General features: G+C 36.3%; 2 protein-coding genes and 1 long non-coding RNA gene across 4 annotated transcripts; 1 reads left to right on the top strand and 2 right to left on the bottom strand.

Annotated features, from left to right (window-relative positions):
* Positions 1–32304: 32304 nt before the first annotated feature.
* Positions 32305–33531, bottom strand: LOC121738471 (FACT complex subunit SSRP1-A-like). The gene has a single exon (XM_042130532.1). The coding sequence runs from the start codon at positions 33529–33531 to the stop codon at positions 32305–32307; it is 1227 nt and encodes a 408-aa protein (XP_041986466.1).
* A 26694-nt stretch (positions 33532–60225) lies between these two features.
* LOC121738957 (dipeptidase 1-like) lies at positions 60226–129575 on the bottom strand. 2 transcript variants are annotated; one of them, XM_042131245.1, is made up of 11 exons: positions 129534–129575; positions 110086–110227; positions 105652–105808; positions 94804–94936; positions 93521–93677; positions 90580–90634; positions 83670–83846; positions 75895–75979; positions 63855–63930; positions 61587–61725; positions 60226–60732 (listed from the first exon to the last, which is right to left on the bottom strand). In XM_042131245.1, the coding sequence occupies exons 2-11, from the start codon at positions 110220–110222 to the stop codon at positions 60625–60627; spliced, it is 1224 nt and encodes a 407-aa protein (XP_041987179.1). In that variant the 5' UTR covers positions 110223–110227; positions 129534–129575; the 3' UTR covers positions 60226–60624. The 2 variants fall into 2 exon arrangements, with proteins under 2 accessions (XP_041987179.1, XP_041987180.1); XM_042131246.1 differs by lacking the exons at positions 110086–110227; positions 129534–129575 and adding an exon at positions 109975–110007.
* LOC121738958 lies at positions 79499–89845 on the top strand. The gene is made up of 3 exons (XR_006037372.1): positions 79499–79820; positions 80476–80477; positions 89835–89845. It is a non-coding gene; the product is annotated as an uncharacterized LOC121738958 (long non-coding RNA).
* Positions 129576–144179: the final 14604 nt, after the last annotated feature.

Below are 144179 nucleotides of genomic sequence, written 5' to 3'. Positions count from 1 at the left end.
GACTATAATGATACCTAAGCCCTAAAAAAAATTGGCCGGTAGGCTTAATTGCACCCTGTACATAGGGTCAGGTGGGACTGCAACGTGAGTAGTGACGCACAAGTACCGTCAGATGCATTTATAATTAGTACATGGAAATGACATATTATTATATATTATTTCAAATTTCAATGTACCCTGCATGACGCGCCACCAATTGCGCCCCACTCAGTTAAAAGTCTGTCAATTCCATACATCTACTAGTCACGTGTTACGGTCTGAGCTGACCCATATTAAATATTATAGGTGTAAAATGGAAGAACTGTCTTCTTTTTAGGGTTCCCAATTAATACTGTGTTATATAAATTAATTTTCTCAATACTTACTATTAATAATCTACAGTTTGAGTATTCCACAGAAATTGTATTCCACAGAAAACGTCTACATGATTGTAGTTGTAGTTTACAATATTAGCCATGATTTTAGGTATGGTCAATATTTTGTTAATAGCGTCCAAACCGTTAATTTAATTTATATTTAAGGTCGAATTTTGACCACTAGGCGACCTTTAGTATTTTTAAATCAGTCATTAATATATAACCCTAAAAATGATGCTATTGCACCACATATGAATCTCGCTAGGTGTCTCTAGAAAGACATCAGACGTAAAGTTTTGCGCTGTAATGCTAAGTACTCACATACGGTTTTGCTCGATAGTTTTACTCCGAATTAGCATAACAGTGCTGTCATCTGTCATTATTTTCAATGCAGTGTAGCGATTTAGCGAATATTCACTGGTTTTTTTGTCGCGTTACGTCTCAGTTCGGTGTAAACTGCAAAGTCAGTAATGTACAGCTTTTGTACCGCAGCACGCTACAATCATCAGCAAGATGGATGTTGGACACTTTAACTCTGTCGGGTGAATAGATTCCGTTGGCAACGATCCGACGTACGAACCTTACACCTCGATTCTACCGTTTTAGTATTATGAGTTTCAAGTTTACTGGATGCCTACAAGCTAGTTCGCAATAAAAGATAATAAATTAATAATACGAGTACACGTATTAGGCATGGATGGTCCCAGACGTATTGACGTGTTCATTCCTCTGGACTAGGCTGACAGTGTTGCGGGAATACCGTATGGGCAACCATACGGCCATTTAAAATATTGTCCCAGACACTTACTAAAAAGTGGTTACTTCTACTGTATGAAATATCATCCACGACGGATGCAAAGGACTTGTTTTTATAGACATAGACCAAAATCTTCGTGCGATCCACTATTATTCCAATGAATCGATTTATCTTAATATAACAACAAGCAGCATGTATACCAACGTCTGGTTAGAGGCTTTGGTGCATCGGAAATCGGAATGCGTAAAGTACCATTGATATAACTGATACGCATACCGGAGTCCGAAGTACGAACCTTCTATGCAAATTGTTATAGTGTTAGAGGTACAGTCGATGACGTAAATGGTTTATTTCCGACCCAATTTCCTTGTGGTGAGGTTCAAGAGTAGTATAGCAGCTGATCTGTTTGCAACCGTACTTAACAAACAAAAATAATAATTAAAAATTATGTAATTAGTAAGTCAATGTACCTGATTTTAGTCACCAAGTCGAGTCATCTCAGTTACCAAAATTAGAAAAGGCATCTTCTTGTTAAGTAAATAGAGATTAGTCTTGAATGGCTCATTTAAAAGGTCGGCGCTTCGCATCGTCTCGTCATGTTGCAATGTGAAAAACACAGACTCGCCACTCTACTCGGTACGTGTAACAAGAGCCTGTAGCCGAGACTAAATTGTACGAAATTGACATTAGAAGAGTCGAATGTAATCTTATGTCTTTAAACGAGAAATTCTTGTCTTAATATATATATTTCTTGTGTGCGTGTGTATGTGACTGAACTCCTCCTAAACGACTGGACCAATTTTGATGAAATTTTTTGTGTGTGTTCGTGGAGATTCGAGAATGGTTTAGATTTACAGTTTGGTCTACTGGAAAATGTTTTTTCAATTAATTTCTTATTTATAAGGAGTTGTTGATTTTGGAATGTTTTACATTAGATCCGGCGGACGGCGCTATCATCGCATTCAATATTATTCTATTTCAATTTTAGTTTGTCCTGACAGATGGTGCTACGATTAATTTGAAAAAAAAATTATTATTCAATTCATGTGCTGATTAAAATATTAAATAAATAACACATAGGCTACAATTTTAACCGACATTCAAAATGGGGGAGGTGTTATGTTCGTTTTCTTATATTCAACGATTACTCCGCCGTTTGTTAACCGATTTTCAAAATTTTTCTTTTGGTATATAGGCTATCATCCCAATTTGGTATTATATTCAGAAAAGTGGTGATCTGATGAAGGATCCATAAGTAATCGAGGGAACTCCTCAAAACTTATAGGGAAACATATGGTGACTTCGGTTTCGTGAGAAGTATTCTAAGCATATGCTACCAACAAGTAAGATTTTGCACCGAAATATACCTGGTATACCGTGGTTCGGAAGGTGCTGAGAGAATTCCTGATTCTTTATAGATACAAGTTTGGGAGTTTCGGCGTTGTTTTAAGAACAGAAAGCATATGCTACTATGCAAATTACATTCTTCATCATCATCATCATCATCATCACTACCATATTATACCATTTCATAGTCTTTTAGATCGAGACTCGAGTTTGTCAAGCGATAATTAAAAAAAATCTATATCTACCTAATATTATAAACCTGAAGAGTATGTTTGCTTGAACGCGTCAATCTCAGAAACTACAGGTCCGATTTAAAAACTTATCTCAGTGTTAGATAGATCATTTATCGAGTAAGACTCATCATTTATCGAGAAGGTTATATTATATTATTACTCTAAGACTAATACGACAGAAGAAACTCAGGAAAATGTGGGAAAAACGGGGGAAATATTTTTTATGGGAAAATGTAGCTACGGATTCTGTAAAATTTCTAATTTACGCGGGCGAAGCCGCGCGGGACATCTAGTATATATATATATCTCCAACGATCCAAAGCGATCGGATCCAACGATTCACAAACAGAACAGAACAGGGGTCGGCAAGTAATTTTAGGTGGGGTCCGGATACTGTGGAAAATTTTTAACGAGGTCCAGAAATAAACACACTTGTCCTATGTAGCTTATAAATATTATTTGAAATAATAAAGGTATAAGTATACCTTATCTATGTATTAATTGATAAGTACTTTGCATAAAATACATTAAAATACTTCGCGGTTCGAGATTCGACCTTTCGCAGTCCGCAAACGCGTGTTGCCTACCGCGGCCCTAAGGGCTCCTTACATAACTGCGAATTCGCATCGCATCGCAGATATCTACCGTCTACGACAAAATTGTGTGGGAGCCCAAACTACTCGACTAGGTGTGCTAGAGGTGTTAGAGCTCCAGATTAGGACTAAATCATTTCAGAGATATAATGCGGTCATAAATATTAACATAATTGTGTTATTGCAATTGTCCATCGACGCTGCGAACTGCGAAACAGCGGCGAACCGATTTACTGCCTCATCCGCCACACGACAATGGCTTACATTGCATCTCGCTCTATTCCTGTTTCGCAGATTTTTCGCGTTCGGTTCGCCGCTGTTTCGCAGTTCGCGTCGGTGTACTAGAGGCGTAAATTGCAATAACACAACTATTTTAATATTTATGACCGCATTATATCTCTGAAATGATTTATTTGCGAAAACAAGTGTTAAAGTGAAAATGAAATTTATGAAAATAGCACGGTGAAGTTCAGACTTCAGACTAATTTGAAATTGTGTTTCTAGAATATGCTGAGGTAATTTATTTGTGAATAACTTTAATTTGAAAACTTGTAAGGCTAAAAACTCACGGCGCGGTTTTTTCCCGCGCCCGCCGCGGTTGCGGGCCCGCAGCCTTCGTAGAATTCAGTCTTGTATGTAAAAAACGAAAGCAAAACTCACGGCGCGTTTTTCGCCCGCGGCGGGCGCGGTTGTTTGCGGCTCCCGCTGCACCGGCGCACAGTGGAAAATTTAAGTCCGTATCGGATCAAAAATCTGTAACTTCAAGGTTCATCGTATTGTATTGAGATTTGGCACATGTATACAGTGATATACAAAGATTTAAAAAATAATCAATTTTTATATTTTTTTCAATGTATTATACATATTTATTTTAGGTTTAAAAAAAAAGAAAAAGTAATACGAGCATACTATGTTTATTTTTTATAAATAAGTACTAATATGAGTAAAATTAAGAAAACTTAAACAATTACTTATCACACAAGCATAATAAAATACATAAAATTAAAAAATCGTATAGTACCTATCTATATACCTCACACCAAACTAATTGATCTCAGATTAGACAAATCTTATAATTATATTTTTTGGTTTTATATAATTAGGTTTGAGTTACTTATAATGTTGTATCTAATTGTTATTTATCCTCACTATTCCTAACTAAAATTACTTCCGGTGTAAATGTAGGATCACCTTCAGGTACCACCTTCAAAAGACTTTGTGCCTCTTCATCAAGATCCTTCACATTTCTCACATGAGGGTTTATTAAACTTAAAAAGGTATAGATCTAAAGTATATAGAAGTGTTTTAAATACGTCTTCATTTTCTGGCATGGTGCAGGCGCATATTTCTGTAGTCTTTATTGCGCGACTCTTGTGCATCTTCCGACAGTTGCCCAATAGGAAGAACAGAAAAATGTTTGATCACGTTTTCTCCGTGTATAAGTAATTTGTGCATGTAGTACCAATCATAGTTACTAACATAAATTCGCGAAGTTTCTAAGCATAAACTCCAAATTTTTCGGGATCGATCATCATTCTAGAAGATAGAGCTTGTAAAATAATATACAAGCGTTTAATCAATGTTTCATCAACACCTGTTATGTTCGCCGAGCAAGTGTAATTGTAAAAGAACCTTCGTGCTGTATTTCCATCACTTGAGTTTCCACTTATCTTCTTCGTTCACCAGAAGTTGATGGCAGTTAATGTGCTTCAGACTCCGGAAACTGTACTGAATATCCTGACTCCAGCCAGCTTATATTATTCCGAATAAATTTGTCCTTTTTCCGTGATGCTTGAGCCCAGCGCTTATTGAAAGAAGGCAGAATATGTCTTTGAATGTCACCAATTACAAAACACAAGATGTTTTCAGAAACATTTAATGTTTGCTGTAGAACTATGGACAACGATTCCAAGGTTCTGCCACGCTCGATATAGGGAATTATGAAATCACCCTTAGTACAGTTGAAAGTTGACATTTTAATGGAAATAACCAATTTAAATAAGTGTCACTTAATATATAATACACGCTGAAGTGTGCAATTTGAAGATATTTGCTTCCCCTTATATACTGGTTTTTTAGATATGAAATACGTACTAATATCAATGTTATGCATAATATTTACTCACGCAGGACGAGTTCAGAATAGAATATAATAAGCTACTAAAATATTGTGATTAATATTGATTTTGCACACTATGTCAGCAGTAACCGCAAAAGGTACCGAATTATCTACTCCGACCTCTATCACACTTTTCCCCATAACTTCCAGGACCGCAAACTTCCGCAGTTGATTTCTTTAATTTTTCATTTATTAGTTAGGCTATCAAATTACACATAAAGTTGCGCGTGGGGAGACGTGGGTAAATGTGAAAACCTTCGACGAAAAAAAAAGTGAAAAATAGGGTATGTCAATTTTTAAGTACTTACTCAAAAATAAAAAGCATATTAAAAAAAGTTAATAGCTCATTATTAGGAACATAAAATATCCTTTTTAAAAATGTATAGAACCGCATGCATGTGCTAAATACTTTTTTCACAATATTCATTTGAATTATGTGTAAGCAAACATTTGGATGAGCCATCCGCTACTTCAACTTACTTTAACCTATGATAAAAAAATATTTATGCAGTTTTAGTAGAAAAAAATGTCTGATTAGGATTATTAGGTTATTAGAGTATCGAATGCAATAAATATTTCGTTCAAATTGTGATATTTTTAAAAACCATTTATGATATGCTCTAGTTCTACCATTTTCCATAGTGCGGCGGGCGGCGGTCGCCCGCAGCCTCGGCGGTTTGAGCCCGCGCGCTCAGCGATAGTTTAGCGGGCGATCGCAGTAGCCGTACTAGGGAGCAAACTCACGGCGCGGTTTTTCCCGCGCCCGCCGCGGCTACCGCGGAGTTCGCTTAAGACTGCTGTTACGTCTATCTAATGGCCTTTAGTCACTATTAATTAGTTTGATATCAAGTAAGTGTAGCACTTTAGCAGTTTGACAGCACAGTTGAGTGCTGAGTTTAGTTTATTAATTTGTTGGCTGTAATTTGTTAACCTTATAATTTATAAAGTTAAAAAACACTCCGGATGAGTTTGGCAACAAAAGGCTGGCAACGCAACTGCAGCTCTTCTGATGTTGCGAGTGTCCATGGGCGACGGGAGTTGCTTTCCATTAGGTGACACGTTTGGTCGTTTGCCCCATTATTATATAAAGAAACGAACAACCCGACACGAGAAATTTACATATAAAGGTAGTATCCTAGGAACGACCTTCAGCACAATCCTAACGGTAAGACCGGTTACCATGATCCTTATAATAGTAATCTATACAGAGTGTTGTAAAACAAAATAATAATTAATAATACTTTAAGGTGTGTATGTGTCTCTTATATAGAGTTCAATGTGAAAGTAGCAGCGCTGATAGAGTTTTTTTGCGCTTCGTATGGCCAAGTGCCCCAGGATAAATATAATTATTTATTACGTATATAAATTTGCATATCCAAAAAAAAAGTTACTCTTTTAGGGCTGTTTCTTTCACAGTGAACTCTATACAGGGAACTACACACCCCATTTTTTACACGAGTAAACGCTTTACGCATCCCCGGCTGATGGGGCGATTTACCAGGGTATGTGGGAGTTCCCAGAAGGGTCTACCCACTGAAACCACATGCCATACTCTCCGCTTAAGGCAGAGTTGCAAGTTCGGTAGAGCCTACTGCAATTCTATCAGCGATCGTCCACATCGTGCAGACCCCTCACCACCCCACTATTATATAAGAGAAGACAACACATACATACCTTAAATCAGGGATTTCGAACCAATGGCAAGTGTGCCTCTAGTGGCACGCGACATAAAATTTAGAGCACGCCCCTGGTCACAAAACTAATTAGATATTATAATTTTGAAATACGCATCGGATCACAAAAAATGATTGAATGGCACGTTCATGACTCAACTGAAGAAAAGGGGTACATTGATACGAAAAGGTTCGCCATCCATCCCTGTCCTAAAGTATTATCACTTTGGTTACATCCTGTATAAGGTGGTTGTGATTAACTAATCCTATTATAAAGGGAGAATGAACCTAAAGGTCACGTCCGTAGCTCCATTAGAATGTAAAGCGGGCGGTAGCGGCGTATAACTCATAGTTCGAAGCTATCGATCCATTGATGCATAATGCATACGCGTGATTTACATTGTAATATGAAACTCGGTATTAATATAGATGTAGTAGAAGACGACCTTTTAAAATCCGCAGATGGCGCAGGTTACTGCTGCATGAAAAATTTCGAAAATCGGTTCACAAACGGCGGAGTAATCGTTGAGCATACAAAAAAAATCCACAGGCGAACATATAACCTCCTCGTTTTTTGGAAGTCGGTTAAAAAGCGACACAAACTTAACGCGCTCTCTTATCTCTATATGTACAGTACTACGCAAACAATAAAAATACTTTAATTATTATACCATTTACGCGAAATATATCCATACAAAATATTTTTAAAAATTGGTTCCCAGAATTAATTGGTACATTGACATTCTGGGAACCAATTTTGTATCCAAGGTCGACAAAACCAAACACATTTACTCATTAATTATATTTTAAAGTCTTCCTCTCTATTGGTCTATTATTCTCTTCACGCCTATCTATAATATTATTAGGTAAAACATTTGCATCGGGTATAACAAAGTTAGTTACTTTCGTTCAAATCCAATTTAAATGTTGATATTTTATATGAAGCTTTATTACTCATAGTGCGGTCATAGTTCGAACGACGTCAAAACTAACATCGCAAAGTAAATTCTGAGATTTACGCAATCCCGGCCGAAAGTGCTCGATATAATCCGGCTTATATTTTTTCCGGAATTTTCCCCCAAATCGATGTGTTCATTAGGCACGGGTTCGATTCCGTGCGAGGCCATTACCGAGGCCGGGGAGTGTAATTGCTTGTATAAAGCACAGCCGGAGAGGGCTAATGAGGAATATATACGCTGATATCTTTAGCTCTGTGTTATCTAGGGTGAACTACTAATTTGCCAAGATTGGTCGTATTTACCGAATGTTGTTTCGTTGTTTCGAAAGCTGAAGAACTCTTATTTAACGTCTGTATACAAGATGTAACAAAATTAAGTGATAATATTATAGTTCACTGTCAAAGTTGCAGCGCTGAAAGAATAAGTTTTTTTACTTTTGTATGGGATTTATCACTTAATTTTGTAACACTCTGTATAAAATGTGGGTTGTTGCATCAGTAATGTACTATCAGAGAAATTGGTTCATAGGGAGATGTCGAACTAATGTCGAGTCGAACTAGTGTCGTGGTCGGGTTATATCAATATTATATCAAGCCTAGCCTAGTCAACCAAATTACGTAGATCGCCCATCCGCTTATGAATGAATTTCTCTGATAGTATTTTTTTCCATATTTTTGCCAAGGGCATTGTAAGAAATTATAAATAGGTACGGCGAAGAAATTATATAAATTTAAGAGGAGTCCACACCGCCATTTTTCCATACAAACGTTGTCTCCTGTATCCTCCCTGGGTAATGCCGGTAGAGTTATGTTTTTTTTTGCTGAATATCTATGGTTACTATTAGCATGACCCTATGTTTTCTTTTTTTCATAATTTTATAATTAAAAAAGATAAAAACGTCCAAAAACCCAAAAAAATGGCCAGATTTTCCTCTGTGTTCAAACACCCAGAAAACAAAACTGGCTAGAATATACAAAAAAATAAAACATAGGAACACAGCTCAAGCCTTGTTTTAATTCTTAATGTAAAAAGTACTTAAATCGGTTAAGTTTTGGAGAAGGAATCAGCGGACAGCAAATCGAAGATTTTCTGTTCTTTTATTAGAACTTTTGTCGTGTTGTCTCTATCGCGCTCCTCGGTGGGAGACTTGAGATTGGTGAGACAGCAATACATTTTCCAATACCTATTTTCAATTTCTCTCACCCTTGGTGTATCCTCTTAAGAAAAATTCGAATGTTTTAATAAGTCAAGAGACATAGCGGGAAGATTTAAAATTAAATACCTTAGTTACGACAAAGTCCCCTAAGCAAGATAGCCTACGAATCGAACTGATATTCCAGGACGTTTAAATTAGCCAATACCTTTTCTTTAATCGATTCTTTATAGAATCGCAGATCAAAATGTTTGGGATTGACATAAGCGTTCGATATGAAGTCGACGTTCGATTCGCCTAATGTCAATTCCATAGACGTACATTTTGATCGGCGATTCTATATAAAGGAATGATAAAGAAATGCCTAATACAATTTAAAAAGATAAAACCGACTTCAAAATTGTACGTAATTGAGAATTAAAAGTACCTTATCTCAAAAACTATTGAACCGATTTTGATGAAACTTGTAGTATTCCCTAAGTTGAACAATACATGTACTATGTATTGTTAACAAATAAAAAATTACTCATATCGGATAGATATATGCAAACTCAAACATAAAAACATACACACATATACTTTCGGGCATATTTGTTTAAACACAGAAATAGACTAACATACACAAAAACTGGGCAGTTCTGGAAATACTAATTACATAATATTACGCATCGAATTGATAACTTCCTTTTTTTGAAGTCGGGTAAAAATGTTGGCTAAAGGGCCAGGTACGAAAATTGAGCTCCAAAATTTTTTGTATTACCATATATTTTTAAATTCATGTTAAATTCTTTAATAGCTGTGGTGGCCATTGTTAAACGACATCGCTTACCGAGTAACTGGAAATACGAGAATGCCAATATGAAAATATTTTTGGATAAAGTAATTCAAATAACTTACCCACTGACGAAGGTGAAAATATATTGAATAAATATATTATTTTGTATGAGTCCTTACAATATCTTGCAATAAGTAATGACTTTGTTTTTATAAACTATTATTACTAGATAAAAGCCGAGCTTTGTGACGAGACTGGTGATAACTGATAAGTGATAACACATCTGTATTCTACATTTAAAGATCCTGGGGGGTGTGCCAAAATCTTTTCGTTTTCGCTTCGTTATATAATCGCCGATGAATATGTATGGAATTGACATAGGCGTTCGTTAATATGACGTTGACGTTCGACTCGTCTTATGTCAATTCCATACCTACATTTTGATCGGCGATTCTATAACGAAGCGAAAACGAAAAAGTTTCGGTTAAATGGCCTGGAAAAATCATGGACTGGATGATAAGTGATAACACATCTACATAGAAATAAAAATTACTTCGATTAAGCACAATTCAATATGTGATAGTTTTTCCATAAAGTGTACCACAAAATGTTCAGGTTGTGGGTTAAACTAGTATAATAATATAACATATTACTATGATTTTATTTTACTAGCTAAAAGCCAAGCTTTGCGAGGGCTTGCGTCGTCACACCTGGACTGACTGATGATAACACATATCTACATATAAATAAAAATTACTATGTTAAAGCACAAATCAATAGGCGTGATAGTTTTTCCGTAAAGTGTATCACAAAATGTTCAGGTTGTGGAATATACTAGGGCTCACTTCGCTCGCCCTGATAAGTATAATATTTTTCTGACCTTGTTCAGGCCGAAATTGCATGACTCATTTTGGGAAAATTTGTACGAATGAAATTTGAATCCCGGGGGTGGAAACACCTAGAGGCATACATTTTTCAGTAAATACTGCTGACCCCCCACTCTCCTACGCCGCACTCTAGTCCCCCACGACTTATGAATTTTCGAGCAGGTCACGTGACGCGAGTTCAATAACTCAAAAAAGTGCACAACGCCGCCTAATAGTTTTTCCTTCAAAAACGAACTGCTTGCGGTGTGAAACCGCGCTTCGTTGGATAAAAATCGTAATCAATAGAGAGGAAGTGGGAGGGGGAGGTAATGGAGGTGTTGTCCTCTTGATTAATGAGCTCACTGTGTTTGAGATACACTTGATGTATAGAGGAGGTATTATAATATATTTTTATGTTTTTATACTTGTTTGAAACGATAGAGCTGTGTGTGTGGTCGGCAGCGCATAGATCAACGAGTCGAGGCGATGCTTAGCATTTTTACAAGTCAAGTAATTTTAAATGAGCCATTCTAAATTGGAACAGGCAACCCAACACAGCGGAAAGCAAGCCTGCGAATTCAATCTTCTTGTATAACAAATAAAGTTAAGTTTTCGATGGCTCATTCAAAATGATTCGCATCGCATCGTCACAATGTCGTTGCAGTGCAAATGCACTTACTATTAATGGCAGAAACTTCATGACAGAGATTCGTAAATTGACCGATTTTTTTAAATAGTCTAAAAGATTGAGGCCGTGTATACCTTAAAAATTCATTCAGAAGGGCTTCTCCTTTTAAACCGAACTAACTGTCTCCGACTACTATATACTAATACTTTTGGGAATTTGCATTAGTTTCAGAGGTCATTGCAGTTGGTCTTGCTGAGCTACACATCGCCTGTTAGTTTTGTTTGGCGCAAACACTGGCAAAGTATAAGCAAACTCTACAGAGATAGAAGCAATGTAAACATTATTTCAGCAGCATTTTGGAGAGGTTTTCTCATCATCAAATTGGATCTTACACACTTATAATATCCAAAATGTATTCCATATATTTGATGCTGAAATAGCATTATAAAGAGAATATATAACTTTACAGAGTCTTAGTGAGGCTCTGGGTTCGATTTTGTCATCGGTTTAGTAAAATACGTGTGGCACTCACTGCCGCGGTAAAGCTATATTGCATACTATTTTTTATCAACTTATGCAATTATAATTCGCATACGTCTAGCCGCACGCACAGAAACACCGTGTCGAAGTCTGCCGAACTGAAACGACGGTAGATGATGCACGGCAAGGCCGCACTGACGCGTCGGAGTTAGGCGTGTTAGGTTCATTATCGTTACGGAATTTCTTGATTCGATCGCCTAGCTCAAAGCCCGAATGAAAGCTATGCAATAGCTTAAAACTGTTTAAAGTTTTGTGAGTATATTACATACAGTAGAGTAGGCACAAGCTTTAATTAAGTATAATTTTGCAACTGTAATTTAAATTTGGATTATGACGAAAACAATTTGATTCAGCACAAGTGGCAAACCGTAATCAACAGAGTTTAATGTTCGACAACATTTAATGAGTACCTACCATCGTTAAATGCACAGAATTAAATATGAAATGAAATGTCACTGTATTCAAAATGATAAAATATTAAAGTGTAATAATTAGAATGAAAGCCATTATAGGGAACCTTATGTGCCATCGAAGAATGAAATTGATGGACATAATATATTATATAGGGCCTTTATATGTATAATTTGCAAATCAATTAAAAAAAAATTTGGGCAGTTCACGAGCTTACGTCATTTTGGTCGGACTATGTAGATCTCTCGGCTGGTTTTGACATAACGCGACCAAGTTACATAAGTTCGCCATCTGTCTATAAATCGACTTCTGACCATAAAAAAAATAAATTTGATAAATATTGAATTGACAAAATCCAACCAAAAAACGTAATCCCACCATCTGCCTGTAAATCAATTTCCTCGATGCCATCAGCGAGTATAAGTGTTTCTCGTAATATAAAAGTTTTTGTTATTCTGATATCAATATGAGCGTTTACTCATTTTTGATAAGTATTGGCAAATAGATTTTCAGTGACATATTAGATAGGATCGCAATCAGAGACTTTAATAATTAATCTTCAATTTAATGAAGAGTTTGACAGACAATGTGTGGAGCTTCTGTCAAAATCTTCATTTAATTACAGTTATGACTTATGTATAGGTCTACCAGAATCTGATGGCAATAAAAGTGAGAAAATAAATTGACTCTAGCAATACCGGGGTAATTGGAATAAAACATTTTGATTTTTTTTCCATATAGCGGCTGATTCTGTGTGTGAAACATACAATTATATATTAATTTATCCAATGATCAAGAATATTTTTATATAATATCTAAATTTGCCATCAGATCCTGGTTGACCTACAGTTACTATAATTAATCTCTGAGTGCCGGCAGTTAGGGTTGTATCGTGTTTTTGTGTCCCAGCCCTTAGCGATAAATACTTCGCTCTTTTTTCCGATTACGTATACCTGACTTTCAGTTAAAAAAAGTTCGCAAATTCAACTCGTATGCTTAGAAAATTAATTCGACGTCGCTACGTTCTGTTCATTGAAATTGTTGGTCGTTAAATTCGCAGCACGTCCCTCGTTCACGAGAGTTCAGATGTACTGAACCCGATCGTGGGAATTACTGCGCTCATGCTTGTTGCTTAAATACCGGCTTGTTAGAAGTTAGACTTGAAATTTTAGCTAAAATTATATGTTTAATGTCATACTAATTTCACTGAAATGCAAAATTCTCTCTAATATTTTTCGTCGGGACTTTTCGCCTTCGTTCCATGCGAAAAATATACTTTTCTCATCACCTTCATGAGTGGCAGTCTTCCACCGTGTGTTTTTCGGGTAACTTTCTGCCGCGCACTGCAAAACTCTGGAAGGAACTTTCACCAGCAGTATTTCCGAACTAATACAACCTGGAAACCTTCAAGAAGAGAGCGTATTCCCTCTTAAAAGGCAACGCATCTGCAGCTCTTCTAACATTGCGAGTGTCAATGGGCAACGGTAGTAGCTTTCCATCCGTTTGCTCGTTTTCCCATTCCATTTTATGTAAAAAAGTATCTCCTCACCTACTCTTCCTATCCTATTCAAAGTGGTTCAGTAGTTCAGCACATACCACTCTATGTGAAAATACGGTCTGGAGAAAGGTCTTAGGAAGTTATACGAAACTAAAACAATTTTTTCGATTCTGCCAATACGCGACGAAAACGCGCAGAAGACGAGAGCATCAGAAACGCCCGTCGTCAGTGCACAATACGTCGTGTGGAAATGCCCTTATACCTCTACATCACACCTATAAATTATTATTAACACTAAAAAGACCGGAATTCTGAACTTCCTAGAAAGACCAAGAGCGGTCAAATTACCCAACATATGTTTTTTTTTGTGTGTCTTACTATTTTGCTTTTGCATTTTATTGATCATGGTATTATATATAAATGTAACTAAATTAAATTATAGAACAAATGTTCAAGAAAATTATTTAAAAAATCATTTTATACTTCATAGACCTGCTACTGATATAATGACATTATAATGACTCCACAAGATTTATTAGTTTTGTTCCTGTATTTGAGCATAAAACACAGTTTTTTTTTAGATTTTATTTTTTCTAATTTTAGCAAAAGAATGGTAAAGTTACTCTTATGTACAGTAATTCACGTCTAGAAGCCATGAACATCTTGATGAAAATACCCTATTAGAGGACAAAACTATGATTTATTCGTGTCGTATTTTTGGTCATAATATAAAAATCTTTTATCACTAAAGCTAAAAAAGTACAAAAAATATGCTTTAGAAATGAAATATACTTTAAATTAGCATAAATATAACAATTTTTATAATATTTTCATAGAACTACAATTCGCAACCTTTAGTTTGTTATTTGCTTCGTTTGTGTAGGTACAACAAAAAACAAAATTAACTCAGCATAAATATTTTATTGAAATTAATAAACCCATTAAAATCTGTGTCAATTTTCATAGTATTGTTGCCTGAGTGTCATAACACAAGCTGTGTTATGACACTCAGGCAACAATACTATGAAAATTGACACAGATTTTTGTAGTAACGTTAATAATTTTCAAAAAACAGGGTTTCATTAGGCAAAAATCTTGAAATACGTTATCAAAACAGGCAAGGCAAACGGTTTTGTTTGGGCACATACTATATTTGTAAATATATTACCATTATTTTTACATATAAAAATGTGAAATTTTAGACCATTTATGTAAATAAAAGTATTTATCCCACTTTAATTGTCCTATGAGCCATTGACAAGTCTATTTCAGTCGAGTTTTTTAAAAATTTTAAATCCAATTTCAAGTACAATCCACAAACAAAACATAATAATAATAAAAAATTTGAAAGCAAAAAAAACTTGCAAGAAAAACTTACTTTCTTTAGAAATTGTATTCAAGCGGTCAATTGACCGCTGTGGTCTTTCTAGGTAGGTTGTTATTTAAAACTTCTAATTACTGAGCAATCATTAAAAACACGTTATCACAATTTAAACAATCGAAAATTATTAAATGTCACGAGAGAAAAACGAATTTCACGCAATGGTAACAAAAATATCGCAAATTAAAAACGAAAATGCGGTCATTTGACCGCTCCGGTCTTTCTAGTGTTAATAGCGTGTTTTTATGAAATTCCTTGTAATTAAACAAAAAACATTAATAAAATACTAATTGCGAGGGTCGTCCATCAACCCTTCAAGGGGGGTCAAATTTCCCACTGCTGTCGACGAAGGGTTAAAGGGAAAAATCTGATGCAAAAACTTCGTGACCGCGTATGTCCATGTAGAAGTGGGGCCACATTGCTCCGTTGGGTTGCGTTGCAAGGTTAAAACTGCGTCGCGTTACTTTATTATTCATTTATTTTATTGAATTAAATAATATTTTATGATAATACGCTGTTTGCTTCGCATCGAACAGAGAAAAAAAAACACTGTCACAGCTGATCACGTCCTCTTTTGCCGTTTTTGTTGCTGTTGTACAACTATTTTATCTAGTTCCGGAATTGGTTGTAGGATAGTAAAGAGGTAAATAATGTAAAAAAAATCATAAATTATTCAGAAAGTAGCTTTTACCCGCGGATTCGATTGCTTTAAGAAGTATGTATTGTTATTAATTAGGCATCAAGGTTTCAGCCCGATAGGTTTAAAATTGACAAAGCTCCATACAAATTTTCTTCCCCTCTTTATCCCCTTGGGGGTAGAATTGATGAATTGATCAAAATCCTTTCTTAGCGGATGCCTACGTCATATTGCTCGCGAAATTATCAGCCCGATCTGTCCAGTGGTTTGGGCTGTGCGTTGATAGATCACCATGTCAGTCAGTTTGAGTTTTATATAGGTATTAAATTATAAGATAATAATATATAGATATATATAGATTAAACAACTTTTTATATTATTATTTTTTTATGCGTGCGAGAATATTTCAAGCTTGAGTGTCATAGTTATACGTCGTCGCACCGCAGAATACGTTACATAATATTATTGTTATTGCGAAAACGCGACGCAACACATCACTGTGGCCTCGCTGTAAAAGTGGGACATGTGTTAACAGCTTATAGCCAGGAGCTATGGGGCACTGGAGTGAATAGCTCAAATAGCACAGGATGTGTTCCACATTACCGCCAAGTGTAAACTACTCTCCCTTTGCCATGAGATCACACTTTGTGATTTGCTCGAGAGAACATTTAGTTAAAAATAATAATATATTTTGTCTCGGCTATGACTTCTACGTGCTATGTTATTGGTAGGTTTTATTGTTACCCATTCATTAAACCAGAATATTATACAACACTTTCAAAATTATTTTTTTAGTTTCTGGTTGGCCACATTTTTTTTATTATACTTTTTTGACATTTGTTTCCTATATGGGACCTTTTTTGGAGAATTCTTTATTTGTTTGATTAGTTTTTATTATTCGTAGTTTGGTAGGAATCAAATTCAAAAAATAAAAATAAAACAATACATCCGTGAAACTGTAGTAAAAAAGTCGATTAAGGGGGCGACTAACCTTAAATAATTGCCGATTTTATAATTCATGTTTATACTTGAAAATAAGCCCCGAATTATTTCATTTTCTAAGCATAGATATATTTCCGAGGATCCGACCTAGCGAAAATACGATATCTTAAAATTTTCTCGATAGAAAAAGTCACAAAGATGCATGAACGTGCATTAAACAAAGTTAATACTTTAACACATTGTATAAAATTCTATCATTGAGAATATGACCTAACGGATTTTCAAAATGTTGTATATTTTAATTTATCGAGTTATTGAGAAAAAAGTAATTTGGCGATGAATCCGCGTCGTCCTTTTTCACCTGGCATATGAAAGACGGGCGTGAGCGTGAAGAGAGAAGGACGATGTTTGATTTGTTCTGATTTTTTATGAAAACAGTAGAGAAATCGGGCTACTAAAACAATTTTCAACGTTAAATAAACTTATAGATATAGCACATAATGTTGTAAATTTCAACCCACGGAAAGGCTCGACGGATCTACATAAAACTTGGCACAGAAATATCCCCATGGGACAGATTTTAGTAACTCGCTGGCAACAAATACCATATAAAATAAAGCCAAGCCACGGGACGTAGGTTACATAAAAAGGGATCCTTTTCATCGCCAATAAATCTATAACCCGTGGACTGCTATGTTACGTAATCACGTTGGGGTCAGTCCTTTTAGGGCCTGAAATATTTTTTATTCCCCTTAAGGTTATTTGTCATTTGACGACGTAAAATATGATAACATTATGCAAATACACGAACAATGAACCCGAACGATCAATCTATCATTTTCGGTGGATTTTCAGCCGCTATAAATTTAAGTATTGGACAAAGTTCCCGCTACACCGAACGGGGATTCCCGGATCCATGACAAAATACTCTTGTTAAGATTATTATGTAACTGAAACGAGTTTGCAAAGAATGGGGACTGTCCATTTTTTTTAAATTTTGCTCATTACAAAAACATTTCGAGGAATAAGGTCAGTGATCGTTTTTCTGTATATAAACGAAAAAAATACCCATTAGTTACTTATATTTTTGAACAAATATGTTTAACCTTTGTTTGACCTTCAATGGCGTTAAATTAGCAATAAATTCGACCAACATTAAGTTTCGAACTTTTGGTAAGCTTCTCGTATCAGCTTTCACATAATGAGAACTTTTATTTGACGAACCAGCCATTATAAATAAGATTGAAAGGAAATTTAAAACATACTATAGAGGTCAATTGCGGCCGATGATGACGTCAGAGCGAAACTTTAAAAATTTCTTGAGAAAAAACTAGCCAACGAATTTCAAAATATTTAATTCATATTCTTAAAATACCCTATTTTAACGAAAAAAAATATAAAAAGTACATGTGATTTTTTTGGACAATGCCCATTAAGTTTGGTCTTTTCGGTTGATATTAATTATTATGAACAACATTTATTTAGGTACATAGACAACTTGCAGTCGATAGTGAAGTTAGAAATCAAAGTATGAGAGTTATTAATTAACATGTTATCCGTACTATCCATACTTACGAATATAAGTACTAATAATATTATAAATGCGAAAGTGTGTCTGTCTCTCTGTTTGTTAGGTAACAGAGAGGAGGTACGCCCAAACCGCTGAACCGATTTTGCAGATTTTTTTTTATGAAATAAGGTGGCAAACGAGCAAACGGGTCACCTGATGGAAAGCAACTTCCGTCGCCCATGGACACTCGCAGCATCAGAAGAGCTGCAGGTGCGTTGCCGGCCTTTTAAGAGGGAATAGGATAATAGGGGAGGGTAGGGATTGGAAGGGAAGGGAAGGGAATAGGGTAGGGGATTGGGCCTCCGGTAAACTCACTCACTCGGCGAAACACAGCGCAAGCGCTGTTTCGCGCCGGTTTTCTGTGAGAACGTGGTATTTCTCCGATCGAGCCGGCCCATTCGTGCCGAAGCATGGCTCTCCCACGTATAAAGGTATGGAGATATTTTGAGTCCCGGGAAAGGACATAATATATTTTATCCCGGAAAAATGTACGGTTCCCGCGCGTTAACCGAGTTTTGTCATAACGGAGTTGCGGGCGTCATCTAGTATATATCTATTATTATTATTCCTTTACATACTTTTTATCAAAACACACGAAAAAAATTTCGCACAAAAGCAATTTGAGATAGAGAACGTAACGTACTCGGGAAATAAAGAGAAAAAAACACGAAGCGGCGGACGTAAAATCTGTAAAAGGCCGGCGAACAAATCCCACAACGCTTTTATGAGCTGTGTAATCACAAAATATTGAAACCCATCACGGGTTCGAAGTAACATCTTCATAATATAGAGCTAAGTCGCATCCTGTTTTCACTTATTGTATTTAGGGTATGTTTTTTTGCTGTTACTTATGTAGAAAAAGCAATCACGAAAAAGCAATTTTTGCAAAGTAACCAATCGCGCTAATTCACATACTCACAGTGGCACCCCTTTATTGTTAAAAATATAAAATGAGCTTTACAATGTTTCGTCTTTATCTATTAGATGAATTTTAAGACTTGTTAAAAAGGGAGAAAACATTGTATAGACTATAGCGTATAACATTGTAAATATTTTTTGTTACAGTACATAAATACATCAAAGTTATCTGAGCAAGTGTTGATTAAGCAAACATTATTAAATAAAACTGGTTGAAATGTTTGTTCAATAACAAGACCGTAATAAAGTGGTTAAATCGGAACAGTGGGCCGCTCTGGCCCGCGAGATGTGATTTGTTTTCGCGCGTAATTAGCGGTTGATTTCCGGTCCCGCGTGACACCGCTTCAACGTGTTTTGCGGCCACACTTTCGGCGACGCGACGTCAGATTTATCGCACGACATCGCCAGCCTTATCTCACACTACAGCCATATCGTGTAAGACTTATAAGCGTTTCAGACTACGCTATAATATAATAGCATATAGTATACAGGGTGCAATTACACCTTCCGGCCAAATTTCAGCATATTGAACACAGTTAAAAATAAAAATACACGTATTTTTTCTTTTATAATAAAATTTTGAGAAATAGCATCCGAAAGTTATCCTAAAAAACACCACAATTAATGGACACTACCCGTCGCCGGCACGCGACGTGCCCCCCGCGCGCGCGTCATCCTGGCACCACCCCCCGTGTCACCCCCGCTCTACCCACTGCCGCGAAGTGACTGTTCTGCAACGATTTTAAGTGGGATGATATTATGTTATGTTAAATAATATGTTATCATAAAAAATAAACACTCTAGTTTTTTGATACCTACTCCTAATGATACCTAATCCCTAAAATTTGGCCGGTAGGTTTAATTGCACCCAGTATAGCTCATAGCGCAAAAATATCACGCACCATATAATATAGCGTATAGCAAGCCAATAATATATAGTACCTACATTGCAGTATGAACGTGTCAATAACAATATATGGTGCGCGATATTCTTGTGTTATGAGCTGTATACATTATGCTATTATATTATAGCGTAGTCTGAAACCAGCTTTAGAAAGATACCGCTTCAGCGTGTGGCCAAACTTTTGGCGACGTCAGATTTATCGCACGACATCGCCAGCTTTATCTTGCGACACTAGGTTTGTCTTGCAGCAGTGCCATGTGTCACTGAAACTGCCACATTTTTCGTGCGACACTGACAGACTTATCGCGTGCAACCACCTGATACATCGTGCGACACCGTCACTATCATCGTCCGACATTACCAGACTTAAATCTTATAAGCTATCATCCAACTTATGTCTGTCTTCAGGCATAAGTATTAGCCGCACGGTCCCGCCACGCCCTGCCAGAAATATCGTGTCCCTCAACCCGATTTATCGTGCGACATGGGAGGACTTATCTTGCGGCATCGCCAAACATGTCGTGTGGCAGTTAAACCAGTTAATACGTCTAGTTGATAAATTTATTCCACTGATAGAGCACATTAACGACTGCTGTCACTGAGGTTTCTAAAAAATCAAGGGTACCGCAAAAACACGCTTGGAGTATAATATAAAATATTTTAGGTCTCAAACTAAATTGGTTGGCACATTACTGCTACATTAAACTTACATGTTTTATTAAATTTTGAGAAGTCCATCCTTACACCCATATTCGGGCAGGCTGGTATGAATATGTATGGAAATCTGTGAGCTTACATACATTATGGGACTGAGTGAGTGGTCTAGAAATTGTGTCCGATTAATATGTATATGGGGCGAGAGATACATATTACTTATCTACGTAGGTTTCAGTAGTTAATACGAATTTGGGAGACAAATAAAAATGTGTGTAAAAACCAAACTTAAGAATCCATGAAAAGTACAATTCTTATAATATTTTTTTATGTTTTACTCGTCGCAACAATGATACGATACGGACTATGTGCGTAATAAAGTTATTACTCATTACAAATAATGTTATTCCAATTCGGAGATGGAATAACAAAACCAAATCATTGAAAATGTTATTTAATTTGATTTTCACTATATTTTCATTAGCGTTGAGTGATAAAGTAGCAATTGTGATGTTTTCTTTACAAAACCTTAAGGTACCCTTAACCTTCGGAGGTAATCTAGATAATGAGCGTCACAGCCTCACAGGTCGTTTCTCCACCTTTAGATTTTTTTTAAATTAAATGCCACTTTATGACCTACGCCTACTGACTTAAGGTTTCATTTTCTACCGACATTGTTCTAGCGACTCATGCCGTCGCTGCTTTGTAGTGGCGTAGGGTAAAATGAAACCTATAGCCTAGGTTATAAAGTGGCATTTTATTTGAATTATTGTCGGTCACGTTCTAGTGATGGCGGCGTTGGACAAACGGCCTCGGGCGGCCATTTAATTAGCCTCGCTGTTAACTTAACGCACATCATACCTCCTGCAACTTTTCGCCATCGCCCCACCTGAATAATATACCATCCTCATCACCTTGATGAGTGGCTGTCTTCCACCGTGCGTTTTTCTCGTAACTTTCTGCCACGCACTGTAAAACTGTGGGACGAACTGTCACCAGCAGTATTTCCGGACCTATACGACCTGCAAACCTTCAAGAAGAGAATGCATTCCCTCTTAAAAGGCCGGCAACGCACCTGCAGCTCTTCTGATGTTGCGGGTGTCCATGGGCGGCGGTAGTTGCTTTCCATCAGGTGACCCGTTTGCTCGTTTTCCCTCTTATTTCATAAAAAAAAACAACTTAACGTCTCCTCACACTGTTGCAATAAAGGTTTTCAATATTTTGCCATCAGGTGGACCTCGCCGTAAGTTTTTTCTTGTCAATTTATGTTAAAAATTTGTCAAGTATTTCACAATTTCACGACATAATATGACATTATTTGCCACGACATTTAACACAAAAGACCCTACGGGCTACGGCCAAAGACTTCTATTAAAACTGATTAAATAGAATTCTTTAGCTACGGCTGCATACTGCATAGCTCCAAATGAGATATCGATTGATGAATGAACCCTCATAGGTTCTTCTCGGCGGGGTAGTTCCCGAACCGGTGGTAGGCAACGTAGTTTCTTCGTTCAACTTTCTAAAAGTGTATCATTTTGAATAAAAATATATTTTTTTTTTTTTATTGCCGGGAGTGCTGGCAGAAGAGAAAATGAAACAGTGGGTGCAGGGCATAAATTTTGGCCGCGCGATAGAGATAGAGGAATAGTACCTCCTCTCCTTCTTTCGCTCTGTCCTATGAATTAGCGATCAGCGGGGCTAAAATGGTTACATTTAGCAATTCCTCTCAACCAATTCAGCAAATGAATTGTCAAAACTGTCAAACTGACAAATGTCAAATCAGTACAAAAATAGAGAAATGAATTGCAAGCAGAGTTGCATTTTGCGATTTAGAAAAATGAATCATATTATGATTCATGTCATGATTGTTCAAAGCGACCATTTTAGCTCCGCAGGTCCGTGTCATATTATAGTGACTCTTGTCTGTACAGCGATATAATAAAGCATGGTTCACACAGACGCGCTGTCTCTCACGGTCTGTCTGTCACACGGACGCGGCGACTCGTGAACTCTCATGCGCTTTTAAGCAATTTTTACATTTCACGTCACTTACTATTATAGTTTACTAGCGACCCGCCCCGGCGTCGCACGGGTATAAAATATATAGCCACTAAAAAAATGATTAAAATCGATAGCCTATGATGATGATTCACGTGGTCTACTTATCTGTGTCAAATAAGTCAAATAACATGAAAATTGCTCCAGTAGTTCGCGAGATAAGCCCTTTCAAATAATTTCCCCCGTTTTTTCCACATTCTCCTATTAGTTTTAGCGTGATTAAATAGAGCCTATATAATTATAGCCTTCCTCAATAAATGGGCTATCTAACACTGAAAAAATGTTTCAAATGGGACCAGGCCATTTAGCCGAAACTTTTTCGTTTTCGCTTCGTTATAGAATCGCTGATCAAAATGTATGGAATTGTCATTAGAAGAGTCGAACGTCAACGTCATATTAACGAACACTTATGTCAATTCCATACATTTTCATCGGCGATTCTATAACGAAGCGAAAACGAAAAAGTTTCGGCTAAATGGCCTGGTCAGATTTGACAAATTTTTTCAGTGTTAGATAGCCCATTTATTGAGGAAGGCTATATATAGGCTCACCCGCCAGTAGTTCCTGAGATTAGCGCGTTCAAGTTAGCCCTTTCAAATAATTTTCCCCGTTTTTTTCTCTATTTCTTCGCTCCTATTAGTCTTAGCGTGATAAAATATATAGCCTATAGCCTTCCTCGATAAATGGGCTATCTAACACTGAAAAAATCGTAAAAATTCGTTGCGTAATTACAAAGGGAACAAAGGGACATGATGAAAAAAAAGCGACTTTGTTTTATAATAGATTCACACTTTTAAAACGTCCTTAATCTTTGAGGCGTCTTTAAAAGTATAATTACAACGTATAGTATTTTCTTTACAATTTTTTAGTATTTTCCAATACAATTCCAATAAAAAAGTATCTATTGTTCTTCAAAACTTTTGACTATTGTTTTGTATTCTCGTATTTCCGAATCCTGTTCGTAGCAGTCATAGTCTAGTAAGCTGCTAGTCATTATTTCATCGTTTTCTATACAAACCGTTATTGACAATGAAGTGGCAGATGTTTCTAGTCTAACTGCCGCACTATAGACAAAGAGTCGAACTGAAAGTATAAAATTTTGACATAAGCCCCATATTTATCTGTCAAACTCTTCATTAAAGAGAAGGTTAATCATAATTAAATGTCTCTGAGTACGGCAGTTAGGGCGATAACGTATTTCGTATACTCTATGGTTGGGTTGCAGCGGAGGTTAAATATGGCGTCCTTGGACGCCATATTTAACTTTAACCAAAGATTTGACATTTTGCACTGTAGTTATAGTTAAAGTTAAAGTTACAGATATTATAGTTAAAGTTAGTTGGTGCAACACAACCTTTGTGAACTGAGTAACAAGTATATATTCGAACTCATAAATATTGTAGTTAGAGATTATCATACTAAGAGTTAGCAAGAGGTTTTCCGGTGACTCTATAATAGTCTGTGTCTTTATAAGAGTTTATTGTTTTTGCTAAGCTAATTGAATACAATGCGAGCATTTTTCATATAGCTCCTAGACTAAAAAGGTCAAAAGCCGCTGCGGACACCTTATATCATTTTGACATTAATTAGTCAATTCGCTCGTAGACAATTTTTTTTCTTATTAAAAGAATTCTCAAAAATACATTAATTTTTTTAACCCTCTTCCCACATGAAATCCGGTGAGATTAGGCTGAAACCTCCCCTAGAAACCTGATGTAATTTCTGTACGCCCGTAATAAAAAAAGACTTTGCTCTACACGCTCTTCCCTGTAAAATTAATTCAAGAACTAAATGCCGTCTACTAAAGTTCAAGCAGAAGGTAAACTGAAAGCGACTGTTGGAGTTTATTATACGCCCGCGTCAAAGCTTTGTTCGTTTGCTCCAACGCTAGAATAGATTAATTTTGATTTTCACTTTAAGAAAAGTCAGGAGTGCTTTTTAAAATTGAAACGCTTTGATGAATGTTATATGAATCACTAACATATAATATAAATAGCTTCCCGCTGTCTGTCATAACTCATAATATTGTTAGCTATATATTTATAGCTAACATCTTTCTCCAACATATAAAATAATTCAAGAGGAAGGTTTGTAAGAATTATTATTATTCATGCATAATACATTAAAACGTATTATATACTTATATTTTGAAAAAACAACATTTCCCGGGCCAGCTATAGTGATAAATACATGGTATAGTGATAAATACATCCAACTTTTGGTATCGATTTATTAGGTACTAAACGCTCAAAAAACTTGTACATTCGTAAGTATACATTTTATTTCTGTAAGAATACGAAGGCATGAATAATCAGCCAAGTACGAGTTGGACTCGCGCACGAAGGGTTCCGTACCATAAAACAAAAATAGGAAAAATTGTGTTTTTATATAGGATATTTATTTTATCTATATTATTAATTATTAAAACATAATAACAATTAAGTATTTTGTGAATATTTCAGGTGCCTATTTATTGCCATCATTTATATCGAGCAATAAATGGGATAAATTACGTTTGTTGTATGGGAGCCCCCCTTAAATATTTAATTTATTTTGTTTTTAGTGTTTCTTGTTATAGCGGCAACAGAGATACGTAGTCTGTGAAAATTTCATCTCTCTAGCTATTATCGTTCTAGAGTTACGGCCTGGAGACAGACAGACAGACAGACAGACATGCAGACAGACGGACAGACAGACATCGAAGTCTCAGTAATAGGGTCCCGTTTTTACCCTTTGGGTACGAAACCTTAGAAATGGTCTCTTTTGGCATCACACAGCCACGTCTTCATGTTGGCATATGAAATTATAATAGACCAATTACGAGTGTTTACGAATGTGTACAAAAACATGTAGGTCAATGATTGCCCATGTTCGAAGGTGTGTAGACGGCTTCGCAAACGTTTTGGTCCCAATCATGGTTAGCTTATACGGCCTAACGTGAAGGGGCTTTTACGTTGCTATTGGAAATTTCAAATCCCATTTCAAATCATTTCACTCTTCGTTTGAGACAACATAATCTTCTTGACTTATTTTGTGGCTCAATTTTTGAAATAGAATACGGGAATGGCATGGACAAAATATAATGCGAAGAAAACACATTAAAACGAAATCCATACTAATAATATTATTATAAATTGCGAAAGTGTGTCTGTCTGTCTGTTACTTCTTCACACCCAAACCGCTGAACCGATTTTGCTAAAATTTGGTATGTAGATACTTTGAGTCCCGGGAAAGCACATAGTATACTTTTTATCCCGGAAAATAGTATCCTACGTGCTTTCCGCACGGCACCCGAATGATAAATGAATTTTGGCGCAACGGAGTTGCGGACGTCATCTAGTGTTTTATAAACATGAATCATGTTTATTTATACCACTTACTAATAAAAATATTTTACTTAGCGTATATTAATGGGCATTGTCCAAAAAAAATCACATGTACTTTTTATATTTTTTTTCGTTAAAATAGGGTATTTTAAGAATATAAATTAAATGATTTTGAAATTCATTGGCGAGTTTGTTCTTAATAAATTTTTAAAGTTTCGCTCTGACGTCATCATCGGCCGCCAATTGACCTCTGCATATGTTTTAAATTTCCTTTCAATCTTATCTATAATGGCTGGTTCGTCAAATGCAAGTTCTCACTATGTGAAAGCTGATACGAGAAGCGTACCAAAAGTTCGAAACGTAATGTTGGTCGAATTTATTGCTAATTTAACGCCATTGAAGGTCAAACAAAGGTTAAACGTATTTGTTCAAAAATATAAGTAACTAATGGGTATTTTTTTCGTTTATATACAGAAAAACGATCACTGACCTTATTCCTCGAAATGTTTTTGTAATGAGCAAAATTAAAAAAAAATGGACAATCCCCATTATTATATTGAAAACTACGACGCCCCCAACTCGGTTTCGCCAATATTCGTTCATTGCTCAGGGACCGCACAATTTTTCCGCAACAATAAACTATTCTATGTCCTTTCCCGGGACACAAAATATCTGCATACCACATTTCGAAAAAGGGACAGACAGAGACGTACTGTTTTGTCTGTCAAGTGTTCTTTTAGGAATCTAACTGTTGAGTAAATATTATTATATCAATAATTATGATTTAGTTATTAAATTAATAAGGGGCTACTCATAATATTTAATTTTTTCTTCATAACATTATTGTACAATGTACAAATGGAAACGATAAGGCGTCAGGTAAGGTGGAGCCGAGAGAAAATAAATAACAGCCGACATTCATTTAAAAACCAATAGGAGTGCTATTTATTCTTCATCGCCAAGGCTTTCATTATGTACGCGTTATTACAGACGCTATTGTAACGAATGAAAAATCATAAACATTTATTCATAATTTCAGGTCTTTTTTTTTATGAAATAAGGGGGCAAACGAGCAAACGGGTCACCTGATGGAAAGCAAGTTCCGTCGCCCATGGACACTCGCAGCATCAGAAGAGCTGCAAGTGCGTTGCCGGCCTTTTAAGAGAGAATAGGGTAATAGGGGAGTGTAGGGAAGGGAAGGGAAGGGAATAGTTGAGGGTAGGGAAGGGAATAGGGTAGGGGTTAGGGGATTGGGCCTTCGGTAAACTCACTCACTCTTCGAAACACAGCGCAAGCGCTGTTTCACGCCGGTTTTCTGTGAGAACGTGGTATTTATCCGGTCGAACCAGCCCATTCGTGCCGAAGCATGGCTCTCCCACGTATTATTGTAATCTGAAATATTATTGTAATTATTAGTTAGTTTGTCCAAGCAATAACCTCCTAATTTTTGGAAGTCGGTTAAAATAATCGGCAAGGTGCGATTCGGCCTCGCGCACAAATGGTTCAGTAACGTTATAGAGGAAAAATAGGTCAATTTTTTTTTTTTTATATAAGAGCCCACCTTAATTTTTTATTATATTTCAATATTACTAGAGATCGCCCAATGGTCGAAATTCGACCTTAGTTTCAACGACATTAGGACTAAAAATATTGACTTCATCATATTTTTTTCAACTCTTGTCTCTGGGACTCAGCTGATCTCAGACTGGCCGTGTAAGCCAATGCTTACACGGCCAGTCTGAGATCTGTCTGGTTGAAGTCTGTTGACAACAAGGTGACAAATTGAAAATGGATTATAGTTTTTTGTATTGAATCTTAGATACCTACTATTAGACAATTCTAATAGTAGGTATCTAAGATTCAATACAAAAAACTATAATCCATTTTCAATTTGTCACCTTGTTGTCAACAGACTTCAACCATAAATAAAAGAGTATAATTCATATGTATAGGCTTGTCACTCAAAAATTTGTCAATTTTCCTAGTGTGTGTGTTGTTGTATGTGTAATGTTTTATTTGTTAAAAAAATGTATGATAAAAGCATAATTTCAAAATAATATTAGCTCGACGCACTCCTTCACCATATAAACTATAACTGTGCAAAATTTCATTCACCTACGTTTCCCCATTTTTCGTCAAAAGGGATACAAAGTTTTTGGCTCACGTATTAATATATAGAATCACTAGCTGTTGCCCGCGACTTCGTCCGCGTCAACATAATATAGTATAATAAAATAACAAGGATGGATAGTCCGCGAACAAATATGAAAAAAGTAAAATATAACCTCCACCTTTTTGGAAGTCGGTTAAAAAGTAGCCAAAGTTACACCTTATTACATCAGCTATCTACCAAAAAAAGTCCCGGCAAAGTAGCTCCAGCCGTTTTAGAGATTAGCCGGAACAAACAGACAGACAGACAGACAGACAGACATACAGACAAAAATTGTAAAAAGTGTTGTTTTGGTGTATGTATCGTATATAGATTCATATTGTGCATATAGTAAAAAACGGTTATTTCAATGTTACAAACAGACACTCCAATTTTATTTATATGTATGTATGTACGTATATGTATAGATGTATAGATTATTAATTATTAAAGTAGACATTGTTAACTAAGGCTTTTATGTTTTTAAGTGCCTAGCTGTTGCCATTATTGATGACGAGCAAAAAAGGCCAAAAATAACGTTTGTTGTATGGGATTGTAATTTTATTTTGTTTTTTAGTATTTTTTTTTTTATAACGGCAACAGCAATACACAATCTGTGAAAATTTCACACACACAGACAGACAGACATCAAAGTCTTAGTAATAGAGTCCCGTTTTTACCCTTTGGGTAGGGAACCCTAAAAATGGGCAAGTAAAAACGAAATAGCAGGTACAAACTTTATATAGAAAATGATGTATTATTTACTACCTCTCTTTCACCGCGCAGGTGGTCTATTTTCTCTTCGTCTTACGAATGTTCGATACGGTCACGTGCAGTGACGGGAGTTTGATACTTTTTACCTATCTCGAAGAAAGTGCACAACGCTACTAAAGAAGTGTTCACATCCAAACATTAATCAGTTACTAATTATAGAAATAATTCTGTGCCTTTCCAGAAGTGGGTACCCATAACCCAAAATTAAAGAAATTAGCGTAAGGACGGAAGGAATTGAACCTCGACATGAATAGTGTATTAAATCATGATGATGACAAATACAGAAACATGTATTCAGGCTTATTGTATTGTTCGGTGTAGATAAGATGTATCCCATTTTCCTATCAATGCCACAAAGAGCGCGTGTATTACATTGATTCAAGAGAAAACATATCTGTTACGGCCGATCTTATACACTACCAAAGGAATCTTATTTAATCCGATCCATTGTATATCCAATATCCATACTAATATTATAGAAAGTTGGTTTGTCTTTTTGCGTGGTACCACTCAAACTGTTTAATGTAAGTATTTGATGGATATATATTTTGAGCCCCGATATGGACAGTATATTCTTAGGCGACGCAAAGCGACGCGTAGATGCATTTTTAAAAATACATCTACGCGTCGCGCAATCCTCTTAAGGTGCCGGTTGGCAGCGGGCGACATGAAGCAATCGCAGACGACGTGTCGCAGCGACACTAATGATTTCTATGAAATACCCTCCGCAGCTAGCGACACGAAGCTAGCGACAACGATATCAAAATACTTCTATGGCTAACGACACTTATTCATAGAAATATATAGAAACCAGTAGTGTCGCGACGACACGTCGTCTGCTGCAGCTTCATGTAGCCGACTTCCAACTTGTACCTTTATTCCGGAAAAAGATACGGTTCCCGCGTGATAAACGGATTTTAAGTGCCAAAGGTCGGTCCGTCGCAGGACAGATAGAAGTAGAGTCCATAGTTATGTTTCACTCGCATAATCTGAAAATATTGGTATCTTTTTTACGAACATTTTAATATAGTATTTGAGTATATTATGAGTTCTGACGAGCTATAGGCTCTGTATACAAATATGTCTCTCTATCCGGCGACCGAACATACAAATACAGTATATAACATTTGACCGGCCTGCATTTGATACGTAGGTGCGAATTCGTTCCGTTCGGAAAAAAAAACGAACGTGTGTGCCAGCGAATGTATGTTCAACTGAATCCATGCATTCGAATTTCAGTTAAATGGAAAACGATGTCGGAAATCGAATACGGAAAACGTGCGTTTGCGGCCAGGCTTAAGTATCGTCGTATCGTCTCGAACCTATCGTTTTTTTAATGAGAGTTTCATATAATAAAAAACGATAGGCTCGAGACGATACGGCCGATGCTTTTTCAAGTTATGTGCTGGGACCCTTAAGTTGGAACTTGCACATGACCAATTTTGAATTCCCCTCAGCTAGAGCTGTATTAAATATTCAATCTTGCTAAAGCAAAGCATCAGCTGGGATGTCGCTGGATAAAGTTATCTATTGGTATATTTGTCATTTAAGAGAAGACTGATCAATGATCATACACTAAACACGTTAATTTACAAACATGTGCATTGTGCAGCTACATTTTAAGTTAAATAAAAATTAACGTTATAAACAAATAAATAAAAAGTTTCTTTAGCCATCTTTGCTTAGAACCGAGTGGTAACTGGCATGGCGTGACATTTTTTTATTTCTGGTTTTCGTTTGATAAGGTTTTTTTTTTTGCCGCTAGCCCGTTACGCAGTTAATTTTTACAAAACATAAATTACATTATGATTTATGTATGATGTAACTAAGTGCACTTACATTTTGTTCTTCTCAATATTGATATTGATTTTTAATTTTCCAAAATATTACCACAATAAAACGATCAAAAATTACATACCAACTAAGGTGCATTCGGGTAATTCCGAATGGTTTTCCGACAAATTGATGGAATGTTTGTATTTTGATGAACCAAGCAGAATCTGTAGGTTGTATGCCTTCTACAGTAGTCACTTCGTCTTTTTGAATATATAGCCTAGATCTCTATGCAGAGATCTTTCATAAATATCGCAGTAGTTTTTAAAATCAAAGTGTTTAAAAACTTACTTTTTTTTCTTTGCATTAGTGCAATTTCGAATTATGTACGGGTAATTCCGAATGACAGTTAAAAGTAAACTTTATTCACTTTTGACAAAAGGAACATAGTTCTTTTTCTATCGTAAATACCCTCCATAAATAATATTCACGATATTTGTCACAGAATAACCTGAACACGTTTGTGTTAAATTTCTATTTCGGAATTACCCGCCGATGGGTGAATGGTTCTCAAACTTTTAGCAGGTAAAGAGCGGATATTATGCGGTATAGCGTGGAAATGAAACTTATAACTTAATTTTTTATTTGAGGTCGAATTTCGAGCATTGGGCGATCTATGTATAGTTAATTACAAATGTTTAAGATTTTCTGTATTATGAATGGAAATAATTACGTAGGCTTTTTCAAGGATTTATGACTACAAAACTGTTTGAAAATAAGACTAAATATAACTATAAAAATAGTTTTATTTCAAAATTTGGTAAGTAATCAGGAGGTAGCAAAATCACAAATAAACAATCAAATTGAATTACAAAATTTAAAATTAAACAAAAATGTTACCTTAATAACTCAGGTACTTAAACACAATAAAATAGTTGAGCCTTCCTCAGACACTTGAACAACATAAACAAATTATAAAGTTTTATATAAAAATTTAAAAAATCTAAGCAAATAACTTCTCAAAACTTAATAAAATATATCTTGACAATTTTTAACAATCAATGTTTAATTAAACAAATTATAAAGTTTTCTTCGGGGTTTTATATAAAAATTAAAAAAATCTAAGCAAATAACTTCTCAAAACTTAATAAAATAAATCTTGACAATTTTTAACAATCAATGTTTAATTAAACTATTATCTAAATGGCTTCAGACTTATAATAGATAGGTACTGGTATCTACCCTATTTGATTAAAAAAATCTTCCGTTCGATTGAATCACAATTTCCAGCTTTACTAACTTTAGCTTTAGTCTATAAACATTTGGCTGTCATCATTGAACAACATGAATTCTTTATCATTGTCATAGCTTTTCTCTAATATTACTTTTTTTACAATTTGTAATTCTGTAATTTCATCATAATCTCGTTTCTTCGTTTGTACAAATTTAAGACTTGGCTTCTTAACTGTTCTTAAAAAGTTGATAGTATAGTAGGTTTCGTCGTCTTTCTGTTTCATATTCTCAATGAATCCAATGTAGTAAGTCCATTTCTTTCTATTAAAGTATCTTACAAGTACTGTATCATTTAAGCTATATTTTTCGTCATCATCAGTCTTGTTTTGTTCTATTTGGTTATCATCAGTATTTTCAGAGTCAGTCTTATATTGTTTCAGTTTCATTTTTTTTTCTTTATTTCCTTCTTCGTCATCATCAGTCTTGTTTTGTTCCATAAGATTCTCATCAGTATTTTTAGGGAGTTTGTTAGTCTTATATTCTTTCAATTTCATTGTTTTCTCTTTAGGTGCTTCTTCGTCATCATCGGCCTTGTTTTGTTCTATTTGGTTCTCATCAGTATTTTTAGGAAGTTTGTCAGTCTTATATTGTTTCAGTTTCTTTTTTTTCTCTTTAGGTGCTTCTTCGTCATCGTCAGTCTTGTTAACACATTCATTTTTATTTTCAGTCTTATTTTTCTCTCTACAGCTTTCTTGAACTTTAGCAGCTTTATAATTTTCTTGATTATCACAATCTCCATTTAAATGATAATTTTCCTTTCCATTCTTTGTTTTTTTGCCTTTACCTTTTCCTTTATTTTCTTTTCCTTCTTCTTTAGTTTTTAAATCTTCAGCACCTAATATTTTTTCTTTCCCTGTAATATCACACATTATTTTATGTTCACTTGGACTTTCACCTCCTACTTCTGTTTGCGAGTTTTCCTTTTCTATTTCTGTATCCAAATACTCATCACCCCAGAAACCGTCAATTAATGCTTCATAGTCACAATTATCAACAAAATCAAAATCGGTTTCGCTGTGTAAACTAATAATATCGGACACACTAGTAGAGCTGTCTGAAACTTTTCGTCTTCTTTTTAATTTATTTTTGCATTCTTTTTCTTTATATTTTATTCCTGAAGTACCTGGTTTTGCAAGTGTAATCTTATCAGTTTGTTTTGCCTTTAACTTGCCTTTGTTCTTCAAGTCCCGCTTCTTTGATACATATTTAACCGGTGGTGTTTCATCTGCATTTTTTTTCATTGTAGACGTGATAACCTCAGCCCCTTTAGCCACTCGCTTTTTTTTATTTAAAGTATTCCCTTTTTTATCCTGGCGAATTTTTTCTAGCAATAGTTCTTCAAAATTTACTTTTATATCCTCGATAATTTTTATACGCGAAGTCTTCTTTTCTTTGCGCTGAGAATTATCACATTGAAGGCACATTGGTATATCAAATCTCTCTCTCTTCCTATCAAATGTATGGTATGCTACAAATGACTGAGCCTGATCGTCATTTTTTGCCAGTTTATTCAGATTACTGAAAGTACCAATTCTTGTGCAGAAAACCCTACATGGGTTTTCTGCACAAGAATTGGTACTTTCTTGATCGGGATTGGCCGTTTTTTCTGTATTTATAGCATCAAGACAAAGTTCTTTAAGTGTCTTCGGAATTTGGAGACTTAACTGTGCTTTTTGAAATCTTCTGTACGCAGCTGGATCGTATTTATCTACTGGTATCACTTGAGGGTCGTATGGGCAAATGCCAGCTTTTTTAAAACCACTCTTAATCACATCAGGGTTTACGTCCTGCCAAGTTTCTGCAAAGGTTTGAGAAAATATTTTTTTTGGCATCTTTGTGCCAACATTGTGACGCTGCCATTCAACTAGTTTAGCGTCCCATTTGGTTTTAAAAGATTTAAAAACTGATACATCAAGTGGTTGTAGTAAATGGGACGTATGAGGAGGCAGCTTCAAAATGGTCACATTGTTTTCTATGGCCAACTCGACAACTTTCACATCCACGTGTGTGGAATGTCCGTCATAAATGATTACCACAGGACGTTCTTCACCAAGAGCTGGAATTAAAATCTTTTTCATATAGTTATAAAATATTTCTGATTCCATCCATCCTTTGGTACTAGCTGCATATGCCAGTTCAAAATCGTAGTTTTCTGCTGGTGCCATCCACTCATCCCATATATTTTTACCTTTAAATACTATTAATGGCGACACCTTTTTGCCAGCGGCGCTCACAGCCGTCAATACAGTTATGTTTTCTTTTCCAGTCCCGCAAGTGGTCCTTGAACATGGCTTGTTAATAGCACCAACTACTTTTGTTCGGACTGGATCAAGTGATAACGAAGTCTCGTCTAAATTCCATATCAAGTGTGAGCTTTCGAATAGATTTAAGGAAGTCAACGTTTCCTCTAGCATCTTAAAATATTCCGAGACAACAAAAGGGTCTGTCATTTTTTTCCGCACGTATTCTACGGGCTGCGCTTTTTTAATAGACAATCTGTTCCTTTTTCTAAAAGCAATAAACCAATCTTTGCCTGGTTTGTTGTTATTGAATGGGGTGTCCAATTTATTCTTTGCTACAAATTCCTCTACTAGCATTATCACTTCTTGTCTTGATAATCCAAACCCCCATTTCTCCATAATTTTAAGTTTATCTGCCAATTGCATTTCTAACGCAGGTGGAATAGCCGTCGGTCTACCCACATTATTTGACATAACATTGTCTTTGATTCTGTCATAAAGAGTAGTTGTGGGGATTCCATACTTTTTCGCTGAAGCGTATATTGACAGCCCATTATTTTTAACGTCTTGAATTGCTTTGTCCATATCATTTTGTGTGTACTTTGGTTCTTTTTTTTTAATATATTTATACGGCATGATTCTGAAACAATTTATATTTATTTATGTTTATATAGTATTTACCAAAGTAAGTATAAATAAGGTGAGTAAAAATTAGGTAGGTACATATTAAATGAATTCATTTTTCAAATAAAAACTTTAATACAAGCTAAATCACTTTGGGTTATTCCAGTGGTTGGGCAATTACGAAAAATATCAATAATAATTATCGATAGTGCCTTATTCAACTATCTACTAGGTACAAATTTTTGTATTGAGCAATATTTGTGTTTATGTATTTATTTTTCTGACTAAACCCACTGACCTCCATTATACAAGTACGCTGGACCTATGATACCCTTTCAAATGACAGCTGTTTTTTGTGCCTATTTGAAACGGAATCAGCGCCCCAATGCGGGGGAAGAGAACTAAATCTGACGTAAACATGACGTTTAAAAGTCGCCATATTGGCGCTGATAGCAGTAGTGGGAGTACTTGGAACTGATACTAGTTTCTACCACTGTAGTGATTATATTTGGTTTCTACAATCAATAATGATTGAGCGGCCATTTGCAAGTTACGTCAGATTTAGTTCTCTTCCCCCGCATTGGGGGCGCTGATTTCGCTTCAAATAGGCACAAAAAACAGCTGGGTATCTTAATGTCCAGCGTACTTGTATAATGGAGGTCAGTGGAGTAAACCATTTATCGTGTTTTAGGCCAATGGTCTTCATTATTATTCTCCTTTTCAATCATTTATTAGTAAATGCGAATTAAAGTAAAAATAATTAACAAATTCGATAAATTTCGATACGATAATTACATACGCGCGAGTCTTGTCGTGCATGCTAGTCGAGTGGCAACAGACTGGTTAATATAATATACTCTATGGGCAACAGACTGCCATTTGCCTACCAATAGGTGGGCAGCGCCGATCATATCTAAACTGTGGAATGACATACCCCTGTCAAAGAGAATTTAAATACACTACGTTTTACCCCCTGTTTATATCACGTTCAGACGGAATTAACCTACCATCGGAATTACCCAAGTATATTATTTAATAGATTGAGAACGTTTGAGAACCACTGAAAATCTCCATAGAAAAGCAACATCGGCTAAATCCGAATTATTTTTGATTCGGATTTACCCTCTTCGGGTAATTTCAATAAAAACAGAAAAAGATACCTAAGATGCGCTGAACCAATTAAAAACTATGTTAAACACTAAAATCTATAAAACAAAAAAACAATCAGTTAAATAACTTACCAAATTTCTGAGATACGAAAGTTCGTGTAATTCCGTAATAGCTGAAAACGCGCGAAAAATGACACTGCGTGAAATGCGGCGCTGTAACACGTACCGACCTACGTAGCGACCTGAGTCAACTGAAGCGGGGGGAAGCTTTAAGATGGCGTCAAGGTAAATGTTGCCACAGTATAAAATATCATTGCGTTTGGTAGATAAATGTAATTTTCGGAATATGACGATTTTCGACATTACCCGAATGCACCTTACCATACTTAAAATAAAGTAACTTTAAAATTTAGGTCTGTATTTGCATAGTTGGTGACTATTACTGTAGTTACTGAAATAGTAAAAGAGCAGGTTAATGAGAACTAAAACAGTATATAATTGAGTCGTTGTAACAAAATGAGGTCGTTAACAGTCAGAAGTCGTAGCTAATGGGAAGTCCTGTATTTAGCATAGTTATCTTAGGTTGGGTTGTAATAATATTGTACCGTTATTAGCTGTTAGTTCAGGGATTCCAAAGTGTACTATAATTGCCTCAGGCGAGGGAAAGTCGAAGCAAAGTAATGCAAATAAGGCCGCGAGCAACTTTTAAATTGATCGAAAAATAAGGGTAAGGAAGCTAGGTAGGTATAATATATAATATATTAATTTTTTATTTAATTTGGGGCCGTCTATGGGCTCTGCGACCATATCCTTTTTCTAGCTAGGTATATTGCTAGGAGACTCAAAACCTTTAATTATTGTTATCATCATACACCATAGCTCCAACATTCTCAAAGTGTCTCGGAAAAGTCTTGTACATAAATTATTCTATCTATATCATCAGATACCTGCAGCATCGTGACGATTTATTCAAAGACAAAACATTATGTTTATTTATTCTTTCAAAAATGTTACTTCTTAAAAGGGTTCCGCCACAAAAAAAAAATATTGAAAATATTAAATAATACTTATAGTATTATTTACTATTTAGTATTTTATTAAATCGTTATCGTTAATCGCTCGAGGTTTGAGCTAAAACGACAGAATTTCAAACAAAAAACATTGATAAAGCTTTGAGAACGTTAAAGCCTGAGAATGACATTTGTGATTGACAGTTTGTAAAACTTGGCGGAATTTCGGCATTTTATTAAACGACTGATCGATGGGTTATTTTAGGGTTCTATTTCTACCCGGTTAAAGGGTAAAAACTATTTATAAAATACTACTACTACTACTATTTAAATAAATAAATAACAAAATTGTAACCGTATATATTAATTTATTTTATTATCATAATGCAATTTATGTATTATGTATATTGTAACTTCATATTCGGCTGACCATGTGGTCAGAATTTGCTAGCTGTGGGTAGTTGGGTACCGTTTTACTAGTAAAACTGTAAATAGGGTATAATCCGCGCGCGATCAGAAAGGGATCCGAGTGAAGGTTTTGTTTGCTAATGTGTGTTTAAATGAAGTAGCGTTATCACAAATTTTCTGAACATTAATTTATAGGTTTATATAATACGCAACTAGCTTTTGCCCGCGGCTTCTCTCGCGTTAAGAATTATTATTATATACAATCCTTCATATTACAATCCTCCAGAATTATTACTATTCCCTTAGAGGTGGAATTTAGTAAAATCCTTTCTTAGTGGATGCCTCCAGTCCAGTGATTTAGGCTGTGCGTTGATAGATCACTATGTCAGTCAGTCAGTCACCTTTGAGTTATATAATATTATATTTAGATAATAATAATAAAATACGCATTCGACCGATTCTGTACATTAAAGATATTACTGTGTTTTTGGTCAACCCTGTGGCAGTTTCAATTCTTTCAGTTAAGTACTATTTTTTATTTGAGAGCAAACCCAAAATTTTCATAAAAAGATTTCTTGATAATATTTTACCAATGACTGTGATTCAGGTATTATTTCATTAATCAATTACTATAATAATATCACATAATACACATAATATTACCTATTGTTATCACAAAAAAATTATAACAAAAGTTATAAAAAATGTCCGCTAACAAAAACGTCATTTTGTTTGTCGACGGCCCTACGACTTGCCAAATGTCAGCGCCCGTCAAATATTCTTACCATCTTTACACTTTTTTGAGAGCTCGTGTATACATAGCTTTAGAGGTACGATCACGTCAGTGGCATTAGCAGCTATAATCCAGGTATCAAAATATGATCACTATAATATAAATCCGACAGTTCTAATGCCAGCAATCCTACCCAATAACAGCGTTGAGCGTAAGTCCTGTTAATCTGCGTGACGACTTCTGAATTTATTCGGAAACACAGCGCAAGCGCTGTTTCACGCCGGTTTTCTGTGAGAACGTGGTATTTCTCCGGTTGAGCCGGCCTATTCGTGCCGAAGCATGGCTCTCCCTCGTATAAATTGTAACTTTAATGTAAACGAACCCCTTTTTTTGAAGAACGATGTTTGTTTACATTAAGGGTGGGCGAAGGACATTTCAAAGTCTAACAACACACTTGAGGGCATTCATGTATTGCGATCCATATTATGTTTGTTCACTGGGATTAAAATTGTTTACATTCTAGTGCCATCTTCTTCTTCTTGTGATCGATCTTGGCTGGGACATGGTTGTCTAATAATGTAGGTAATATAGATAAATATTATACGCAAAATTCGGAGCTGAGGGCAGTACTAGTACAGTTATAATCCAACCAAAATCCAACATGTTGAAACAAAACGTTGTCAAACGTCGAACAAACAAATTAATCGCCTTATTAAGGAAGGGTTAATGGCAAGAGGTAGGTACTTGAATTTTTCACACATTGTTTTGTTATACGTGTAATTTAATATTTAATAATAATATTACAATAAGATAAAAATTTAAGGCTCCCATACAAAAAACGTAATCTTTAGCCTATTTTTGCTCTGTATCGGTACGGAACCCTTTGTGCGCGAGTTCGACTAGCACTTTTCACTTAATTAGATGACGCTTGCAGCCGTTGCGCCAAAATAATTCGTTTGTCGCGCGGGAACCGTATATTTTTGTGGAAAAAAAATTATATCGTAATGCAAAATTGGTTCAGCGGCTTGGGCGTGAAGAGGTAACAGACAGACAGACTGCAGACACACTTTCGTATTTATAAAAATATTAGTATGGATAAATAAAAAATTTGGACGACGAAAACAGAAAAAAGTAAAAGAACGCGTAGAGTTATTTACTTAATAGTACTGTCGACTTACCTGTAAATTATTGTGTTTGGAGTAAAATATTTATAAAACAAAAGAGGTTACGGCCATAAACCGGGACACAGAACATAAATTATCTGCCGCCCCCGCGCCGCTCCCGCGCCGCTCCCGCCCCCAGGCGAATTCAATTCAAACTTCATATTTTATATTCAATTGCATTATTGATGCTGTTTTCCTGCTTGTTTTTGTTAAGCAAATATTATTGCTTACTGGACTAGGGTGAGCTGGGTAGCTGCGATCAATTGTTATTTGTAGTTTTTAGTTTTCTTTTGTGGCCATGACGTTTTTCATCCAAATCGGTCAAAGGAATAAAAAAAAAAATACTTTAGCAAAGTTGGTGTGATTGTTAATAAACAATCTGTCAGGGAAGAAGTAATAACTTCTTCCCGCAAATACTGCCGAACGGATTTTGATCGGCGTGCATCTTGGATCAGTTTAGGGTCTACAATCTAAATCAATATACAGGTTACTTTTATCACGAAGAGATTTTCCGCTTCGGGATCTTGTAAGCAAGAACGAAGCCAGCGTGGATAATAACTTGACTTGAACATAGATATTATGCTAAAGTGAATAGTAGAGTTCTGAAATACCCACTATGTAGAGTGTATAAGAGCCTTTTCCATATGAAAACAGAATGAAACAATTTTATCCGACTTAAGAAACAGGAGGTCATCAATTCGACCCGTTAGTGTGGGATATTTCCAGAACTGCCCAGTTTTAATGCATGTCAGTAATGAGTCTATCAGCGTCAGCACAAATGTGCTTAATTTTAAAAGTGTTTTTTCGTTGTACTATGTATTCATCGGAATACTGCAAGTTTCATCAAAATCGGTTCAGTGGTGTTTGAGATATAACATTTTGAAGTCGGTTAAATTTTTTACAAATATTATTTTTATTAGGAAAAATATTTGTTGTAAGTTCATTTAAAAATGTTACCCTTTTAATAATATATTCAAAAAATTAAACCGAAAACTTAACTCTTGTTTGGTTATGTTAAATATACATATTTATGTTTACAAAATCGTTTCAATATTCCTTCAATATTAAAAACCCGTAGGGCCAGAAGGGTACTTTATCTTAGTTGATAGCATCACGCCCGGCCAAACGTTATTATCCGCTCTGATCTAAGTTTTCAAAGCGAAAACTATCAAAGTGTACCCTACTATGATTGTATTTTTAATACACATGCAAAAAAGGGGGCTATATTCGGCTGGATATGTTAATTATACTTCTTTAACAACTGAGTTTTTTATGGTAATTACAATTTAAAATAGTGTTTCTTCACCAACAAAAGTTGTACTATCTCTAAGTATCCTAATATTTAAATTGGAATGAAAACTATCACAGTAAATACTAAAAAGCAAGCTTTAAAAATACCTCTGAAACATTTCAGCGTGAGTGCCATCTTTGTGTAAAAAATGTAGACGTAATCGCTTTAAGCTATTTTGCATAATACTGTACACAGTTTAAAATGAAAAGTAAATTTTTCCCATTTAAAAGAGCTACCAATTTTAGGCTTAATATTTACGCTTTTCTGGGCTTAGAACGAGCGACGTTGGACGCAGCGTTATTTGAATAAAGCTGGACCACTTTAATATTATCTTTTTTTACCAATTACGACAAGAGGAAATATAATAATGCCAGTCATACATAGACGCTGTTAAGCATTTGTGTATCATCGCACACAAAAATACGTTTTGAGTTATGAATGCAGTTTATTTCTTTAGAGTTTAGATCATTTGAAACAAGACTACATTTGTAACTCATCTAAAATATGTGTGTATATCTACACAAATGCTTATATTAGCGAAATAAATGTTATGTCTATCTTTTTAACCGACCACTTTTATCTTTTAAAAAAGGAGGAGGTTCTATGTTCGGCTGTGGATATTTTTTTATGTATGTTCATCGAGTACTCTGCCGTTTGTGAACCAATTTTCAAAATTTTTGTTTTGTTGTATAGGGTACCATGTTCATAAAAGTGGTGATCTGATGATGGGGTCCAGGATTAATCGAGGAAACATAATATGCCGATTTTGGTTTTCTATGAAATATTTTAAGCATATGTTACTGTTGGCGACACGACAAACTCGGCGGGGCCGTGGTCGCCAGGTGGCAGAGCAGTGGACTGTATCTTGAGGGTGAAGGATGCCGGATGGAAGATTCCTGGAGAAGGAGGTGCAGGTTGAGGAGACGAGAAGGAAACACAGGCGGAAACTTGGTACTGCTTGGAGCGGAGTGTTGGTGGAGCAGGGCTTACGCATGCATCTGCTTGGCTTGTTGGATGTGAATGTGTATGCACCGAGAAAGTGCGTGTTTATATAGGTAATTTGTACCGTTAGAGCCCGTGGGATTCTATCGGTTGTTGTCGAACGAATGCAGTCCGTTTATTGAAATATAAAATTTTACACATAATATGACATCAAATAGGATTCTTATAAGCTAATACAATGGTAAACAAACATTCTTATAAGATAAATTAACAATAAAATGTGTAAATAAAACTATGTAAAAAAGAGACAGCAATACAATTGTATGAGACGTACTACAACTACGTAAGAAAGAGACAACAATAACAATTGTATGAAACACACTACGTTTCTGTGCGAAAGGGACAGCAATATTATAAAAATGAGACACAAGATAATACATTTTCCAATAGGAATTACTGATATGAAATCTTAAATCTAAGTGTAAATAAAAGACGGGAATAAAACTAAGCTATTATTTACAGTTACCAATGGTTTGCACAAAGATATACCATGGTTTGAAACTACGTAGGGGGGACCTACGTAGTTTGGTCTGCCTAGGAATCAACTTCTCTGATAGTACAAAACTACAAAGATTAACTGCAAAATATTTACAAATAAGAAATTTAAAAAAAAACCCCCGCCAAACAACTTTAAAAAGTAATGAAATAATATACTTTACTGACTTTAAGTTTAAATAATTCCTAAGTGTAAAGTGATATTTTAGTCCATAATTGTTGTCACGGCGTGTTGGGGGACCGCCAACAGTGTCTTTTGCATTTTGTATCGCCATGTCACTGATTGCCTCGATTTGGTTCTGACCCTTAAACTATAATGTTATGTGAAATCAAACATCTACATTAGCGGTCCCCTGACACACCTTGACAATTACGGACTAAAATATCACTTTACACTTAGGAATTATTTAAACTTAAAGTCAGTAAAATATATTATTTCATTACTTTTTAAAGTAGTTTAGCAAGGGCTATTTTAAATTTCTTAATTTAATTTTATTTCATGTTTTTTAAACTTGTGTTGGTTATAGTGCAGAATAATTCCTATCAACAGGATCATAATTATTATATCGCAATGAATACCATCTAGGAATGTCTTTTTGGATGAGGCCGTCAATATGAGTCCAAACATGAAACCTCCACTTTGGGTTCATATGTTGCTCGGCTCCTATAGAATCCAGGTGATGCTGCAGCAGCAGCATGTAAAAATTTATTGGTTATCTATAGATGTCGCAATTAAAATGAGCCCAAACACGAAACCATTGCTCTAAGTTGGTAAGGAGTTGGGTATCCTATTGATTACCAGGTGATGCTGCAGCACCAGGTCAACTTTCCATTAATGTGTAAATATTCATAAATGTCACGAACTAGAATGCAATAAAGCCCACAAAACGACTGCAAGTTGCTAATCGGCAATCAACGAACCAGATGAACCTCGATTTTTCAGCACGGAGCAGGCTGATGATAAACTATAGCTAAATACACTGTCAATTAAGTCAGCTTTCAAACAAAAAAAAACTAGACCAAAATCGGTCCACCCGTTTGGATGCTACGATGCCACAGACAGACAGACAGACAGACAGACAGACAGACAGACCGACAGACAGACACGTCAAACTTATAACACCCCTCTTTTTTGTCGGGGGTTAAAAATATTAACGATTACAATTTAGTACGTAAATATTGTAATCGTTCATATTTTTGGTATCACCAACCGGTACCAAAAATATGAACGGTTAGGTACACCGGTACCTTCAAAAGTATGAAGATTGAGTAGAGAAAACGTTGAATAATTATTATAGGAGAGTTCTGACAAAGCCACCATTTAAATAATAACAATTATTTAAGACTTTTTTGTGAGTTGGAGGTCGGTTTACATTTTTTTGTTTAAAAATAATTGTAATATACAATAATTATTATTGTTCTGTCACAGCATGTATCCCATTTCAATGAAAAACATTTCAGGAGATGCACAGTAATCTCGATCGAGTAATCGAAAATCGAACCCGAAAAACGAACAAAATGTTCGAATTCACGACCTTCTAATAAAGAGCCAAGCAACCACTGGACTATATTATAGCGTTCCAATATCTACTGTACCAGTATAATGACTCATTTGTATCGGTAATTTCGAACCATCTGCAGCGATTGTTAAAATTAATTATTATATCACTCCAACGGGTGTCGATAAAGCTATATTACAATTTTCATGATAACGTAGCTATATTTTTGTTGTCTCATAGCGTTTTATTTTTTTCTAGAATTTGAGTACCTATACACTAGGCCCTAGGGTTTAAGTTTGGTATTCTGTAAATATTGTAACTTTCATTATAAGTAATAAGATTTTTTTAGAAAAAATATATTTATGGTCGTACTTAAATATATTTAATGATAACTTAACTTTAATATAATTTATATTTAAACATAAATTACATACAATATTTTCTATTGTTAACTCTATTCTATTGTTCTTTGACAACCAGCTCAACTTTTGCAGAATAATCATAATCCTCGCTCAGTCCCTTAACATTTAGCTTCAAACTTAGACTGGAGTAAAAAATATGTAGCACCGAGACTGAACTTGGGCGCTACATCAAAACTCAACGCTGCAAGTTCCAGCGAAGTTTCCAGTAACTGAAACTACTGTTACATAATAATATTATAGATAACTCCTCCCTGCAGTACCATGTGGTACCTGTATGTTGAGATAGGTACTATATATTTTAATGTCTAGTTCCTTTTCGTTTACGTAAAAATGCGTTTCTTCAGGAATCTGATATTTTTAACGTCTCCTTATCTTCTTTTATATATAAAAATGGATTTAGAAATGTGTTAGTTGCGCTAAAACTCGGAAACGGCTGAACGGATTGGGCTGATTTTAGTCTTAAAATATTTGTAGAAGTCCAGGGAAGGTTTTAAAGTGACACGAAGTTCACCGGGACAGCTAGTATAAGTATAAAATTCTCGTGTCACAATGTTAGTTACCGTACTCCTCCGAAACAGCTTTACTGATTTGTACCAAATTTTATATGCATATTTAGTAGGTTTGAGAATCGGCTACTGGCTACTTTTATATCATATCGATAAGTGCATTTGTTGAATAAATAATAGTAAATTATTACAAGTCGTTACTGACGTGACCATTGTTTGTGTATCGGGATAGCGATGTACGTTGCGATGGTGCCATACTTATTTAGTCACTTCAATAAAATAATACGGGCGAAATACTTTATATGGCAAAACAACGTTTGCCGGGACAGTTAGTGTGATATGAAATATCTGAAGTTATCGGTTTTTAATGATGACTTGGCATAATTAGAGTCCAGAGACCTTCCCCGGACAGATAAGACAGAAAGTCTTTCTCTTAAATAATACTAGCTGCTTGACCGAGCTTAGCTCGGTATCCGATGAAAATGACATTTTCTAGAAATGATTCCTAGCTAGATCGATTTATCGCCCCCGAAACCCCCTATATACTAAATTTCATGAAAATCGTTGGAGCCGATTCCGAGATTCCAATTATATATATATATACAAGAATTGCTCGCTTAAAGATATAAGATTCGTAAAGTATGAGGGAAGGTACAAGTAGTATTATTACGTAATGCTGAAAGTCGAATCTATAATGTTACATTACAAGCGAATGCTCCCGGTGATGTTACATTACAAGCGAATGCTCCCGGTGATGTTACATTACAAGCGAATGCTTCCCTTAAGAAAATTGGGTCAATTAAGTAATTTATCCCCATTAATTAACATTGAATAAAGAGTTGTCTGTAATTAAATTATTATTATTTTTACAAGAAATTATGAAAAGAAGGTAGGTAGTTATTAAACGTATGAAAAATATGACAGACTGATGTCTTTCATAATTTATCTCTTAAGGAACACCTTCATGTCACATCTGACATGAAGGTGTTCCTTAAGAGATAAAGAATAAAAGAACTTAAAATTTTAATGTATAGGTTTTATGAAGTGAAGAAAAGTTTTGAGATAATAATATAACAGCTCCGAAACTTTTATTATCGATCATAAATCGTTTTATTAACTAGATTTTCAAATATCTTTAAGTTCCATTAAACTAGTGTATATTTTAGACTTTAATACTACTACTACTACTGGTAAAAATAAAATATAAAATCGATCAGAATGTTTATAACGAAAATTTTTAAAGCATCTTGTAAGTCCATTTACCAATACAAAAAGATTACGTCAGGTAATTTTTCTTCAAAATTGGGATAGTCGCTTATTAGCTTCTATTCGACGGCATGTCTGTCAATATGACATTTGACTGCAATGTTTTCACGCTAGAGGCACCACCAGCACCATAAAGTTATTATACCTAGCGGAATAGAGCAACAATCTCGAGCTGTCAAACGTAACCAAAATTGGTTTTCATCTGTGTGAAAAATATGTGTACGTATACACTTACACAAGCATGATTGAACATGAATTCTATGAGATTAAATTGTCAACGTGCGGCACGAGCCGACTGGACGTCAAAAAATATTGCTGCTGTCATGTATCACACGTCTCTTTTTACCACGCAGTGTTACTGATAGTGACATCTCCCTTGCTCAGGCCTTTGTTTCTCTATTCCGCTAGGTATATTAACTTTATGACCAGCACAGACAGTAAACAAAACAGTTTGACGTTTGAGAATGTTTCTGTCAATATTCTGATATATGACGTGTGCAACAGATTTTGGTCGGATTATTTACTGTATGTATAAGTAGCGCCCGCTGCTCCAGTCTTTGCATATTCTCTATTCAACGTGTATCTCCTTGTGCAGTATAAGTTCAGTTTGAAATGACTCGTTTACAAATGCATCGTATCACGTTACAATGTGAAGCAACCCTAAGGGTGGGTTGCACCATTATAATAATGTGTTGTTATATTTAAGGCTAATTTTAGCAATATATAACTCCATAACAATAACCACAGAACTTGAAAAATGTCCAAGTGACATTTGTTAAGGTTAATGGGGTTAAGACTTATCCATACAAACTGACAGGAAAAGTAATTTGTTATGACAACACTGTGAGCCTTAAAATAAATAATAATAAATAAATAAAAAACCTTTATTTGACCAAGCTACAAAAATTCTTATCAACTAAGTGTTAACATAATATTTAAGTGTATTACTTTTTAAACTAGGTCCCCGGATTGGGTAAAGGCCTCCTCCAAGGATGACCACTTTTCTCTGTCTTTGGCTATTTGCCACCAATTTGTGCCACCGTTTTTCTTGATATCATCGTCCCATCGGGTGAGAGATCTTCCTCTCTTTCTTTTTCCTTGAGGTCCGTTCCATCTGGAGATTTTGTAGATCCATCTATTGTCGTCTAGCCTTGCTATATGACCCGCCCATCTCCATTTTATTTTTTGTGCGTAGTTCAATGCATCTGTGGCTTTTGTTATTGCTCTTATTTTTGTGTGATGGATCTTGTCTAGTTTTCTTACCTTGAGCATCCTCGCTGGCAGGTCAGAATTTTATGTTTGGCTTTCGCGCTAAATTTCCATGTTTGGCAAGCATAAGTCAAGCATGGTAGAAGGACGGAGTTCAGTAACTTGCTCTTCAACTCTACAGGCATATTACTTTTAAAAATTTCTTTTAATCCCCAATAACGATTCCAAGTTTTTGAATTCATCTTTCAATTTCTAATTCATTGTTTTCTTTTTGAAAGCTTATTGTTTTTCCAAGGTAGCAGTATTCGTCCGTGTACGCCAATGGTCTTCCGCTTAGAATTATTCGGAAGGAAGAACTGTGAGCCTTATATTATGAAATTTAACATTTAACTATAACCGACCAAAATTGAACGGTTACGGTTATCGTCAAATATGGCGTCATCTAACCATTGTTAAGTCCATTATTGACTTTAACCAAATATTTGACAGTTCTTTTGACATTTTGTTATAGGTAAAGTATGTTGGTGCAACGCACCCTTAGTACCAGTCTCCCGAACGTATAAAAACATAATTCCCGTTGATGACATCATTATCGATTCACAGCTCCTTTACGAACCCAGTTCGGTGCGCGGATGGTAAATTAATAAGTACATTAACGAGTCGGCGGCAAAAACTTAACGCGTACCGCCCGCCTGGGTAAACTGTACACCCGGTACCCAGGCAGGTAATTTACCATTTATCGAATGCGAAAATATAAAGTACGGTTACATTTTTGTGAATGTAATACATAATAATATTATATTCACTTGTACTTATTTTATTATAATATTTTGTTAATCTTCTGCTAGTGTGTCAGTGATTAGTTAGTGTGTAAGCTCGAATTTTTCGCGTGTTTTCAATTGGGTCCTTGTATAGTATAGGATTAAGATTCACAGTGCGATGAACTAAATTATTACTAGAGATGTTCCGATCATGACTTTGGCCGACTATCCGACTAGCTGATTAGTCGGTTGCAAAGAAGCCGACTAATCGGCCGACTAGTCGGCCAACCGATCATGGTTTCAGATGTTTTCGTAACGCTTCGTTTACTAAAGTAAGTCGCATACGCCGCCTGCGAAAGTAATTTCAGAAAGACAATCAATTAATTTCAAAACAATGAAGGTTTTTCTTAAGTGTAATATCAATAATTGTAGTAAAATAATAAAAAGCCGGATAGTCGGCGCTTTTTGCCGACTATTCGCCGACTAGTCGCCGACTACAAAAGTGACCGGATAGTCCGCTTTACCGCCTAGTCGGCGACTAGTCGGCACATCTCTATTTAAGACTTGTGTATAAGACGCATTACTATGTCGGGTCGATTATTATCAATTACTGTAATGGTAAATACAACAACTTAGATATTTAAATTTGTTTCTACTTTGAATTTAAGTTCGTTTCAGACTACGCTATAATATAATAGCACATTATAGTATATAATATCTAGCTCATAGCACAAGAATATTCCAATTATTTATTTTTATCTCTTTATAAACCGCAATAATTATCCAAGCTATTTTTAAATAACTAATTAAATCGGAAATTATCTCTACCATCTTAACACGGCTGCTTGTTCCATTTAAGGTGCTTCGCAAGTCGCAACGCCTCGTGACGTTGGAATGTGAATTGACCCTAATCCCTAACAGTTTAGTCTATGATAAATGATGCTAGACAATGATGTATCCCAATACTGTGTCATTTGTCGGACACGTGATCGTGCGGTCGGAGCGCAATCACTGTCGACCACCATGGGTGACAGCCAGCTCCATAATATAACACAGTTGTATATAGTAAAATATCTTTGGTTGTATACAACGATTTACGATAACTCTCAAACATGAGACCGCTTCTGTCATATAAACGTTTGGTAGGCAATGAGTACGACGACCAACTAAAAGTGCGCCTGTATGAACTTCATGGAACCATTTATTGACTCAGTTATATAGAATGGTATTTCGATGGTTAGCTCAGACTGACAATCTATTGAGTAGATAAATGTAATATATCTTAGAATAGGATTCCAATACTGTGTCCGTACAGTTCGTGGACATTTGTCGGACACGGGATCGTGCGGTCGGAGCGCAATCACAATCGCGGGTGACGGTTACGGACAGGCCTGCTTTGGCCTAATTGTGTGGTCACCATTTACAGTAATTGCCATCTAACAATAGGCAATTTTAACTGTAATATATTGTGGCGGTACCCACAACTCGCCTAACATTCCTGCATCGCGCTATCAAAGTTTCGGAGAACGGCAAGATATATACAACGTCTGAAATGACGTCAGTGGGCTTCGGCCTGACCGAGCATGCTATCTCGCTCGGTCGGAAGATCTTCCTTTTCGGCCGCCACTAACAACGTTAAATTGGTGACCACCGACAAGAACACGCATCCTTCTGGACATCAATCATCATCAACACTCCCCGCCCCTCCGCACCACGTCAGCAGACATCAAGCATAGTCCGGGTCGCCTCGACCATAAGCCGCGTTGGAGGTCCGCGCCGGTCGAACGGGGCAGCCATAGGTTACAACGACCGGTCAGCAAGCAGAGCACGGGGTCCCTCTATATATATATATTGGAATCTCGGAATCGGCTCCAACGATTTTCATGAAATTTAGTATATAGGGGGTTTCGGGGGTGATAAATTGATCTAGCTAGGAAACATTTTTAGAAAATGTCATTTTATTCGTGTTTTATCGAATACCGAGCAAAGCAAGGTCAAATAGCTAGTAAAAATTAAATGTACCAGCAAACACGAAGGGTATTTAATAAAGTCGCCTGATTATGCAAGTCCAAGCATGAAAGTGCATAATTTTTAGCGCGCGATGAATCCCTGACCCGATTCCCAGCTGACTCTTGAGCACGTAACTGGTCAGCACTCGGAAACTTACAGATTGCGCCCAGTTTAGTTCATTCATGTCGTTTCTTTTTGAAATTTATCTATTAAGTAGCGCTTTCGATCGGCCGCAGTAGAGTAAGGGTCAATTCAGACCGCATCGCGACGCGTATACAGGGTGTAAGAAAAACAAGTGATAATACTTTAGGGTGTGTACGTGTTCCTTGTAGAGAGTTCACTTTGTAAGTAGCAGCGCTGAAAGACCAAATTTTTTCTTCACTTTTGTACGGGGAAACTCGTGACGCTCGGGCCCTTACCCATAAAAAAAAATTTCTTTTGTAAGGATTTGACAGATTTGCAAGACGAGTCTGTCCATTCAGTACAAATTTAAAAATGCATCTACGCGTCGCGTTGCGGTCTGAATTGACCCTATGATCCCAGAGCTGCGATCAGACATAACTTTTTTCACGTAGATGAAAATTGAAACCTTAGGTGCTCAGTAGTGCGCAATATACTCAGAATACCCACGTGTTTGTGGAGCTCTATGTGTGTTTGTGTCTTCGCTCTGGGATCTGGAACCGTTTGTGGAGCTCTATGTGTGATTGTGTCTTCGCTCTGGGATCTGGAACCGTTTGTGGAGCTCTATGTGTGATTGTGTCTTCGCTCTGGGATCTGGAACCGTTTGTGGAGCTCTATGTGTGATTGTGTCTTCGCTCTGGGATCTGGAACCGTTTGTGGAGCTCTATGTGTGATTGTGTCTTCGCTCTGGGATCTGGAACCGTTTGTGGAGCTCTATGTGTGATTGTGTCTTCGCTCTGGGATCTGGAACCGTTTGTGGAGCTCTATGTGTGATTGTGTCTTCGCTCTGGGATCTGGAACCGTAAACGTTACCCAATCAAATATAACACCGTGACAGCAATTAGTCTTCAGTCATTTACCGTCACACTGAGATGTTTTTAATAATAACTTAAGTTAAATTTAATGCAGAATTTGTCAGAAAGCCATGAAATCTCTTCGAGTGTGGCCGTTTGTGATACTTATTTCAAAGATCATCTAGTTTTTAGTGTTTCGTATCTAAAGGGCAAAACTAGACCATATTAATAAGACTTCGTTAGCTGTCCGTCAATCTGTCAGTCTCCAGGCTGTATATTATGAAGCGCGATATAGCTAGAACTCTAACATTTTCACAGATTGATTATTCCTGTTGCCATTAAAATAACTGCATTTTTGATATCAAACTCACTCACATACTCACATCACGTATGTGAGTGAGTATAGTTTAGTAAAGTTTTACGCGCACGCTACGCCGAAACTACGCGCTAGCCTACGTCCAAAGCTATATTCGAGATAAAGAATCGGGCCCTCGTATAGAGAATTTAGAGCAGCATCGTCGGTAGCAGCTAGTTCGGGGGTAAAATATGTACGTCGATTTAACAAGCCTGAAAACCTTTTAAGGTATTTACGGGCCCGAATGTGAACTTTTCCGAATTTTCCGTGACGCTCCCTGCATGTGTAATGCTTTCCACTTTCCTGGCACTTTTTCTAACGATTCATCAGCATCAGCTTGACCCAACTAACAAATTATGTCATTGAATTTAGATATATAATTATTATTATTTGTTATTACAATGTATGTACTATCAGAGAAGTTGATTCATAGACAGTTGGCGGGCATACGTAGTTTGGTCGCGTTTTGTCAAACCCAAGCGACCGATGACGACTTAAGTTGACATAATCTGACCAAACGATGTAGGTCCGTCATTTGGTCGAATTATCATTCATCATAATATCATATTATATCTTCGATAGTACCATCGACGAAATTTATCCATTACATAGGCAGATGGCGAACCTACGTCATTTGGTCGGATTATGTCAATTTGATGTACTATACGTGGGAGAGCCATGCTTCGGCACGAATGGGCCGGCTCGACCGGAGAAATACCACGTTCTCACAGAAAACCGGCGTGAAACAGCGCTTGCGCTGTTTCACGCCGAGTGAGTGAGTTTACCGGAGGCCCAATTACCCTATTCCCTTCCCTACCCTCCCCTATTCCCTTCCCTTCCCATCCCTACCCTCCCCTTACCTATTAACCTATTCCCTCTTAAAAGGCCAGCAACGCACCTGCAGCTCTTCTGATGCTGCGAATATCCATGGGCGACGGAAGTTGCTTTCCATCAGGTGACCCGTTTGCTCGTTTGCCCCCTTATTTCATAAAAAAAAAAAAAAAAAAACTCGTAAGAGTAGGTTCACACGGCATTGTCTTGCACGTTTTTTTGTTTCGTTTGGCGATTTGGATGGCTTGTAGTGGATTTGTTGGTACACGATTTGTTGCAGTACAATCGACGTGTCAATGGTTCTTGTATGTTGTACATTGTAATGCGCCACTATTTATTCGTTAAGACGTATACTGAAAAAAAACGTGCCACATTGACGTGGGAGAGCCATGCTTCGGCACGAATGGGCCGGCTCGACCGGAGAAATACCACGTCCTCACAGAAAACCGGCGTGAAACAGCGCTTGCGCTGTGTTTCGCCGAGTGAGTGAGTTTACCGGTGGCCCAATCCCCTACCCTTTTCCCTTCCCTACCCTCCCCTATTTCCTTCCTCACCCTCCCCTGTAATTCCCTTCCCTACCCTTCCCTGTTACCCCTTAAAAGGCCGGCAACGCACCTGCAGCTCTTCTGATGCTGCGAGTGTCCATGGGCGACGGAAGTTGCTTTCCATCAGGTGACCCATTTGCTCGTTTGCCCCCTTATTTCATAAAAAAAAAAAAAACATAATTGTTGTCACGGTGTGTCGGGGGACCGCCAACTGAATCCAGGTGATGATGCGGCAGCAGCATGCAAAAATTTACTGTTTATCTACTAGTTGTTATCTTACTAGTTGTCGCAATTAAAATGAGCCCAAATACGAAACCATTGCTCTAAGTTCATGAGGAGTTGGGTATCCTATTGATTACCAGGTGATGCTGCTGCACCAGGTCAACTTTCCATTAATGTGTAAATATTCATAAATGTCACGAACTAGAATGCAATAAAGCCCACCAAACGACTGCAAGTTGCTTATCGGCCCTTCACGAACCAGATGAACCGCAATTTTTCAGCATGGAGCAGGCTGATGATGATGAACTATAGCTAAGAACACTCTCAATTAAGTCAGTTTCAAACCAAAAAAAAAATAGATCAAAATCGGTCCACCCGTTTGAATGCTACGATGCCACAGACAGACAGACAGACAGACAGACAGACAGACAGACCGATAGACAGACAGACCGACAGACAGACACGTCAAACTTATAACACCCCTCTTTTTTGTCGGGGGTTAAAAAACTAGTTCAAAATCGGTCTACCCGTTTGGATGCTACGATGCCACAGACAGACAGACAGACAGACAGACCGACAGACAGACACGTCAAACTTATTATAACACCCCTCTATTTTGTTAAAAATAAATAAATTTGGCACTCGGGGACTGCCGCGGTAAAGCTATTGAATTTTTTATTAACTCATGCGATTATAATTCGCATTCGTGTAGCCGCACGCACACAAACACTGTGAACTAAAACGACGTTAGACGGCTTTCAACGCCGCACCGCTGTGCCGTTTGGAGTTAGGTTTATTTTGCCGCCGCGCTCAAAGCCCGCGATAAAAGCTATGTAACAGCTTAAAAAATATTTCCGAGGTAAAGTAAAGTGTCCACTCTACTTTTTGGAATAAAAGTGTTAAATTAGACTAAACTATTACCATGGAAAAATTATAATTGAGCCCGTCACAGAGTTAGCTATAATATAATATAAATTAATATTTTTATAGCTAGGCATATTACTATAATATATTTGCTATAATAATTTTCACGTGACCGCATACTCAGATATAATATATAAGTATTTCTGGTAGCTACTATAATATATATTACAGTACGGTATGTTAATATAATATATTATAGCTAAGTCTGTGACGGGCTTTATGTTTAAAAATATTCTACTCATTACTTATTAAAGTAAAGAGTAAATATCTCAGAGTGCCGTAAGAGGAACAAGCAATAAAAAGAGAGTAATTAAGTCATTCTATAATACCCATCTCCAGTAAATTGACTTCACGGAGAGATTAAAGAACTTTATTATTTCTCCGCCAAAGCCTTTTCCTGTTACATCCGTAATAAACTGCAGTTATGAATGATGCAATTCTTTAAAATGAGGATGATATTGAGAATCTTAAGGTCTGAATAGACGGTGCGGGCAACATCCATCCATCCATTTTTGACGTGCTGAAATAGCCAATGGATGATTATCATTTGCACAGAGATGTGGCTAAATAATCCAAATATTTTAAATGCGAAAGTGTATCTGTCTGTCTGTTAGTCACCTCTTCATGTCCAAATCTTCGCGGCGGAAGTTCGGCTTGATTCCGCCTGCAATGTATTTTAAATTACCGATGACACACCATGCCGAAATTTCGTCGCGTTATATTGTATGCGTTTGACGTTGCTGACGTAATCATGCTGAATTTCCGCCGCGGAACTTCGGCATAGTGTGTTTAGACAGTGAGTATTTCAGCGTAAATGCAACAAAATCACAGTTGAAATTTCAAAAACGGATGGACTTATCGTCTATGCAAACCTTAACAGAGATATGAACATGCAAATGGAGGTTGTAAAACGGCTATTCATCAACATAGTTTGTGGCTCAAGAGTCAAGACATACATTCGTTACCTCCTTTTTTCATTACTAGAGTGCGTTTATTTTCGGAATTGAAGACTTGTGTGAATGAAGTGGGGAATTAGCAATTTGAAAACTGTCCTCTTTTTGGGTAAATGGAGACTTTAGAACCGGTAAAATGATTTGTAATCTAAAATCGTTGATTATAATTTAATATTATATACAATATAATCTATACAGCTAGATAGTAAAGTCTAAGTGGGTCATAAGGTTTGTTCGAATTATAACAAACCTTATGACCCACCATGGAAAAATTGAGTAATTGCTCTTACATGTTGTAAAATGTTAGTTACTTCACCCACGCCTGTCTTCAATACGACATACGTGGGAGAGCCATGCTTCGGCACGAATGGGCCTGCTCGACCGGAGAAATACCACGTTCTCACAGAAAACCGGCGTGAAACAGCGCTTGCGCTGTGTTTCGCCGAGTGAGTGAGTTTACCGGAGGCCCAATCCCCTACCCTATTCCTTTCCCTACCCTCCCCTATTCCCTTCCCTTCCCTTTCCTACCCTCCCCTTTTTCCCTATTCCCTCTTAAAAGGCCGGCAACGCACCTACAGCTCTTCTGATGCTGCGAGTGTCCATGGGCGCCGGAAGTTGCTTTCCATCAGGTGACCCGTTTGCTCGTTTGCCCCCTTATTTTCATTTTAAAAAAAACTTAGAATTTAGGAAACTTTGAATGCCTTCTTCATTTGATGTAAGATAATAATTTGGGTCGTAGCTGAAAATTGCTTGCCATTCCCTTATGTATTAGTGTGTCTCGCACTAACCGCTTCGTAACTATCTAGAGTCTAGGATATAACCCAGGTTGAACAGTTACAACTAGATTACTAGACCCATTCATAATAGCTGCCATACACGCTATGGTCTATCGGAGAGGTCCACTTGACGTGTATATGCCTGCGCAGGTAGACCGGAATGTATAATATGTGGAGATAGACCTGTGCAGTTTTTTAGACCTGCGCAGGCGATCGGCGCAATGTTTTTATCGCCGTGATGTTTTTATAGGGAATACCTATAAATTCGAACACAATCTCAAATATATATTTGTCTCTGTCGTACCTTTACAAACACCTGAGATAATCGTTCCGCACCGAGTGAGAGAACATAGTTTTCTTCGTCCGCACCAGCTGAAATTCCACGGTAGGCCGATTTCGGCCTTATAGGTGATAAGCATTAAGTTGTACTATCCAGGAAATTGATTCCTAGGCAGTTGACAGACCAACGTCACTTGGTCGGATCATGTCAATTCAATCAATGTTAATTGTGATCTGTCGGCTGGGTTTGACGTAACGAACAAATTACGTAGATCCCCCATCTTATACCTAGGAGTCTTCTTCTCTGATAGTATATTCGATTATGTATTTCCGGTTTTTCCTATACTTACTTTAGAATTTTCTGTATTAGCCTGGCCTCGCACGGAATCGAATCTATCGGAGGTTTCTATCGGAGCTATGCAGTGTTGTAAGGAATGTGGTTTCAATTAGATCAATTTATAAGAATGCCTGCGCGGAGCTAGATTCTTTTTCTTTTCAGAAAAAAAAACCTCACAACGCAGCTTAGCTCAGCTCCGTTTGAAACTCGGACTTAAGAAATCTTTAATCAGAGGCTGGTAACCATAAAGTTAATATACCTAGCAAAATAGAGCAACAATTCTCGAGCTGTCAAACAAAACCGAAATTGATTTACGTCTGTGAGAAAAAAAATTGTTTACGTATACACTTAATCAAGCATAATATTTCTAAGAGATTGTCAACGTGCGGATAAGTGCCAACTGGACGTCAAACAGATGAAAAAAAAATTGGTTCTGCTCTCATGTATGATGAATTGATGATCACACGTCTCTTTTTACCACGCAGTGTTAGTGATAGTGACATCACGCTTGCTCTGGCCTTTGTATTTCTATTCCGCTAGGTATATTAACTTTATGTTGGAAACTCAATCTACGGCTTCTTACAGACGAACGGCACGTCTTGTAGTAAGCACTCTTCAGGTAAGTTCTAGGAAGAGCAATAATTTTAGACTGCAAACGAAAGGTTTTTTTTTTGCGAATAAAAATTTCAGCAAAATCGGTTCAGAGGTTTGAGCGTGAATATGTAACAGACAGACAGACAGACACACTTTCGCATTCATAATATTAAGTATGGATTGAGTATATTCAGGTAAGTTCAGTAATAAAAACAAGTTTCGAAGTTAAGTACGACTTTGCGCCTCGGATTTAAGCGTTTAATGTCTCAGAAATTATTACTATCGAGGGTAAATAAAAAACTTTGGATAAGGTCATTCATTTATTTCACATCATGAAAACACTTATATTTTTTCTTATGTGCAAGAAGATATTTAGGTATAATAAAATAATATCATTTAAAACGAATCACAAAATAACAGGCAGATCTTAGACACGACAGTTTTGGTAGACTTAATAAAGATTCCAAAATTTTCAGTCATTTTATTTTTAAAAGCTTTTAGATTTTTAATAGAGTTCATATTATCATCAGTTTCGAATGTTTAGGGTGAAGCCAAACGAGCGTAATTTATTTTGTGAGTCGTGAGTCGCAGAATTTCGGTCGTCTAAAATGTATCTTTTCATACAAATCGTGACTCACAAAATTACGCTCGTGTGAATCAAACAGGACTGAATGCAGCAGAATTTCTGCCAGCCGAAATTCTGCAACTGACAACTCACAAATTACGCGCGTTTGGCTTCACCCAAGTTGATAAAGGCGTTGACTCGTATCGTTCAAGTGTAGGTACCTAGTATTTATACATTATTTAAATAATTTGCCATTGATTTGTAAAAATCGATTTTCTTTCTTGCCCTGGAAGAAAACTCGTTAGATAGTAATTTGGCACATTTATTAGGTACATTAACTACTTTGTCATTATTAACTCTAAATTTTATTAAAAGAAAGTTTGTTAATGGTTAAAGGTTAATGAATGAATATTCAATTATTTATATTTTAAAGGTAAATATAATATACTTTAGAGAGGCTGAGAAATCTATTTTGTTTATATTATAAAATTAAATCTATAAACTATGTTTTACCTAAATGTTTCAAAATCCTCATATTATTTTTTAAAGAATTTAATTCGAAAATTTATACAAAAACTAACACGTTGTTTAGCGCTATCCTTAATTAATACGGAACCCTAAAACGACTCAACCTCTCGAAATATAGCTAAACGTAATGAATAATATTTGAATTCAAATAATTTAATTATCAAATTGATTAAAATTTAATTGGCTACCTACCATAATATTATTATACCATAAATGAATATACATGGTGAATTCTATATTATCACTCATGAGTCACGAGTTCATGACTCAGAGTGACCTGACTAAAGTGTCAGTATGGTGGTGTCGGTTCTTGTGGTTTGTCAGTCAGACGTCGCGGTCTGCTGAGAATGCTACGTATAATCATTTATGATATAAATATTAAAAATATAAAATTTTAAATCGAGCCATTTATCACCAATTTTTAAATTCTTTTATAATATTTAAAAGTGTAGAAAGAGACAGACTTAAAAAGAGATACACAGAAAAGGTAAACTCTCTTTCCGTAGATAGCTAGTTATAAAATTTAATTTTACTCAAGCACAATTTTTATCGAAAAAATTACATTTTATAAGTCTGTCTTGTTCCACGATTAGAGTATAAAAACTTTATGAATGCAATGCATCCTCAATTACGCTAGATAGAAAACAGTTAACTAATAATTCGACATGTTAAGAAATATTAAATAGATAACATTTTTTCGCTTACAACTTTTTTAAGGATTACATCGCAAAACTTATGTTTAACATAGGAGATATTATGTGGGTCGGGTATATTGACATCACGTCATAAAATAGAGGAATCAGACACGTGATTCACTATATTGCTATTTGCTAGCTCGTGCTGAAGTAAACTTATAATGCCAGTATGAGCTCATAGCTAAAAACAAAATATAATTATATTGATCAGAACTAGGCAGAAGCAGGGCTGCCTAATGCCTAGCTCTGCTCTTATCATATCTTGGAAGTTGGAAGTCTAAATAAGTTTGTTTTGCGACGTTTAGAAAAGAAAGAAAAAAAAACGGAAATAATTTAGTGTAAAGATCGAAGAAGTGATATGTGACCAGAGTAAGCCACCATAGATGAAAGGAGTGCTTCACACAGTACATCTATCATGCAACTACTACACTGATAACATTAATAAATTGGTTACAGATACGTTAACAGCAAACCGCATTCTTACGAGAAAATTAATAAATAACACTTAGGGGCCGCTTAACCACTTCCTAAAAGTGCTGGATAGGCTAGCCACAACTTATATCCACAAGTTATCCGACAGATATTCTATACTCCGTCTATCACTTAAGATGTGGATAGCCTATCCGGCACTTATCAAGAATTGGCGAAACCCTTAAAGTAGTATACAAAGGTTAAAAATGTGTTTTCTGTATCATTATAGAAAAAAATACTTTTAATCGTCAGAATGCTGTCCGCTGCTGTGATTACTTGAATAGGGTTTTTGGTACGGTATAAGACTGTCTCATTTTAACAACATAAGTAGGCTTAAGCACAACAACGTTAGAAATGGGAACGAATGGACATACTGACAGATTTTCGTGACAAATAGCGGATTACCTTTGCTTAGCTGTCACTTTGTCTATTCTTACGTAGAAAGAAAACGCTTTTATGGTGACCATGCTAAGCCTGCTGTACAATAAAATAACGAGGCAGGCAGACTTTCATGTTCTTTGATTCGTCGTTTAAGCTTTAGCTGGTTCTTAAAGTTAAAAATATTTGATTTTATAAGAAATTCCTATCGCCACCGTGGCTCCTATTAATTTAAAGGTGGAAAACGGCTACGTTGCTGAAATTTAAAACGGATAGATTCCCAATCGCAGTATGTTTGTAATTGGTCTCAAAGTGAACCAGGTTTTGATTGGCGTCGATGATTGATGATGATTTTTATTTAGCATCGAAATGGCCACAACTTTTTCGTTTCAATAAAATGTTATTGGTTGTTTATTTACCTGACAATCTATTCATTGAAATATTATCTAAAACCAGTTTTGTTATCAATTTTTTGTTTTAATATGTTTTGATCAAAGCGATACGTCGCTTAAATTTTATAGTTTATTAAAATTTTAACTATTCCATAGCGATTTAATAATTAATTGGTATCTAGACTTGAATTTTAAGGATGTTCCAATGTGAGGTAAGAAATCAACTTACTTTGTAAATTTTTACTCCAATAACCACTTTGGTTTCAAAAATACTAGTATATTGACAGTTCGAAAAAAACTATCAAAATGAGACAGTCGTAACATAGCTATTAGTTCTTTAGGGGTGACATTATTGGGGGAAACATCAATTGAATACATTAAATTCGTATATTACTCGAAATTATTTGTAAATACATGTCGAGTCCGCTTGATCGATCGGTGTATAATTTACAAATTATACAACCAGATATACTTGCCAAAAACTGCTGGCTATCAGGCTATATTCCTACAGAAGCTGAAGTACAAGGGATACGTTTTTACGACCCAATAGAATGCAAGGAGCATTTCTATAGATACAAAAATTCTATTTGTTTTTAACCGACTTCCAAAAACGAGGAGGTTATATGTTCGGCTGTGGATTTTTTTTAATAGCACATTCCTTGCAAAGCAGCTCCGGTAGAAACGCACGCGTATCTTTAGCACATCATGTTGTGTATTGGTAGAATTTGTTGCCCGAGCGAACTGCTTTTGGTAGATTTTTTATTCTATTACACATATTCAAGGTAGAAGGCGTTGCTGGTGCAGTTGCCGTTGTCGGTGGGGGAGTCCGGATGCTCCTCTGGTTCCACGCCGTTGGTGCGCATTTCATCACGGACCTGTTTCATTATTAATTTTTATTTCAAATTCGCAGTTTTGTGTGAGAGCCCTTAGCGCCATTGCTATGTTTCTAGCTCTCAACTACAGTAAATTCTGTTTTTAATCTAAGTTGTATAGCTTAGGTACTCATCAAATGATAATGTTATGATAATGCTTATTCTATATTATGTGGACGAAGAAGTCTATGTAGATGACATTTTCTAAATTTTTCAGATTCAATCATTTTAGATTAGTCAAGCAAAACTACGACCCAAGGGTAGTAAATAAACGCCCAAGCTACAAATTATATTGAAAAAATCCTAAAAAATCACTTTTTAGAAACTGCTCCGATAAATTAACGTCAAGGCAATTTCTTTTGCTTATCTGCAAGTTTTGTAGTGAAACTTTGTGACCTTGACTCCAATCCCAAAGTTTAATTCTTCTCAAATATTCGCCACTTCATAAATCTTGAGAAGCCTTATCGATACATAGGTCGAGATTACGATGGTAATTTAATTAAGGATGCTGATTTTAATCATTACAAGATTAGACCCATCGTATAACGGCTTAAAACGGCCAAACCACTACACAACGATATCACAATTAGTGTGTATTTATAGTTTATCACGTATAAATTGAGCCTTATATTATGAGCATGATCATAAACTAAGCAGTCGCTGCCACCAACGATATATACCATCGCAGAAATTTATTCATAGTTGACGGACCAAGATTTGGTCGGATTATGTCAATTCAATGTGAGCTAGATCTGTCGACTGGGTTTGACATAACGCGACCAAATCTCGCTGGTCCACCATCTGCCTGTGAATCAACTTCTCTGATAGTAAATCAGAATCATTGAGACTCTCATTACCTTTTCAACTTGTCTCATGACCCTCAGCATGTTGAGACCGGCGAGATTCTTTAGCTCCTGCACACTCCACTGGCCGCTCCTGAGGAGTTCCGCGAAAAGCTCCGGGTACTTCGACACATCCTCCAGACCACGGGCCACCCTGTACACAAAAATTTTAAAAACTTAAACACGTACACATTTTACTATAAATAGTACTATCAAAGAAGTCGATTTATAGGCAGATACCCACCTACGTCAATTGCTCGCGTTTTCTCAAGCCCAGCGGCGGACAGATCACAATTTCACAAATTACATTGAATTTACATGATTCGACCAAATGAAGTCGGTCTGTCAACTCCACTGACTTATAGATTTACGGCCGTTCCCAATATTTGATCTATCTCTGGTTTTGCCCTACTAGAGATAGGAATAGCTCACAATTGACATTATGTCTCTAATGTCTAATGTGAGCTATTCCTATCTCTAGTGTGGCAAAACCAGAGATAGATCAAATATTGGGAACGGCCGTTAGAGATTTGGTCAACTGCCTATTGCTAAGTACTCACATACGGTATTACTCAATAGTTTTACTCCAAATCGAGTAAAAATTACCGTGTGGACCGCAAAACTCACAGCTCGAAGGCTAGCATCGAGCCGGCTCGATGGAATTAAGTAAATCGAATTTCCATCGAACTTACTCGACGCGAGCTATCGAGCTTTACTCAAGCCATACTCAAGCGTGTGAGTTTTGCGGTCCACACGATAATTTTTACTCGATTTGTAGTAAAACTATCGAGTAATGCTGAATGTGTGGACGAAAGCTCGAGCCTTGGTTTTTACTCTACGTAATTGCTCGATCGAGTAAAACCGTATCTGAGTACGTCTTAGCAATACACACATTCATACATGCGTCGAAAAACATAGCTAATTATGCCAAATTCTGCCACAACATCCACCTCATTTGGGTAAAGTGAAAATATTTTAGCGGCGTTGTGAATTTTGTTTGGGATGCAAATTTGGCAACTTTCGCTTTTTTATACTTCTTATGAAACTAGTACAGTATAATAATAATATTATGTCTTTTGAGTCTTGCTTCTATATATCTACGTAAATCAACTTGAGAAGTTGCCAGAATCTAAAAACAAACTTTAATTACGCTCAAAAATGACATTAATATTTCAGGAAAGTTTGACAATTTATGATCATACTATCCGAAAGTCTTTAGCAATATTGACGAAACTTTCTGAGCTGGAGAGGTAAAACGAATTTCTTGATAGTATTCGAAATTTAAATGACTCCTTAGTCCTTACAAATGGGCCAAGTTGACGGGAAGTTTTGTCAAATAGCTAGACATATTAAGTCTAGACTAAAGACCTGTTTCACCACTTCCTGATAAAGTGACGGATAGGCCATCCACAACTTTTGTGACAGATTCTCCATACTCTATTTGTCAAGTTAAGTGGTGGATAGCCTATCCTGAACTCATCTGGAAGTAAGAATTATTTAATACTTTTTTGTTCATTTAAGATGTTATTTTCATGTGGAAGTCGGTTTGAATTTTTTGTTAATTTCATGAATGGAGGTTTGAGGGCCGGTTAAATGATTTGAAATATAATAACTGTGGATTTCATGTGCAGCCAAATATATTAGCCAGATGATTAATTTTCAGTTTTTGTTCCAATTATAAAGGCAAAAATAGTAATTGTCCTTATGTTACTAAATGTTAGTTATATGGTCCTTCCATTCACATCTCTTTTAATTTTATTGCTGAACCACGTCTATATTATAGACGATGACATATTTGATAAAAACGTTGGACGGTTCTCAAACTTGTGCATAATTCTGTCGCAGAATGGATATAGTTTATGGTGCCAAAACATGTTGGCTGGATACTGTCTGAAATTTTCGATGCAAATGTCGCTTAATATTCCGTTCATTTTAGAAATCGCTGCAGAAAGATGGACGAGGAAATTGAGGCTTAATACTTTTGGTTTTGTTTTTATGAGTGGTTGAGCATAATATCTCAATATTATGTAAATTGTAAATGTAATTTTACCGACATTTTTAGGGTTCCGTACCTAAAAGGTAAAAATAGGACCCTATTACTAAGATTTCGTTGTCGGTCCGTCTGTCTCCAGGCTGTATCTCAAGAACCGCAATAGCTAGACTTTTAAAAATTTCACAGATTGTTTATTTCTGTTGCCGATATAACAATAGCTCTAAAACGGTACGGAACCCTTCGGAACACTCTAATGAATTATCTTATTTACACATTGCATAAGGCCATACCTGTTTACACCATCGAAGTCCCCACCAATCCCCACGTAGTCTGCTCCAATTAGCCTCTTGATGTAGTGAAAATGTTCTAAAAATAAAAATTAAATTAATGTATTTATTGTATAACTCCACAAAATTATTTCGATTCGATTCTGCAGTATGTCTATGAAGGTGCTAAGTTATGGATAGTAATTTGTAGGAGACTTGGAACCCAAACTAAGTCTATGCCTGTCAATTGTGATATATATGTCGTAGGATGATTTGATAAATCCGTGTTTTCGCGAAAATTCTAGGGATTTCGCGAAAACACGGATTTATCTAATCATCCTACGACATATATATATTTTATTTCTTATTCTTTACGAGGCTTCAATTGGCTTCTATGCCAGCCTCATAGTATTATTCAAAATTATTAAAAATTAAACTATGCGACCCTTTATTGACAATTATCTTCAGATTGACATTGACAATTATCATCTCCCCTTCAGGACAGTGGCCGCTCTGACCCGCTTGTACAACGGGATAGTAAGGACCGGCCACTTCCCCCCACCTGGAAGAAGGGGATCATAATCACAATCCCCAAGCCCCATAAGGACCTGAAAAGGGCCGAGGGCTACCGGCCCATAACACTGCTATCGACCTTATACAAGGTCTTTGAGGTCCTCTTCAAAAAACATTTGTCCCCTTACCTTCCTCCTAGAGAGGATCAGTTCGGGTTCCGTTCCGGGCTGAGTACAACTCTCCAGCTTGTGCGCGTGGTCAAACATCTTTCCGTTGCGGCCAATAAGAAGGAGTCCACAGTCGCAGTATTCCTGGACATGGAGAAGGCGTTCAACAGCGTGTGGCATCATGGCTTGCTCTGCAAGCTCATCCGAGCAGGCGTTCCCCTTTTCATTGTAAGGCTACTGGCATCTTTTCTTTCCGACCGGACCTTTCAAGTCCGTGTCGACGGGGTCTTCTCACCTGAGCACCCCATTTCCGCAGATGTCCCCCAAGGGGGTGTTATTTCCCCGGATCTTTATAAGCACTATGTTAGTGATGTGCCTAAAGATCCGGGCACACTAGCGGCGCTGTATGCCGATGACACGGTGTACTTCGCCTCCTCCCTCACGGTAGATTATGCGGCCATCAAGATCCAGAGGACGCTGGACCTCCTCCCAGACTGGCTGAGCAAATGGCGACTGGCTGTTAACGCAGCTAAGTCCCAAGCGCTCGCCGTTACCAGGAGTCGAGGTTTTCCGGCCCCCCTGAAGATCGATGACGCCGAGATCCCGTGGAGCTTCTGCCCCACGGGATACGACAGCAAAATATCTGGGGGTAATAATAGACAGGTCTCTTTCCATGGCACCCCAGTGCCAAGCAGCGGTGAACGGAGCCAAGGCAGCGGTAGCCCAGCTGCACCCGGCCTACTCATCACCGCAGATCCCGCTCAACATGCGCATAGCGCTCTATAAACTATATTATGTCCGCAGCCGCCTCACGTACGCAGCCCCAGCGTGGCACCATCTGCTCTCTGCTTTGCACAAGCGAACGCTACAGAGGGAGCAGAATAAGGTGCTACGCCGTATCGCCGGAGCGCCGTGGTACGTGAGGAACGACACCATCGCGAGAGATCTGCGCGTGGAGAGCGTTGAGGCGTTCATAGCGCAACTCTCCAAGAGTCTTTTCGCGCGAGCGGACGCCTCGCGCCTACCTGAGCTGGCCAACCTGGCGCCGTAGCATGCACGACCGCCGGACCGCCACCGACTCCCCCGAGACGCCGTCCCAGAGGACACCGCGGAACATCTGCCCTCCAATCACTGAAGAGGAAGAGATTGCGCCGCGGCACTCAGCCGCGGCGCTCACTATCACCGTGGGATTGTCTCCCCCCTCCTACCCCTGTGCCGGCAATTTACATGCCAGCGTATATTTTTATTTTCCGCCTGGGGCCTGACGGCCGCGACAGCCCTAATTTCGTAACCGTCGACCCCACGGCGTAACTTCCCCCCGTCCGCCAAAAATAAAAAAGGCCGGGGTTCGGAAGCACCTTTCCACTACCTCTCCCAGTCACTTCCCCCGGTCCGCTAATAATAAAAAAGGCCGGGGTTCGGAAGTATTCCCCCCTTATCTTATTTCCCAGGTCGCTTAGATCCGCAGGCGTGATAGCATGGTGTGTGCGGGAGTGGACCCATACACGTTCCCTTGGTCCCGGCCGGGGCCCGCACGCACCATTTGGATAACCTGCTGCGTCTGATGTTCGATTGTGGCCTGGTCAGGCGTGGTACGGTATGTTGCTCTTGGTTTTCCCCGCTTTCTGTCGTGGGGGTTTTTCCGTAAAGGGGTATATAAAAAAAATGGTATTTTCCCTGGCCCTGGCGTGTGGGAAGTTACGATTCAAATAAAAAAAATGCGATATAGCTCAGATCTGTAAATAAATACGAACACACGTACAGACGTACAGACCGACTCCGACACGGAACCGAACTCAATTATTCAAATTGGATCAGTAATTCCTGAGATTAGCGCGTTCAAGTTAGCCCTTTCTAATAATTTGCCCCGTTTTTTTCACATTTTCCTCTATTTCTTCGCTCCTATTAGTCTTAAAGTGATAAAATATAACCTATAGCCTTCTTCGATAAATGGGCTCTTAAACACTGAAAAAATCATCAAAATCCGTTGCGTAGTCAGGCCTGTGCCACTCGCGTGTTTAGGTATCGAACTGTAAGTACCCCTTTAAAGGGGCAGATCACAACTCACAAGGGACTCACAAGCGAGCGGTGAGGGTGACGCGCGCGCAAGATTTTTTCATCGTATCGTATCGTAGATATATCTACGTACTGATTTAACCGCTGTGACATAATCGTTATAAATCTGATAAATATGAACAATTGAAAAAAGTCAAAGAAATATTTCAATAAAGTAATTTAAGACTTTAAAATACAAAAAAAGATAAAAAAAAATACACAAACATAGCAAATAAATTAATTTGTTACAAACAAACCGCATACTACACATAAATAAACACAAGTTAGTATGTTTAAGTTGTAAAAAATTCCTGACCAGCTCCTACACTATAATCGAATATAAAACTATTATAAAATATACGTTGGGTTACTATTTGAGTATTACTATAAAAAAGTTTGCTATTAGTAGCTATAGTAATTAAAAGAAGATTATTTTATTTTCTAAAAACAATCTTGATTTCGTCAGAAAGGGTGCCTCTTACGCGATAGAAAGAGAGCGTACTCGTACATGTGGGCAAATATAATTGTAGGCACCTAGCACTACGCGGTCGGAATTTGAACTTAATAGTATCGTAGCAAGAGTTGTTATTTTTTTAAACGGGTTGCACGAGTGGGAAATCTGTTGGTACTACTAATATATTATATTCTATGGCGTAATTGTAACGATAAAAGGGAACAAAGGGACATGAGGAAAAAAAGCGACTTTGTTTTATACTATGTATAGAGTGTTTATTTATAAAATAGTACAATTTTGTATTTTTTAGAAATATGTTATAAAATATATCTGTTATTTTAGAACAAAAGTTCCTTTACTGTAAATACTTATAATCATAATTTTCCTTCATTATTATACTTATCATTAATTGCATCATTATGTAACTTATTATTATAGTTACCTATTCTATACTTTAAAATATTTGACACTATCAAAATTCCAAAATATCAATATTTATATACTAAACACCCTCACTCAATAATTGCACGTAGAATAGAGCGATAGCCAATTTCAGGTCACGGTTCAAGTAACTTGAACGTAACATTCGCCCACGTAAATTGTCTACCAAGTTCATGCAAAATCTTGTTAGCTCAACCCCTGTATTATGGCGGTAATTATACAACTATGCTCTAAATTATAATGCTAACCTCTTGAGGGTTAACTTTATATTGAATTTGGCGCAATACCTACTGCGTTAAAGCCATAATATGCTGCATTTGTTTTAGGATTAGCTATAGCCTAATATACTACTACTTACTAGGTGGCAGGCCTCATGTAGACGACGATCTAAAAGTGTTAGCTTTGTTAACCTATTTAGAAATAAATGTTTTAATTTAATTTCACTTCACTTCACTTCATTTCATTTCATTTCACTAGGCATGTATAGAAATATTATGATTAGTACTTCAGTACAATATATTGGTTCCGTGTGCCGACTGCTTGGAATCCGTAGTCCAAATCTAATGACAATATCAACCAAAAAGGAAACTTGTAGTTCTGTTCTTATTTTAGGGCTCCATACGGAAAGGGTAAAACGGGACCCTATTACTGAAACTTCGATGGACGGTAAGTCTGTCCGTCTGTCTGTTAAAGTTATTATTTTATCCCATAAAATAAACATAATTTTTTGGCTTTTGTTGCTCGTAATACATAATAACTAAATTGTATATTTTCTAATTTAATATTTAGAACGCAAACGAAAAACTTTGTAACCCTTTTTACGAAAAATGGGGAAACGTAGGTGCATGAAATTTTGCAGTTATAGTTTATATGGTGAGGGAGTGCATCGAGCTAATATTATTTTCAAATTATGCTTTTATCATACATTTTTTTAACAAATAAAACACACTACAACACACACACATAAGAAATGACAGATTTTTGAGTGATAATTAGGCAATTATCACTCAAAAATCTGTATGTATAACTCGTATGTATAGGCATACATACGAGTTATACTCTTTTATTTATGGTTGAAGTCTGTTGACAACAAGTTGACAAATTGAAAATGGATTAATTTTTTTTTATTGAATCTAAGATGCTATTAGTCAATGCTAACACGGCCGGTCTGAGATCAGCTAAGTCCCAGGGACAAGAGTCAATATTATTTTTCACAAAATATATGTACCTAATAGTTCTAATGTCGTTGAAACTAAGGTCGAATTTCGACCATTGGGCGATCTCTAGTATTTATAATTCGTTCTTCTTTTATAATAAGTTGATTGCTCTCTTCTTATTATAAAATGCGCCAAAGTCGGAACAGTTGACATTTTATCTCATAGGTATCTGTATTGTCCTTTCATAAATCCAACGAAACCCTCATCACTCACGCGTCGTTTAATTTTTAAATCTCAACAATACCATTTTAATATAGACCTTTTATAAGATTTAATAAAGGTACATTTTGTGCGGACGGGTTGGATATCTGTCCCTTAAGGCGACGCCTTGATAATTTGGCTGTAGCGATGTCGACTTTTTCTCATCAATGACTAAAGCTAAAAAATTAAAGTTCATTGTCAGTATTCGTCATGTTTTTGTCTTTAAATTACCCATAGCATAACACGATTGGTCAACTTTTATAACACAGAATAATCATTTAAAAAGACCTCTGTAAAAAAGGGATTCCTATTTTTCCAACAGAGGAGAGTGATTTAAGTTTCCAAAATTTGTGCTATCAGAGAAGTTGATTCCTAGGCAGATGGAGGAACTGCGTAGTTTGGACGCGTTACGTCAAACCCAGTCGACAGATCACAATTAACATTGAATTGACTTGATCCGACCAAATGACGATGGTCGCTTACGCCCTTTCCATTTTTTTGCTGTTCCATTGCTTGTTTTTTATGAGAGGCTGGCCCGGCCTCTCATAGAAAACAAGCAATCTAAAACATATCCAACACTGTTTTTTACTTTAACGCGGCGTCACCTTAATGGCCCATCAAGATACCTATCTAAAGCCAGGAACAGAAATGACCGACGCGGACGTTGATCTCAAAAAACTCTGCTTGAGGTAAAACTCCTTAGCTATGAAGTTATTCGTTCTTGTCTGCGGAAAAATCGAAACAAATTTTTACTACGGTATCTATTCTCTAGGATCTGTGGTTCAAAATATAAAACAAAAGTTATTCGGTTGTATTTCATGGTGATATCTGTAACTGGTACTTTAACAGCTGTAAGTTTTAGCGAATTAAGTTTAGATGAGTCTTGATCCTGATTATGATAAGTAATACATTATACATCCATCTACACTTTTAAATTAACAAACATTTTATCAATATTATTATTAAATAATTTCCATTCTTCCAAACTAATATTATTAAATACTAGCGACCCGCCCCGGCTTCTCACGGGTATAAAATATATTACAGCCTATGTCACTAAAAAAATGATTTAAATCGATTCAGTAGTTTTGATAAATAATATAATTAATTTATATTCATTACTACCCGTGGCCCGCATTGGTCGGTACCTACTGCCGCAAAAGCTACGTCCCGCAATTTTTAAATCTGTAATATCTTTGAAAATATTCATTTAAAATTTAAATCATAATATGCTTTATACGCTTTCATACGTGGGAGATCCATACTTCGGCACGAATGGGCCGGCTCGACCGGAGAAATACCATGTTCTCACTGAAAACGGGCGTGAAGCAGCGCTTGCGCTGTGTTTCGCCGAGTGAGTGAGTTTACCGGAGGCCCAACCCTATTACCCTCTTCCCTCTTAAAAGGCCGGCAACGCACCTGCAGCTCTTCTGATGCTGCGAGTGTCCATGGGCGACGGAAGTTGCTTTCTATCAGGTAGCCCGGTTGCTCGTTTGCCCCCTTATTTCATAAAAAAACATGCTGTAAAGGGCCATAATCAATAACGCATTAAAAGTATTTAACTGAATAAGGATTATTGCCGTATTGGTTAAAATCACTTCGAAAATTAGCCATTATTTGAAGTTAAAAGTAAATGACAAAAAATGTTATTGTGGGATATCCTTATTCGTATATACTATCGTGTTTTCTGTAGATTTTTTCAATGTGTACAATACTTGGTACATTATTTACATGAAGAATAGACCACGTGAAAGGACATAGGTTTCTTCCTTGCGGAAAAATGTACGGTTTCCGTGACATTCCTAAATTACGCGGGCGATGTATAGTGATACCCTTCCCGCGAGCGCATCGCCGCTTTGGTAGCGCCCACTTTGAAACGGGCGTACATCGCAATATTTTAATTTCGCCATAACTTCTAAACTAAACATCAAATTTTAATAATTCAAAGACCAAATATATTCTACATAAACTGTACTTAGTGATGAAATAATTTGTTTTGATAAGGATTATTAGCATGAGTAAAATAATTTAAATGTAGAACAATAAAAATCAAGATTTTTAAATAAAAAAAATGGTTGTTGTGCCTCACTTGACATAGATAGGTATAGCGTGTCATGGACATTTTTGTAGATTTTTATAAGATCTACATTTACTTAGAACATTGTATAGTTCTATCTTTTATAGTTTAGGCAGCGTACGCAAAATAAGTAAATTTTCTGGTTGTTTCCGAAAAACTGAAATATCTTACGGAACCCTATATTTTCCAAAATAAAAAGTAGCGTATGTTACTCGTAAATAATGTAGTTTTCGAATTATGAAAGAATTTTTAAAATCGGTCCAGTAGTTTTTGAGCCTATTCATTACAATTAAACAAACAAACAAACAAAAAAACAAAGTTTACCTCTTTATAATATTAGTATAGATATAGATGAATTAAAAAAGAGACGGGTTGCACTCCGGGCTTGACAAGTATTGTGGAGCATGTTTTTTGACTTAGTTACTTTTCCTTAGTTTTTACTATTCGTAGCTTTGTGCATTATTTTTTTTAACTCATTTTTTATGAAAATAGATTAAAAAAAAAACGTTTTTTTAATTAATCGAAACCCTTACAATCGATTAAATTTTTAACCCATTTTTTTTGAAAATCCATTTTAAAAAATCGATTATTTTAATTAATCGAAATCGATTTAAAAAATATCGACAATCGAAAAAAAACAATCGATTGTTCGATTAATCGATTTTGATGTTACAACTCTACTCTCCAACCGTCTTACGGTTTTTCGATCAGCACGAGAATCTGACGCGAGTTTCACAGCTTTTACCCATCCCACAAAAGTGCTCAACGCCGCTAAAGAAGTTTTCACTTCAAAAATATCTGCCTATCTATTGTCATATTTTCTTGTTTAAACAGCTGGACCAATTTCGTCGGGTATGGACATTGGACTCTCTCAGGAAAAGAAATCGAATAGATTTTTTTCTCAAAAAAATGTTGTCTCCCGCAATATCACCTGGTTATAACAATTTAGTACACATCATCACATGAAATATCCTTGATCTGAAATTCCCTATCCAATCGTGGGACGTCCAAATCCGATCATCAAGGCTATTGTACTTTGAGCCATTATGGACGAATCATTTCATACACCCCTCAGCGCAAATCAGAGCTGATGGGAGCTCAGCGGGGCTCAAATGGTCGCTTTGAAGAATCATAAAATGATTCATTTTTCTAAAATCGCAAAATGCAACTCTGCTTGCAATTCATTTCTGTATTGTTGTACTGATTTGACATTAATTGTCAGTTTGACAGTTTTGACAATTCATTTGCTGAATTGATTGAGAGGAATTGCTAAATATGACCATTTTAGCCTCGCTGTTCTACGAGTATATAGGTGTGTCTGTGTACAAAATGTAAGTTGTAACAAAACTGATTAATAGTACTTTAGGCAAAGGAAAAGTTTAAGGAAAATTAACTCCTTCAACCGTCAAAAAACATGCTCCACAATACTTGTCAAAAAAGTGTACCTTAGGTACACATTTCAATACATTTGCAATATTTAGGTGACTTTGAGCGGTACTAGGCTGACGTTACATGACAGATCAAAAGGAACCAAATTTAAAACGGTAACGAGTTGAACGTCAACGTCATATTAACGAACGCTTATGTCACTTCCATACATTTTCATCGGCGATTCTATAACAAAGCGAAAACGAAAAGATTTTGGCTCACCCCCCAGGACTGATTTTGTTGCAATTTTGTGTAGACTGAGAATCAGCCAACATCTCATTTAATTTTTCACAGCCTAAATCTATACTAATATTATAAAGAGGTAAACTTTGTTTGTATAATTGTAATGAATAGGCTCAAAAACTACTGGACCGATTTTTAAAATTCTTTCACCATTCGATAGCTACATTATCCACGAGTAACATAGGCTAAATTTTATTTAGGAAAAAATAGGTTTCCGTAAGATATTTGGGTTTTTCGAAGACGAGGTGTAAAAAATCGACCAGAAAAGTTACTTATTTTGCGTACGCTACCTAAACTATAAAAGAAAGAACCATAAAATGTTCTAATCAATTGTAGATCTTATAAATATCTACAAAAAAGTCCGCAACACACTATACCTATCTATGTCAAGTGAGGCACAACAACAATTTTTTTATATAAAAAATCTTGAATTTTTTTGCACTACATTTAAACGTGTTTATTTTACTCATGCTATTAATCCTTATCAAAATAAATTATTTAATCACTAAGTACAGTTTATGTAGATAATATTTAGTCATTGAATGACTAAAATTGGACGCTTGGTTTTGAAGTTATGGCGAAATTAAAATATGTATTACGATTTCTACTGCACGGCCCGTTGCGAAGTGGGCGTCATCAAGGCGGGAGTCGCGTGCGAGAGGGGAGTATAAATGTATTAGTTCTTTTCAGAGTTAGAATATTACACGCTATTACATTTTCTTAAATATTTGAAAATGCCTAAGAGAGCCAAATCTCTTATATATTCGTCACTTCAATAAAATAATATGGGCAAAACAACGTTTCCGGGTTACGGGACAGCTAGTAACATATAATATGACAAAGCATCGTTACCGATGTTTCTATATTATTATCATTTTAGCTGTTAGTGGATATTATTAACCATTTTGCTCTATAGTCTATGAATTTATAACGAAAATTTAATACTATTGATTATATTATAATTAATTTATTGAAAATTTATTGTAATCGGTATAAATCGAAAATGATGGTGTTTCTATAAAGAATCGTTTAATGGTCGAAAAGTTATAACTTTTTAGGGTTCCGTACCCAAAGGGTAAAAACGGGACCCTATTATTAAGACTTCGTTGTCTGTCCGTCTGTCTGTCAGTATGTCTCCAGGCTGTAACTCAAGAACGGTAATAGAGCTAGAGAGTTGAAATTTTCACAGATTGTGTATATATGTTGCCGCTATAACAACCAATACTAAAAACAAAATAAAATAAAAATTTAAGAGGGGCCCCATACAACAAACGTGATTTTTTTGGCCTTTTTTGCTCTATATGATAATAATAGCAATAGGTAGGTACTTGAATTTTTCACACAATCCTTAGTTTTATGGGTACTTTAATATTTGATAATAATATTAATATTGAATAAAAAAAATAAGAGGGGCTTCCATACAAAAAACACAAAATTTGGCCTAATTTTGCTCTATAATGGTGCGGAACTCTACGTGCGCGAGTCCGACTCGCACTTGGCCGATTATTTATTCATAGTCAGTATTGTACAATAATAGGGTACCAAGCTTAAACTGTGATCGCATATAGCGATGACAGCCGTCCCTTTCACGAAACTGCAATATGACCTACATTTTCAGGGTTTTTCAACAATGAGTCTCTAACAAGAAAAGTTTAGTTTTTACAAAACGAGAACCTCAAAACTCTACCGGTAAAATGGTAGAACAATACCAGACATTTCGTAACTGTTCTGAACCTGCAGTGTATATTATTGCGCGTTGTTTTTCGTACTTGGCGGATTTAAATACTAAATATTGCCATAAACTTAGTTTTTTCTGCAATCGCCCTCGAGTGGTTGAATCTTTTACACAGCATACCAGCTTATACTTACTGTGTAAAAGATCCAATCACTCGAGGGGCTCATAATTATTATATCATATTTTTGGCCGCCTTCGGCCAAAAAAACCACCTTCGGTGAAACCTTCGGCTTCGGCCTAAAAACCGACCGAAGCCGAAGCTTTGCCGAAGGTCCGAGCAACCGTCGAAATTGAACGAAATACTGAGTGAGTCGTGAGAGAGCGACAGATTTGGTCGCGTATGCAGAGGCCACTGGGAGTCACTGTCAAATACAATAAACAAACACTAAGGGTTTATTTATACTATCGCATAGTCGAAGCGCATCGAAGCGAATTATTAAAACTGAGCATAACAAATTCAACCTTAATACCAAAGCATTAACGCACTTTATTACTTTTGAGAATTTAAAAAGGCGCGCGCATTCGCGAGAAGTCGCGTGGATGCGCGCGACCAACGCTGATTGGTCTCGCAGTAATGTATTACGTTACGCTCTAGAGTTAAGGTTGAATTTTCTGTGTTCGGTTTTTGGAAATACGCTTCGCTTCGCTTCGAATCTGCGCTAATATAAATTGACCCTAACTTCTAAATCATTTTAATTTGGCACATTTGTTCAGACGCTGATACAGATTACAGACAAACATATATACGAAAATTGGGCAGTTCTGGAAATATTACATACATACGCGTCGAATTGATGACCGCCTTTTTTTAAGTCGGTTTAAACTTAATTACTGAGAGTCGAGCGATTAAGATTATAAACCTTCGGCTTCGGCTTCGGCCGAAGGTTGTAGCGATTGCCGATTAATCGGCTTCGGCTTCGGCTTCGACCAAAAATAGACCTTCGGTCGGACACTACATATTATACATAGTTATCCCATAAGGGTCAATTTATCCTAGCACAGAGTCAAAGCGCATCGAAGCGAATTATTAAAACTGCACATAACAAATTCAACCTTAACTCCAAAGCGTTAACGCACTTTGTTACTTCTGAGAATTTAAAAAAGCGCGCGCATCCGCGCGTATTCGCGTGAATGCGCCCGACCAACGCTTATTGACCTCGCAGAAGTAATGTATGCGTTACGCTCTGGAGTTAAGGTTGAATTTTCTGTATTCAGTTTTTGCGAATTCGCTTCGCTTCGACTCTGTGCTATTATAAATTGACCCTAAGAGTAATATTATATAATAGAAGTGTAATTTCATAAAATTGATTATTATTTATTACTTATTACGATATTATATTTTATTACTTGTTCGGACATTTTAAATGTTTTAGATTTCGTTAGTGAAACCTATTTTTTGAATATTTTTGAACCTATTTTTTTCAGTCATGACTTCATAAGTAATCAATTATAATCATAGATGAATTTGCCACTCCATACGATCGTAATCACATTTATTGGTCCATCATGGAAGTACAACACGAACATACAAACCTGCAACATCAGACAGCGTAGCGTTTGGCGAGCACTTGACGAAATCCGGGAAGAAGTTAACCATGATGAGCCCTCCGTTCTCCTTCTGCAATCAAACTTTTACCATCAGCATTTTACGTTTACAAATTATTAAGAATTTAAGGCTTAATTAACACTGTAACGTGGCGAGACGATGTAATGAATTTGTAAATGGAGCCATTTAAATACTGCTGCTCAACACTGCGGGCGGCAATACAGTCAAATGAATAGGTGTTAATAAGTAAGTAAAGTTCTTGTGTAGTTAATGAAGTTCTAGTTTGAATGGATCATTTAAAATTGCATCCCTAGTATTATCTATAGACACCAACAGTACTTTCGGACCAATACATTATAATAAACTAGCTGTTGCCCGCGACTTCGTCCGCGTGGACTTCAGTTTATAGCGCGCGATGTCAACAAAATTGGTGTCAAAAGCTTTTATAAAAAAACCCTGGTACCCCTCAATACAGCTGTGCAGTGTGCACACAATAAGTACTTCATTTTTGTATATTAAACTTTATATTTTATGCCAAATTTTAAAGCTTATTTAGCCCCCCAATTACACAACTTTACCCATAAACTATTTATCATTGATAGGTTTAGTTTCACCAACGTCTGTTAGTGTTAACAGCTTGTTAAAATGTCCTGTCTTCTCTTTCATTCATATGAAAAACGAAACAGCCAACGTGATACTAATTCGAGCATTAACTTTAACAGTCGTTGGTGAAATTTGGTCTTAAGGTTACGTCACTGCCTGCACAGATAAAGTACTGAGTTATTTAATACCGTAGAATAGATATAACAATCGAAAAAAATCGAGACTTAAATGTAAGATGATACCACCTCTTATAGAAAGACTTTTGAGCAAGCGTCAGCGCGATGTAGAAGACGCACGGCGCCATCTATTATGAATTTTTTGAACAAATTTACGACCCTTACAACCCTTTTTTCCAGTAAAAAAGTAGCCTATGTCCTTTCTCAGGCTTTAGACTATCTGTATACAAAATTTCATTACAATCGGTTCGGTAGTTTTGGCGTTTGGCGTGAAAGCGAGACTGACAGACAGACAGAGATACTTTCGCATTTATAATATTAGTATAGATTATGTGCACACTGCACAGCTGTTTTTGGGTATTTTGATTAATTAAGGGCCGCGCTACACCGGAATGGCAGCGGCGAGGCGAGCACTTTCAGCGCTGCCATTCCGGTGTAGCGCGCTGCGCGGCCCTAAGAGGGGTACCACCGCGCGCTATAAACTAAAGTCCACGCGGACGAAGTCGCGGGCAACAGCTAGTTATGAATAAAAACAATAATATATAATAAAGTAGGTATGATTAGTTCTGTTACAATAATGAAGTAAAAAATAAAACGCCATCTGTTTTCATATATTAGAATTAAAATGTTGATTGCATTGATATATTTTCTGGATGGAATATAGGCCAACACGGTACACTCGAACTCCTTAGAAATGCAGTAGGAGTTCTATAAGATAAGATAGATTGATTATTATTATACCAAGTGATAATATTATTAAACATAATATTCTAACGTATTAAAAACTATAAACAAAAACATAATAACTAATAAGTATGATTAGTTCTATGTTACAATGAAGTAAAAAATAAAACGCCATCTGTTAAATCGTATTAGAACTAAAATGTTCATTACATCGATATATTTCTGGATTTTTTATAATATTATACATAAAATATATTTAAGATTTTTGAAATATTATTTTAATACACATCCAAGACCCAGGAACATTGAAAACTTTTTGTTCCGCCTGCGGGACTCGAACCCAGGACCCCCGGGATGAGCGCTGGCCACGCGCAATGCGAATTAATTTTCATCGATATTTTCATGGAAATAAGATATTTTCCCACATCAAAATGTAGCCTATGTCCTTTCTCAGACTCTACCATAACTGTGTACAAAATTTCATTGCAATCGGTTCAGTAGTTTTGGCGTGAAAGCGAGACAGACAGACAGACAGACAGAGATACTTTCGCATTTATAATATTAGTATAGATTGAGCCATTAAAAACTGAATTGAAGCTGAACATTTACTATACACACTACTTGTCATCCGCGCGTTGGGCTACCGCCTACCTGTTCCAATGTTGAATATCCTATTTAAAATAATCCTAAAACACGCACAAAGTTACGTTTGTAGCACTGCGTGAGGCGCCGCTTGTCCACATAATATATTTTTTAACACGATTTGTATTATTAGCTTCACTTGTAATCTTAATTTGACCCATTTCACGGTCCTCGATAAGATGAAATTTTGCATACATGGGTATCAAATGAAAGGATTTGCTGCCAGAAAAAAAGAAAAAAAAAATAGTCACGTGACTTAAATCCAACATGGAAGACATCTAAGATGGCGGATTGACTTAGTACGTGCTAAAAGCGTGTTTTATATTATATTTTATTGTGTCGCTTACACACATCGCCGTCTTGTGCCTCGTGCGTGTAGAGTACCCCTAAGTATTTACTATAACATACTATCAGAGAAGTCTATTCATAGGCAGGTGGCGGACTTACCTTGGTCGCGTTATGTCAAGCCCATCCGACAGATCACAGTTAACATTTAATTGACGTAATCCGACCAATTGACGTAGTTACGTCAACTGCCTATGAATCAATTTCTTCGATGGTAGATTGCCTACAATGTAGACCTGGATCCCAGAAGGATAAGACATAACTTACTCTCTGATGGATGAAACCATAGGTTATTAGTAGTGCCTCGTGTACTTAGAATACCTGCAAATTTGTGTAGCTCTAAGTGTGACACCTGGTCAGGTACCAGGAACCAAAGTGGACTTTTTTTTTATGAAATAAGGGGGCAAACGAGCAAACGGGTCACCTGATGGAAAGCAACTTCCGTCGCCCATGGACACTCGCAGCATCAGAAGAGCTACATGTGCGTTGCCGGCCTTTTAAGAGGGAATAGGGTAATAGGGGAGGGTAGGGAAGGGAAGGGAATAGGGGAGGGTAGGAAAGGGAATAGGGTAGGGGATTGGGCCTCCGGTAAACTCACTCACTCGGCGAAACACAGCGCAAGCGCTGTTTCACGCCGGTTTTCTGTGAGAACGTGGTATTTATCCGGTCGAGCTGGCCCATTCGTGCCGAAGCATGGCTCTCCCACGTATAAACTAAAAATGAGTCTTACTTTACTTATTTTCAAATGGCTAATATTTATATATAATTTGTAGATTATTGTTCTGAACTAGTATCATGTAGTGTAAGACACTTTTCAATGACCAAAACTATTGTAAGACGTTTTAAAAGTAACTTTGTTGCTATTTTTTTTTCAAAGGCATTATTTTTATTTTATAAATTAATATAACACCTTAGAAAACAATACGATATTGCAAGAATTTATTTTCTACTAGCTGTTGCCCGCGACTTTGTCCGTGTCAGCATACTGCATAGTATAATAACAAAGATGGACAATTTTCCCCTGTTTCCTTACCCAAAGGGTAAAAACGGGACCAAGATATTTCAGCCTGTCCGTCTGTCTGTCTGTCTGTCCATATGCAGACTGTACCTCCCCTTTCTAACGTGTAGTGAATATTATTAAAGTATGGATACAATTGAGTATTTTTTGTTCATATACCTAGTCAAGTGCCTACCTGTTAGACCCAGATCCCAGAGCGATAAGACAACTTACTATCACAATATGGATGAAACCTTAGTTTCTCAGTAGTTCCTTATGTACTTAGAATACTTTCGAATTTGTGATGCTCTACATGGAGCTATACTCACTCTCACTCACTCACTCATAATGTGTAAAAATGTCTGTCTGTCTGTCTGTAACCTCTTCACGCCCAAACCGCGTAACCGATTTTCCTGAAATTTGGTACAGATATACTTTGAGCCCTGGGGTTAAAGTATACCTATCCGTTTTTTCCGGATATTTTTTCGTATAAAGTATCATTATAATGATGATACTTTTTGTCTCGGATTTTTTTTGCGCAACGAAGTTGCGGGTGTTACCTCGTATTTAATAAAATATATTGAAATAAATTTATTTAGTGCATGCATAGATATCAGTTAGAAGAATAATAAATACTACTAGATGACGCCCGCAACTCGGTTGCGCCAAAATTTGTTTATCGCGCAGGAAGTGTACATTTTTCCGGGATGAAAGGTACCCTATGTCCTTTCCCGGGACTCAAAGTATCTCCATACAAAATTTCAGCAAAATCGGTCCAGTGGTTGGGACGTGAAGAGGTAACAGGCAGACAGACAGACAGATAGACAGACAAACACACTTTCGTATTTATAACCCGCCCGCCCGCAACCCTGCAACTTGATTTCACAAAATTTCGGGATCATATTTCCTAAAAAGTAAGGTATTTCCGTACCAAATTTCAGCAAAATTGGTTAAGCGGTTTGTGCGTGAAGAGCTTACAGACATACAGTCATTTTTACACATTATGAGTGAGTGAGTGAGAGTGAGTATAGCTCCATGTAGAGCTTCACAAATTCGAAGGTATTCTAAGTACATAAGGAACTACTGAGAACCTAAGGTTTCATCCATATTGTGATAGTAAGTTGTCTTATCGCTCTGGGATCCGGGTCTAACAGGTAGGCACTTGACTAGGTATATGACCAAAAAATACTCAATTGTATCCATACTTTAATAATATTCACTACACGTTAGAAAGGGGAGGTACAGTCTGCATATGGACAGACAGACAGACGGACAGGCTGAAATATCTTTGTTATCGGGTCCCGTTTTTACCCTTTGGGTAAGGAAACAGGGGAAAATTGTCCATCTTTGTTATTATACTATGCAGTATGCTGACACAGACAAAGTCGCGGGCAACAGCTAGTAGAAAATAAATTCTTGCAATATCGTATTGTTTTCTAAGGTGTTGTATTAATTTATAAAATAAAAATAATGCCTTTGAAAAAAAAATAGCAACAAAGTTACTTTTAAAACGTCTTACAATAGTTTTGGTCATTGAATTGTGTCTTAGACTACATGATACTAGTTCAGAACAATAATCTACAAATTATATGTAAATATTAGCCATTTGAAAATAAGTAAAGTAAGACTCATTTTTAGTCCACTTTGGTTCCTGGTACCTGACCAGGTGTCAACTTAGAGCTACACAAATTCGCAGGTATTCTAAGTACACAAGGCACTACTAATAACCTATGGTTTCATCCATCAGAGAGTAAGTTATGTCTTATCCTTCTGGGATCCAGGTCTAATGCTTTTTATCCGACTTCCAAGGAATTTTAAGATTGTTTCTGTATATTTTTTGCACTCACGATGTTTCCGCTAAAAATTAAGGCACGTCCCGTGTCATTAACTTTTCATGCTCTACCATAATGTTACTTTGTGTTCGACGCTATGACGCATTTTAACGTCGGACTTTTATAGCGAGTTTAATGGCCTGTCTTAGCTTCATCTCTCTTTTCATTAATACTACTTCATCAATCATCATAAAAACTTAATGCCATGATCGCTTTTCTTTTGGGCAAGCGGTAAAAAGCTGACAATATAATCGTGAAAAAACTGACAATATTTTCGACAAGTAGTTTATGCTAGGTCCTGTATTGTTTCATTTTTTTTTATGAAATAGGGGGGCAAACGTGCAAACGGGTCGCCTGATGGAAAGCAACTTGCTTCGCCTATGGACACACGCAACATCAGAAGAGCTGCAGGTGCGTTGCCGGCCTTTTAATAGGGAATAGGATTACAGGGTAGGGGAGGTAAGGAAGGCAATAGGAAAGGGTAGGGAAGGGAAGGGTAGGGAATTGGGCCTCCGGTAAACTCACTCACTCGGCGAAACACAGCGCAAGCGCTGTTTCACGCCGGTTTTCTGTGAGCCCGTGGTATTTCTTCGGTCGAGCAGGCCCATTCGTGCCGAAGCATGGCTCTACCACGTAAAACTTTCTTACGTCTAAATTCGTTTATAACGATGGTTTTGCACATTTTTCTATGATACGAATTAAAATTTTACTTTCGAGGCTCAAAAGGCTCCATAATATTTTCCGAATATTAAAAAATCTGTACGTAAAAAGATATAAAGAACAAACAGAGATACACTTTCTCATTTAAAATTTTCTTGTAGATTAAAAGTTACTTTAAAATATATTCATGTAACTTTGTAACTTCATGTGAAGTTACTTTGAAGAATAATTTAATATTATCTACCACCAAAAAGTTTTTAACACAATTGTAATCTCAATTGAATTTTACAATATTATCTCAACACTGTAAAGCAAATTAGTTGGACAAGACGGATGCGGGCGGAGATCCGATAGTTTGATCCGATTACGTTCGCACATCCGGCAGTGCCAACTTGCTCCGACTTCATAATCAGGCCGGATTTCATTTACTTACTTCAACGGGATTTCGGTTAAGTCAAAGATTATTGGACGAAGAAATTCGTTATTCGATGTCCGCTGATGCTGACAAACTTATTTCAACACTTTCAATCTTAGTAAGAGTACTTTTAGAGCTACGAATACTAACTTTTAGAGCATTTAATACTTACTCATAAATATTTTAATAGCACAAAAGAAACACGTGATTAAGGGGCCGGGTACCATCGAAATTCTCATACATACGTAATACCAAAATCATTTTCTCATACGAAAATATTTAACATGTTTGAGTTATTTTTCAGCTTAAAATAGTAATTACCTAGGTTCCTGCGTAAAAATTTACTACAAAATATTTAAACACTAAAAAATATATAAACAAATAGTAAATTTACCGCAAAATACTTTTAAAAGTTTACCAACATTTTAATGTAACAATTACTCATTTTTCCTAATAATTTAAGCAAACCTTGTAACTTAAGTATTTTATCATCTGGCTAATATATCTGGCTATACAAAAAAATCTACATATTTTTGATTTCAGATAATTTTTCCCGCCAAAAAGCCTCCATTTATGGAAAAAAGACAACTTTTAACTGTCACTTTCCTGCTTTTTCCGCTCATGTCTCATGTCTTCAATTGTATAAAAAAATAATCAATATAATTTTTCCATTTCCGTAAATTGATACACGTAAATCCTCAGCACGTGTCATATTTTTTATGGGTCGCGTCGGCTTGTTGTGTCTTAATTATAGGATCTTAAAGCCGCGCCCACGTCGCGCGTCGTGTCGACACAAATGTTGCTGTTGCCAACCATTCATATTATTATCGACTCAGGCAGAGTAGACAGAATTATATACGCATCACTTACATAAAACGTGATTCAAATTGACTTTTTTTTAATTGAACAGCTAAGCTCTATTTACTTTACAATGTTTCATTAGCAATTTTGATTTATGTACAGAACACATATATTGAATATACTACGAGGAAGGAGAAGAACTACTTTTTCAGGCGAAAAAATGCAGTTCCCAAACTAGACTTTATGTATTAGGTACAAGAGAAGATACACATTGACAGACGCAAGTCTGTCAATGTGTATCTTCTCATCATCGTCATCATCATCATCATCATCTCGACATCGCTAGCGGTGTCACCGTGTCAGGCTGCATGCATTGTAAGTTGAAGCACCTCGCGATGTTGTAACTTGTACTTAATATAAAATGCCTTAATCCTCAAGCCCCATAACTCGTAAGAGCACCGGTGATTGCGACAACAATAGAATACAATAGCATTTCCAAGAATCCGCGATCGGTACGCGGGTGCAATAGAATAAAAAAACAGGTACTTGAAGAAACTATTGCCATCGCACTTCACCCATTGCCATAATAAAATCCCTGAATACTCACCAAGGAATGTATGATATCATCGGGCACATTTCGCTGATGGTGGCAGAGGCTGTAGGCGGAGGAGTGGCTAAATATGACCGGTGCTTTGGACAGCTTGATGGCCGCTCTGGTGGTCTTCTCACCTACGTGGGAGAGGTCCACTATCATGCCGAGACGGTTCATCTCCCGGACCACTTTCTGTTGACAAAGAAACGGAATTCTGAGGATAAAATCCGACAGAAATTATGAGTAGAAATCTAGCACATTAATGAAAAGATTCTGTACACATAATATTATAATATAAAAGTTATGTCATTGTTTGTTATGCGACCTTAACTTATCACTTATCAGTCAAGTAATTTTTTTTATTTAGTCAGTTTACACTAATTATTATAGCTAAAACCTCAATATACAGAACGAACCAGTAGGTTGACTAGAAGAGATCTTGTTTATACGTGCGATTAATTAGTAGGCCATATCGGCCGTTGCTCAGCCGTTTGTATAGCATGCTTACAGCAATGCGGCGGTACCCGCACCGATTCGTCAGTTTGTTTGAAGCCGGTCTACTGGATAGTTCTGTCTATTATGCTAAAACGCACAGCACCAAAATAATATGTGTTATAATAATATACTTGTCAATACCACTAACAAAACAGTAACGGCGAAACTCGACCGCAGAGCGACTACTCCGACCGCTCAAGAATTGCGCAAGATTTCAGCGATTTCCGAGTAATGCGGATATAAATTTAGTATGGAAACTTCAGATCGCCATGCGGCAACCGCATTTTGCAGGCCGTCTCGACTGCAAGATGTGATCCGTCTATGGCCGGCCTAAGACTATTTTGTTATTAGTTTTGACAGATTAACACTATTCATATAGCACATATAGCTTCTATATCAACAGAGTTACTTAGCCCGTCTGTAAAAACCATAAGTAAATCAAATTCGCTGTTCCCACGTAGGTATAAGAAAAAATAATAAACAAGACAGTTTCGTTTAAAATGTGAAATTATATACAAAATCTAACAACCGCCAAGCATAGCTTAAAGATATTATTATGTGTTTATTAAAATGGGAAAACCCGGGCAAGTGCGAGTCGAATTCAAGAACCAAGGGTTCCGTGCCGTGAAATGGCTCTTTTAGTCTTGTTCTCCTTTTAAATATTTATATTGAATGTCATTTATTTATTATTAAAATAAAAAAAGCTAAGTATAATGTTCAGCACGAAAATAGGCTGACGATGATAATGTGTATGATATAATATCACTGATCTCATGTAATTTTCCCATAATATTATACTTATATCCTCGCAATATCCGACCACCATAAAGGTGTTATTGGTTGTGCGGTGTACCTCGTATTATGAGCTTACTCGAGCCTCTAATATGCTTGGGGTGTAAATAATAAATCTGATAATAATATCTTGGCGTCAATTCAGACTGCAACGCGCAACGAGACGCGTATAATAATAGCATTTCTTTTGTATTGAATTGGCAAACTTGCATTACGTCTAACGCAATTGAAGTCTGACAAATTCATAAAAATCTTACAAATTAAGAAACGCATCTACGCGACGCGTTGCGGTGAATTGACCCTTAGGGCCAGGCCACAAAACTGCGTTGCGGTGTCGCATCGTATAAAATAATCTACGACGCCGCAGAACGTGTAAATTTCCGATGTAAAGAGTGACATCGCATCTCATATAATATGTGCGATGTTGTTTTTGCGATACGACGCCGCAACGCAGTGCTGTGGCCTGGCCCTTAGCGCCTGTCCACACAGGCGTTGCGTCAGCGTTGCGTGTACACAGCGTATAATAGTCTATAAAGGGGGCTCTAGATTACAGATGGGTAATGGAAAAATTTCCGAAAGATAAGAAAAGAAAAATTTCCAATATATTTTTTCAATTTTTCAAATATTTTTCAAATATTTTTCGTAATTGAAATGTCAACCAATATTATGTATCCAACAATTCCTACCCAAAGGGTAAAAACGGGACCCTATTACTGAGACTTCGATGTCTGTCCGTCTGTCTCCAGGCTGTAACTCAAGAACGGTAATAGCTAGAGAGTTGAAATTTTTACAGATTATGTATTTCTGTTGCCGCTATAACAACACATACTAAAAACAAAATAAATTAAATATTTAAGGAGGGCTCCCATACAACAAACGTGATTTTTCAAACATTTTTTGCTCGGTATCAATGATAACAACAGGTAGGCACTTGAAATATGCACAAAATACTCAGCTGTATTTATACTTTAATAATTAATAATAAAATTTTAATAAAGTAAATAATTAAGAGGGGCTCTCATACAAAAAACACAATTTTTTACTATTTTTACTCTATAATGGTACGGAACCCTTCGTGCGCGAGTCCAACTCGCACTTGGCCGATTATTACTATTTACTATTTCATTTAAACTAATAATTTCAGTAAATAAATATTTTTCCATTATTTTTCCAATTTTTCAGAAAAATAAATTGAAAAATTTCCGAACTTTGAAATTTTTCGGAAAATTACCCATCACTACTCTAGATACACATCCTATAGTATAGTAGTGTAGTAAATATGGACTAGCAAGGATGTTTTGGCACATTGATGACATTGTCGTCAACTGGCACTCAAAAGACGTAAACTTAAGAGCCAGTCCACATGGCGCGTTGTATTGCGTTGCGTCGTCACAACGCACGATGTAGCACTGCCGTTTGATTATTTTATTCTTGATAATTTGCCAGTGGAAAAAATATCAGAACTTGGATATATTCAAGTTCTGATGCTTTTACCACTGGCATTTTTTTTAATATAAAGTGGGGTGTGGTATTAATTAATATAACAAGCCTTAGTTTTTATTTCGTGGAACTTTCGTTTCTTTAGTTGGTTGACGAATTCGGATTGGTTGTATAATTTATAAAATGCATGTTACCATGGCGCAACCCGGTGCCATATTGTTTAAACAATTGGAAGGAATTGTTATTTTTCAACCGGACAATTTTTTTCAATATTTAAAAAATTGAGTAAAAAATAAAAAAATTGAGGTGGAATAGTTTCCGGTACTCATGCGCCGACTCGTGCTGCACTATCATAATATTAATACGCGAACGAAAATCTTCTAAAAAGGGTTATTTTTACGAAAAATGGGGAAACGTAGGTGCATGAAATTTTGCACAATTATAGTTTATATGGTGAAGGAGTGCATCGAAATAATATTATTTTGAAATTATGCTTTTATCATACATTTTTTTAACAAATAAAACATTACACACACTACAACACACACACATGAGTAAAGACAGATTTTTGAGTGACAAACCTATACATACGAATTATACTCTTTTATTTATGGTTGAAGTCTGTTGACAACAAGTTGACAAATTAAAAATGGATCATAGTTTTTTTTATTGAATCTAAGATACTATTACGAGTATACAATGCTTACACGGCCAGTCTGAGATCAGCTAAGTCCCAGAGGCAAGAGTTGAAAAAAAAATGTTAAGTCAATATTTTTTAACCCCCGACAAAAAAGAGGGATGTTATAAGTTTGACGTGTCTGTCTGTCTGTCTGTCTGTCTGTCTGTTTGTCTGTGTGTGTATCTGTCCGTGGCATCGTAGCATCCAAACGGGTGGACCGATTTTGATCTAGTTTTTTTGTATGAAAGCTGACATGATCGAGAGTGTTCTTAGCTATAATTCATCATCATCAGCCTGCTCAGTTCTGGACAATCAGGGTTTATCTGGTTCATGAAAGGCCGTTAGCAACTTGTAGTTGTTTGATGGGTTTTATATTTCATTCTAGTTCGTGATATTTGTGAATATACAATATACGTATACACATAATAATGGAAAGTTGATCTGGTGCTGCAGCATCACCTGGTAATCAATAGGATATCCAACTCCTCGCCAACTAAGAGCAGAGGTTTCGTGTTTGGGTTCATTTTAATTGTGACAACCAGTAAGAAGTAGATAAAGTATAAACAGTAAATATTTACATGCTGCTGCTGCAGCATCACCTGGATTCTATAGGAACCGAGCTTCGTATGAACCCAAAGTGGAGGTTTCATGTTTGGGCTCATTTTAACGGCCTCATCGAAAAGGACATTGATAGATGGTAATCATGAGAATATGATTCTGTTGCTAGGAATTATTCTGCACTATAGTCTATAACCAACACAAGTTTAAAAAGTATGAAATAAAATTAAATTAAGAAATTTAAGAAAACCCCCGCCAAAACAACTTTAAAAAGTAATGAAATAATATTTACTGCCTTTAAGTTCAAATAATTCCTAACTTGTGTAAAGTAATATTTTGGTCCATAATTTTTGTCAAGGTGTGTCGGGGGACCGCTAATGTAGATGTTTAATTTCACTTAACAAGTTTAAGGATCAATTCACAGCGATCTGAATCGAGATAGGTAATCAGCGACTTGGCGGTTGTAAGTTGTACCGTTGTAGTTTACTTGGCGGTCCCCCGACACACCGTGACAACAATTATGGACTAAAATATTACTTTACACAAGTTAGGAATTATTTGAACTTAAAGGCAGTAAATATTATTTCATTACTTTTTAAAGTTGTTTTGGTGGGGGTTTTTTTAAATTTCTTAATTTAATTTTATTACAAAATATAGTAGTCCTAATGTCGTTGAAACTAAGGTCGAATTTCGACCATTGGGCGATCTCTAGTTGTATAAATTATACAACCAATCTGAATTTGTCAACAAACTCGTTACTCAGTGGCTGGAGTCATATTATTTCAGTGGACAATAATGTGTAGAAGTTATTGTCCTACACGGTATTATATTTCGATGGTTGTATAGAATGCGGTATAAAGTTTTCGGGGTATACCCCTAATCCCTATTAGTTTGGGTGTCCAGCTTTGGTTCACGTACAGCTGTTTCGAATTTCCTTCACCGCAAATTCGAACGTTTTGTTATCGTTTTCAATACTTACTCTATTGTTTCCAGATAACTTTTGTGGAATTACAATAGGAATTAATTTCAGATATAATATCAATATGACACTTTTTTCATGTTAAAATATGATCCAGAAATTTATTAATATGATAAAAATGTCCGTATCTAAAATCTGAATATAATTCCGGATTAATGCTTTAATAATTAAGGCTAAGGTAGAGCCGGTACAGGCTCCAGAATATAAATAAAAAGTTATTATATAATATATAATATTTACTTACTTCACGCTAGAAATTTCTGACAATTAGAATGGGCAAAGTATTTTATTTTATGTTACGAAAAATCTAATATAATATTATATAAGTATTCAAAGTAAACAAATTTTTTTTTTCAAAATAACTCAACTTTATGAAAAATATATTATGAAATAAAAACTGCTTTTTAGGGTTCCGTAGCCAAATGGCAAAAAACGATAGATTCGTTATATTTTCGTCTAGTTATAGATTCGTCATGTCTGTCTGTCTGTCTGTCCGTCCGTATGTCACAGCCACTTTTCTCCGAAATTATAAGAGCTATACTATTGAAACTTGGTAAGTAGATGTAGTCTGTGAACCGCATTGAGGTTTTGATATGAAAATGGAAAAAATATTAAAAATTTTAGGGGTCCCCATAGGTACCTACAACTGAAACAAAAAATTTTTTTTTCATCTGACCTATGCGTGTGGGGTATTTATGGATAGATCTTAAAAAATCATATTGAGGTTTCTTGTATCATTTTTTTCTAACCTGAATAGTTTGCGAGAGAGACTCTTCCAAAGTGGTAAAATATTATAAAATGTAAAGTGACAGCAACAAAATATAGTCACCCGTTTGCACTACACATAAAATTGCAACGATTTACATTATTTATTAGCAATTTTCACCGTACGTTACGCATGCATACGCGCACGTTCATTATGAGTATGGAAATATGCATGTGTATTGTGTAATGAATAATGATCCTATCTTTGTTCACGTATGACGTACATGGTATACATGTACTCGATAAGGTTGTGCTGTTGTGTGCAAACGAGCTACGTAGAAGCTAGGATCATAAACTGTATCCATCCATATCCATATCCCCACATTAGTGGGGTGTACTGTAAATGCGAAAGTGTGTCTATCTGCCTGTCTGTCTGTCTGTATGGACTGTAGTCTGTAGTCTGTATGTCTACTATCTTCAAGCCCAAACCGCTCAACCGATTTGGCTAAAATCTAGTAAGAGATACTTTCAGTCCCGGGAAAGGACATAGAATACTTTTTATCTCGGGAAAATGTACGGTTCCCGCGCGATAAATGAATTTTGGCACAACGGAGTTGCGGGCGTCATCTAGATTAAACATATAAAAATTTAATGGTTATTAATTATTATGTATCTGTCTTCTGTAATATTTTTAGGACGCTCGCTTAACACACTATTGCAATATAAAATATTTCTTTATGCGCATTTTCATGAGTTTTATATACTTAGCAATAGTCTATCATAAGAGTGTTGTGTATCAAGTTATAATATTATAATAATATTAATTTAATATACTATGTATGGACGCTTCACACCAAGTCAGTCTGGCCCGTGCTACTTAGTACACCTGTACCTGTAACACAAGTCCTTCAGGTACTTACCTGAAGGACTTGTGTTACAGGTACCACACAACGGAAGTATATTTAATACTTTTATACTAAATATATATTTAAGATTTTTATTATATAACTCACATATTTAATACACATCCATGACCCAGGAACTTTTGGAAACTTTTTGTTCCGTCGGCGGGATTCGAACCCGCGACCCCCGGCTTGAGCTACCAATAAGCCCACCAACTGAGCCACAGAGGTCGTCAAAGTTAACGCTAACCTTTAGTTATGACAGCTATAACAATTATAATCAGAGAAATGTCCAGGAACTCATAATTATGTAGCTCGTATGCACAGCTTAAGAACGTAATTTCGACAAAATATACAAAAGTTCTATCTTCTTACCTCTCCGAATTCCGTCAGTCCGTTGGCAACAGGCGCTTCGTTGGAGGAATCGGCCCTATGAAACAACAGACAAATAAATACGGTACACAACATTTTACAGTCAGCAAAACTTCCAGAAGATAAAAAATACTGTATTTTAAATATTATTTTAGCAACTTGAAGCAACAGGTTCTCTATGTAAATTAAATTTAACCCTAATCCACCAGAAATTTTGCCGACCGTACCTTTATGGTTTTCGCTTTTATTTCGCGTTGCTTTTGTATAGAGTACGTGGAATGTTTTTGATATTATTTTTAACAAAAAATTAAAACCGACTTCCAAGGTAAAAACAATAATAACATCCTTATAATATGAACTAAAAAGTATTAAATAATTTTTCCTATCTAATAGTGCCTTTTTCCGAATTCGGCTAAACCTCAACTATTTCTGTACTCAATCTTCATCATTTTGAAGTCGGTACCAGATAGCTGATTCTTTAGTTCTCTGACAGAATATTAGAAACTTTTGCAACTGGCACCGACTTCAAAATTATTTTCGCCATACTAACAAGGGTCACATTTCGGCCTGTCATTCGACAGGGGTTGATTCTTGAGAAAAGTTTATCCGAGCTTTTTTGCTCCACTTGGTGCCCCCTATCGATTGGTATATTCAAAAAGGGTGGTTATAAGAGGTTAAAATTTTGACGAAAAATTTTTCTAAGTATTTTTTCCATAGTGCCCCGTTTCCTTCAGTCCAACCCAAATGTGTGCCTTACGCTCTGGAGTAAAGGGTGAATTTGTTACTTATGTTCAATTTTGTGGTACATGAAATATTATGTATTTTGAAACAACATTAAGTATATTTTTTATATTAAAATCGCTTTGAAATATACCAAATAAATAAGGACATAACGTGATGATATTTTATGGTGTTGTGTGTATATTGTATCCATATACAACCATGTGAGTTGTGACATTGGTGACCCTGACATGGTAGTGATGATGATGATGATGATGATGAGGAATGTAATTTGCATAGTAGCATATGCTTTCAGTTCTTAAAACAACGCCTAAACCCCCAAACTTGTATCTATAAGGAATCCGGAGTTCTCATAGTATCTTCGGAACCATAGTATACCTTGGTGTAAAATCTTGCGTTTTGGTAGCATATGCTTATGATGCTTCTCATAAAACCAAAATGACCATATGTTTCCATATAAATTTTGAGGAGTTCCCTCGATTACTCATGGATCCCATCATCAGATCACCACTTTTGTGAAAATGGGACCAAATTGGAGTGAAACCTAATATAACAAAACAAAAATTTTGAAAATCGGTTCACAAACGGAACGTTTATTTGATTTCTCTTGTAACTTATTGCACTTGATACAAGAGACACCGTAACAAGATACATAAAGGAAATTGCATTCTCTGGCAAAATCAGCTTTAAATTTTAACTAACGACGCCCTGGCTTCGAGCCGATGCAGTGTATTACACAATATAACTCTATTTACTGCTAAAAGTGCATTGAAATCAATACAGAGCATATTATTTATAATACATGTTTAATGTTACAATGTGATTTACCTAACTAAAATCTTTATAATATAATATTTTATTAATTATATTCATACTATAACTATTTATTGAAAATATTAAATTTGTTAACTGCCGGCTGATTTAATTTAAATTTAGAGCAAACGAAATGTATTTTTTTAACATTCAAGTTCAATATGCGATACAATGCCCTATTCAAAATTGAGCAAATTTAGAAATGTATCTACGCATCGCATTGTGGTCTGAATCAACCCTAAGAGCCTGTTCACACGAGCGTTGCGTCGACGCAGCGCTGCCGTGACGCATAGCCGGAGGCCGGCCACACGGGCGCTGCGTCATCGCAGCGTTATTACGAAGCAGTCTTTACGTCAACACCCCCTCGCGCTTCGTTTCGGGGGCTACAATCCGTTATGTGTGCGTTGCGCGCTGCAGCTGTCACGATGCAGCGCGCCGTGTTGTTTACACGTTGCGCTGCATGGTGACAGCTTGGATATTTGTATGTAAAACAACATAACGCCAGCGCTGTGTCCACGCAACGCTGACGCAACGCGCCGTGTGGACTGGCTCTGAGTCAATTCAGACCGCAACGCGACACGTGGATGCATTTATTTTGTACTGAATTGACAGATTTCAATTGCGTGAGACGTCGTACAAATCTGTCAAATCCATACAATTTTAGAAATGCATCTAGGCGTCGCGTTGCGGTCTGAATTGACCCTAATATTGACAATGACGCATTAGCCCCAAACGAAATAGTTATAATTTGGATTGTTTGCGAAAATCCCGTCGAATATAACTTCATTTACCGCCGATTACGATCTCCATAAACGTCGATGTGTAATAACAATTGAACATTACTGTTATTGGCCAGGGTATTCCCCGTGGCAGCTGTCAAACCGAAATATAATCGCATAATCCGATTAACGAATATCAATAATCATTTTGTACATGAACATTGCGTGAATTTTATATTTGCCTTTGTTACAGTTAATATTTATTTTTGTTAATGATTTTAGTTTTTTACCTGCAAAGACAGCACTAGGTATTACGACTACAAATAACTAAATTTTTGTAAAACTATGTTCCATAAACGCAAAGCTTTGGCGCAAATTCGCAACTCTTAGGAAAAATAACACACACATTAAAACTTCATACTGAAACTGAGTTATACACACGCGAGTTTAAATACTGCATTGTTTAGCTATTTCTACCAGAAAGCACGCTAATACGTACGATCGTGTGTTTGTGATGATTTTCTTGTGTTTAAAATGCGTAGTTGAGTATGAAGATGATAATATTATATTACTGTATACAGTTCACCATTCACGTTGTGTTTCAATATGAAGTTTCGTGTCTTACAGTTTTGTCTACAGGGAAATCGCCGGTAAAGTTCGCGAGCACTTACCAGGGTGTGTTGCATGTGTGCGTGAGGGTCATGTAGCGGACACCGAGCTGGTAGTAGCTGCGGAGTACCCCAAGGGAGTTGCCCAGGGAGTGCCCCCCCTCGATGCCGATGAGAGACGCGATCTTGCGGGGCCTCGCGCTATGGGCCTCCAGAATGTCTGCCGAAATATTAGAAATTAAAAAAAAAAGCTATAGCATAGTTTTTATCCCGACCTTTCATCAAAATCAGTTCAACGGCTTGAGCAAGAAGACCTCAAGGACAGAAGGAACTTTATTTACCACGTACCTAAACACTGCCTCGTCACGTCGCAATGTAAACCGACCCGTCGTTCATAAAGCGGAACATAATATTAAGTTTGCTCAAGAAGACTCGAAGTTAAGAAGTTTTGGCTTCCGCGAAGCGTGAACAAATTAAATTGAACAATTGTATAGGAATTATACCGGAGTGATTTGAAATAATACTTAATCAGTGGAAGTTGAGAGACCGAAGCGAATCTAATGGGAATACAGTAGGAACTTTTTGAATACAAAACTTGGTGAATAGTTAATCAAGCGTCTTATTACTTTCTTGTTCTCTTGATAACAATTTTTTGTTTCGCAAAATCCAAGATATGAAATATAAGAATTAACATAATTAACCTCCTATTTTTTGGAAGTCGGTTTTTGAAAGTTTTTTAAGTGAAAAGTAATTTAGCAGCGTTTTCCACTTTTTTGAGATTAGTAAAATAATATACTAAACTCGCGTTAGGACTTAATATATGTGACCTAAATAAATCCTGATCGGAAATTCGTGACACAAATGTCTACCTTCATCTTCCTACGCCGCGTTACGCGTATAATACAGGCGATGTCATTATGAGTGAAACAACTGAATGGTGTTCAGTATTCAAACTCAAACTCAAACTCAAAATTTTTTATTCAGAATAAATTTTTTCAAATATTCTCTGAACGTCGGGGCTACACAGATGCCTACCACCGGTTCACCAGTGACCTGTCACCACCGAATGCTGCTTACTTAGACTGGCCATAGACGGACTGCAAGTTGCAGTCGGGACCGGGGCGGACGCTTTGAAATTTGAACCGATCGCTCAAGAACTGTCCGTGTATTGCGGATATGAATTTAGGATGGAAACTGCAGCCATGCCGCAACCGCATCTTGTAGTCGGTTCTCGACTGCAAGATGCGGTCCGTCTATGGCCCTCTTTATGCTATCGCCGTAGCCCTTTTCAAACGCTGAAATATTTTAATCCCTATATTTTTAGCATTAAGGTCAATGTCTCTCACCAGTCACAGACGTAGCCAGCTTCAATTGCTGAGGGTACTTGTCCACGAGGCGTCTGATGACGTCGATCTGTTCCAGGGTCAGTTGAACTGCGTCCTTGTTCTGAGCAGCGCACGGCACGAAAGCTGACCAGAACTGAGGAATAATATTGTTTTTAGATAGGGTGTGACAAAACAAAGTGTCATACTTTAGGCTGTGAAAGTAGCAGCGCTAAAACAGTTTAAACTTGCATCGTCACAATAATTAGCAATAGCTTTGCGATTTGTGACTTGCGATATCTTTACTGCCTGTTGCCTGTTCCAAATTTAAATCGCTCATTTATTAAAAATGTTTTGCGAATCGCAACGTGAATTGACCTTTACAGTTAAAAAAATATTGATAAGCAAAGGAGATTTGAGACTGTTAAGAAAAGCAAAGTATCAGAATAATCCTTAGTGTAAAGCCCAGCTTAAAAACAGATAAGCCGGGCCAAATGATAAAGTACGAATATGTGCTATGAAGCGGTAGGTATAGTAGAGGCAAGGACTGCCATCACTTGAGTCCATATTTAGCTTCCTAGAAGCGAGGGTCTTAAAGCTATCGTCCATCGATAAATATTTATCTATGTAAATGTTATTTGAGACCATCGAAATACCGTACCACGGAAGAGTATCTGAGTCAATAAGTACTACGTTCAATGAAATTAATTATTGATTTTATTTATTTATTTAATTAGGACACCAAACAGTACGTATACATCAAAATATTATTAAAATAAGCATATTAATTATTATACATTTTTCTAATGCATGTAGGTCACCTTAGCAGGTGACACAGCCTTTATAACCAAATCTCCACAAAAAATTGCACACCAAGGCATACTTGGAGCGGTTGTAAAAATAATATTATATTACTTAGTCGTTTTTTCGTCCGCATACAGGTGACAACATACTCCTCGCGTAATCCACATGGCAGAAAAACGCCCACAATTGTAAACTTTATCTACGTGTTTATGACATAATATTATTATTTAATTAAACTGGAGTAAGTATTAATTATTATTTGAGTGATCCAATGTTTGAGTTATCGTTTCATACTTTGTTATTATATTATAACAAAGTATTTTAATAATAATAATATTTATTACTTATTAAAATACTTTGTTATAATAGAGAGACTCAAGTTATTCTAATATCCGCAGAACATTACCGAAGTTAATTTAAGAGTGTATTTCAATATCCACCGGGCGGCCGTAATAAGCTTTTGTTTTGTGTTGTTTTCAGTTAAATTATTTACCTCAAAACGAATTTTAGAGCTTAAATTATTCAACGAGAAACCCTTGTTTGATGTCGCTTAGCAACTTTGTAAACCTTTGATTTATACACAGGTATTTAATTTGTATTATCTAATATATAAAATTCTCGTGTCACAGTTTTCGTTGCCATACTCCTCCGAAACGGCTTGACCGATTGGTCTGAGAATCGGCCAACATCTATTTTTCATACCAAAAAAAATATATATGGCAAAACAACGTTTGCCGGGACAGCTAGTAGAATATAATATCAAGTATTCTCAAACAGACATGAAAATACAAACGTGTGAAACGTGTGAAAATAGGGTTGCAAATGAATTAATAATAATATTATGTGTCTTTATAACCGCGCACAACTTTAACATAGTAAAAGGAGGGGAAGTAAGTTATCTTCATACAAAGGCACCGCGCGCTGCTTGTATGTGTGCGCCATAGTATCAATGCGTCGTCACACGCCACACAACAAAATCTCGGCGAGTTTTACAGGCTGGTACCGTCGAGATTTTGTTGTGTGCCGTACGTGGCGACGCGCGCGACGCATTGATACTATGGCGCACACATACAAGCCGTGCGCGGTGCCTTTGTATGAAGATAACAGTTTACTTCCCCTCCTTTTACTATGACTTTAACGTCCGGTTTACTATCCGGTTTACGGTCCAGTGGATTTTAATAATAATCCAGTGACCAAATCCAGCGCTAGATTGCTTCGCTGGATTGAATGCAATAATAATTAATCCATTCCAGCCCTAGTAGAGCAAGTGGCAAGCGATTATCGTAAACGCTAAAATGTATGCGATTTGACATAAGTCATCGCTTCGCTAGCGAATACTAATGTCAGGCGTTTACGATAATCGCTTGCCACTTGTCTAGGCGCTCAATGCAGTACCCGTTTACATTATTCCAATAGGAATCCTGCACTGGATTGGATTACTGGATTGGAATAATGTGAACCGGTCATAATATCAGCGCTTATACCTATTACCAATAACGTGTTACCGTCTGACCAATAGAGTTTCTTCACGCACACGCACTCACCCCGCTCACTCCCCACCCCAACCCACCAAACAGACCATAAGGGTGGATTTGGTGAAGGCTTCACCGCGAGATGATCAGCAATAATGTATGTAAATAGCAGCGCGACTGCTTGGAAACATTTTCTAAGTTTGGTTAGGACAATGCCACCTGATCACCTGATTGTCTGACAAGTAAGATGATCCATGCGTCGGATGGGCATGTAAAAAGTCGGTCCTGCGCCTGATCTCTCGCCAGTCGTGTCGGTCTTCCGTCCCACTGGTTTATGAGAGTAAAGGAATAGTGTACTGCGCACACACTTGGGCACTATAAAATTACTCCTGCGTACCTGGCGTGGTTTCAATGAAACCGGCCACCGTCACCGAAACCGTTGTGGGGGGTATTATCTATATATTAATACGCAAGCGAAAAACTTTGTATCCCTTTTTGACGTAAAATGGGGAAACGTAGGTGTAAATGTAGGTGTGAATGAAATTTTGCACAGTTACAGTTTATATGGTGAAGGAGTGCATCGAGCTAATATTATTTTTAAATTATGCTTTTATCATACATTTTTTTAACAAATAAAACATTACACATACCACAACACACACACTAGGAAAAATGACAGATTTTTGAGTGACAAGCCTATACATACGAATTATACTCTTTTATTTAAGGTTAAAGTCTGTTGACAACAAGGTCACAAATTGAAAATGGATTATAGTTTTTTTTTTATTGAATCTTAGATACTATTATACTCCACTCGGGCTAACTTGTCGCTAGCGGTCATTGACTCCCTGTCAAAAACTTGTGATTTTCCATATAAACCGCGATTGACAATGAACTGTCAGATATTGTCAATCGTGGTTTGTATATTATGGAAAATGACAAGTTTTTGACAGGGAGTCAATGACCGCTAGCGACAAGTTAGCCCGAGTGGAGTATAGACAATGCTTACACGGCCAGTCTGAGATCAGCTGAGTCCCAGAGACAAGAGTTGAAAAAAATTTGATAAAGTCAATATTTTTTACAAAATATAGGTAGTAGTCTTAATGTCGTTGAAACTATATGGTATATATATATACGAATTTCGACCATAGGGCGATCTCTAGTTATTATTATTACTCCTTGCTTTATGGTTAAAGTCTGTTGTGAAATTAAAATAGGATTGTTGTTTTTTTTTTATTAAATCTGAAATAGTCAATACTTTAAACGGGGTTTAGGCATGATGACTATTTTTTTTTCTTATCGATAATTGAAAGACACTTAAAAATAGAAACATCGTTGAAAGAATGACTGATAGCTTAAAAATTCACCAAGATAATATGACAATTCAAATATCTCATAAAATAGACCTGCCCGAAACGCTCCATACAAAGTGCTACGAAAGTACTATGACGTCAGTCTTTCGTAGTTTGTACGCATCGGGAGACAACTTTGTTCGACAGGTATATTAAATATTGCGTTTATGAACGTGGTTTTATAATAAAAGTTGCTTTTAATTGCATAAGTTATCGAATTGTATACAAATATTCAGAAAAATTTAATTGAAAAAAAATTCGACTTAAATATCCAACTTTGAAGGCGCATAAAAAAAATTACAAATGCTATCAAGCTGAAATTTTGGAAACACTTATTTTTTACCGTGATTTCTTTATTTTATTAACAAAATTCGCTAATCTTTGACCTTGTCATCATCCCTATTCAATTTAAGGTTGAATTTCGACCATTGGGCGATCTCTAGTCAGCTATTAAATAATAATGAACTACATAGAATTATTGGGCTCTGGAAAACGTTCCCTTACCGTTTTAATATCTGATCAATTTACGTCCGAATGAATTTCTCCCGGAAATTAAAATGTAATTACTCATTCGAACAGAAAAGTTAATCAAATTCGTTTTCTTCTCTCTTACATAATTTTAATTAATTCATTTTTAGCTTTTGTGTTCCGTGTCCATTCGTTTAGAATTCTAACTTCAGTGGATTAGGCACTAAATAAGCATACATAAGGAAGAAATCGCTGTTAGCAGTAAAACCGCCTTTTTCTACAGTTTCTTTTATTGTTTTTATTGTAAAAATTTTACTTCTAAGGGTCAATCCAGACCGCAACGCGATGCGAGATGCATTTCTAAATTAATATGGATTTGACAGATTCGCAAGACGTCTCACGCATTTGAAATCTATCAATTCAGTACTTTAGTAAGGTTGGCTTTAGGGTCAATTCAGACCGCAACGTGACGAGGCGAGGCGCAACGCGACGCGACCTAAATTTGTATGGATTTGACAGATGTCGTCAGCGTGAGACGTCTTGCGAATCTGTCAAATCCATATTATTAAAATAGGTCTGAATTGACCCTTACAGTGACGCCGCTGACGCGTGCCGTCCGCGCTGGTGGTAAGCGCGGCTCGCAAGCACGCGGATGACCCGCTCAACTATAAAACGAGTTCAGTTCAGTGCCACGCGGTTTGCCATCTCGTACAGTCGCAATGAGAAAAGCGCGGCCGAAACACCATCCGCGCGGATGGCCGCGCGGTTTATTTTACTATGTAAAGATCTAACGTACTCAAAGCTCGTGGACCGCGACGCTTACCAACCGCGCTGGTAGACTCGTCATTATATAACCACACTAATGCATCTACGCGTCGCGTTGCGGTCTGAATTGATAATAATTCCTAAGTTTCTATTAATAAATGGACGTTTAGATTCAGCCTCTACCGCTGCTCCTCGCTGCTGGCAATATTGCCCTGAATACTTCTGCGGCAGTAACGACGCGTGTGAGCGTTTACACAAAGCCCTCTGCATACTTGCCGCGTCGGGCAGCGGCAGCGGCATGACGAGTGGCAGCGCGAGTGACTATTAATTCTAGCCCACTTCCCTGCTACTTCCCTGTCCACTTCCCTGCTACTTCCCTGTCCACTTCCCTGCCCAACAAAGCTAAATAAAAACGACGCATAAAATAATTTTATTGCACACAAAACCATAGGGCCAGGCCACAACACTGCGTTGCAGTGTCCCATTGCAAAAACAACCATAGAAAAGCATGTAGTTTTTCTTTTCTTTGACTTAGTAGGGTAAGAATGGCGACATGGAATGACGATTTAATGAAACCCAATTTCTTCCCTATTGTTATTAGAGTAGATATTAAGCTAGTAAATGTATAGGAAATTGACTACAGCGAACCAAACAACAGCTGCAAAGTTCGACTGCATCCTCTATCGCTTGCACTGACATATTGCATAGTTAATTAAATTTTCCGAAGTGTACCTATATTACAATTTACAGTATTGTAAACCTCTTACAAGGATAGTACTTCCTAGCTGTAGCCCGCGACTTCGTTCGAGTCAACACTCTTTAGATAATTTTCTCCGTTTTCCCACATTTTGGACTGATTTAGGCCTACCTGACTGAACTCGTTTTGTGTGTACACGAGTGCGCAGATCGGCCTGCTATCAGTCTGACCGGAATCGATTCGCCTCTCCGTATATTGGGGCTATAATAAACGCTGTATAGGTGTGGTACGGCTGGTACCTATACATCCGCATTGTTCTTCTGTAATTATTGTTGAATAGGCGAATTAATTGTTCTTTATTTGCACTGTAATTTGAATTTTAATCATATTATCATTATTGTTCATTACCATTAATTACTACGAATTTTGAACATTGATAATTTCAAATTGGTTTGCCGAATTAGTTTATTTGCTTATTAGAACTTAATCAACAATGTTTGTTTACGGTGAGTGCGTTATTTAATGCGACAATTAGTTATTTAAATAATATATACAAATAATTCAGATATAGAATGTTCAAATTGAGTAAATGAATATTGTTGCGTTTATGCTTTTTTATTAATAGTGAGTAAATAATCAATAAATGTTATATTTTATAGTTAAAATAGCTTGCAATATCTATACATATAAATAAAATTGGAGTGTCTGTTTGTAATATTGAAAGAACCGTTTTTTACTAAATGCATATGAATGTACATACGGCACATATACCAAAATAGCACTTTTTATAATTTTTGTCTGTCTGTATATCTGTCTGTTTGTTCCAGCTAATCTCTGAAATGGCTAGGGCAATTTTAACGGGACTTTTTTGGCAGATAGCGGATATAATAAGTAGTAACTTAGGCTACCTTTTAACCGACTTTCAATAAAGGAGGAGGATATATTTTAAATTTTTATATTTGTTCATACATATTTTGTAATTTCAACTTTCTAGCTAGCGCGATGCTTGAGATATATCAGCCTGCAGACATACTACTATAATATTATTGCCGCGGACGAAGTCGCGGGCAACAGCTAGTGTAATATATAATTATTTATAACTTAGTACCTACTTATTTAAAAGGGCGACTAACCCAAAAAATCAAACATCGTCCATCTCTCTTCACACTCACGCCCGTCTTTCATATGCCAGGTGAAAAAGGACGACGCGGATTCATCGCCAAATTAGTTTTTTCTCAATAACTCGAGTTTACGTTTACGTTTATTGGTTTACGTTTGTTAATAACAACGTATTCTGCAGTTGTAACGTGTCGCTCGGTTTCAACTTGAACCTTTAGTATGATTTTAAAACAAGGATTTCTTTATTTCAAAATATTTACTGATACTCTACAGTCATTTTCCGAATGTAGGTCAACAGCAAAGCTATTGAGATTTGAGGCTTTAATGAAAAATATAAAAGCGTTTAACAAAAGCTTGAGGTGTTCTTGAACATAATACGTGCTGGTTTTAATAATGTTTCGTAAATATTCCAGGAATTTCCGTTTGAAAAATTAAATCGGCACCTGTTGATTTTAATTATATTTATTTAAACACTATAGATGACCCGGTGAACTTTGTATCACTTCTTTCATAATAATTTATGAATTTTCCGTGGACTTCCACAAACAATTATTTCGAGACTAAAATCAGTCAAATTGGTTCAGCTATTCTCATTAATAATTATAATTTTAGCCGACTTCCAAAAAAGGAGGAGGTTTTATGTTCGGCTGTGGATATATATTTTTTTATGTATGTTCAACGATAACTCCGCCGTTTGTGACCGATTTTCAAAATTTTTATTTTGTTGTATAGGGTATGATCGTGGATTGGTACCATGTTCATAAAAATGGTGACTTGATGATGGAATCCAGGAGTAATCGAGGGAACTCCTCAAAAATGTAATGGAAACATATGGTGATTTTTGTTTTATATAAAGTATTTCGGGCATATGTTACCAAAAAGTAAGATTTTGCACCAAGATGTGCCATGGTTCGAAGGTGGTGAACAGAACTGCAACCTCCTTGAATACATGTTTGGAGGTTTCGGTGTTGTTTTAAGAACTGCAAGCATACGCTACTAAGCATATTACATTATTGGTCATCATCACAACAACCCTTACAACACGCATCATCATATTTTGACCCTAATATAAACAAAAAAAATGTTCTAGGGAACCTGTACTATCACGTAATAAAAATCATAAAACTCTACTTAGGTAAGTACTATAATATTATTTTATTCAAGTTTCAGAATGCTATTTTCTTAGTTACTTGAAGAAAGTTAGGAAGTAACAAATCTCGTAACTTACCGGGCTATAATATTTATTCTCTCTTTATCTTAATGTAAGGTATAATATTATTAGTACCTGGATGACCGAGCTTTGCTCGGTATAGCAAACACTCATTGACTTCGTGTTACTTAACAACGCCATCTGCTGGAATAGCTTTAGCTGTTGTTGTGGCGTTAAAGCAATTAGTTGCTTACAAAATAGTATTATTATTCACCAATAGATGTCAGGAAGAGTCACAATTTTCAGTTTATCGATTATCGATAAAACACGAATAAAAATACATTTTCTAAAAATGATTCCTAGCTAGATCGATTTATCGCCCCCGAAAACCCCTATATACTAAATTTCATGAAAATCGTTGGAGCCGATTCCGAGATTCCAATTATATATATATATATATATATATATATATATATATATATATATATATATATATATATATATATATATATATATATATATATATATATATATATATATATATATATATATATATATATATATATATATATATATATATATATATATATATAATTGGAATACAAGAATTGCTCGTTTAAAGATATAAGCTTATTTGATTTGGCTGTCGTGAACAGGAAAAGAACAGTACGGTAAGTATTTTTTTGTCATCAGCAGATGCGCGTTACATCAATATTATTGACATGTACAGAAGTCCACGTATTGACTAAGGGTAAGTTCATATCGTAACGTTACCTGTGGATGCGACGATAATATTTATAACGATTATATCGACGCGTCACGTTGCAATGTGAACTAACCCTTATTCCCACTTCAACTCCTGTCCGTCGTGAAAATACCTCGTTTGTCAACGCAACGCCAACTTAGGAATTAGGTGACTTTCATGAAGATGGCAAGGAAGATTGTGGAGCAAGTGGCGAAAAGGGGATAAAAATTAGAAGATTATTAGGGATTTTTTAGATTAAGAGTATAAATTACGTTTTTACAGGAACTTTTAAACTATTACAGTGAATTTAAAGGTTTTTGACTTACATTTCGGTTTAAATATTTTAAAGGAGTTGACAACACTGCGCAACGCATCAATGCGGCAAATCACAAAATATGTTAGTAAAACGCTGCGGCAATTCAACGCAACGGAAGAAAGCTCTGAAAGATTGAAAACTCCGAACGGAAACCCGATGTTGTGGTAGTGGCAAAAGCCCCTACACTGGTGTACAAAAATCCTAAGCCAGCGGACATTCATATTCATTACACTCCCCCATTTGCAGCCGACACACAATTCCTCACACTTTATCAAGTGCTCAACCGAATCGCTGCACAAAGGTATTTCATAACAGGAACTCGCATTAATATCATATCGTTGTTTCGTTATTTTTATTATTTTATACATCTAAACATATAAATAAAATTATTATTTTTAGTGTCTGTTTGTAATATTGAAAGAACCGTTTTTTACTACATGCATATTGAATGTTAATAGGGTACAGACACCAAAACAACATTTTTTACAATTTTTGTAAAGACGTATGTGATAATTACCTATGTCTGTCTGTCTGTTTGTTCCGGCTAATCTCTGAAATGACTGAAGCGATTTTGGCGGGACTTTTTTAGGCACATAGCAGCTGATGTAGTAAGGAATAACTTAGGCTACTTTTTAACCGTCTTTCGAAAAGTGGAGGATATTATATTTCACTTTTTTATAATGGTTCACGGACAACTCCGGCTTTTTTTTCCGATTTCGAAAATCTCATTATGTATTATCAAAACTCTTGCCTTTGATTATTTTATTGTTCCACCGTTATTTTTACTGAGTTTCAAAACTGTTTTGAGCTGTATAGTGTTTATAATTATACACTATAGAGGTATATTAATAACCCGAATTTGGTACAATGCTTACGAAAGTGGTGATATGATAATGAGATATAGAGGGATTCTTATGGGATACACAATATTATAGAAGTTTTAACTATTTCTGTATTCAATCTTCATATTTTTTTAGTCGGTAGCAGCTAACTTCAGCGTAATTTCTATGTGAAATTTACCGCATTACACGTAACCACCTTTTTTTATCTAAAATAAATGTAAGCATTGAAAGTTGACCTTCAAGGATAGACATAATATTCTATGGCGAGATTTTTGTAGATCTAGAAAAGGAGAATATTTCCGCCATACATTGGTATCGCTTGGGGAATTTTTTTCTCTTTTTTATTATATATTTATTATTCAACTAGCTGTTGCCCGCGACTTCGTCCGCGTCAACATAGTATAATACCAGAGATGGGTAGTCCACTAACAAATATGAAAAAAGTAAAATATAACCTCCTCCTTTTTGGAAGTCGGTTAAAAAGTAGCCTATGTTACACCTTACTACATCAGCTATCTACCAAAAAAAGTCCCGGCAAAATAGCTCCAGTCGTTTCAGAGATTAGCCGGAACAAACAGACAGACATACAGACAAAAATTGTAAAAAATGTTGTTTTGGTGTATGTATCGTATATAGATTCATTGATATGCATGTAATAAAAAACGGTTCTTTCAATATTACAAACAGACACTCCAATTTTATTTATATGTATGTATGTATAGATGTATAGATAATATGTATAGATATTAAAAAAAAACATGAATTAACGTATGAGTTCAACGAAATAACAAAAATGTAACAGGATTTTTATATACATTTTATTTTGATAGCATTTTAGCCATTTCTTACATTGAGATTTAAAATGAATAATTGAAATAGAGTGTTACTTTGAATTGAAATGCGTTTTTTACCATTTATTATTACGAATAATAATAGTTTTTATTATTCGTAGATTTATTACTTTTTACTTTCAAGCCATCTATTACCTCTAAAACCTTTAAATTTGACTACTTGTTACAGTTACGACAATAAAACTTATTTTAGTGTTCCGTAGTCAAATAGAAAAAAATTGAACCCTTATGTATTCCATATTCGTCATGTCTGTCTGTCCGTATGTAGGGGGCACTTTTTTGTGAACTCACCTGAGCTCCGACCATTCCCTCCCTCAGCCTCGGCAGGTCAGTGTGAGAGTACTTGGAGATGGACCAGGGCTCCACCATCGTCAGGTCTGTGTCAAGCTCGAACTCGTTGATCTGGTTCCGGAGGAACTTCCTTATGTTCCACGGAAGGTCGTTGTGCCTATGAAAAAAAAAGTTTTTTTAACAACACTCAAAAATAGTATTGATACTTAATTGTTACTTCTCTAATCTATACGTTTGAAAAAAGTTTGTCTGGTTGTACTCATAAAATTATGAGTATTGAAATTACTAAACACATAATTGGTCGCTGTTAAGCATTAGTGTCCTAACCCACAATTTTTTTTGTCGTTAAATTTTGAATGCAGTCTTGTTCTAAATCATCTAAAGAACATAACTGCATTCATAACTCAATACGTAATTTTTGTGTGGTTTAGTACACGAATGCTTAACAGCGTCCTTATATGCCATGAAAGTTCCGCGGCGGAAATTCCGTATGATTACGTCGACAATGTCAAACGCATACAATATAACGCGATGTAATTTCGGCATGGTGTGTCATCGGTAATTTAAAATACATTGCAGGCGGAATCAAGCCGAAAAAAAAAACTTCGTGCTCAACATAACTGATCGATTAATTATAATAAAGTTTTAAACAATTTCCAAATAGATGTGTTTACTAAATTGTACTTGCTAAGCTTAAGAACTTTTTTCCATCCCCCTAACTTTGTCAGGGCTTCTTTTTTCTCTTTTGGTTTTATTTTTTTATGATCTTTTTTCAATATTTTTCTATTTCGAATAATTGTCTCATACTACCCGAACTAGCCATATTATTACGGGACTCAACTTGATTTCATAAAATATATAAACCTATCTTATGATTTAGGCATTATAACATACTATACAACGGATGTGGCTAACAGGATCATAACTGTTAGGTAAAATACGAGGTCGTTAACGAGCCATTTACGACGCCTGATGATTGGCTCATAGTCCGGACACCTGGGGTTATAGGTGCAACCATCGAAATACAATACAGCGTATAACGATAACCTCATATAGATTTTATTATTCGTAGCCAAATACGTTGAACCGCTCAAATATACTCAACTAGCTGTTGCCCGCGACTTCGTCCGCGTGGACTTCAGTTTATAGCGCGTGATGTCAACAAAATTGGTGTCAAAAGCTTTTATAAAAAAACCCTGGTACCCCTTAAATCAAAACAGCTGTGCTGTGTATACATAATATTTCATTTTTTTAAATTAAACTTTATATTTTATGCCAAATTTAAAGCTTATTTAAGCCCATAATTACACAACTTTACCCATAAACTATTTATATCATTGATAGGTTTAACTTTTAAGGTTATGTCACTGCATAGATAAAGTACTGAGTTATTTAATAACGTAAAAAAGGAATAACAATCGAAAAAAAATCGAATCTCGCATATAAAATGATACCACCTCTTATAGAAAGAAGTCTGGGTAAGCGTCACCGCGATGTAGGAGACGCACGGCGCCATCTATTATGAATTTTTGGAACTAACTTAATTTGAACAAATTTACACATTTTCACCCCCTTACAACCCTTTTTTCCAGTAAAAATATAACCTATGTCCTTTCTCAGGCTTTAGACTATCTGTATACAAAATTTCATTACAATCGGTTCGGTAATTTTCTCGTGAAAGCGAGACAGACAGACAGACAGACAGAGATACTTTCGCATTTATAATATTAGTATACATTATAATATATGGGAAAGCCATGCCGACCGAAGAAATACCACGTTCTCACAGAAAACCGGCGTGAACAGCGCTTACGCTGTGTTTCGCCGAGTGAGTGAGTTTACCGGAGGCCCAATCCCCTACCCTCCCCTATTCCCTTCGCTTCCAATCCCTACCCTCCCCTATTACCCTTTTCCCTCTTAAAAAGCCGGCAATGCACCTGCAGCTCTTCTGATGCTGCGAGTGTCCATGGGCGACGGAAGTTGCTTTCCATCAGGTGACTCGTTTGAATATAAATTAATCAAAGTAAACTGAAAACTGCGGTGTTGTTTGAGTTTGGCAGACTTCGGCACGGTGTTTGTGTGCGTGCGACTAGACGTTTGCTAATTATTAATCTAATTTAAATTGCTTAAGTTGATAAAAATGCTATGCAATTATAGCTGTCACGCGGCAGTCTTTGAGTGCCGCTCATATTTTTTTGGCCGTTGTCGTCGCTCGGCAAAGATCGGAAATCTTTTTACCGTCATAAGAACGTAGCTCTGGTAAGGAAAACTGTAGGACAACCAAAGTATGCTTGTATTTCGTGCAACCACTTTTTTGACTCGGTTACTCTTCCGTAGTATTATTCGGATACGATCTACGGTGTATAAGGCTTTGGACAGACGGACTGTATGATAACTGATACCTCTTGTAGCTGGCAATGAATTTCGTATTTCATTTAGAGGGTTATTTAAATAGGTCCATTAATAGGAACTTGGTCTTATTTTTAATTTAATTAATCAGTTGCGTAAGTTTTATTATACTTTTTAAAGGGATAATTAAAATTGTAAAACACAACGATTATATTTTCCAAATTCTCAAATAAAAGAATTGTTGTTAGTGCTGCTTGACTGGTTTGAGTGTTGCAGTACTTACAGGTTCCTAATGCTATGGTTAATTTTATGAAAATTTTATCTTCAATTACTTGTAGATCTTCTGTTACTTTGAAATTTGAAAATTTTATTTTAATATTTTAAAGGTCTGCATTGAACGACACGCTGCAGCGGCGCGACGCGACACTTGACGTTCCATTATCCATAGATGAAGTTTTGTGTCGCGTAGTGCTTCTTACCTCACACTATTTCATACAAAGAATACATCCGCTCCGTTGCAGCGTAGTGTCGCTTTGGTGCGGTTTTTTAGACACAAAATGCAGATTGAACGCAGTCTATCTACAGCCTAGCTAACTCTAGCTGGGGTTATAGGTTCAAGTTTCAACGCAATACCGGTACAGGAGCTAAGAAAATATAAGTATCAATATCATATAGAAAATTGTTCGGAAGAGACTTAAGCCGGAAAATAGTATGAACGTAACAGATCTGTATAATAATTATGTAGAATATCATTGGATTTGTACAATATACTTCACAAATACTTCTGGTACAGTTCGACAATGCTTTATATGAACGTGGCGAGAAAAGGAACTAAACGCTCATTTTTGACATATAATACTCGTATTGTGTTTGACAGTTCTCCTTTACCAGCAGCGCTCGGTCAATGTCACCCACGTTCATTTAAAGCCTTGTCGAGCTGTACCGACTAAGATTTGCATAGCTGTTTTAAATAGGCAGGGTAAAGTAGACAATATATATTTTTTCTGTAAGTAATAAAATATAATACTTACTTATAATATAAGTTCGAACGAAATAAAATTATTAGAAGTACAAATTTATTCCATTTTGTTTGATGTATGTCAAAACAATTCTGGAATATTATCTCTCACTCGTAATTTTATTTACGCGGGCTTTTGCTATCCTCAATTTCTCAGAACATAAACTTATAATATGACGCGTAAATAAATATTTTCTGGAAAATTCCACACCACACGACGAGTCAAAACTTTACTTTCTTCTTAGTCGTTCAACTCCATATTAAAATATGATAAAATAATGGAATGTAAAAAGTTTACTCGTCGTCTAAAGGTTAGGAATCTTAGGACTATCCGGTATAAAGCATGTGGCCTTCCAATTAAGGGCCGATTTTTCAATCGTCAGATAAATTGTACCAGTGGAATGGCGTTTTGACAGAATTTACATGAAAAAAATGTCAAAGTGTCATATTTATTCTTAAGGTAAAAGTTATCTGACGATTGAAAAGTCAGCCCTAAAAAAGCCTATTATAGTGTTTTCCAGCGGTTGTAGAGGTCCAGCGGTAGTATGCTTCAAAATTCGCCACAGGTGTGATGATTCTGACTGACTCTCAACATTGATTGGTGACTTACCCGTCAGTAAGCAGCATTTTCTCGAGGATCTGCTTGGCAATCTCCAGCCACTCCCTGTCCTAAAAGGCTGTATGATTCTGACTGACTCTCAACATTGATTGGTGACTTACCCATCAGTAAGCGGCAGTTCCTCGAGGATTTGCTTGGCAAACTCCAGCCCCTCCCTGTCCTAAAAGGCTGGGCCTTTTAAGGCTGTGATGACTCTGACTGACTCTCAACATTGATTGGTGACTTACCCGTCAGTAAGCGCACTTCCTCGAGGATCTGCTTGGCAATCTCCAGCCACTCCCTGTCCTAAAAGGCTGTGATGATTCTGACTGACTCTCAACATTGATTGGTGACTTACCCGTCAGTAAGCCGCACTTCCTCGAGGATCTGCTTGGCAATATCCAGCCCCTCCCTGTCCTAAAAGGCTGTGATGATTCTGACTGACTCTCAACATTGATTGGTGACTTACCCATCAGTAAGCGGCACTTCCTCGAGGATCTGCTTGGCAATCTCCAGCCTCTCCCTATCGTAAGAGGCTGCGGCGACTACCGCCGTCACAGCCAGCAGGACGCACGCCACCATACGGCCTTCGCTTCTGTTCACCATTCTCGCTGTAGATGAAAAAGAAATAATAAATTTAAGGGATCTTCACTTTGTAATAACAAGTTTTCACTAGATTTGGAGTATCAGATGAGTAATGAACAAGAGTGTGAAAAATATGTTTGTTTTTATTAGCTTTGGCTCTTCATAGATCGCTACTAAAATATTTTGAAAAGGATTGGATATAAATTATTTTTACTTTAGCATTGCATAGGTATAATCGCAAGACCTACAATAGGTACTTATTAAATATAAATGACAATCATAAATTATGATGACAATTGACAATGATTGTGACAGTGAAATTAGTTTTTATTTAACATTTTCATTTTGTTTGAGGATTTGAGGAGAGGATCATTAAATATAAAGATGATATTGCAATAAAATTAAGGCGGGGATTAATCTCAATCAAAAACGATAACCTTGCACACAACCAAAGACCAAGCGTATACGTATCGCAATAAGATTTATTTTAGTTTAGCATAAAACTATAGGTTCTCGGGCGGATCTTCTTTATTTTTGCTGTTTTTTTTTAATATCTTTGGAAATAAATATTAAGAAACAAAATTGTTCGGTTAAAGAATTTTTAATATAGATTTACTAACAATTTATTCAAATAAAATGTACAATTATCCTAGTTAATACTTATATTTCGATGAAATAGAGTTTTTTCGGAAGTAAGTTTGTAAATTAATTACAGCCAAAGTATTACGTTTTATTAAAATGTTTATGGTTTAAGGTATTTTAATTTTAAATATTGTGCTTTATATCTCATATTTTTTTACACTTCGTTATTATATTGGAACTAGGTAAACCGGGAGTATATATATATATATATATATATATATATATATATATATATATATATATATATATATTAGTCGGTGTAGCGGCCAGTAGATCCGACATTGCTGCTCCACCCTTTGCCTTTAGATGTTGTGACATTGGCTTGGTGGAGAGGGGTCACTCAAGCTGGGTGGAGTTTCTAGGGTGTTAAAGAGATATCGTTCTGTGTCGAATCTACCCGCCATGTGGCTTAGGACTTTATCGTTCCTGTCTTTTACATTGATAGCGTTCGCTTAAACTTTTAACATAACTATTATATTTTTACCGTCAAAACCGTTATAGTTAGTTTTATAATATTTCTAATAATTATTCTAACTGATATATTATTAAACATGCGAAACAGTGTCTGTCTTTCTGTTATTTCTTTACGCTCAAACGGTTTAGATACTTTAGATGAAATTTGGTATGGAAGTATCTCCATACCAAATTTCTATACGATACTTGGGAGACGGGAAAGGATCTATACTAATATTATAAAGCGGAAGAGTTTGTTTGTTTGTTTGAACGCGCTAATCTCAGAAACTATTGGTCCGATTTGAGTTTTAGATAGCCCATTTATTAATGAGGGCTATAGCCTTCCTCAATAAATGGGCTATAAATAATCACTCTAAGACTAATGAATTTTTAAGTTACTGAAAGAATTTTTAAGTTATTTGGCACAGATGTAGGTCAAGTGAAGGGACATAGGCTATTTTTTGCGGGAATTCGAAAGTATTTGTTGTGTAAAAATGTGCGATTCTTATTCGTTAAGCGATTATAGGCGCAACGTAGTAGCGGGCGAATTACAGTTAATAATAATAATAATTTTTATCACAACGATAGAGATACCGTGATCCGTGTCATAGTAAGCCGTGTTATTACATTTTTTGAGATACTTTAAGTCCCGGGAAAGGACAAAGGATAGTTTTATGACGGAAAACAACCTTAATAGAATTTTGACGGTGGTCTCACGAAAATTCTATTATGGTTAGGACTATAATATCTGAAATTTGGACGACAGGGAAAATTAGGAGCATAACTACGGAACCCTAAAAAACAACTATGAGTTAGTACAAGTAGAGTTGAAAATAAAGGGTCGAGTGTCAAGTAATTTTGTAAAGTTGAATGTATCGAAATAATATGATATAATATTATATTTGCCGTATAATGTAATAACTAGCTATTTGACCGAGCTTCGCTCGGTATTCGATAAAGCACGAATAAAATGACATTTTCTAAAAATGATTCCTAGCTAGATCGATTTATTAACCCCCGAAACCCCCTATATCTCTATTAATGTATATATATATATATATATATATATATATATATATATATATATATATATATATATATATATATATATATACATTATACAAGAACTGCTTGTTTAAAGATATAAGATAATAAAGCAAGGTGCACTAGAGCAACAAGACACGGGGCGTCACTTCACTTCTATAGAACTGACGTTTTATAAACGTGAATCTGACGTATTACAAAATCATACTTAGTTCGGCTTTAGTAGCTTAGCACAAGCAACAGCTGTTGGGCTTGGCGCATCTGAGCAAGATAATCGCCTACAAAACTTGCCGGCAAAAATCGTCCCATATATAACACGCACGATGTGTTTCTGATCATATTACTTAGTACGGGCTTCAATATCTTATTGTTATATTTTCTTATGTCCTCTTACTTAAGACAAAAATGCATATTTAATAACACTAGTCCAGCACAACTAGGCCTAGGACAGTTAATTTTGCCTACAAAACAGTAGTTTTTACCGGCAAAAATTGTCCAATATAAATCCAGTACGATGTGTTTCAGATCACATTACTTAGAGCTTCATTTGGTGCCCAATTATTTCCAGGCTAATAACGCCGTAGTACTGAAAAGGTATTTCACCTGGATTTCAACGGTAATTAAAAAGGACTTTTGGGTTACTATTTTTCAGGATTTTGAACTAAAAAATTCGAGCTTAATCTAGGTGTTTTACGCTGCTGTTGTTACGCTGCGCGCTGCAGTTATAATTAATTAGTTTATTATTTGGGATCTGCCTTTGTTTTGTTACATTATTAACGTAATATGTTACATACTTACACAAGACATACATTAATTTGTTGTATAATCTTACTAACAAATGCATGAATTTATTTTTAACGTTAGATTAATATGATGGACTTTTATAATCTGTAGAAATAATAGTTACTTTTTGCTATAGAATAACTCAAATTATTACTTTATTTAGTGTACAATTATTAGTCAATTCCAGCTTATAGTGTTGGAATTTAATAAAATAAGTTTTCTATTATTTTAATAAATGTAAAGAATTTTCTATCTTCGTTGCTCATTAGTACAGTAGTAGGCCTAAGGGATTAATGAGGTAATCGGCTTATTTTTCATAAAGTTGTTTAATTAGTAATCTTGTTTCCTTCCAAGTTTTACAATTTTTGGGAGTAAATATTTATCTATATTTTTACAAAAAGATCGTAGTATAGACAACAGGATACGGCACCCTAGTGGTCATCGTCACCGATCCCAAGATCTCAATAATATGTCGTAGGGCTAGGGTGCCACACACTCAAAATACGATGATAAACACAATTAGCACACATATAAACTCAAACAAACTCTCACATGTCTTACCGCAGGTATTGTGCACTTACACGTGTTATTAATTTGTGCCTACATATTGTATATTTTTTAAAATTTATATAAAAATAACACATGTTATCTTAATAGCCTTAGTTACTGATCCCATGACCTCGTGTCGCAGGGCTAGGGTGCCACACACTCATAAATGGCAAACGAAGGTACACATAACACAGACAAACGCATAGCTTTGATTGTTAACTCCTAGTAATTAGGTATTACTTTAAACTGTTAGATCCTGTAAATCTTTTCGTTTTATTTGATACTAGAATTTGTTTAGTTGTCTGGCTTTGATCTTGTAATAAGCATGTAAAAATCAAAAGCAGCCTTATACGTTATTACTTAAAGTAATTTTAATTAACTACATGATACTAAATAGGTACTGTTTGTAAACTAGATTGATCTCGCATACGGCACCCTAGTGGTACTTGTCACTGATCCCAAGACCTAATGTCGTAGGGCTAGGGTGCCGCCTGCTAATCAATCAAGGTTAAAATCTCAACTACTTATTATTAAACTTAAATACATTTTACATTTTATATATGTGGTAAATGATGTGGATATCACAATTACTTATATGTATAGAGTAAGACTGTGTGTAAACGTATTTTATATTGTGATATTGTTTTTTTACCCTAATAAACAATAAAAAAAAAGCTATGGAACACTATAATATTGGTTATTCCGTGATAAAAACTATTCTATGACCTTTCCCGGGACTCAAAGTATCTCCACATGAAATTTCAGCATAATTGGTTGAGCGGTTTATGCGTAAAGAGGTAACAGACAAACAGACACACTTTCACATTAATTATAATATTAGTATGGATTATATTAAAACCCCATTAACGACGTGACTATTGCTATAAATAATTAGAATGCTATTTAATCATAAATAATAACCTCTAGTAAATCTTACAAAATAATAGATACAATATTGGTAGTGAAGAAAGTCGATGAAGTAACATAAATTTTCTTACACTACAAAAGTTTCAATAGGTCGTCAGGAGCCCCCACAATATTATGACATAAGGATGTCGGCTATTTCACGGGGCATTTGAGCGTTCATATACGACATTCAGTCGAACGTAAAATACGGATTGATACTACTATATTATACTAGCTGTCCCGGCAAACGTTGTTTTGCCATATAAATAATTTTTGGTATGAAAAATAGATGTTGGCCGATTCTCAGACCTACTCAATATGCTCACAAAATTTCATGAGAATCGGTCAACCCGTTTCGGAGGAGTATGGCAACGAAAGCTGTGACACGAGAATTTTATATATTAGAATTTAGATTGTATTATGATGTAAAGGCTAGATCGCACTAACGGCCGTTCCCAATATTTGATCTATCTCTGGTTTTGCCTTACTAGAGATAGGAATAGATCACAATTGACATAAAATATATGTCTCTAATGTCTAATGTGAGTTATTCCTATCTCTAGTAGGGCTAAACCAGAGATAGATCAAATATTGGGAATGGCCGTAAAGCGTTTTACAAACATCAGTTCTTAGGCGTACCAAGAACTGACGTTTGTGAAACGTCAGATCCACGTTTGAAAATGTCAGTTCTGGAACATGAGTGTCACGTCGTTGCCGTGTCGCATAGTGCGGTCTCACCTTTACTTGTCTACCTATATTATGTTAAGGCTAAAACCCGAATTGCTCCTATGTCTAGTTTTAGCTGGTTAGAACTAGTTAAAGCCGATTGTTCCCAACCAAACTATAGTGGCTGTCACTAGGTTGTTTGGTTGAACCTAGTATTAATATCAATTGTTCTACAACAATTTTTGTCATAATATTCTGTAAGTACCACAAAAGAAATTTTTTCATAGTCAGATAGCAGGCCTACTAGAAGGGGAAGAGGGGATTTCGGGACTTGCTCGAGTGTGTCAGATTAAGCTTGTATAGGCTCCGACATGTATCTAGTCATCATGGTATAGAAAACAGATTTCTCACGTGGTGGGTTAAAAAAATTTTTTTTAATATTGAAAATATGTCATCGGATTTCTCAGATTAAGATAGGGGATGTTAAGTATGCCTCGAAGAAGCTTTCATATAAATCACTGACGATTCAAAGGTTAGGTAAGCCTGTAGGAACATTTTAAAATATAAAAAAATAAAGCTTCATATTTTCCTAACTAAGCTTCGCAGATATTTTATTTTGCACCATCTATACTAATATTATAATTCTGCAGAGTTTGTTAGTTTGTTTGAACGCGCTAATCTCAGGAACTACTGGTCCGATTTGAAAAATTCTTTCAGTGTTAGATAGCCCATTTATCGAGGAAGGCTATAGGCTATATTTTATCACGCTAAGACTAATAGAAGCGAAGAAATAGAGGAAAATGTGGAAAAAACGGGGGGAAATTATTTGAAAGGGCTTATTTGAACGCGCTAATCTCAGGAACTACTCCGATTTGAAAAATTCTTTCAGTGTTAGATAGCCCATTGATCGAGGAAGACTATAAGTTATATTTTATCACGCTAAGACTAATAGGAGCGAAGAAATAGTGGAAAATGTGGAAAAAAACGGGAGAAATTATATGAAAACTTTAAACGTGGGAGAGCCATGCTTCGGCACAAATGGACCGGCTCGACCGGAGAAATACCACGTTCTCACAGAAAACCGGCGTGAAACAGCGCTTGTGCTGTGTTTTGCCGAGTGAGTTTACCGGAGGCCCAATCCCCTAACCTATTCCCTTCCCCTCCCTACCTTCCCCTGTTCCCTTCCCTTCCCTCCCCTATTACCCCATTTCCCTCTTAAAAGGCCGGCAACGCACTTGCAGCTCTTCTGATGCTGCGAGTGTCCATGGGCGACGGATGTTGCTTTCCATCAGGTAACCCGTTTGCTCGTTTGTCCCCTTATTTCATAAAAAAAAAAAAATGAAAGGGCTTATTTGAACGCGCTAATCTCAGGAACTACTGGTCCGATTTAAAAATAATCTTCAGTGTTAGATAGCCCATTTGTTGAGGAAGGCTATAGGCTATATTTTATGACGCTTAGACTAATAAAAGCGAAGAAATAGAGGAAAGTGTGGAAAAAACGGGGGGAAATTATTTGAAAGGGCTTATTTGAACGCGCTAATCTCAGGAACTACTGGTCCGATTTGAAAAATTATTTCAGTGTTAGATAGCCTATTTATCGAGAAAGGCCATAAACTATATTTTATTATTCTACGACTAATAGGAGCGAAGAAATAGAGGAAAATGTTGAAAAAACGGAGGAAATTATATGAAATTGCTTATTATCTTAAGTGTTATTTGGCAAACATGAAGAATAGACCACGTGAAGGGACATAGGCTATTTTTTGCGAAAAAATGTACGGTTGCGTGAAATTCCTAAATTACGCAAGCGAAGCCGCGCGGAACATCTATATATACAGGGTGTAACAAAAACAAGTGATAATACTTTAGGGTGTGTACGTGTTCCTTGTAGAGAGTTCACTGTGAAAGTAGCAGCTTTGAAAGATGAAATTTTTTTTTCACTTTTGTATGGGCAAGGGTCCGAGCGTCACGAGTTTCCCCATACAAAAGTGAAAAAAATTTTTGGTCTTTCAGCGCTGCTACTTTCACAGTGAACTCTCTACAAGGAATACGTACACACCCTAAAGTATTATCACTTATTTTTGTTACAACCTGTATAATAAAATCGTAGGAAAGTCAATGCTGTACATTTAATATTTTTGTACAATAAATAATACTTGGGACGTGATCTACTATACTAACGCGGACTATGTCGCGGGTGACAGCTAGTAATAAATAATTTACCTAGTCCTTGTTGTCTAAAATATAATAATAACTGACCGAAATAAGCAATTTTCTGAATATATTTTCTTCTCTTATTTTTTTTTATCAGTTTTACCTAATGTAAAAAACCTACTAGGTCTCCATGACGCTCGAGTGACTACAAAATTAGCACCTTCCCCTCCCATACATGGCATTTAGTGTTAGTTTTTATCTGTCTGCTGGGTTTGATATAACAACAACAAAATATCAACTTCTCTGAAAGTACAACTAGGTATGCAGATAGGATAATAATTAATAAAAGAACATAGTAAAAATATTATAGTATGTTAATCCATAATTCGCAAATCGCAATTGTGAGTTACAAGTAGCGGAATTCGTCACATATTCCATGGCTTAGCGCAATCTGTGGGTCGATTCTGGTAAATCATAGGTATTAATAGTCTCGATGTAATTTCGATGCCCTTTCGGTACAATAAAACTACTAAATTTCATTTGTATAAACAAAAATAACGGAAAACCATTACGATTTGTGATAAGTAATTCAAAACTTTTAAAATCAGATATTTAGCTTTTGATGCTTGAATAAACCAGTTTGATATTTGCTAGGATTCGGACTGGTTTCAAACTGTATGGAGACATGAGTGGAAGAAGCAGGTAAATAACAGTAAAAAAATTGCCGTTTTTGCATAAATGGAGGCCTTAGGGCCGGGAAACTAATTTGAAATAAAAAAAAAAAATTATCATGTATAGCCGGATATTATGTTAGCTACAAATATGTAAGTTACGAGGTTACTATAAATTATAAGGAAAAAAATTAGTGAATGTTATAAAATGGTACTTATCTGGTTCTTCCACTCTCGTCTTTTATATTTTGTTGGATTAAAACGGTTATAGTTTACCAATAGGAAGAGAATAATACTTTTGCATAACATTAAATAGATAAGTTACTAGCAAACTTTGATAAAACGGTTACCGGTTAGTGAGGAGTTTCATTAGTTTAGTGAAAAATGACTGAAGTTGGCCTTTAAAAGTTGAAGACAAATTGCCGGCAAATGATGTATGAATATAAACCACTTCACGAAAGTTAAAAGTTAGTTGGATCGAAAATTGTTTTATAAACGCTTTTTTTACTAGGCTGGCTAAGGGCAAGACGATATTGTTCTGATGTGTTGCGTCGTCGGAACGGAATAAGGACGTCGATGCAAAAAATTTAAACCTCCTCCTTTTTGGAAGTTGGTTAAAAAATATCAAGGCACAAGCCAGAGGGTCAATAAACATTGCAATGTGACGCGTTGATGCGATGCATTTCTAAATAAGTAAGTAAAAAAAACTGAACTTTATTGCTTTACGGCCGTTCCCAATATTTGATCTATCTCTGGTTTTGCCCTACTAGAGATAGGAATAGCTCAAGATTGACATAAAATATATGTCTCTTTACGGCCGTTCCCAATATTTGATCTATCTCTGGTTTTGCCCTACTAGAGAAAGGAATAGCTCACAATTGACATAAAATATATGTCTCTAATGTCTAATGTGAGCTATTCCTATCTCTAGTAGGGCAAAACCAGAGATAGATCAAATATTGGGAACGGCCGTAAGTCTAATGTGAGTTATTCCTATCTCTAGTAGGGCAAAACCAGAGATAGATCAAATATTGGGAACGGCCGTAAGACGAGCATGAAATTGCTAGACTTTCAGTCAGGTATATAATATGCCCTGTAGCGAATTTAACATTTTTTTATACCGAAAAAGTTGAACCAACGCCGCTAAATTAATTTTCACTTCCACAAGATAGTTCTTTACGATACCGAGTACTACGCCACATAGTAAAAGAACGGTCAATTCTAAAATTTGTAGGCATCAGTGACCCCATACGTATAATATATTACGACATAAAACTTTATGGTCGCGACGTGCCGCGAATAAAGAATCGCTTTAGGGTCAGTTCACTCTGAAACGATACGGGACGCCGTGATACAAAATAATTGTACATTATGATTTTTTTTACAATTTTAATGTCAAGTGCTGTCACTTCTCATTAATGTCTCAATATTGTGTAATTTTTGCGCTGTCCAGTTCCTCCCGGTTTTTAACGGTATGCCCCGGTTTTATAAATAGGCTGTATAGGCCGCGGCCTAGGGGCGGCAGCGTCCTAGGGCGGCGGCGGCGTCCATAGGGTCCGGTTATTGTAGATTTCGTACATGGGACGTGGCCTACAGTCATAAAAAATATTCGGCACTGAAAATTTGGTTAGGCTAGCTTGCATACTTCACATTGTGGATTTTTAGGAATTTTTTATCTGAAATACGTCTGGAAATTAGAATATTAGAATCTAAACTTTGTATTTAATGGGAATATCTACCAGCGGGAAGTAATAGGAGATAGGCAATCATAGAGCTAAGTGGATTACATCGACGCCGCGCGATAACTCTATCAAACTTCATATCTTAATAATTATAGTATACTAAGAGCCAGTTTCACCACTTCTGGATAAGTGCCGGATAGGCTATCAGACCACTACTTATCTGACAGATACTCCATACTCCATCTGTCAGATAAGTAGTGGCTAGCCTATCGAACACTTATCCGTAAGTGGTGAAACAGGGCCTTAGTATACTAATTATGATGCGTAATGAAGCCTTAAATGAAATATGAAGTTTGATAGAGTTATCGCGCGGCGTCGATGTAATCCACTTAGCTCTATGATTGCCTATCTCCTATTACTTCCCGCTAGTGGGTATTCCCATTAAATACAAAGTATATATCCTAATATTCAATTTTCCAGACGTATTTAACATAATCCTTAAAAGCTCTATGATTGCCCCTATTACATCCCGCTAGTATTCCCATTAAATACAAAATTACTATCATAATATTTTATTTATACTAGAGATCGCCCAATGGTCGAAATTCGACCTTAGTTTCAACGACATTAGGACTAAAAAATATTGACTTTATTATAAATTTTTCAACTCTTGTCTCTGGGACTCATCTGATCTCAGACTGGCCGTGTAAGCATTGTCTATAGTATCTAAGATTCAATAAAAAAAACTATAGGTACCTAACCCATTTTCAATTTGTCACCTTGCCTTGTTGTCAACAGACTTCAACCATAAATAAAAGAGTATAATTCGTATGTATAGGCTTGTTACTCAAAATTTTTCTATGTGTGCGTGTGTTGTAGTGTGTGTAATGTTTTATTTTATTTTATTTTAACGGAAAACTTACAGCTAGTACAAAGGTAAGATTCAAAAGTAACAATACAAATGCCAATTAAAAGTTTTCGCGACTAGCTATTTGTTTAGATTTTACATAAAGTTACGTTGTAACGTACGTACTACGTTTCCCCATTTTTCGTCAAAAGGGATACAAAGTTTTTGGCTCACGTATTAATATATAGATTTTCAACTCTTGTCTCTGGGACTCAGCTGATCTCAGACTGGCCGTGTAAGCATTGTCTAAATATAGTATCTAAGATTATCTAAGATAAAAAAAACTATACCTTACCACAGTATAGCAATATGACATATCCCTACAGTAGTGAAACGAATGTACTTGCGCAGAGCAACGGAGGGGTACCCGCGGGGAAGCGGGCGGCGCGGGCCCGCGTACACAAACTCGCGGAGTTTGTGTACCTGCGGCCACAGGGGTGACGTTGGCGCGTTGTCTACGAACTTTGTGTTGTAAAACGATAACTTATCTTATAAATAATGGGATATTATAATAAATGTTCAGTGTACGGATGTAAATCTGATTAAAAAACAAAAAGGATTTAAATTTTCATAAATATCGGCTCACAGTATACACTAATATTGTGTTGGCCTTGGCGGCATGTATTTGCATCTCTGTTTTATTGTTTACGTTGTAAGAAGTGTAACAAGGAGAGAAACAATATAGAATAAATTAAAAATCTGTCAAATACCCTGTTACATACTAATTAGTGCCTACCTCCGTAGTCTAGTGATATAGAGCGCGGTAGTAGTGGTATATACGCCTCCGTGGTCTAGAGGTATAGAGCGCGGCTCTTGACTCGGAGGTCGTGGGTTCGATTCCCGCGTTGGAAACATGTTATTTCCAAGTTTGGTTAGGACATTACAGGCTGATCACCTGATTGTCTGACAAGTAAGATGATCCATGCGTCGGATGGGCATGTAAAAAGTCGGTCCAGCGCCTGATCTCTCGCCGGTCGTGTCGGTCTTCCGTCCCACTGGGTTATGAGAGTAAAGGAATAGAGAGTGCTCTTGTGTACTGCGCACACACTTGGGCACAATAAAAATTACTCCTGCGTAGCTGGCCTGGTTTCAATGAAACCGGCCACCGTCACCGAAACCGGTGTGGGAGCTATTATTAATAGTACCTACCTACCCAGGTACACATATCAAGTGTAACATACCGCGCACTTACCGCGCACGTAATAAAAGTTTTGAAGTGCTTCTGTTACACCTGACGTGTGAGTAATTATTGGATATTTTATATATTCGAAATTTCGAATGCGTCTTCATTATTTTAATCCTTCGATTGTGATTCGCGGATCCTTGGAAATCTATTGTTATTCTATTGTGTTAATTAATTTTTTAAATAGAGAACTAAAATCATCTAAAAATAAAGTTTCACGTAAATATCTGGCAGTGCGATATAATATGTACGATTCATCTACCGGCTCAAAAATTTCCTTTCCACTCCGGTCAAGACCTTGCTGGTCCAGTCCCTTATCTTTCCTATAATTAACTATGGTGACCTGTGCTGTTTAGATTTTAATGCCGACAAACTCGATAAACTCGACCGATTGTTTAATAATTGCCTCCCATTCATATTCAATCTTCGAAAATACGACCATGTTTCTTCGTATCGCTCCAAGCTACACTGGTTACCAGTACGTCAGTACGTCTGTGCAGGCACTGTGTGTGCTATATTCACTGCTGCATCATCCCCATACTCCCGAATATCTCGCCCCTCACTTTCAATACCGTTGAAGCAGGCACGATAAAAACCCCGATCCACTTCAAATCAGCTTTTAAGTTGCCCTTCTTACAAGTCAAGTTCCGTCCACTCTTCTTTTAATATCCAGGCTATTCTCCTCTGGAACGCTCTTCCTCCGGAAATTAGGATGTCAAAAACCAGGGATACTTTTAAGCGCAAGGTACGTGAGTTTCACTTGAAACAGTTGGCAGACTCTTAGTTTTCATAATTTATGGCATGAATTAATATTTATAATATTTTTAGCATCATCATTCATCATTGATCAACTATATATTTTTATAATATAGTTATTATATAATAATATATTACGTATGGTTATTGGTTTTATTTATATATAATTTTATGTGTGATAATATGTATATTATAAGTATAGTATAATATTGTACAATATATATTTTATAAGTAAGTATAATATATATTTATTATTTTTTTCTGTCTTTTCCTGTTTCAACTCGACTGGCACCAATACAACTTTTTCCTTGTATCGCCCAAAGGTTGACTGGTAGATAATGCCATACGGCATTAAGTCCACCTTTGTACCTATATGTGCATTAAGTTTTTAAAATAAATAAATATGTAAATATAACACGCTGATTAAACAGATTAAATGATAACATTTGCATTACAAGCACAATATTTTATTTTTATTTTATTTCCCATTTCGTGGCAACCCTGGCATATCTGCTCGGTACCTGTCATCGGTGGCGGCATCGTGCGACGTCAAAGGCGTTTCGTTACTGTAGGGACCATGGGACTAATATTGCTATACTGTGACCTAACCCATTTTCAATTTGTTACCTTGTTGTCAACCACTTGTCAACAGACTTCAACCATAAATAAAAGAGTATAATTCGTATGTATAGGCTTTTCACTCAAAAATCTGTCATTTTTTTCTATGTGTAGTGTGTGTAATGTTAAAAAAATGTATGAGAAAAGAATAATTTCAAAACAATATTAGCTCGATGCACTCCTTCACCATATAACGCGGGAGAGCCATGCTTCGGCACGAATGGGCCGGCTCGACCGGAGAAGTACCACGTTCTCACAGAAAACCGGCGTGAAACAGCCCTTGCGCTGTGTTTCGCCGAGTGAGTGAGTTTACCGGTGGCACAATCCCCTACCCTATTTTCTTCCCTACCCTCCCCTATTACCCTATTCCCTCTTAAAAGGCCGGCAACGCACCCGCAGCTCTTCTGATGCTGCGAGTGTCCATGGGCGACGGAAGTTGCTTTCTATCAGGTGACCCGTTTGCTCGTTTGCCCCCTTATTTCATTAAAAAAAAAACTGTGCATTGAACTAAGTTAATATTTTAACACATTGTATAAAATTTTATCATTGAGAGATCGACCTAGCGGATTTTTAAAATGTTGTATATTTATCGAGTTATTGAGAAAAAACTAATTCGGCGATGAATCCTCGTCGTTCTTTTTCACCTGGCATATGAATTATGAAAGACGGGTGTGATTGTGAAGAGAGAACGATGTTTGATTTTTGGGGTTAGTCGCCCTCTTAGACCGCTTACAGACGAACGGCACGGTCACGGCTGGTGACAGTTCATTCCAGAGAGTTCGCGGCAGAAAGTTACGCGAAAAACGCACTGTGGAAGACTGCCACTCATCAAGGTGATGAGGATGGTATGTTTTTCGCGTGGGACGATAGCGAAAAGTTGCAGGTGGTATGATTCCGAACAATTCCTCAGAGCACTCCCCGTGATACAACCGATAGAGGATGCAGAGTGAAGCTACATCTCGGCGTAATTCCAGGGGGTCCAAGCTGTTTGAAACACTATGGCAGTCAACAATTTGAGCAGCCCTTCGTTGGATATGATCCAGAGGGAGCAGTTGGTATTTTGGCGCCCCTGCCCAGAGATGAGAACAATATTCCATATGAGGCCGAACCTGCGCCTTGTAGAGTTGTAGGCGTTGGTCCGGACTGAAGTACTGTCTCGCTCTGTTAAGAACACCAAGCTTCTTCGAGTCTAATTTGGCCTTACACTCAAGATGATACTTATCGGAACTGGACTTCACTCGATATGTTGACGCCAAGTATCTCAATGCTAGGGGAGATGGTTAAAGATGTGCCCTCGAAACGAGGATAAACGACCATTGATGACTTTTTAGTGGTGAACGCGCAGACTTTTGTCTTGGTGGAGTTGAATTGGACTAAGTTACGTCTACCCCATTCAGAGACCTTCTCCAATGAATTTTCCACCTTAGACACAAGTTCGTTTCGACTCTCAGTGACATTTTGCCGAGAAATATTAGGGGAGCCGGTATATACAGCATCACCTGTACTATCATCCGCATAGCAATGAATGCCTTTGGTTTGTAACATGTCATTGATATGCAGTATGAATAGAGTAGGCGATAGCACACAGCCCTGAGGGACACCAGCATTAACAGACTGAGTTTCCGAGCATTCGCCGTCAACTACGACCTTTATGCTTCTGTCTGCTAAGAAACTAGTGCCCCACTTACATAATTTCTCGGGCAGCCCGTATGATGGAAGCTTTGATAGCGGCGCTTTATGCCAAACCCGATCAAATTGAAACAATTCAAGGCTTATTTTCAAGTATAAAAATGAATTATAAAATCCACACTTTAGGGTTAGTCACCCCCTTAATACAGACTCTTGGTGCAAATCCAAACAAATAATAATGTTACAATATTTAAAAGATAATAACTTAAATGCATCAGCAAAATGAACATACACATTACATAACTAGTAAGAGGGTCGAAACGTACGTGGAATACGTCCGTAAAGATCACTTATAAAGAACGACATAACGACACTTGGTAATTAGAACGTCTACGTTAACGTTTTGCTATGCTTATTTACGTCGACTTTCTCTGAGAAATTTATCTTTTTTACGTGTTAATTTGGACTCGTAATTACAAACTACTGGAAAACCTTTCTACGAAAAATCTAATTTATTCAGAACATGTTTTTCAATTTTAAATAGCTTAGGGACTGTTTCACCACTTCCTGATAAAGTGCCGGATAGACTATCCACAAGTTCTTTGACAGATTATCTATACTTTATCTGTCAAGTAAAGTTTCAACATTGTCTGTCGCTTTGTATTATTTTATTTGGTTCGATTTTCCACTAAAATATGGATACGTTTTCTGGTGGCAGTGCCAAACTTAGTTTAGTTTCGGAGTTTCTATATCTCTAGGGAAGAGAAAGGCATACCACAGAATACATTTCAAAGATCAGCAAAGTGTAGATTTCATTAATTTAAGTAATTGCTTAGAACACTAGATGGCACATTTACTTTTTTGGGTTCCGAAGCCAAATAGCAAAAAAGGAACCCTTATAGATTCGTCATGTCTGTCTGTCTATCCGTCTGTCCGTCCGTATATTATCACAGCCACTTTTCTCCGAAACTATAAAAGATATACTATTGAAACTTGGTAAGTAGATATTGTTTGAGAACCGCATTAAGATTTTGATGCAAAATTGGAAAAAATATAAAAAATTTTAGGGGTCCCTATACGTTCAACTAAAACTAAAATTATACGTGGGAGGGCTCTCCCATCTCCCCGAAGCATGGCTATGCTTCGGCACGAATGGGCCGGCTCGACCGGAGAAATACCACGTTCTCACAGATAACCAGCGTGAAACAGCGCTTGCGCTGTGTTTCGCCGAGTGAGTGAGTTTACCGGAGGCCCAATTCCCCTATCCTCCCCTATTCCCTTCCGTTCCAATCCTTACCCTCCCCTATTACCCTATTCCCTCTTAAAAGGCCGGCAACGCACCTGTAGCTCTTCTGATGCTGCGAGTGTCCATGGGCGACGGAAGTTGCTTTCCATCAGGTGACCCGTTTGCTCGTTTGCCCTTTCATAAAAAAAAAATCATCTAACGTGCGTCTGGGATGTCTATGGATAGGTCTTCAAAAATCATACTTATTGAGGTTTCTAATATTATCATTTTTTTCTAACCTGAATAGTTTGCGAGAGAGACTCTTCAAAGTGGTAAAATTTGTGCCCCCTTCTAATTCCTAAAGTAGGAGCATGATAAGTTTAAAAAAATATATTATGATGTACATTACTATAAACACTAATAACGAAAATTGGTTTGAACGAGATCTAGCAAGTAGTTTTTTATACGTCATAATAATTATTATGGTAAACCTTAATTTAACTTTCATTATATCAACTGAAATACAAAATATAAAATATATTTAAAATCTTTTAATTTCATAAAAATAAACCTTATTGCTGCTGCGGGAGGATTCTTCATGGGTGACTCCATCTCGCACTTGGAGGATTTTTTATTGCTGTGAGTACTATTATTACATACTTTCATATATACTAATTAATATTTTTTATTTTATAATATTTTAAAGCGGAAGAGTTTGTTTGTTTGAACGCGCTAATCTCAGGAACTACTGGTCCGATTTGAAAAATTATTTCAGTGTTAGATAGTACGTTTATCAAGGAAGGCTATAGGCTATATTTTATCACGTTAAGACTAATAAAAGCGAAGAAATAGAGGAAAATGTGAAAAAAAACGGGGGAAATTATTTGAAAGGGCTTATCACACGAACTACTAGAGGATTTTTTCTGTTATTTGGATCAGATAAGAAGTAGACCACGTGAAGGATCATAGGCTTTTTTTTGTGGACTATTTCTTCTGTGAAATATCTAATTTACGCGGGCGAAGCCTCGCGGAACGTCTAGTACTTCTATAAGGACAGTTCTTCTATGTAATAAACACAATATTTCTCTCTATAACGAAAATTCCTCCCAAGGAAGTTGAATTTAATAAAAAAATGTTTTATTTTCAAATAAGTTACAACTAAAGTACACTTTCAGCACCTTAAGGTGACTTTGTTAGAAAATAACACTTTTAAAACTGCCATGCCATGTTGCCTCTTCACGCTTAAACTACTGTACCAATTTTAAAAAAAGTAGGATTAATTAAACGGTCTAATCTAACGGCCGGCAACGCAGTTGCGAATCTCCATGGGCGACGGTGATGTGTGGGATACTTTCCATCAGGTGACCCGTTTGCTCGTTTGCCCCCTAATTTTATATTAAAAAAAAAAAACAAATTACGGCGCAACGCCGCGGGCAATAAATTGAACCATAATAAAAGCTCAGAAAATTCCTACAGCTGATTGAATGTTAAAGAACTCGTGTATTCATAAGGATACGGTAAGAAGTGAGTGACATATCCCATGTCCCCCTTGAGGGGTACTCCGGGGGGAGGTACCCTTAGGGGGGAGGAATCCCCCTTTGACTCAATTACGCGGGAACGCCGTATCAACTGCCTGGCGACGCTTCACCAACAATACCTTTGATAAAAGCCGCCTGTAAAATATGTGTCACGACTTACAAGGTAGGGTCGAATTGAATAAAGATGGTTTTATGTATCGGTTCCCTTGCGGGGAAAAATTGAAAATACCTACGTCCTTACAAAATATATTTTTCATACCTCCAATAACTTTTGTAATTCATTTTGGAAGCATCAATTCAGATATAATATTTCTTCTTTCATCGTATACTTAAACGATAAAGTTCTTTTATTGTAGATTAAAAATAAATAAATAAATTTTCCTATCTAAATCAAAAACAAACACTATCGACAATAAGATGTTATGTTTCTTGAAGTTGAAGTTTGAACATTTGGAAGTAAGTTGCCTTTTCAGTCGGTTCTTCAAATGGCTCTCCAGAGAAACTTAGAGGAAATATTCTGTCTACAAATGTACGCGATCCCTATGCAAATTTATAACGAATGTAGATTGAGAATTTTGGCTGAGTTAGCTCGGGACAAACAAGAAGAAATAAACTTACTGCATCTAGAATTTAAACTTGTCGTTATTTTTCGTCATTGCAATGTTTAAGATTTTGCGATTAATAGTTTAATCTATATATATAAAACTCAAAGACTGATTGACATAGTGATCTATCAACGCACAGCCCAAACCGCTGGACGGATCGGGCTGAAATTTGGCATTCAGGTAGATGTTATAACGTAGGCATCCGTTAAGAAAGGATTTTGATAAATTGTAACCCCAAGGGGTTCAAATAGGGGATGAAAGTTTGTATATAATAATACTTCTTAACGCGAGCGAAGCCGCGGGCAAAAGCTCGTATTCTATAAGTAAAACTATTTATTCGTTTTTTTTTTCGAAAAAAAATCGATTGCTTACTTAAACTATTTATCATTTAAACATTGATAAAAGTATTAAAAAAATATAATAAGTTATGGAATATTATGTAATCCAATAGTTAAAAAAAATGAATATTATGTCAGCCTACAGTTCCCACGCCATACAACTCTTTATTGACGATTAAAAATTTCCCTCACCGTAAAAGTTGAAGCTATTTCGTAGAACCAGAATTCTTCGCTGAGAAATTCTCAAGTAGCCAGATACTGTTACTGTGGAGATTTTGGTATTATTTTGAAATTCAAATCATTTAGGTGGGATTTCACCAGGGACACTCAAAACTTCGTTTTACTCGTATAAAATTTGGTTCTCATTGAACGCGTTCACGCGGTGACGTAAATCTCGTTCTGTTTCAAATGGATTTCACAAACTTCTTTTGATCCCGATTATTAAATCTAAGTTTACGTGACGACACGCGATTATTTTACACGTTTTCATCATTTTGAAGCCTTTTCACGTTAATTTAACAACAAAATAGCAATAAACAATACATAATTAATAACCAAACGCATGTATCAAAACTGTCATCTTGACATTTCTTTTGTCTATGTTTTTCGTTCCGCCATGACAGGGCTTGAACGGGTTTTATAACGTTAAATTCCTGACCTTGGGCGCAGAAGATAAAACTCGGTTTAGGTGTGAACGCGTTCAGTTTATGTTGGCGAAATACAATTCAATGTTATAATCGCGTTTATAAGCTTAGAACCGGTTAAGGGTGCTCTGAACGCGTTTCATTTCTTTGGTGAAATCGCCCCAGCTTGCTTTCTTATTTAAATTTATGCTAGTCTTCCCTCAACAGAATTGAGTTTCGATAAAAAGTTAATCGTGATAGAGCGGGCGTCTGAAATCTATCGCTTTATGAAACTTTGGAATATTTTATTCGTTAAAATAAAACAAATGAAGTCTGGAAGCCTTTACACCTGAAACTCACCTCCTCTTAAAAACTTCGGGAACTTTATAATTCTTCTTGTTACTTCTGAAACAAAAAAAAAATAATGTTGTATTGATTACAAAGTTTTGAAAAGGTATCCGGTAAGATAAGTATTACTTCGTAGTAGAGCGAGGCCACATTGGTTTGATGTATTGCGTCGTGGAAACGAAATGACGCGTTGTATGCAACATATTATACTGCGTTGCGGGGACGCGCGAAAGACAGGATAACGCAACACGACTTATCCAAATTTCGTCACGATTGCGTTGCTTGTGGCAGAACAAAAAACTATTTTAAGAATAATATATGAAACGTCACGCGTCGGATCGTCACCGCTTCGTTTCTACAACGTAACAATGTGGCTTTGGTCGTACACGCTGCAATTCAACATTTTGCAAAGGTAAACAAAGATTTACTCCAATCGAAAACATTAACATTTAAAATAAATCTCAATTCTTCATTTACACGAGAACAAATAACAGAAATTAACACAGCAGTTATAAAGGCACAACACAATCAGTTGAAAATGAAGGCAGGAGCAAATCTGATTATGGAACGTTGCTGTGAAGTGTTGGAAATTGCAGCGCCGCGCGCCGTGCCGTGATATATTTTTGTAAAATATTTATGTCATGCGACCGTTGGGCAGATTAAATAAAATTGTTACATCGCCAAATATTCCAGATTTTTAGACTTTCAGCCAATCCAACTAAAGCCAAAAAGCCTAAGGGTCCCCGCAGATATACAATTTCAAGTTGGCCGACTATCGTACAAACCACAGAAATAGATCAAGATAGAAGCGCCATGTCGCTCCAATTTGTATGAACACGAGCGTGTCACTTTTTTCATACCTACTGTGACGTCACAAGTAGTGTGGTTTGTACGATAGTCAGCCAACTTGAAATTGTAAGTCTGCGGGGACCCTAAGTGTCTAAACACACCAGGCCGAAGTTACGCGGCGGAAATTCCGCATGATTACGCCCGAAATATATTTTAAATTACCGATGACACACTATTCCGTCCGTATATTGTATGCGTTTGACATTGCGGGCGTAATCATGCGGAATTTCCGCCGCGTAACTTCGGCCTAGTGTGTTTAGACACTTTCAAAAGAAGCCTAATAATGCTTAGTTTTAAAGTGTAATTTAGAACTTATTTACAAGCAAATTACATTAATCTATAGTCGAAGTGTTCGTGTTTATAACTTCTTCAAGCGAACATTTTTATAAGGATTTTGATATTTAGTTTGTTACTAGACTACTGCCCAGTTTAGGCTCTAATGACGACTTGTGACGACACATAATATACTTGTACCGATTTGGACCGGAAAAAGCTCAATATTCTTTTAGAATTTTTTCATCTGAAACAACTGTGATCTGATGAATATTTGAAACAAAATGTGGGAATAAATGGGTTAAAAATGTTTTTTTTTTTATTTCAACAGCAGTTTGAGCCGCCTATGGGCTTTTCGTCCTTATTCTTTTTATGTCACTTTTCTAATTAGCTCACATACAGAGGTTTTTAGTTCAAATCTTTATCTACTTTAAGTCCATCACGCCTCAGGATTTTTTTATGTTAAATAAGAGGTGTTGGACCTCATCGGAAATTCGTAAGACAGAGGAAGAGAAGCCCGCTTCGTAAGAGAGGGTAGTTATAATAATATTATTCTCCTCCTTTTCCTTTTATGAAACTGTGTGACTGCTTCAGCTGTTTACTTTGTTACTTCTGTCGAGTCTCCCGAAGTGGAACCCGTAATTATTTATTTAATTAACTAGCTGTTGCCCGCAACATCGTCCGCGTGAATGTATGTTATTAAAATCGAGATTTACAAAATTGAACAACCATCTACGACTATTTTATTCGGATCTACATTACACACGAAATTTTTAATGCAACACGAAAATAAACTATAACAATAAAAATTGTAACTGTACTAAGTATAGCTAAATTAATATTGGAATTTGTTGTGTTAGACTGTTGCCCACTACGAATAATAAATAGTTTTTATTATTCGTAGGTTGCCAATAATAATTATGACAAAAACGCTTGAAGGCACGGATTAAGTTCCTGCTGTCCACGATCACCGTAGTATGCGACATCAGATTTACACTGTAGGTTGTCTAGCATTGTAGTTCTTTCGTCTTGGCAGAAAAAACTCTCCCAGAGAACATGATTCAAACATACTGCCTTCGGTCGTACATATTATACCATTTCTACCTATGCTAGTAACTTAGATCCGTAAAGTTTGACTTTAAAATTTCCATGGCTGGTAACGAATTGAGATACGCAGTGGTCAATATCCATCCAGGGTTTGGATAAGCGTTTACGAATATTAGGAAAAGTTTTAAAGATCGACCTTTGCTAGAATTGGTAAGCACTTTGGTTGTCGTTGTAAATTTCGAGGAGTTTCTTCAATTCCATTACTTATCAAGTCACCGATTTTGGGGTTTTGTACCCAAAGGGTAAAAACGGGACCCTATTACTAAGACTTCGTTGTCTGTCCTTCTGTCTATCTACAGGCTGTATCTCAAGAACCGTTATAGCTAGAGTTCTGAAATTTCTACAGATTGTGTATATTTGTTGACGCTATAATAAAAAATACTGAAAACAAAATAAAATTAATATTTAAGGGGGGCTCCCATACAACAAACATGTTTTTTTGGCCTTTTTTGCTCGATACCAATAATTACATCAGGCAGGCAGTTGAAATTTTCACAGAATCCTTAAATATATGTGTAACTTAATAATTAATAATAAAATTAGAATATAATTAAAATTTAAGGGGGGCTCCCATACAAAAACACAACTTTTGGCCTATTTTTTCTCTATATCGGTACGGAACCCTTCGTGCATGAGTCCGACTCGCACTTGGCTGATTTTATTGTAAATATGGTATCAAATTCGGGCAATCTATACAACAAAAAAAGAATTTTGAAAATCTAACCGCAAACAGCAAAGTAAACATTAACTCCTCCTTTTTTTAAAGTCGGTTTAAAAAAGTGTCTAAGATGTTGACCAGGGATGTAAGGTATCATCATGCCAAATTTCATTGAAATCAGTCCAGCGGATTCAGAGATTAGCCTGTAAAAACAGACAAACAGACAAACAGACAGAGACACAAAAATTTCAAAAACAGTAAAATGTATTCTACTACTCTTCTAACATGCCCCTGACTCGTTTTTTCAAGATTATTTTCAATGTACAAAAATTTTACCTCTACGATTTTATTATAAGTATAAATACAGATTTACTTTATTTACTTATAAAGAACATTGGAAGTAACTCTAAATCGCTTCGACCGAAGTCGAATGCAATTAATCTCAATGGTTGACCCAAACGACTCTATCTAGAGCTACAACGTGGTAGTTTGTTTATGTATAAATTAAATAAACATTTTATGGAATAAGAAGAATAAATCCGAGTTTTCTTTTGGTATGATAATTGGGCTCTTGGAATACTTGAATTAAAACTTTACTAAAACTTAAATTTACATCATAAAGCGCTTAACACACAGATAAAACTTATATTAGGTATTTGTGATACCAACGACCATTCATTTTAAGTAAAAACTTTCTTAGCAACGTTGTGCATTTCTATAAAGGTAATATAACAAAGATTGTCAAGACATATGATCTGATCGAAAATCGTAAGACCAAGGTAGAGGAGAGCTCCGGCGTGGGTGGAAGAGGAAGCCTACCACTACCAGTACCATTCTATCACGCGGCAAAAGTGTATGTCTGCTTTATCAGTTTCGTTTTAGGGTTCCGTACCCAAAGGGTAAAAACGGGACCCTATTACTGAGACTTCGATGTCTGTTCGTCTGTCTGTCCGTCTTTCTGTCCGTCTCTCTATCCGTCTGTCTGTCCGTCTGTCTGTCCGTCAGTCTGTCCATCTGTCCGTCCATCTATCTATCCGTCTGTCTGTCTCCAGGCTGTATCTCAGAACGCCGCCGCCGTCAGTCTCGAGTTTTAATAATTTACTATTATTTATTCAACAAATGCACTTATCAATTATATAAAATTACCCAGTAGCCGATTCTTAGACCCACTGAATATGCATATTAAATTTGGTAAAAATCAGTGAAGCCGTTTCGGAGGAGTACGCGGCCTAACATTTGACACGAGAATTTTATACATAAGATAGATAAAAATGTTAGTACGTAAAATTCATATGGATGAGTCATCCCTGCAAAATGTGGCTGTTACTTGAAAGTCTAGAATAATTCCACATGCTTCATGAGTTTTAAGTTACAAGCGGATAGTAGTTTTAAAGTTGCGCATTTTGTATGTAAAACAGAGTGCTCCGTTGACACTGAGAAGGATTGATTGTGGTAGAATACGTGGAAGCAGGCACTTGAGCCAAGATGTTTTCTTAACCACATCTTTATGCAGTCGCCGATAGAAATGGAATTTATTGACATAAGCGTTCTATAATATAAAGTTGACGCTCTACTCGTTTAAGGGCCTGTATTCACTTTGATTAGTGACAAGTGCAGGTGAATAGTAAGAATAAAGAGGAGGAGAAAGCATGACTGTGTGGAGTGTGGACAGCGACTGATTAGTGCAAGTTCTTTATTTTCTCCTAATCACTAATCAATTAATCACCTGCACTCGCACTACTCAAAGTGAATATAGGCCGTAATGTCAATTCCATACATTTTGATCGGTGATTCTATAAAGAAGAGGTTAAGAAAACGTCTTGGCCAAAGGACCGGGAGTGTTCACTGTTTGCTCTTTTTGTGCTCACTTACCAACGAAGAGGTATTAAGGAATATTTTTGTGCAGTTGAAATACTTTTTAAAATATATTTTTGTGCAGAACCCTAAAAAGGCACAAAGACAAGGAAAAACTTATCTATCAAGCGCCTTTTCCAGACAAGAGCAAAATATTAATTCCTAAATCTATATAGACCATTTGAACGGGCAATGGCTCCACCACATATTTTCACCACTGCAACTCTTATATTATAGTCAGCATCAAAAGCAATCAACATTCTATAGCCTATGTACTGTATAAGTATTTTTAACACGCTTTTATAAGCTTGGAGGTATGTAACGCGGAATCTTTGAGCCCGATTTTTACCTCTAGTAGCTTCTAGTAGTCTAATTAATTCGAAACTTTATTAAGTACATACGTATTAAGAGCCAATGACAATGCAATAATTTGTTAATTTTGTTTGAAAAATACCTACAATGAATTGAAAAAAACGTGTTGTTTTTGTTTTATTTATTTTTAACTTTTACATGACGTACTTAACTTATTAGTAAGGAGGTTAACGTAATATTATATAAACTATAGCAGCAAAATGTACGGTTTTCACAAATAATTATGTAACGCGTTCAAAGAATACCATCAGCTAAAAATGTAAATAGAAAGTTTATTATCAATTTTTAGGAAACTTTACATTATTTTGTTTTCAGTTTGCGAAGGATATTAATTTCAGCATCCTTTGTTATTACAGGGATATTATAATAAGAGCAGCAATTTCAATAAGAGCTAGTCCTCACGGCGCGTTGCGTCGGCGTACCGTCGGGCGTCGACGCAGCGTTGCCGTTCATAGCCTGCGTCATCGCAGCGTTATTACGTAGCAGTCTAAACGTCAACACCCCCTCCCACTTTGTCTCGGGGGCTGCTGTACGTCAAGTGTGCGTACGAAGACGCAGCGTGCTGTGTGAACACCTTGGTTATTTGTATGTAAAACAACGCAACGTGTGGACTGGCTCTAAGCCTCTCACGTGATCGTTAGTGTCCTGTACAAATATTGAGTAATTTTAAGGCACAGCTAAAATATATACCGCGAGTAGGTACCGCCTGCTTTGTTTCGTTTTATTAATTATTATTTTAGTAGATGACTTTGAATCACTTTCCTCTTAATATAAACCTTTCATTGACTTCTACAAAACTGTCAAGATTAACCAAATCTGTTTAGCCGTTCTCGAGTTCTAGCGAGACTAAGAAAAATTCAATCTTATTTAAATATATAGGAGCCTATGCCCAATAGCGCATTAGCGGCCAGGCCGCAGCGACCATCGAAAGTATGGTGTGGCCGCTGGCCGCAGGCGGCCAGGTGCGCGTATTCTAACGGCCATTCCCAATTATATTTGATCTATCTCTGGTTTTGCCCTACTAGAGATAGGAATAGCTCACATTAGACATTAGAGACATATATTTTATGTCAATTGTGAGCTATTCCTATCTCTAGTAGGGCAAAACCAGAGATAGATCAAATATTGGGAACGGCCGTAAGACAGTTTCATACTTATAGGTATCTACCTCGATAGCCGCCGCGGCCTAGCCGGTGCAGCCTGGCCGCTAGTGCCCACCCGCACACAGGCGTCTGAACGGAACTTCGCGGCGCTGCGGTCAACCCATGATCTAATCACCACAACAGCTTGTGTGATTAGACCCATTGAATACGATGCGAACATTAGAAACGGTCAAATTTTTATAAGACGCGAAATATTCTGTATAAGTATCAATACTAATATTATAAGTGCGAAAGTGTGTCTGTATGTCTATCCGTCTATCTGTTTGTCTGTCTATCTGTTCCTCTTGACGCCCAAACCGCTGACTCTTTATCCCGGAATAATGTACGGATTACCGCGCGATTTGGCGCAACGAGTTTTGGCGTAACGGAGTAATTGTGGCCGTCAGTAGGAAAATATTTGTGTTAGTCTTCGATTCTATCTTTACTACTTTCAAGTGTAATAATTTCTCACTTTCAATTCCCTTTTGTTGTGTTTTGTAGTTTTCCATTGTGAACGTGTGAGTTACGGGGCTGGAAGACATTTCGTGTGGATTTTTATTGAAGCATCAATACTTGATTGATGTTTCAATAAACAAGTTTACGTTCTACAATGTTCTCGAATGTAAGGTTGATATTTTATGGAAAACTGTTTTGTATTCAATTTTGCTGGATATTGCTCTTGGAGATTTTCGAAAAATACTTTTGCTAGTCTGTACTTACTAGCAAAAGTATTTTTTGGGTTAATAATATAACTGTCAAATGTCGAATTGATTTACGTAAGTGTATATAAATTTTGTTATCTCGCTAAAACTCGAGAAAGGCTGAACTGATTTGGATAATTTTACTCTTGAAATATTCGTGTTAATCCAGGGAAGGTTTTTTTGGAGTAAAGTGGTACGAATTCATCGGGTATTGATGTAACAAAGAATATTATGCATCTACAGGGTGTAACAAAAATAAGTGATAATACTTTAGGGTGTGTACATGTTCCTTGTAGAGAGTTCACTGTGAAAGTAGCAGCGCTGAAAGACCAAAATTTTTTTTCACTTTTGTATGGGGAAACTCGTGACGCTCGGGCCTTTGCCCATACAAGTGAAAATTTTTTTTTGTCTTTCAGCGCTGCTACTTTAATGGTGAACTCTCTACAAGGAACACGTACACATCCTAAAGTATTATCAGTTATTTTTGTTACACACTGTATACATTATCATAGACCCTGAGGTAAAACTTGGTAGGTGTATTGTCTTAAGACTGCAGCTTATGTAGTACAGTTTCAGGTCTGCAAATTTTGTGCCAACGCAGGCTACCGACAATTTGGCCTACCTCCAAGGAAAGGGTTGTTATTTTACAAAAACGCCTGATTTATATTGTAATTGAATAAGTCCAGTTCCTAGACAATTGCATTTCATTCCTGAGATAATTACAATTTATGTATCAGTTCTGAAACGACGAGTTTGTTCGAAAGTAAGAAAGCAAACCACAATATAAAGATAAAAAATACATAGTCCCTCAGACATAAAATTAGAATTTCCATTTTAGCTATTAATGACCCACAAATAATAATATTATTATGAAAAAACTTACGCTCTTTGTTAAGGAAACTCATTATTTATTGTCGCGTAAAAAGTATAAAATATTATATATATATATATATATATATATATATATATATATATATATATATATATATATATATATACAAGAATATATCGAATACCGAGCAAAGCTCGGTCAAATAGCTGGTCTATATATATAAAAATGGATTTTCAATTATGTTAGTAATGCTAAAACTCGAAAACGGCTGAACGGATTGGGCTAATTTTAGTCTTCAAATATTCGTAGAAGTCCAGGGAAGGTTTTAAAGTGACATGAAGTTCACCGGGACAGCTAGTAATATTATAAAGCGGACGAGTTTGTTTGTTTGAACGCGCTAATCTCAGGAACTAAAAGTTCGATTAAAAAAATATTTTAGTGTTAGATAGTCAATTTATCGAAAAAGGCTGTAGGCTATATTTTATCACGCTAAGATAGAAGCAAAGAAATAGAGGAAAATGTGGAAAAAAAACGGGGGAAATTATTTGAAACTAGCTGTCCTGGATTTCTACAAATATTTTAAGACTAAAATCAGCCCAATCCGTTCAGCCATTTTCGAGTTTTAGCGCGACTAACACATTTGAAAATCTATTTTTATATATAGGAAGAAGATTGCTTATTATCTTAAGAACTACTGGAACAATTTTTATTTTATTTGGCATACTTACATGAAGGGACATTGGTTATTTTTTGCGGAAAATGTACGGTTTTCGTGAAATTCCTAAATTTCGCGGGCGAAGCCGCGCGGAACATCTAGTTACAATATATTGCTCGAATCGTAACTAATACTTTTCATTTGTACCTGAAATGAAAAGTTGGCGCTGCAAATAGTAACTTGTGCATGAATATTGTAAAACGGCACATGTCATTCCCAGTTTATTACACTTCGTGCAGTTTTACGGCGTAATATTTCGAATGGCGTATTTTTCACGCTTTAATATCGTCCATATTTTCCCTTTCTAGTAAATACTTTAACGGCCATTGTTTTGTCTTCAATAAAATGGCAGAATGAGTTAAATTGGCCTTTGTCAATTAAATTAACCGATTTCGACATTCCTCACCGTCCATTTATTTGATTTACGCACGAGTAAAAAACGACGGAATAATTTTTTTGTTCGGAGCGGCAGTTTTAAAGTGAGATGTATTTTGTTAAGCCGATCTGAGCTGTCGTTTACATCCGAACATTCGGCGCCGTACAGGCTGACACCAAAATTCTATCGTGTTCGATAAAATAACTTTCTAAGATTTCGATGAGTATGTAGGTTTTATTTTAGTAACGTTGATATGAGAGCTGTTAATCATATTTTGAGATATTATTTACTTTACAATCGTTCCCATAAATTCTACTAAGGGCCAGTTTACGAACATTTTGTTTCTTAAGAACGCATATGACCCTAACTTGACTCCATACTTTAACCTAGATCTCAAAATCTGTAAGGTCTAGAAAACTGATTTTTTGACACAAGTAACTTCAGTTCATAAAGATTAAATGCTCAAGACGAAAACACGATTACTCAAAAAATGCTCGATAGTTTCTTTTTTACAAAAAACCTTGGTTTAGACACATTTTTGCTTGGATCTTCGAAGTTTGCTGTCTTTTCTTTAATATTTTTTAATATCTAAAAAGGTATTGATAAAACCTAAATTTGCTCAAAACACTATTTTCATAATCATTATAGTTCGTCTTTTATTCAAGTAAAACTAACTCGGCGATGATTCCGCGCCGTCCTTTTTCACCTGGCATATGAAAGACGGGCGTGAGTGTGAAGAGAGAAGGACCATGTTTGATTTTTAGAGTCAGGTGAGCTCTTAACTCAATTTTATACGCGTGACAGAAACAAGACTTGCGATTAAGCTGTTTGTTACTTAAGAAAAATACCTACAGCCACATTTTCAACAGCAATAATAGTGGAACTCAATCATAACTCTCAAAACCTAATGTTATGTTACAGCTGATCCAGCCAAACTGTTTGCACCTAAATGACCCTATAATTATCGTCCCGCAATGACTATTAATTAATTAGAGCTTGTAATTACGCTTAAACCGCTCATTTCCATCATTACCTAAGTGTATTAATCAGATAATAGTATTCAGTCCTAAACATAAGGTACTACTAATATATATTCTGTGACATAAGGCACGCATTTACAACACCACCACCATAATAATATTCTTCTATTTTACACCTAATTTCATAAATAATGAGGAAACAGAATATTTCCATTAGCTATGTCCACACTATGCAATTTCATCTTCAATTTTCGTCATCATCTTTTTATTCAACTTTCGTTTGGCATATTCAATAATTGAATGCGTCAAAACCCACCCGCGTTGGAAAGAAAAGTGTCATAGCATCGCGGGCATGCCTCACGTGCGATGTTGACTGTGCTATAACGCATGCCCTTGATGAACAAAAAAGGCACAGTGTGGGCAAAGCTAATAGATCGATGCATATGCAACATGCTATAAATTTAACATTTGCATACGTCATGACCCTCGTACGATGAAGACAAATACTAAAAAAGATTTTTACTTTAACTCCCAAGAGATTAAAGAAGGGATCAAAGTTGTGCAAGCTTTTTCTCACGGAAGAAGCTGCGGGAAAGATCTAGTGATGAATAAAATAATGGCATTTATTTATTAGTTTCAATAAAATGTGATTAAATACTCTATATCTAGTATTAGTATTACTGAATATTGTTAAGAACACATCAGGCATGATATCTACGCGCTACTGAACTATGACGGAACACTCAGCTCAACGTTAAAGCTCTGAGCAAACGAACGGCTAATGCTCTAAGCAAATGAACAGTCGAATCGAGTAAAGTTGTGTTTGTCTTAAAAAAATTGCGTTTTACTATAATTTTTCATTAGTAAGTATAATAAAAGTGCTGAAGACTCACACTTCCTAAAGATATTTATTAAAATAATAATTAGATAGGCTCTATTTTGAAGGAGGACTCAGAGGACTACGTTATCTCAATTTACTGTATCTGTCTCTATCACAATACACGTGCCGGCGCAGGGTGAAGCGTGATGGCAATAGTTTCTTCGTTTAAATTCTTCTGTACCCGCGTTCCCTCCTAAGGATTACATCTACCGAGTAGAGTGACAAGACCCGCGGCCGAGCACGTCTATAATGCGACTTACGAGAAACATACCGAGTGCTCGGCTGAGGATACTGTCTCACCACTAGACTCGGTAGGTGTAATCGGGGCCATACAGTAACTCGTTTGCGCCGCTCCATGATTTATGAGGTGAAAACATTTTCTACATTTCTATTGCTGCTTCACCCACAATGGCATAGAATTCACATAATCGCGAAATTAATTTTAACGCTGCTACAGCGCTAAATTCAGCCTCTTCGGAATAATTAATATTGAGGCCAAAACTTTTTCCCGTTTCCATAAATAGGTTTTGTTCGTATTCATGTTTTATTTCAGGAGTTTAAATATATTTTTACTACGCCTGCGGTCCGTCCGGGTAAATAAAGTACCTATACTAATACGACTTACAAGTACACATTATCTTGACGTGATAAAAAGTAACCAATTGGCTAATTGGAAGAGTATGTACTATCAGAGAAGTTGATTCCTATGCAAATCGGGGACCTAAGTAGTTTAGTTGCGTTACGTCAAACCCAGCTGACAGATCACAATTAACATTGAATTGACATATTCGACCAAATAACGTTGGTCTGTCAATTGCATAGGAATCAACTTCCTCGATGGTACAATAAATAATATATATTTATTATCATACAAACTTAGCCCAAACTAAAGACATTATAATATTTACATTATTTTAATAATATTATAACCGTGAACGTGAGTTTGTCGGCAAGTTCGTCTCGTCGTTTGTATTATATGTTTTGGTATACTTTGAGTCTCGTGAAAGGACATAGCAGCTATAGTTTCTGTTGCGTAAATATCAAGGTTCTTCTGTAGGTTTTTCCCTACTAATAATAAAAACTAAGGAAACGTAACTGCCATACTATTACCGTTTTAAAGGTTCCTTTCGAACTGTGATGTAACGTCAGCCTAATACCGCTGAAGGCCACCTAAATATTGCGAATATATTGAAAATGTGTACACATTTTTGACAAGACGTATTGTAGAAAATGTTTTTTGACGGAGTTACTTTTCCTTTGTTTTTATTATAGATTTTTCCAGATTTTTCCCCATAAATCAATTTTGACGTAACAAAGTCACGGCTAGCATTAAGTATTACTTTCATTCACATCGATAGCAAAATTAATAAAAGAAATATGTAATACGGGAAAATATTAGTCTTTGGTCGGAAAAATCGGTAGCAATAAAGCAATAAATCGTGCTCGCTCGTATCAGCGACGCGTCGTAAAACCAGGATTTACTCACACAGACTCGCAATCATTAAAATTGAATTAGCCTAATGAAAACCTGTTTGAAATACAGCCGTACTTACCTTAAACGACAAATAACATTATTAATTTGGGTTATTGTATAATATATTAATCTTATATATTGCAAATAACATCTAATATATTAAATTCTCGTGTCACAGTGCTTGTGCGCGAGATTCTCCAAAACGGCTCAATTGATTTTATGTACATTCGTTGGGCTTGAGAATAGGTTTTTATCTACTTTTTATATTGACAAGAGATCGCCAAATGGTCGAAATTCAACCTTAGTTCATATTTTTCAACTCTTGTCTCTGGGACTCAGCTGATCACAGACTGGCCGTGTAAGCATTGTCTAATAGTATCTAAGATTCAATAAAAAAAAAACTATAATAAAAAAGTATAATTCGTATATAGGCTTGTCACTCAAAAATGTGTAATTTTTCCTAGTGTGTGTGTTGTAGAGTGTGTATATTTTTAATTGTTAAAAAAATGTATGATAAAAGTATAATTTCAAAATAATATTAGCTCGATGCACTCCTTCACTATATAAACTATAACTGTGCAAAATTTCATTCACCTACGTTTCCCCATTTTTCGTCAAAAGGGATACAAAGTTTTTGGCTCACGTATTAATATATAGATACTAAAAATAATTTATCTGGCAAAACAACGTTTACCGGGTCAGCTATTTATCCATATCCATACCGATATTATAAATGCGAAAGTGTGTCTGTCTGTCTGTTACCTGTTCACGCCCAAACCGCTGAAACGATTTTGCTGAAAGGCATGGAGATACTTTGAGTCCCGGGAAAGGACATAGCAAACTTTTTATATTCATCACGTAAACTAACATAGGTTTAGTTTACGTAAACGTTTAAAAACAATAAATTATAAACGACCGAATTAAGAGACATATTTTAATGATTACTTACTTGAATTGACTATAATAATTTCATGACAATTTTGACATAGTATACTCCATGTAACATTTTTTGTCTAACCCACAGACATAGATCAAGATCTATGTCTGTGGTCTAACCCGTCATTAAAAATTTAAGTCATCATGAATGTCTCTGAGTGCTGCGGCGGTAAGAGTTGCTACGACTATGCTACGAATAAGCTACGGCGCTACGACACTGCTACGAGCTACGTGCGTGGTGACCTTTGAAATGTCAAATAACATTACATACTTGAAGTACCTAGTGAAAGTAACAAGGCGAAAGGTCAAAATCATATCCAACACCGCCATTTTGTAATGAGTCCATAATATGCAGTGTCATTAGAGAGACAGCAGTTTCGCTCTTGCGATGCATTAAGATGCATAAATTATTTCTAGTATCTTATCCCATACATTTTTCGATATCTAATTTCGAAAATCAAATCTAATTTGACTAAGTATACCCCGATAAATAATTAGCAGGAATATTTTTAATAAATGAACGCAGCTAAGATCGCATTTGTTAACGCCACCCCTCCGCAGAAACGCATTAATTATAACAAGACACTTTCATAATGGCCCCCACTATAACTGTTCTATGAGTTTCAAAGTATTTTAATTAATGTCCAGCCGATTTAATATAATTTTCACGAGAAACTTTGTGTATAAGCATTAAGATGAAGATAATAATAATATGGGAGCAAGTTAATGGTTAGACATAAAAACATTTTTAATTTATTAATTCACACTACCTAATGTAGTACATCAAAATTTTATCGATATTTTAATTTAAATGTACGTAAGGAGGGGGCTTTTTGGAAACCATGGGGCTATTTAAAAATAACTAGAGATCGCCCAATGGTCGAAATTCGACCTTAGTTTCAACAACATTAAGATAACTACATGTAACTACGGTCTATATTTTGTAAAAAAGATTGACTTTATCATATTTTTTTTCAACTCTTGTCACTTGGACAACGTTTCCTAACGTTTTTACATCGCCATATTTATTTTGTTTTATAAATTGGGGCTTTTTGAAACCGTTTTGGGGTTATTCGGAACTAAATTCCAAATAATCCCTTTCGAGGCTGGTGTTAGTTTTGCTAAGATTATAGGTGTTTTACCAAATAACCCCAAATGCAATTTTCGAGTATTACTCTATATAAGTCAATGGTACGTATGTAAGAAAATATACAATTACACGAAATAGAAAGGCATATCAAATTTACTAACATAAGAAATGCGTCAGTCATTTTATATTTTAAAATTTGAAATTTGGCATGCAGGTAGATGATATGACGTAGGCATCCGCTAAGAAAAGATTTTGATCAATTCTGCCTCCAAAGGGTAGGGATGAAAGTTTGTACATAATAATACATCTTAACGCGAGCGAAGCCGCGGGCTAAAGCTCGTATAATATAAAAAAGGTTTTAAAAAAGAAGTCTAGTTATGTACACTTCAAAACACGCGTCTGACAACTTGACGCGCATG

This window comes from Aricia agestis, chromosome Z (assembly GCF_905147365.1).
Source record: "Aricia agestis chromosome Z, ilAriAges1.1, whole genome shotgun sequence".
Lineage (NCBI taxonomy): Eukaryota > Metazoa > Arthropoda > Insecta > Lepidoptera > Lycaenidae > Aricia > Aricia agestis.
Note: the sequence above shows the minus strand (reverse complement) of the source record. Positions and strands in the feature narration are given on the sequence as shown.

Excerpts from the sequence above, each read along its gene's own strand:
- LOC121738471 (XM_042130532.1), bottom strand. The coding sequence starts at position 33,531 with ATGAAAAAAAATGCAGATGAAACACCACCGGTTAAATATGTATCAAAG.
- LOC121738957 (XM_042131245.1), bottom strand. The coding sequence starts at position 110,222 with ATGGTGAACAGAAGCGAAGGCCGTATGGTGGCGTGCGTCCTGCTGGCT. Across the intron at positions 94,937-105,651 it reads AGGGAATGGTCGGAGCTCAG|TTCTGGTCAGCTTTCGTGCC; the intron begins GTGAGTTCACAA and ends ATTATTCCTCAG. Across the intron at positions 93,678-94,803 it reads GCTGGCTACGTCTGTGACTG|ACATTCTGGAGGCCCATAGC; the intron begins GTGAGAGACATT and ends ATATTTCGGCAG.